At 41.8% G+C, this 134,942-nt stretch overlaps 1 protein-coding gene and 1 long non-coding RNA gene across 17 annotated transcripts; both read left to right on the plus strand.

The window, feature by feature from the left end:
- The first annotated feature begins 11,740 nt into the window (after positions 1-11,740).
- Positions 11,741-74,013, plus strand: CCSER2 (coiled-coil serine rich protein 2). 15 transcript variants are annotated; one of them, XM_040070634.2, is made up of 13 exons: positions 11,767-11,805; positions 12,452-12,636; positions 23,275-24,748; positions 25,641-25,843; positions 40,496-40,586; positions 43,545-43,707; positions 44,325-44,511; positions 49,787-49,870; positions 50,645-50,731; positions 52,188-52,286; positions 60,422-60,506; positions 65,006-65,045; positions 68,757-68,967. In XM_040070634.2, the coding sequence occupies exons 3-13, from the start codon at positions 23,314-23,316 to the stop codon at positions 68,818-68,820; spliced, it is 2,538 nt and encodes an 845-aa protein (XP_039926568.1). In that variant the 5' UTR covers positions 11,767-11,805; positions 12,452-12,636; positions 23,275-23,313; the 3' UTR covers positions 68,821-68,967. The 15 variants fall into 15 exon arrangements, with proteins under 15 accessions (XP_039926566.1, XP_039926568.1, XP_039926574.1 ...); XM_040070640.2 differs by lacking the exon at positions 65,006-65,045 and having other exon boundaries at positions 25,644-25,843; positions 68,757-74,013; XM_040070635.2 differs by lacking the exon at positions 65,006-65,045 and having other exon boundaries at positions 68,757-68,989.
- A 22,219-nt stretch (positions 74,014-96,232) lies between these two features.
- On the plus strand, positions 96,233-108,878 carry LOC120756227 (uncharacterized). 2 transcript variants are annotated; one of them, XR_005702067.2, is made up of 5 exons: positions 96,239-96,581; positions 99,601-99,673; positions 100,045-100,131; positions 105,703-105,984; positions 106,848-108,878. It is a non-coding gene; the product is annotated as an uncharacterized LOC120756227 (long non-coding RNA). The 2 variants fall into 2 exon arrangements; XR_005702068.2 differs by lacking the exons at positions 105,703-105,984; positions 106,848-108,878 and adding an exon at positions 103,175-105,316 and having other exon boundaries at positions 96,233-96,581.
- Positions 108,879-134,942: the final 26,064 nt, after the last annotated feature.

Genomic DNA, 134,942 nt, shown 5'->3' on the forward strand with positions numbered 1-134,942 from the left:
GATGGAATAAACACAATTTTGGGCAACATCTTGGGGAAGAAAGGAGACAGCTCAGTGATTTTCATGATCCCTAATAGTAGTGAGAGATTAGGTATATATATATATATATAAAATAAAGATCTGTTGAGTTGCAGGAAAAATGGTTGTGCTTTCCAATATACCCTTAATTAAAATCCTGATGTTTAAATTTTATTTATGAGGGCATGTTATTTTAAACAATAATTCTGTATGTTCATCGTCAAATGCCTAAGTCAAAAGCTTGTGAGGAAATGCTTGCATATCCATCATGCACCTAGAGGAAATGCGTGTTTGGAATAAATTAATTAAAAAATATTTGAAAACAAAATATTTGAAAAAAAAATACTATCCAAGGTGATATTGGATGTACAGTTTGTTCCTGGAGGAGCAGGACAGAACTAGAAGTGTCAGAGAACTGCAGAGTCTTGCTTAAGCTTTTTAAAAAAGCCAGTAACCTTGGTTACTGACATAATCAACATTACCAGGTAAGCATTTCAGCATTTAGAACTACAGTGGCCTTCCAGGACTCATGGAATGGCATCTACTCATTCAGTGACAAAGGGAGATTCACAAAAACATTGATTTAGAAAGCAGATCTAAGGATGATCATGTTTCTATCCCACACTCGCATTTTAATTCACCCGCTGAATATGCAAAATGTATATTTAGCTAAGTGCTTGAGATTGGCCTCAGGTGTAAAATTTTGCAGATTGTACTTGTGTCTCCCCAGTGATACCCTTGTGTACCTCTCGTTAGGGGATGCCTCCCTAGGAGCATCAGGAATTAAAAGCAAATGGAGCAAGAGCAGAGTAGGGGCTTCCACCACTCCAGGGCAAGATGACAGGAGTATTTTTTTCACTTCTCTATTCAATATTTCATGAGCCCTGATCTTCTCCTGTTAACAAGGTCATCCTCTCCTGATTTGAAAAACTGTTTTGTGACTCATTTTGTAATCTTCTGATTCCCCTTCTTCCAAATGTCTTACTTCCCTCTGTCTTCTCCCATCTTTGGACCACCCTGGGCCATCTGCATCTAGAGAACTGACACTTCATATTCCTATCCACAGCTGCCTCGATGCTTTCCAAAGCAAAATTCTGTCACTGGGACTGTAGGAGAAACACAGCTCCGGGGAAAACTAAGGCTCATTTTTCTTAGCTAGAGCCTGCAACGCTGCTCGTGATTTAGGTGCATCAGCAGCACAGGTTACTATTTCCTTAATATTGAAATAAGTCACTTTAAATGCACACTGTCACACTGCCTCTGCCAGGAATGAAGGGTGCAGTTACTTATTTAAGAGATTAGACCTGTAAAGAATTCTTTCTTAAGGAAAATTACCATAAACCCATCTTCCCCCCCCCCCCCCCCCCCCCCCCCCATCTAATTTCTCTCTTGTGATATATTTTGGCATCAATAGGAGAAATTTAGTTGCTGAATTTTCACATCAGTGAGGGTTGTCATCTTGGCAGATTTTCACAGGACTAATAAGGTATCTCTTTTATGATGAAAATGGCTCCAAACCCCTTTTCCCTCTGGACACCACAGTGCATCTTGAGCTAATTATGGTTAGACATTCCGGCTCCGAAAAGAGGTTTTTTTCCCTAAACTGCCTTCTGATGAGCACAAGAAGATGATGTTCCATGCAAAGGTGTGTAACACTGAGTGTCACACACAGAGCAGCAAAATATTAGCAGAAATTAAATACTCCAAACATCCAACGATGCGTGTCACTGAGTGCACTGGGAAAGCCTTAATTCAGGTAGTTCCATTCTCACTGTGGTAAGTGAATCATGCAGAAGAACATTTCACCAAGATCCCTCTTTCCCCACAGATGCTGTATTCAAACCCAGCAGCTGTCATTATATTGCTGATTTCATTCTCTAAAATATTTGTCCTCACTTTTTCCTGAAATTTAGAGTCGGGTTGCCAGCGTACCATCCTGGTCTTGAAAAAGGATGGCGATGGATTATAAAAATGTAGCATAAAAAAACCCCAGCGGACATATAAAACATGTTTGCAATCAAATAAACAGCTTAGAATGATATTAAATGGAAGAAAGCCAGGCATTGCCTAGAAGTTTATCCACTTATCTGGGCATTCTATGTAGGTTTTTAATTTTCTACGTGCTTATCTACTAATACTCTCAATATGTCCGTCATTGCAGCGTGAGTTAGTTCTGTACTTCAACTGCCCTCTCAGTCAGGAAATAACCCCCAGCTTCTTTGAATTGGTCTCTCCTTCTGGGACCACCCCTGGGACTTCTGGAACCTTGGATTTAACCATCAACATTTAGGCAAATATCCACAAACACTACTTCTGTTTACTCACAGGTGTTCCTGTTAAGGTTTTTTTTACACCCAGTGTATCAGGTTTGATTTTATGCACCAGTTTGTTACAGGATACTTCTATACAGGGTCTGCATGGGTCCGTCCTAAATGTATGGATGTGACAGGGAGGAATTCTGGCTCTGTCTCTGCCACGAGTTTGCCAGCTTGATCCTGGCAACTTTCTACACCTCACTTTATTTACAGTTAACTAGAAGTAGCCCTAACTCTGTCAAAGCAAATTCTGATGGCACATTCAAGTTTGTAGTACGCCAGGAATTCCTTGATTTCAGCTCTTGGGTGCAAAAGACTCACAACTGTCTTGATAGTGAGCCTGAAAGAGCAGCAGCTCTTCTCATCATTTTGCATGTAACTTTTTGTCTGCCAGCATTTTCTGTTTCCCAGCGTATACTGAAAACATATTTTTTGCCATTAAAATGCCAGAGTCATGCTGTTAAGAATTTGTCCTTGAGCCTCGTGACAACCATGGAAAGCATTATTATTAATTGCATGCATTTACAAAAGAGTTCAGTCTCTTTCCAACTTGCCACTATCTACAGTTAGAAATTATCAACTCAGAGAAAAACACCTTCCACACCTCCTGATTTAAAAGCACAGCAGAACCTTGCTATGTGCTTTCCTAGACAGAGTAGTGATTGATTCTCTGGTGCCAGTATTTCAGGAGGCTGTCAGAATCTCTTGGGATAAATGCCTTCAGAAGTCCATGTATCAGAGGGAGGTATAATAATAAAATTTTTGTTTTGTCTTTGTGAGAATCCAGCTTTCTTGACAGCAAAGCAAGCACTTATCACCCACTGCAACTGAACTATGTCTGACTTTGAAAACAGTGTCCAGAAAGATTCAGTGTTTAGGAAGGACCCTGGAGACAGACTGAAGGCTAATCCTCCGGCCCATTGATGCCTTAAGTTTTAACTTTCATGATTTTCAGATTCTGTGCTGCCTAGGTGTGCAGTTCTGAGCCCACATTCGGTGTTAGTGAACTCTCTTCACAGAGTAGGTGGACAAAACAAATCCTTTTCCTGCTGAACACCAAGGACAGTGAGTACAACTTTCAGGCCCAAAAGCACAAAGAACAGTGGACTGAAGGGAGGAACAAAAAGAATGGGACCTCACAACCTGAAGCTGTAATTGGACAATTAAACCCCAGTATGCAAATGGATCAAAACTTATAAAAGTGTGAGACCTCGTGACCATTTGTCCATTTTGTGATATTTTCAGTCCACCTTGGGTGTAGCCCTGGCCAGGCTCTTGTCCTGCCCAAGGTGTACCCTAAAGGCCTTTCAATAAATCTCTACTTTGTTCTCCAGTTCTGTCCAGTCTCTGTTCCAGGTCAGCCTTCCCAAGGCATCACATGCTGAGCTGGGCTACCCAACCCCACGTAGAAGAACAGCTCCAATGATCCAGTAAATTGTATCTCCAGCTGCCCAGGGTCCATATTTTTCAGTTATCTAAACATCCACTACCATTCTCCAGATGATTCCCAATATCTAAAATAATTTTAATATCTTTATATCTCTCTATATGTACACACACAGATGTATGTATATACATATATATGCACATACATGTAAATGAAGGTGTATGTAAAAGTTATATTTTATAGAAATATATTGTTATTTGTATACATGTCCATATATAAGCACTGTTTTCCTGAATAACCAGGGTTAATAAAATAGGAGGAATGGAGTAAACATCAAAAAAGAAGCAAATTTTTATAAAACATTTTGTGAGATAACATCTCATGATTTTCTAAGCTACTATGATTTTGGGCATATAGTGTTAGTTGATGTTCCCGTGGAGCTCTGAAACACCGTTATTCAGTTAATTACTGCTTGGTCACACATGACTTGGGATAAGGTCAGCTCACTTCTCAGTGCACATGTTACTGCCACGTGCCTAGAGGAAAAGCAATTCCATCTTTTAATCTGATCTTTGGTTTTCGTTGCCATTTAATACTGCAAACGTAATGGAATTTCAGCTTTCATTTTTTATCTTCTGATGCTTTGTCATGTCCAGACAAGAAAGATAAGCATCAAATATATACACGGAATAAAACTATTTTTAAAGTCCTGACCCGTATTTTGAAACCTCTGTGTACTACTGGAGCAGTCTGCTTTTATTTTTCCTTCAGTTAATAGAAACTAATTAGGTGCATACAAAAAAAATACTAGGACTGTAGTGGTATTCATGGAAACAACATCACTTAGAGTCAATTCCTTTCTGCAGTCTGATTCAGCTATGAATCGAGACTTGAAATATGTACGAACCCTCTTGAAACATCTTTATGTTTCATCTGAGGGGGCAGGAAGTATTCCCTGTAAGCTTCCAGTAAGCTGGAATCCTGCACAGGGCACGACTGCTCATAAACCAACTGCTGAGCCAAGGACTGGCCGGCGGTGCACAGGCAGCAGCGGCTCCTCGGTGGGCTGAGAGAGGAGCCAGGCTCAGGGAGGTGGAACAGGATCTGCAACCATCAGGCCGCAGACTGAGCTGTGACTTTGCTCTCCAGGAGGATTTGCAGCCTCATCATTTCAGCTTGCTGTGGCCAGAATCCCTGCGAGGTACAGCAAGAGTGCAGGATCTGTTTTCTTCCCTGTGATCTCACTTCTCTATCTGCAATGAGAAGTAGATAATTAAATTGATCAGAGGATATATTTTAATCATTAGTGCCTCCTTATAATAGGCAAAAGTATCTCATGTAATGCTTTCTTCATATTATTCCCTCATCAGTGAGTGGGAATTTTCCCTAAGAAAGGAAGGTGAGATTAATCTATAAATCTGCCTGGTTTAGGATTTTTAAACTCAAAGAGGGCAGTTTAGATTATACTTAAGGAAGAAGTTCATTACTGTGAGAACAGGCTGCCCAGAGAATGCTCCAGTCCTGGGAGTGCTCTTGGCCACTCTGGATGGGGCTTGGAGCAACCTGGTCTACTGGAGAGTGTTCCTGCCTGTGGCAGGGGGGGTGGAATGAGATGATCTATAAGGTCTCTTCCTATTCAAACCTTTCTGTGACAATGGCTCTAACATTCTTATGTAGTCTCTCACTGATTATAGAATATCTGTCACTGGTAGATACAGCATCTAAAGAAAGAAAATTGTAGCTCATAAAGGTAATTCTGGGCACTCCTTAAACCTCTGTAGCAAAATAGTAAATGTTACAGCAAAACAGATGAGGGGATAATGCAGGTATCCTATTTTAAAAAAAGATTTGAGAGAACATCATATAATCAAGCTGCTGTTAGGGCAGTCCTAGAAGAGAGGGTGACACTGAGTTTGCCAAGAATCAAGCTGCTCACATTTAACTGTGTGCTAACAGCACGTAGGAACCTTTGGCCACCACACCAGCCAGGTGTCTTGTCCTTTCTAAATATTTTTTGAACAAGACCCAGAAGGATCATGTTTAGTTCACTTGCAGCTGTGACTCTTCCCTGTGGATGCTTGTTAACAGGAATGCTGTTCCTGGAGCAGTCAAATGAAAACACATAAATATGATGCTCTTGCTCTGTTCTTCTCCTGGAGGCTTTATTTCCTCTTACATTTCTTAATATGTACAGCTCTGCTGGTCCATTATCCACCGTTGTGTGCTGATTACCAGTAGATTATTGCTTCTGCAAATCTCAGGATTAAAAACTGTAATGATATGGCAAAATGGAGGACACTGTCTATACAAACACAAAAGTTATCATTTCATCTTCATTAAACATTTTAAGGATTGCAGAATTTAAAATGTTAATAAATACCAAAATTAGCAAACCCACAAATTATCCACATCAATCAGTTCAGGATTAGCATTAATTTTAAGCAGGCTTCTTTGTAACAGTGTTTACATAAAGATAAGCCATAAAATAATTTTTCAAGCAAATAAATTTTCATCTTTATTACTGATTTCTGCTGAAATTTCATTGAATTCCAGTTAGCTTTTCTCATTCTGTTAAATTTGAAGGCCATTATCAGAAACATGACTGTTGTCCTTTCTGTTGTGTAACTGAATGGCTTCACAGATAAAGAAAAAATCCAAACACAGGAGATAAAGTCCCTTAACAATGGCACTAATAAAAGGCTATTTTTTGAGTTCTGAGATTATCAGTCAACCTTTCAGTTACAAAAAGAAACAAAACCATTAATATGTCCTGATTTAGAAAAAAAATTATTACACAAAAGGGAATAATTTCCATAGCTGTACATCAAGCCAAAATAAGGAGTTTTATTTATGCTCCAGAATCCTCCAAAATCCCACTGAATAATGAAAACATGAGGCGTTTGGATTCCTTGGCCTTTCAGCCTATATGAATACAAATTAAATCACAGTGGAAAATAAGCAAGAAACTGTATCAGGCTTAAATGAAATACATTATACACTAATGTGTTTTAACAGCCAGACACTGAGAAGCAGTATCTTCTGTAGGAAGAAATGGAAGACAGCACACTTGGATTTTGGAAATGTGCCACAGCATTTTAATGACTGCCTAGAAATGCCTCCCTGTGTTTGTAAAAGTGCATGTTGGAATGTGGCTGCTGAAGACAGCGCAGAAAACAAAGGCTGTATTTTAGAAGCAGCTTTAACTAGGCTTCTTAAATTGTTTAACTAGCCTGTTTAAATAATTTAGATATAAGTAGGTCTAAAATATTTAGACTCATGTAGTGTTTTGAAACATCATGCATGGTCAGCCCTCAGAAGAAAGAGAACAGCAGCAGCAAGGTGTAAAGATTCCTGAGGTGGGTTTCAGTGGCAGATTTTATTGAACTGGTCCAGGCTACTTTTACTCCAGCAGCACTGAAAAATAAGAGCAGTTTAAGCCCATGTAAATTCACTGTTTTTCCCACCATGAAGAGACAGTGCTGTGCATCCTGAGCATCTCTGAACATCAGGAGGACTGGCCACAGAATAACACATCAGAGAGTTTTAAAAGCACAGCCTGGGCTGATATTTGAGTATTCTTTCAGCAATGTTCAGGGGAAGAGTTTGACAAAAAAACCTTTTCTGAAAGAAGGGTATGAAAGCTCACCAAAGACTTAAATACAGCAATAGTGTACAGCAAGGTAGACATCTGAGACAATTGTTTAAATAACAAAGCAGCTGAAACTGCAATGAACAGGTCTTCATTTAAATATTGTCCTATTAACTAAATATTATTTAGAAAGTGGTTGATAGCACTAAGGCCCAAAGAGATATCAAATTTTCAATAACTTAATTTAGATTCTTTTCCAAAGCTAAGAAAAACAAAGGACTTAGTCTTAAACGTGACAAGGTAAATGTGTATTTCAGCAGAATGAATTTGAGCTCATCTCTGTTTTCCCTTAAATAAAAAGGGAAGATGATGCATTGATGGGGAACCACTATAAAGACCTCAACTTCCACCAAACAGATTTTTTTTATTCTTATACAATTATTTATTGCAGAATGGTACAAATGTCATTACTAGTGGACACTATACATGGAAATAATATATATACACACATATGACCACACTCATATTAAGTATTTCTTTATGTGACATTAGCCCATTGCTTTCCTCATTATCTCAGCAAACAAGTTCACAAACTTCAAATATCCATTTTAGTACATATTTTAAAGTCCTACAAAAATGAAATTAACTGTATAGTTTAATAAGTACAAGAAACTGAAAAGCAAAGAGGTAACTTCAGAGACAGTGACTCTTTAGGGTTAAAAGAAAATGTGGAAAACATAAGAGATTTATTCCTTAATAATAATAAAAAAAATATTTGTAGAGATATAGATTATGAAGACAGCCGAAAGTTCCTTTTTGATACCTGTTGATGAATGCATTTTACAGAATCATGAGACATTTTGAAATGAAGAATTTCAACCCCTAACCATCCAACTGCATGCACTGTCATATATTTAATCAAAAGTTCACCCAAGAAGTGGTCTCCAACATGGTCTCTAATTTTAACAACTGTTTTCCTTTTCTTGAATGTTGGTGAATTAGTGAGAATTCATGCTGCAGTATTTTGTTAAAGTAAAATGCCCACAATGAATGCATTACTTATACGTGAAAGGAAAAAACGGTGGCACCTGGGTGCTTAGCCCTTTTGAACTCGAAAGAGAGCAAACCAAGAAAATATAGCTCATCTATCAGACAGCATAAAATCCGAGTAGCAGCAGAATGTGTTTGAATGCAGTAACAGAAAGTGGAGGCACAAAGTAAAAGTGAAGTTATTTTGAACAGATTAGTTTGCAGCAGTCACAGCGTATGAGCTATGGTGCAAGGATTTTTTTTTATGGACATCATGGCAAAGATGATTTTTATGAAGTGATGCAGGAAGCAGACTGTCCTTGCTTTGAGGATAATTTTAACTCAAGCAGACTCACTCAGCTTCATTGTAATGCAGAGAATTAGAAACATCTAGTTCAGATTTTTAGAGTGTAGGGCTCTGCTACATGGTCAAATTTGAGAAATCCTTCTTTCCTTTCCCACTAGAGTGGAGTCCCTGGCCTGTGAACTCTTGGAACTGGGAGAACATTTGTGTGACTATCACTAACCACACATCCAGCTCTTCTCGGGGTGGTTGGTGTCACCCACTGCTGTGTCTCTGGTTTTGGAGGCAGCACATTGCCAGGTCAGTGAGCAAAGGGGATAATAACAAGCTTTTAGTCCATCTCCCAGTGTAATATAACGTCCATTTAAATGAGTGTAATAGAAAATCAATTCAAGGTGAAGACCTCAAGCTGAAAACATCTGATAATAAACTGGCAGGATAAGATACTGCAGTTGATCATAGCTGGACTTCAGTCCGCAGTCTGTCTGTAGGAGGGTTAACACCATTTTTGGAGGCAAGCAGTGAGAAGCTGGAGTTTTGTATGTAATGCTTCTTTTCTCAAAAACTCAGAATTCTGCTTCAAGTCTGGCTCTTAATCTTTAGCCTACATAAGCACATGAAAATCTGTTTAAATGCCTAAACAGACAGTGGAAGTTCCCAAATCTGTCCTAAAATACCTCTAGGTTGCTTTCCTCTTTTACATACATGGTTTTCTTTCAGAGGTCTGTTTCATAATTATTTCCAGATTACAAAAGCATGAGCTGGAGTTAAAAAATGTGGTTATACCACCACTTCCAGGTCAGCACACACAGCCTGTGTGCCTCCTTTGTGCTGGTTACGCGTGTTCCTGGTTCTCTGATCTCTGTTCCTTGATCTCGCCCACTGTGTCTCAAAGATGCACCACGGGAGCTCCATCGCTTTGTGAGGGAGGACTTCAAGTATTGGCGTTGAAGAAACACTCTCCAGTGCCTGCAGAAAGGCAGCGGGAAATACAACTCTCCCAGTGAGTGTCTAATATAATTTCTTTAATTTTTGGGAAGGAAAGGGAGAAGAAAGTTATTAGGAAGAAATTTCAGAATGGGAACGGGGAAGTTGTTTTGATGAACAAAGTAGGGAAAAGTCAAATCTATGCTAATGCAGTTGATGCTCTGAAGCTGAGAATGACTGGCAGGAAAGGATGATTGTGCGGTTAAAGCACCAATGCCTGACTGAGGAAATCTGAGCTCATTTCCTGGCTTTGCTCTCTCTTCAGCTTGAGCAAGAGATTTAATCTCTCTGCTTGCTTTTTTTTTTTTTTTTTTCCCCTTCCTGTACCACAGGAGAGTTATTATACTCCAGATTGTTCTAAGAATAAATGCATTAATGCGGCCAGTACATTTAAGTTTATGCAAAAAACCCCCAAACAACAACAACAACAACAACAAACCAACAACAACAAAAAACCCCAACATATAAAAGCTTCAGTTCTTGTTCCTTCTTTTTGAAAAAAGGCCTTTCTGCTGCCTATGGGGCAAACGTAGCAGTCTTCAAGCCCTGTGTCTAGAAAGGTGAGGATGCACTTGCAGTGCCTGGGCTGGTATCTGGGCAGGTCCAGCTTCTACTCAAGAGGTGAACATGGCTTATCACTTACAGGGTGTTGGTTTTATTCCTACACAAACATAGCCTGAGGCAACTGTGCTGCTTCCTCCCTCTGGGAGGACTGGCAAAGTAGGCAGGCAAAAGCTCAGCAAAATTGGCTACTGAAACTTTTGAGAGACAAGAAATTTTGAACACCTGATGTTGAAGCACAGGAACACGAGACGGTGAAATGCTGTGACAACACAAACACGAGGGCCCCACACCAGGAGAGATGCAGAAACACAAGCCCCAAGGCAGAGCATTGAGGTGTAAATAATGACTCAGAGGAACTTCCTGAACCTTCTGTCAGTGCCTTCTAATTCCTAGCACAGGCAGAAAATTTGAGGAAATTAAAACTGTCAATTAATCCTGTGAGCACCTACATGGAGAATGCCTGGTCTCCTGTGGTTGACTGCAAAAGCCTTTCAGGATTTTTGTGCAGCAGGTTCACCACCTTTCCCCTGCGAGTGTGCTCTGTTGTAGCGTGGGCATCAGGACCAAGGCAGGGATCATCCCAATCCCAATCCCTGTGCTGAGCACTGCTGGGGCCGCACCTCGAGTGCTGTCTTCAGTTCTGGGCCCCACTTTACAAAGGATATTGAGGGGCTGGAGTGTGTCCAGAGGGGGGCAACAAGGCTTGTGAAAGGTTTGGAAAATATGTCCTGTGAGTAATAGCTGAGGAAGCTGGGGTTGTTTACGCTTGAGGAGGCTTAGGGTGGGGGACACGTCTCTGCAACTCGCTGAAAGCAGGTTGTACTGCGGTGGGGCCGGTCTCTTCTGCTGTGTGTGGGAAGAGAGGACAGGAGGAAATGCCTTAAACAGGCGAGATGCAGATTAGATACTAGAAGACAGTTTTTTCACTGTTTGGGTGGTTGGGCACTGGAGTAGGCTGTGCAGAGAGGTGGTATGGCCACTGTCCCCGGAGGTGTTTGTAACAGGGATCTGGGGCTGGGTGATGGTTCAGGGGTTACAGTGACAATGTCGCGCGGATGGATGGCTGCACTGGGTGATCTGAAAGGTCTCTCTTCCACCCCTGACGATGGGATCCTACCCTTCCATCCCGCAGGGCCATTCCTGCAATGCTTTAAAAACCCCCATTCGCCCTCGGTTCTGCCAGCGAGCCCGGCCGCTGCTGGGGCAGGCTGGCAGAGGCGGCCCGCGGGCCTCGCCCGCTCTGTGGCAGCGTCACACGGCCGAGCCGCGGCGGCCGCGCTGGGCCAGGCGCCCGGTGGCTCCCGGGGCACGGCGGGGCAGCGATGGGGTCGATGAGGGAGATGGGGTCGGTGAAGAGATGGGGCCGGTGAGGGACATGTGGGACACGTGTGACATCTGGCGACGTCCCCCCGCCGCGCCGCCGCCATGGGCAGGGCGGTGCGGGCGCGCTGACGTCAGGGCGGGCGGCGGCCAGAGGCGGCTGCGTGTTCCCGCCCTCCGCCCCTCCCTGCGCGGGCCGGGCGGCGGGACCCGAGGGCGCGGAGCGGCCCTGCCCTGCCCTGCCCTGCCCCGCCCCGCCCCGGGAGGCGACAGCGGCCCGCGCCGGCCGGCGGTGAGTGCGGGGCGGCCGCGCCGCCGCCCCCCGGCCCCTCGCCGGGGGCTCTTTGCCGGCGGGGAGCGGCCGCTGCCCTCCTCCCGGCGCCGCCGCCCCGCGCCGGGGCGGGGGTCGGCGCTCGGCCGGGGATGCTGCGGCAGCGGGGGCCGCGGGAGGCCGGGGACGGGAGGCCGGGGACGGGCGGGGCGGCCTCCCGCGCGTCCCCGGCGGGCGCGGCGCTCACCGCCGGGCCGGCCGAATGTCACGGGAGAGCCGCCCGCCGTGCCGCGGGCTCGGGGCAGCCGGGCACGGCCCGGTGCCGGCTCTGCGGTGGTTCGTGCGTCCTGTCATTCGGCGTTCGGGGAGACGCGCCTGCAGGTGCCTCGGGAGCGGCTGCTGCGAGCCCCGGTCGCAGAGGTCTAGTAGCGTGAGGTTTCGTATGTCGAGGGTTTTAATCCTCGAAAAGGGGAAGAAGCGAAACCACCCAGTGTGTGTTCAAAGACAACAGTTTTAAAATATATATATATATATCTATATACTAACGGTGGGTAACGGTGGTATTTCTACTTTAGTAGTGGTCTGTTAAGATTGATACCGAGGGGATGTGCTGTACGTTGTGGTGATTTCACTTTAATGACACTGAGACTTTGCTTTCGTCACCCAGAGCCTGCTGTTCGCTTCGCGTTCTATCAAATGTACTTTGGCACACAATGAAACGTAGGCAACCTCAGCCTTTAACTTTGAGCTGGAGGAGGTCGAGCTGTTTACCTTCTGTTTAAGAAAGCAAAACTGCATGGGAACTTTATGCTGTAGCACAGCGTTAGTGTCCAGGCCAGACATCAAATTAAGGTAAGGATTGTCGATCTGGTACTCCATCTGGTATGTTGTGTAAAGATGTTAAGCACTTTTCAGGGGAATTGGTGCATCTTGCAGGGTTAGAATTTCGTGTCTGTAGCAGGTTTGTTCTTGGTGTCTGTGGGCTTTGAGCCTTGATTTGGTGCAGAAAAGAATTTTTTGTTACGAGGGTGTTAAAAGTGAAATGAAATTGAATCTAAGTTCTCATTTTGTTGCATTTTTATAATTGAGAGCCACTTCGCATATTTACTGAGACTTTACTAAATTTCTCTCTTCCAGAGAAATATACAAGACTCTTGGGTTAGCCTGAGGTAGTAAATATTTAGATTGTAATGAATGAAATCTGTGAGGTTTTTTATCATGTGTGTAATGATCACATAATTCTAAATTCTGTGGGCCTGTTTTGAATTACATGCCTCCAAGCTGAAAGATGATGGCGTAACAACCAGCTACCTAAATGTCAACCAAGGATCTATGTCGATGTAGAGCTTAGAGTAGAAAAGTTGGTTTTGCAGTTGAGGTTTAATTTCTGCTCATGGATAGTATTTTTCATTTTAAAAATATCAATGCTTGGGTTCCAAAAACTGCCCAGCATCATCTTTTAACTGTAAAGCTGTTGAAACTGTAGAAATAGCCTCAATTAACATAATGATCTCATTTAATGTATTGTTATACTAATGAGTAATCCTATTTAATGGAACTGTTCGTGCAAAAGCTCATTGGAGTAAAATCCATTACTTTTGGACCTGATCATCCTTTAAGAGGGATTGGTAATTTGGAATAAACCAGTTAGTAGGAAAAGTTGGCACGGGTTCTTTAGGTAAAAAGCCATTCTGCCATCAATCTTGAGATGAACTTTGCTTTTGTGGAATCTTTAGAAAGTGTGGATCTCTCAAAATGGAGAAGAGATGAAGGGATATAAGATTACAGGAAGTCACATGATAAAGTATATCAACAGTGGTTGTGGTATTCTCTTTTAGCCACTATTCACTGTAAACAGCAGCACCATCTTCTTAATTAGAAGCTTTCAGGCAGGGTTAAGTCCCATGCCAACAGGGATGCTAAGGAGATCAAAATACTAATGGTGCTTTTGATAATTAGGTTCAAAATCCTGTATTGTGTTTCAATTGGAGCAATAAGAGCAGATTATGTAAATCTCTGGATACCTGCACACATGTATGTTACAGTAAAATCCCAACAGCATTAAATAGTTATCCCAGAGTTGAAGTTTGGTTAGTCAGGAATGGTCTTTGCATTTCTTCATACTCTTGGAAACACACCCCAGCTCACTCTTAAACTGCTACCAAGTAGGTGCATTTTGGATGATATTCTGAGAATGTTGTTTCCTCCTTAATCAAAAGTAGCTGGATTTGCAGAGATCTGGACTTTGCTCGGTAGTCATTCTCTGTCCCCAAAGGAGGATTCAGCTGCAGCAGTTCTGCTGACAATATCCTATAGGAATAGAAGAAAGTCTCCTCAGGGTGGAGGTTTTTGCTTATCCCCGGTCACATGGGGAGCTGGTGTTGCAAGTTCTTGCTAAAATGCCTGTTTCAGTGCAGATTGTTGGGTTTTTCATGAGCACTTAGTCTGTGCTGAGGTCCTGTTCTGCAGAGTGCATTTTAATGGCCTTTATTGAAGAAGTGCTGGCAGTGTCCTCGCTGCAAGGACGCCTGGCTTCTTAGCCAGAGGAAATGGGTGATAAGGATTTACTTTGATGAGGTGGCTGAACAACTTATACATCAGGAATAACTCTTAAATTGCAAATAATTTCTGCTATTATTCCCTGAAGCCTAAGAAGTTCTGTGCTTTTAGGCTAATCAGCCCAGATGGCTTGTGACACACACAGCACAAGGGAAGCATCCAGGGAGAACTAAATGTCCCAGCTTCTCTTGACTCAATAATATGTCTACTTTAAGCTGGAGATTCACAAATCTCCTCATCTAGTTGGATGCAGAGTTTATCACTGCAGTGTGGATTTGGATGATAATTCGATTCACGCTCTTTTTGCAAGTTCTTTTAAAGATTGGCTTTACTTAAATGCTATTTTTTCCTGATCTTATATGTTAAAATTATGACATAGCCAGTTTGATGTGTATTTTTTATGAGTTGTTGAGAGATGCTGTGGCTTTTGGGTAACCTTCATCTCGGTAAGGCAAACTTGCTTAGGTAGAAACTTGGCAAGGCCCAGGCTGCTGCTGTCAGTAGCAGGAGACTTGAGGGGAGGAGCACAATCTGTCAACCTCCATGGCCTTTTCCATCAGTAAACACAGTTAAAAACAGAAAAAATCCCCCATTTTCTGTGTAAATCTTTTAATTATGAAAGCTTTCTGAAGGGGTAATTTGGATAAGTATAGCTTTACTATGACTACATTGAGATCCTGACTAAGCAAAACAAACAATATGTATCACCTTCCTGTAAATTTGAATAAAATACAACATAGATGACTAACACTGAAACTGATCCTGTGACAAACTGTCACTTGTAACTTAGATTTCATCTCAGTTTCTTGGAGAATCTTTTTTTTTTTTTTTTTTTTTTTTTTTTTTTTTTTTTTTTTTTTTTTTTTTTTTTTTTTCCCTTCAGTTGCAAACCTCTGGGGACATAACAAATAATATCTGTGTCTTCCACATTGTAGGAAACTGACCTTGAGAAGTACATTCCAATAGAGCTGCTGGTGTATCGGAAAATTGAAGGGAAAACACAAAACACACATTAAAATACTGTTGTACAAAAACATCTTGGTATTTGTTATGCTGTGGCAAACTTGCAGAGTTGTTTGCTGTTCAAACACTTTCAGGTAGTCTGGTTTTGAAACTGAAACACATACCAGTGTGTGGCTGCAGTATTTTTGATCAAGGGTGGATGTTAAAGAGGATGTTAAACTTCAAATACTACAGTATCTTCATGAAAGCACGTAGATGTGAAACAAAACTGGTGTGTTTGGTAGCTAGGAGAGCAGGTATCAGTAGCCTCTTCTGGCAATGCAAGGAGTTTAGAAGTAGTTTTTTAGTCGTTTTCCTTGGGAATCTGTGCAAGACAATGAAATAACCTTGAAAGAATTGTTATCGGGGCTCTAGAACTCCTTGCTTGAGGCAGTCAAAGATGCAAAAAGCTTGGGGGCTCAAGGACAGGTTACACAAAATAGTGCACAAGAGATCTGTGGAGGTTTCCTAAACAAACTGCATCAAATTTAAGAAATTCTATGAATTGAGAACAGTTGATGGTTGAGGAGGTCACATTCTGTGTTTGCCCTGATCATCCCTTCCCTGGTGCATTTTTATTTTAAGGCAACCACAGGAGTTAATGGGATTTTTGTATTCTTCACCTCTAAAATAAAATTGACTGGCTGAACTATATGGAGAATTGAACTGAGCATTGAAGTGCCAAGATCCACACGCAGTGAAATACCATGATTTATATGATATTTCCAGCTTATCCAGGATTCACTCTCTGTCTTTCATGATAGCAGTGTTAAGGATTTTCTTTGTCAGTCCTTTTTCTAGTATTTTTTGTTTAATCCAGCAGTGGCTGACTTAAACAATATGATTTTTTTTTTAGCAATGTGCTGACATGTTCTTGTTTCAAGATCACGATCTTCTGTGAAAAGCTGAACTGTGCTGAAATAGCATTGGCAATATGTAGAAAAGAAAATCCCAGAACTATTTTTTTTCTATCCTCTTTCTGCTTCATCATGTGTAATCTTGCTCAGTTATCTTGTGTGAACCTCTTCAGGCTTATTGAAGATATCCCAGTACCAGTGAGTCTGAATTACATGCAGTCTCTTGCAATTATCTTTGCTTGCCATTCAGCTTAACCTATAACTAGAATTCTTACTTGAGCAGCAGGAGAAAGAAAGAATGAGTGTATGTGGCTGGAGAGGGGGGGAAAAAAGCAACTTACAAATTGGTTGAAAGCACAGCCTCACTGAAGATTTAAAGCCATGGAAATTCTTAATCTTAAGATACCCACATAGATAAACTGTTCAGCAGCAGTTCAGACAGGAAGTATTGTTTCTGTTATTAGTCATTTTTTAATCATTACAAAATAGATACTGAAAAATATGTTAGTAGCAGTGTGAGAGGCTTCTAGCTCAGGATAGCTCAGTGTTTTTACATGGAGAACATGCATCAGTTGAATAAACAAACGAGATGAGTAGGATGGACGACATGGCAGTCTAAAAAGGGATATTTCCAGTTATAATTGTATAGTTGTATACAAAGTTTCACTTGGCTTTCAGCCTGCCTGTTCTTATCAGCAAGAAAATCCTGCTCCAGCTAACATGTATTACTTTGTAAGAAGTAGAAAATATTAACTGGTAACCAACTCTTTGGGTTTGTTACTGAGTCAGTGGTGAAGTAAATCTTTCCTAGAAGAGTTAGAGATGGGAATAGTGTGTTTGAATCACTTGGTAACAGTGGATAGTGCTGAGGAAAAAAGGGTTACTCCTCTGTTTGTAAGTGAAATATTTGCTGGAGAGCAGCAGGTAATTCCTACTGGTTTGCAGTAGGACATTGCTTTTGAGAGAGACACAATCCTTTCTGGATTTGTTCTTACAAGGCAGATTAAATTACCCATGCGAAAAGCTGTGGCTGAAGGACTAATACCATCAGCAGAAGCAGGGGCCTGTTTCTGCTGTCAGTTGCTTTGATGCTGACATAATCACAAAATGTTTTAAGGAGAGATCAAGATCTGACATTTCACTGGTAGAAAGCTTTAACTGTAGACCGCAACTGATGTTTGGGATTTTTCAGTCAATATTAGCCACAGCGTAAAATTAAAATTGCCTTTATGAGGTAAACAGTGATGCCACCTTTTAAAAAAATCTTCTGAAAGGCAGGTTACCTGGTGATTACCTGCTGCCTTATTCATCATGTAATAATGCCAAAAAATTGCCTGTTTGAGAAACCTCGGAAAAAATACTCTGATGGGAAAGAGGAGAGTCTTTCCAAAATCTATGTACTTGCACACAAGCATATACACAATTTTGGCTTATCTTCCAGGACAGAAATCTTGTTAAGTGCAAGGAAGTATTGAGACAGCATAGGAACCTAGATACAACCTTTATAGTCACAGTGTGTGTGTGTGTTTGGGGTTGTTTTTGGAAGAGCTTGGGAGGTGGTGCTGGTGAATGATTAACAAGTTTTGGCTTCTTTGTCGCTGTGTGACTTTGCCTTCAGGTTGCAGAGCCTTGGATCTGTAAGGCAGGCAGAGTGTCTATCTTTTCTTACTTCAGCTTTTCACCTTTCTGTTTGTTATCTCTGCAAATTGGTAACAATTTAAAGTATCATCAAAGAGAGAAACAAATAAAGGCTCTTTGTTTCTCCAATAAAGAAGTTGAAAACATCTGCATCTTTTGCTATTTAAGAGCTATTAAGCAACCCTAGTGAAGCACACTGAGGTTGAATCTCTTGTTTTGGTTCAGTTCACAGGAGGCCATTCCTTGCATAACATAATGAATGAAGTAATCCACATAATTTAATAAATCCTTCTAGCAGGGGTGTTTCTGCACTGGAGCCAGATGTATCGGTCATGATTATGTTAATTGTTTCTGATATATGGCAATATATCCCTCCCACCTATTGCAGTGTTCTTGGGGTCAGCACACCTAATGTAGTGCTTTTCTCATCTGGGCTTTGAGTTCTTTGGATGCCAGTGGAAGCCACTGTGCTCCGGGTTCTTGCGTTTTGGAGTTGGTTATGCAAGGGCTGCCTAGTGTTTATATCTGCAGGTACAGGCTTGGCATTGCTCGTCCAGATTTAACAAGATCTGCTGAAGAAAGGAATTGATGACTTCCTCCAAGAAGATGCATCAGATGATTAGCAGCTTCAGAGAGGAGTCATGCATCTCCAGTGCTTTATTCCAGTTTTTGGCTGACCTCTGTCCCTGACAGCAGTTAGGCAGTCAGCACTAATGCAGGAAAGAGTAACTATCATTGTACTTCACATCTCATTTGTGAACAAACCATAATAACACTTAAGAGGAGCTTGAAATTGCACTGTCAAGTCTTTCTCCTTGTTCACAGTTCCTGACATTCTCCTTTACTGGGAATAATTTATCTGTACCCTCAGTTATCCTCTTCCATCTTCTTTTCTTTGTGCTGAAGCTGCTCCTTGCAGCTGGCTAAACATCTGGACCTTGACTGCCTTCCACCTTGTTATCTGTGTAAGAATGCCAAAGATCAGTGCAGCTTTACTTGTTTGAGAAACAGGTTTTTAGCAAAAATTTTTCTTGTAGTTAAAATTTGCTTGACTTTTTTTCAATAAAATCTAAAGGGACTTACGATAGCTCATACCCTATTTTGTTTCAGTGTTTTGGCTAGGTTTGATATAAAAATTTGGAGTTTAAAATGCATAGTTTCTGTTTTACTAATACGAAAAGCATAAGTGGGCCACAATTACAAAGTATTCTTGTCTGGGCAGATAACACTTAGCCCTTTTTTGCTTCCTTGAGGTGCATGATGCTCTGTGTAAACAGCATTAATGGCAGAGTGAATTGACAGTGTGGCCCTGAGGGATGCAAAGGGAAGCATTGAGGTAGCTTTCTCCTACAAAATAGAGCTGCATTTCCCTGTTTCTTTTTCTCCAGTAAGTTCTTATGTCCCCTTGCCTTATCAAACATTAAGAATTCTGGTGAATAGCAAGAATGCTTTTAGAGATGGCAAGGGATGTCACATTTTCTGCTGTATTGACTAAAGATATTGTTCAACGTTGGAAATACTGAAACTCCAATCTCTTTATGACGTATTTTTTGCTTCCTTCTCCATTTACTATCATCTTCTGCTCATGCTCTTTGACCTAGTGTATTTTGACAGTAAATTGAGCACAAGAGCAGTGTGGATGACTGGTTTTTTTGGTGTTTAGTAGATCAGCCCTTCAAAGTGGGTAGAACCTAGTTAGTGTGAGGGAGGAAAAACAGAAGAGGATGTATCTCTAAGCTGTCTTGAGATCTGAAAACAGAGTCTCACAACGTGGGACACAGAAAAGCAAGGTGATTTCAGAGAGAGAGAACAATAAGCCCTCACTGTCTTGGAATTTCTTGCTGTATTTCCTGACTATGGTACCCTCAGAAGGCAGAGTGTCAGGGAAGCTGGTGTTAATCAGTGCAGTTTGGACAGAGGAAAGGGAGAGGGGTTAAAATTGGTGGATGCCTTCATAAAGCATTGGGAATTGATTCAACAACAGGTGTTTTGGAGAAATGGAAGACAGGAGAAGGAAAGGCAGGCTTGGAGAATCTTACTGGATCTTGGAGTGAAGATGGCACTTTTGACTGAACTAAAACCACTCTGAGCAGAGTAAACAGCACAAAAATTGTAGATACTCAAAGTTCAATCTTGAAGCCAACAGAATTTCTAGCTGCACTCTGATTTATTGTAATTCATACAGCATGCACAATTTTCTCAGGATTCGTGATCTTGAATTCCCCAGGGCTTGTCATGCTCAAAGCAGGTGTTTGCCAGCTGGATCTCTTGCCAGTTTCTTCCATTCTGTTAAGCTTCCATGAGCTTTCCTCTTAAAGCTGAAAATGGACTAGCAGTCATGCTGCCCATCTTGCAGTGTTCTTAAGCAAGTGCTAAGGAAGCTTTTTGCTGCTTCTGTTACAGGGATCTCCCAGATTTTTCCCTGGTGATGTTCAATACTTCCCTACATTGATGGAAATAAGAAATTTTCACGTAGCTGATCTAATGCGTTTTTAATAACCCAGAGGTGTAAGAGGTGTTTTTTATAACCTGTGCACAGGACAGAGTTGAAGTACATGTGCACTTAAATTTCTGTGACTGAAACACAGATCCAAAACTGCTGGCACGGCAGTAGATCTGCAGAGGGGAGTTGCTCTGGCTGTCACCAGTCTGTCAGATGTGTTTCATCTGTCAGCTGGGTATTCCACACTGCTGTGACAATGGGAGGGAATTCTGTCCATCCAGGAATCTTGGAACTGGAAAATGCTGTTATCTTCCTGGTGCCAGGGATTCTAGGGCTTGCTTGCAGTATTTTAGTAAGGTGCTTAAGCTTTCAAATGTGTGCATCTTTAGCTGTCTTCTTCTGTAGGGCAGTCTCTGATACAAAGTTGGACTTCGCTGAGAAGTCGATGTATAGGTAACTGCCTTCCTGGTGAAATGAACTGTGAATGAAATTAGAGTGAGTGTTGTGCTTGCCACTTGAAACTAACAGTGCAGGATCTTACTGAGGTGGAAATAATCCTGTAGAGGAAGTACCAGGGAGGGTGAGAATGAATATGCTTTTGCTTATCACCAGGATCTTGAATATCCGTGAAGGTAAGGATGCAGCAGCTTTTCAGTTAATTCAGATTATACTTCAGAGGGGGTCTGTGGATTTTAACTCCTTTTCCCTGGATCATTATGTAAGGCTAGGCTCTTTATAATTAGCTTAATTCCCGATTAGGCTTGTGTGCACTAGATAATGTATTTCCCAAGGCAAAGAATATAAAACATGTTTGCCCAAATGTCAGTTTTTAAAAAATCAATAGATTGCTTTAGTCTAAAAATACTTTGAATTTCTTTATGGTACAGCAGGCTGCAATTTAAATTTTATTGAACTTGAATCTGCTGGGATGCATAAATTATATTCTAACTGGTAGGTACAGTGCTGGTTGATAAGGGAGTTTCATTGTTAGGCTAGTGTAATCTTTCCTAGTAAACATATGTAAAGATTAAGGAAGTTGTAGAGAACTTAATAAGAAAATTCCCCGTTTTCTGGGAAACATCTGCCAGACATGATGCTGTTAAGTTTTAGTGGGTTTTTTTGATGACATTGTGTTTTGATGAAACAAATGAAACCTGTACTTGAGAAGGTGGCGCAGTAATTACAGTTACATAGCTAATAAAATACAGAGTATTGTTTGTCTTTTAATTTAATTATCTGAAGTGTTCTAGACTATCAGTATGGTTTTCTTGAAGATAATGTGTTGTCTTTGCCTAATCAAAGAAAAATAAGCAAGAGCCCTTCCTAGAGAGCTGAAAGGTCTCCTTTTCAAGCTTAATTTGCAGCACTTGGTGAAGGATTAAAGTAATCTAATTAAATGGCCTCATTTAAATTTTGCAGTCACCTAAGAGATGGTAGACAGATGTGAAAAGGGAATCATCCATAAAGCATGCAAGTTAAATTAGCAGCTTTCTAATTTAACTTTTTCAATTTGGAAGACTTCACAAGATTTGCCTTTTCTTTAGAGTTAGGTTGTCTTCTGAGGGATCTGCAGTATGGTGCTTGCTGGGAATGAATTCATCAGCATGTTAAGGGCCATTTTTTATTCATGGAGTTATTAAAAAAAATAGGTGTACTTTATTGTATATATTTGACGTAAAGTGAAGATCTTCGATGTTGCTGTTAAAGCCTGATGATATTTTGCTGTGCAAGGTATGCAGGTGCACTGTAGGCAGGAAGTCTGACAGCAGACACTTCAATCCACATGCAGGCAGGTATCATACACAGTGAATGAAATGTTCTGCTGGTCCCAGGGGGAAATACTTGTGCCCTTCTTCACACACCTGGGTGAGGACAGCGTCTCTGGCGTGCAAGAATTCATTGAGTCTTTGAAAAGATTTGTGTATTTCAAAATGGAGATGCACACACCAGCTGCATAGTGTGGGTTCTGATGTTTTCACGCGTTAGGAGCCCCTAAATGCCCTGTCTGCAGCACCTTTCTCTTTCTATCTTTGTAGTGTAGATTGGCCTCCAGAAGTACTGCTCTGGGGCATCCTATTCACTGACAAATCCTAAGGGTATTTCAGTTGGCATGAATTTAATGCCGCTTTGATTTTATCTCTGATTTTATCTTTGTTTGTATCACTGAGAACCTGAGTGTTTCTTAGTGAGGTCTTGCAGCTTGGAGAGTGACTCACTTTAGGGTAATGCTTGCTGTGGTTACACAAGGTATTTTCTGAACTTTGAATAAGTAGAACTTCTGAGTTTGCTTACTAACACTGACATTATGCAACTGTTGCACTGTACTTCAGGTCTTGTAGGTGAATAAGATGATTTTCAAAATGGACTACAGTGTCCATACAGAGAGGAAACAATGATTAGGAATGTGAGTTTGATTTGGGAATCTCCGTAAGGTCTGGGAACACAAAATACTGTGGTGAGATGCATGATGAGTGGTTATTTCCTATATTTAGGCATTGGGGAAACTGAAGCAAATCTCAAAAAATTAGCTTTTAGTCAGATTTTACTTTATAGTTTTTGCAAGTTTATGTTGCTGACCACAGATTTTTGCTGTGTCATATTTGTGGCTTTTTAAAAAAATACTACATCTTAAGTTTATAACTTAATAATTGTAACACAGTTGAAAAGTTAAGTTTGTTGCTGAAAATGAAAAAAAAAAACCAACAAAAATTATCCTACCTCTTCTCAAATTTATTTTATAGATTACAAAAGGAAAACAGAAAAAAGATGGTTTATGTAGAGAATGAAAGTTGGGGAAGGGAGCTGTATTCTCAAGAACATGTTACAGCCAAATAACTGCTGGAACTCTGGAGTTCACAAAATGTGTCACCATGTATCAGCATGGTGGAGTTAGGCACAGAAATCTAGGAAGCATATAGCTGCAAATGTATAGAAAACTGTGTTTAATGTGTGGTTCATTCAGATTTAATGTTGTTTCATTTTCTTTCTTAGATTCAAGCACCCTTTAAGGACCAATGAACCCAACAGCTCATGGAAGAAAAAAATCAAAACAGGACATCCTTGGTTTCCAGGCTACCGAAATATGGAACGAAAACTTTAGGGAGTGTTTTGCAACCTGTGCCAAACGGGACGGCAGTGAACTTAGCAGGGAGTAATGGTGGCAAAAATTTCGGCAAGCACAATGGCACTGTTGGAATGGCTTCCTTTGCTTTCAGCTGGAAAAAATCAAATAAATATCAGCTTAACGATCAGAATGGGAGAGAGGCCAACGCCAAACGCAACTCTAATGAAAAATTAATTGATTTGGAGAAGTATACTCAATCTCAAGGAGCATTGGGCAATGATGAGCTCAGGGTGGGTTTGAACAGTACTGCTTTGGTTGCATCAAAAGCAGCAAAGCAAACCAATATGTTTGTATCTTCTTCTGAGGAATTAAACCCAAAGTCTATACCTGGACTCTCTAGTTCAGCTAAATTCACCAAAGGTACCCTGTCAGGAAGAACATACTCTGGACTCAATGCTCCAAGATCAAATTTAAATGGATTTTATGGAAATCGGTCAGTGGTAGGTTTGCAGAGACCTAGAGCTAATTCCAGTGCCGCAAGGACAAGTTCAGGAGAAAGCCTGGCACAATCTACAGACAATAGCAAGGCTTTTTCCTGTGACAAAATGGTAAGATCACAAAGTTTTTCACATTCCATTCAGAATTCTTTCCTTCCCACTACATCTCTAACCAGGTCACATTCCTTTAATAAAGCTGTGGATCTTACAAGGCCTTATCACAGTCAAAATCCCTCTGCCAGGACGTCTCAGAGGTCTACTCTGCTGTCAAGAAACGCGTGTCAGTTGGATGTACCCAATGGAAACGAGCCGATGAAGTATGGATTTACCAGACCGTACTCAGTTATGTCAGCTCCTTGTTCCAAGAAACCCCCGCTGTCAAATGGATCTGGGTCAGCACCTTCCTATGGATACAGATTAACTCGGCCTTCTCTGCTGAAGCCTACCAGGCAGCGGTTTGCTGGGAATACCGTCGCCGACGGCAGCAAGAGCGCGGCTCCGGACACGCGCGTCGTGGAGAACGCGGAGATTTCAGCAAACATCAACAGAGCTGTTGATAAAAACAGTATTCTAGAGAGCAGGGCTCAAAGAACAGAGCCTGGCGAGGGCCTGCATGAAAGTCTGGGAAAACATGGGTCAAAAGTGGTCTGTATGAGCGATGATGGAGATGAAATATCTATATCTTCTTTGTCATCCTCTGAGAAGAACGATTTGAGTGAAGACTTCAGTGATGACTTCATAGATATAGAAGAGGCAAACAGAACTGTGCAAATCCAGCAGAAGGACAGCTGCCTTCAGGAATTAGAGCCCAGGAGCAGAACGTCCATCGAGTCGTTCACGTCTCTCAAGGAAGGTGGAGGATCTTGCTGTAATGCTGATGACTGGCTTGATATAAATGTGTCTGGTAAATACCTTTTTATATGTTCTGTTTGAAATTTTAGGTGCTAAATCAAAATCCTGTAATGGTTATTTAGTTATTTAATGGAATTGCCCATTACTTATGAATTATTTCAGAGTGGAACTGTTCTATGCTGGCATATTTGTTTGCTTGTGCCTTTTCTCTATCATAGTTGTTTCCCAAGCATTACTTTGAAGAGTTCTTTGTGATAAAAATGTAGGTGACCTCCTTTAAACACATTTGTGGTGTGATTGTGGGATTCCTCGTATCCTTGCTTTGCCATTCATTTTCTGGGTTGATATTTTAAGAAAATTTCACCTCGTGCTCCCTCCACCTCTGTAGGCAGAGAACAGCTGTAACTACTTTTAAGTAGTGGAAATAAGTGTAGGATGTGTAATTGAATTACTTCAGTTATAAACAGGATTGTTATAGGTCTTCTTTGTTTTTTCTGATGCATATTAATTCTTTAAAAATTAGTTGAAGACACAAGAAGATGCTTTTGAAAACCACATTTTCAAATCTTTGATGGGCTTCTCATGATAAAAGCTTGTTTGAGAGATGTTGCAATTGAAAGACTAGATCCAAAGGATATATTTTTGGTCCCACCTTCTAATATGTTAAAGAGATGCAGATTTCTAGAAAGTAGCTTCCATGCTGGGTGAATTGGGGCAGTGTAAAAGGTTAGCAAAGATGTGGGTTGGAAGATTCCTTGGTTGTAGCTGCCAAACCAGCTTGAGCTTTTCCCCCTTCTGGGATGAGGGAACAATACTGGAGAAAGCTTTCAGGTATTTCTGTCACAGTACAGCTCCAGCAAAGGGAGCACACCAGTACCAGGCGTTTTAATGTTTTTGAATATTAGATTGTTTTTGGAATCTTAACTGAAGCTGTTTCCTTTAAGCAGTGGATGACAACAGTGAAAGCACAAAACACACTACTGAGAATGTCATCTCTTCAGAGATGAACTACAGAGCTGGCTCCTCCTTTGAGCTTTCTCCATCTGACAGCTCTGACGGCACATACATGTGGGATGAAGAGGGGCTGGAACCTATAGGAAGCGTCCATCCCTGTGGAAGCTACGACTCTTCAGAAATGAACAGCATAGTATGTATCTGTATTCATAACTTCATTATTATAGTGGGGTGAATTTATTGCTTTTGGAATATTAGTGCATTTAAAAAAATATATAATTGTTTTCTCTTTCCTCTGTAGCTGATAGCTTTGTGAAACTTCTTGTTTAGGAACTCCTGTTTCTGGACAGGTGACCTTGGTCAGGCTGTTTGCACACTTTTTTTTTTTTTTTTCTTTCCTTATTCTAAAGTCAGGACAAAGCAGGTCCTTCCTTATGCAATCTCTTAGCAGTGCTCACAAAGAATAAAGGAATTTGCTTTCTGCAAAGGATAGGTTCAATACTTCCTACTAATCTCTAATCATTGGAGTGAAAAAGCCAGAAAATAGCTATTGCCTCTGTGGCTTCTTGTATTTGTTGTTTCTGTACTGTGTGCTCATAGGGCCCTTGTGAGATGAAGCAGATATTTGAGTTCTCTCTTCATTCAATCAGAGCATCTTTGGGGTAGAGACCTGGCTGTAGCTCAGTGTAGGTGGGCTCTTTGTACATGATCCAGTGGGATACACAAATGCAGCACAATCTTTTTCTTGCTGCTAAACTCAAACTGATCTGCAAGAAGCATCACTAAATATGAGGAGAGTGGATGGAGAGTTGTTGCTGTGCTGTGATCCTCCATGTGAGATCTGGGAGCCAACCTTGGAATTTTAGTGAGCCTGAAGAAAATTCTGTCTGTCCTGTTCATATTCCTTTATCTGCACAGACTTCTGAATTATCAACTTGGCATTTATTAACATGATGTTAACAATCAGAACATTTGACAAAACCAATTTGGTTTAATCGATGTGTAATGCTTTGTGCGTTTGAGATGTGTTAGATACTGTGTCACCACTGCCAGTTTAGTAATGTAGATACCACTTTCAAACTTGGGCACAGTTATGTGGTTATATTCTTTGTGTGTAACTAAATATGAATTCCTGATATATTTTCAGCTGCTTGTGGTATTGTTTGCTCTCTGTCTTAAGTTATGATGTTGGGATGTAGTGTTTGAAGGAGTTTAGCAGTGGTCATTAACTTTTTGTGGCAGTTGTGGCCAGCTTGGAAAAACTGTTAGAGATTTTTGTATTATGAGTTTTGTAGCTTTTTTGGTGTTTGGAGGGAAAACCCAAGTTTCATGGAAGCCACTGCAAAAACAAGCACCCTTGTCCCCAGACACATGCCAGGGAAAGAAGGAAGTTTTTAATCTTTGTCCTTGGTAAGTTTTAAATACGGGTGTTTTGATACATGCTGTGAATTGTAACAAGCAAATGGAAGACACTTCTTTTTCTGTGCTTTTGGAGTATATATCTAGGTTTTGATACATGTAGCCCCTGTGGATTAATTTGTGCATGGGTATGAGGTGCTAATGAATCACCCTGCTGATTGACAGAAGCTGTTCTAAGCCACGTGGAGCAGAGGTGCATTAGAAGCCTTTGATATTCCTATTCACTATTTTGGATTCTTTCTTTGTTTATTGAAAGTAAAAAATTTTTAGAGAGGGTTTTAAAATGGAAGAATATATTTACTTGTTTTTGAGGAAATGGAAAAAGGAGAAGATTTTAAGACTTGATGTCTAGAAGATCATGTGGTGTTCCTACCCATTTTGATTTTTTATCCTGTTAGTGCTTTTCCAGAATTTCAGTGCTTACTGTACTGTGACTTTTATCTGGATGAGAAAAGCATCAATAGCACGTTTTATTTTTGCAAGGCAGAAGTGGCTTGGGTTTTAAGGGGGAAAATGTAGCCCTGAAGTGTTGAATTGCCTCTTAGTAGTGGGATTTTTTTTCCTTTACTTTTTGGTTTTGATGGAAATTATGGTATATTTGATTTCTTTAGCCTAAAGGTTAAACAGTGGTATTTTCTAATCTAAAGATGCAGAAGAATTTCTGATGCAATTTTTCATTCTTTCTGAAAAACTGTGCTCTTGAGTAGGTTACTGTAAGCTTTTGTTCCATGTTTTTCCTTTTCTCCACAAGCAGGGAGTATAAAGACAAAAAAAGTGAAGGCATTGAGAATAATTATTGTGATTAGTCAACACGTCAGATGTTTTGATTGCTGGGAGATACGTGATCAAATTATGCAGTTTCTATCCTCTAGTGTGGTGAGTTAAAAGCAGTTCTCTATCTGTGTGTCAAAATCCAGTTGATGAGAGTCAGATTTAAGAATTTGGAGTGCTTGGGCTGATGCCAGCCTGCCTGCCCCTTGGATTTAGTATATCCAGGGCAGTGACCAAAGCAGTAGTTCTGGAGTTCCTGTGGCACCAGGCTGGGGTGAGTAGGAGCAGTGTGGCTGAGTAACAATTCAGAGATCTGTGTGCTGAGTAATTGGTCATGTTTAGTGTACAATTCGCTTTCTTCTTCCTCATTTCCATCCTGCTGTTGTTTTGTTAGTCTTTTAAGCTGCTTCCTTCTTAGTGTCAACAACTAAATGCTAAATGCTTTTCCTGAGCTTTTCCATAGATGGCAGTGCAGCTCCCCTTGGGTGATCTTAGGTTAGGAGTGTTTGGACCATCTTTGGAAGCGCATTTTTTTTTTTTTTTTTTTTTTTTTTTTTGCAAAGGGGATTTTAAGTGGGCTTCTGACATGAGAACCAGCATAGGAAGGCAACAGCAGGAACTTGCTGACCTCTGAAGCTCATTGTTCCTTTTTGGGGAGCAGAAAAGCCAGTATCTTTGCTATTCTCAGTGCATCTTGGTTTTAAAGACATGGGGACAAAGAATAAAATAAATTTGGCCTCCTTTAGTACAGTCTTTCTGTTCTTTACTAATTGAGTGAACAGCTGTGGAAAAAATGTGTAATCCAGTGTTGGAGGTTTAAGAGTCATACAGTTCTAAAGAATGTCATGGGGGGGGACTTAAAGCTTGGTAGGAAATGTGTGGGGTTTTTGTAAGGATGAAAATATTTTCATTGTTTGATTGCAGAACAGAAAATAACTAATTCCACTATCCCTGTTGTCATTCCGTTTCCACTTTCAAAGTCAACAAATCACGTGGATAACTTTCTGAGTGCTGAACTCCATTCCAGTTCCTAAGCACTGATTTTGTTGGTGCTCTTTAGAGTCTCTTCAACACTTGGTCTTTGCTGCTGAGCACCAAGTTCAGTTCTGTGAGAGCAGACTGATGCTTAACAGAGCAGCTGATGGCTCTGTAAATTAACAGCAAGGGCAGTGTTTATCTATAGGTGCTCTCACTTGATTTTACCTGTGCTGTTTGCTCCTGTCCTGGCCTTTAGTTGCTGACTGCAGTGCCCAGTTCCTTTACTGCTTCATGGCAGAAAGCTGCTCAGCAGTGCGAGGTGCAGCTCCTGGTTGTAGTTTAGTCTTGCTAGATTTTTGTTTTCATTATTTTTTGTCTGCAAATACTGTTCACCATAGGTGTAAGCAATGTAGCCTCAAACAGGCGTCCTGACCAGAGTCTCGTGGCTCCTTTGCTTGCCCTCTCTTGTTGTAGCAAGGTTTGAGGTGTTTTCTCATCTCCAGCACATTCAGTAGAGATGTGAGAAACAGAAGATTTAATATGTGTTTGTTCAGAGTGAAGCTGTGAGTGTTTTTGACAAGTGCAGGTCATTATTTACATTGAGGAGGATAGGTAGTACAGCTGCTTTTCTTCTGAGGTATCTGCTTGTTTTTAAAGATGCTACAATATTCTAGTGCTCAAAGTCTGCAAGAAGTAAAACTGGAAACATTCCAATGATTTTGGCTTCTTTCTGTAATATGCTCGAGAGAAGAAGTTCTTGCCATGTGATTCGAGGGGGTTTTTTTGTTTCTTTTCAAGCAATTTCATTTGGGCCAATAGGTTTGGACAGGAAGCTTTCAGAGTGTTCCCTGTGCTGTCAGATTGAGTCCTCTGCCCTCTTTTTCCTGTAGGCTTCAGTAGCAATCTTTGCGCTGTGTTCATTTTTCCTGAAGTAAATAACGCTGGTATTTTTGGGTATATGCAGAATGAACATCAGTGTAATTATAAGGGCATAGGATTACAGAATAATTGAAATCTGGCTTGAAGAGACAGATGGGTTTTAACTGCTTTGCTGAGAATTTAATTGCTCTTGGGATGAAATCTGGATCTCACTGGAATGAATCAGTTTGACACATGGCCAGAATTTTAGCTGGAGTATAAGATAGTTACATTTTTCTCTTCTTCCAGGCAATTTTTGAACTCTTGTAAGATTTTTGTTGTTGTTCTTTGTTATATTTTTTCCCCTTTGTGACTTTAACTTGGGCAAGAGCAGTTCTGAATTAGTTTTTGAGACTGGGCAGAACGCTTTCTGGTTCCTGAAGCATTGGTACTCAGTGAAGTATGCTTTACTTCTTAGAGAAAATGAACTCACTGAAACAGAATTGTTTAGTTCAGTTTTGAATTTCTTTCGATAGTTATTTACAAGTAATTTAGTGTTAATTACCTTCATTTTTAAAATTATTTACTTCTCAAAATGACTCTATAGTAATGTTTAAATTGCCAGTCTGATTTCTCAAATGAGTAATTTATTAACGGGAATTCAGACTCGGAATGTGTGTAGTTCTAATACATTTATTTCCTTAGAGCGAAATGTTCTCTGTATTGCCTTCCACTCATCTTCCTTTCTTTGGCTGAACTTTCTTTTCAGGAGGTTAATGCCAAATTAAAACTAATTCTTGTTCTATGAGAAGCTGGGCTTTTAAAATTTTGTCATATTTGGTTACAGCTGTAATGAAAATAAAAGTGCAAATAAGCTCAAGATAATGTAAAAAGTATGTAATCTTTTCTCAACACAAACTTTTCTTTTTTTGCTATAACTTTCTAAAAGAGCAGTCATGAAAGGAGTCCTTCAGGTGCAATCTAGTTACAAGAAACACACATTAAAAGCCTTTCATCTAATGAGCCAGTTGAAATTCGGTTCTTTTTTCTCTTTTCATCTTGCAAAGAACAATGAAGATCTTACTCCAAGCAGAGACGAGCATTAAAAAGACACATATTTCTTGACAGACTGTACTCCGGTGAACAGTGTTGACTTACTGCATTTCCTTCTTTCTTAGAATACAAAAGGTGAGGCTAATAAAGAGAATTAATTGCATTTTGTGCTCCCATGGTGCTTCCTGAAAGTAATCTGTGTACTTCAGTCGAGCACTTGTTTAAGAGGTGTCTGAGTTTGTTCTGTGCCTGAAAGAGAAGGATGATTTCACCTCAGCCAGTGCCTTTTTGACTAAAATTCATTATGGCATTAATAAATACACACTTTCAATTTTGTATGTGGTTAGAGATTTTAAAATTTTTTTATTTTTTTTCTTGCTAGGGAATGTGATACAGTGAGAACTGATGACACTATTAGATGCCCAATACTCTAGTGAGGGTGCAGGGTTGGAAAGAGAGAGAAGACATTATTCTTTTGGTATAATTATTTAATGAAGTATAATTGATCTAGTCTTAGGGAGTCTTGTTATATACCTGTATTGGGGTGATTTGGATTTTGAAGTAGCTGTTGTCTTTTTGCTGCCTACCAAGCCTGTAAAACCTCAGAGGTTTTAGTGTTTCTTGCAGCTGCCAAGTTTTGTCTGGCCACTGTTGTGACAGAACAGGACCGTGGAGGAGGAAACTGGGCAACCTCTCCCTTTAGGCGTGTGAGGAATATCAGGATTCCTCCGTGTGTCAGAGGAATGAAACTGGGAGAACGTACATGTGACTGTAGTGCCGGTGTGCAAAGTGTCTGTGAACCCCCTGGGAATGACTGAGAGCGAACCCAGAGAGACTCAGGTACTCTGCAGCTTGTGTTGTCCCTCCTCCGACACTTCCCTCCCTGCCCAGCGTAGTGAATAGAGAGCACATAGCATCACTAATGTAGAATGGTAGCATGGAGTTCTGTTTGCTGCTTCTGCTCAGAGAATTTTCATTATTTACCTTCATCACCAAAGAAGTTCTGTTCTGTAGGACAAGCTGAGTAACTCATTGGTCCTTCACACTCCTTTAGCTGAAAGCCTGACTTTTGGGTTAGGCCAATGCATCTTTTGGCAAGAGAGATCACAGTAGCACAGGAAGTCTTCTGTGTGGTTTTAGCTTTTACTGATGCATTCTAAAAAATGGCAAAAAAATGTGTGAGTTTTTACTTGGGATACAGAAAGATTTCTTGGAAACACATTATCTGTGGAGCTGCCATTTCATTATCTTTCATTTCATTATCTGGGAAGCTGCCAGGTCAAACTCCGCTCAGGTGTATATACAGTGATTCTGAGCTTGGAATCTAATACATGTGTCAGCCTTGAAATCTGTTTTTCATTGGAAGCTGCTTATTGGAAGTTGCTGTAGTTGATAACCTCTGTTTAAGCTCCTAAATTCATGTCCAGGTTGCAGGCTCTTTTGTCCCAATATCTTCACGGCATGTTCCGGAATCTGAAGAAAGTTACTCTGAATTACTTAAATTGTACTTTTCTAACTTCGTAGTTTTCATTTTTCCAATAATATGAGTATAGAAATCTGGTGTTTGTTTCTCATCTTCTTAATTTCCAAAAAGCCAATGCCTAAAAATTTATGTCTGGAAAACCACTAGAGTGCTTGGTTCTGGTTTCAAAGCCTCAAAAGTCAGTGTCATCTTCATTATGAACAGAAAATACTTATGAACATACTGCAGTAATGGGAGAACATCCTTGAATAATACGTCCACTGTTAAGTTTTTAGTAGAAAACTGTGACTGTTATGAAAAATTCAGTCTGTATTGTTGCTCATCAATACAGAATTAAGGGCTCAAATGCATTTCAGTGTGTTCTGTCAGCTCCTCAGCCATTCCTTTGGTGGAGTTTGCTGGCAGGCAGTTTTCTGCTCATGGCAGACAAAGAAAATGTCATTAGAGACTGATTTTAGAGTGAAAATAGCCCCCATCTTCTGTCCCACCTCTGCTCCAGTCTTCAACTTCAGAGTTTAACTATAACAGCAAGGGGAGGTGGTGAGAAACTGAATTAATGAGATGGCACTTCTGTCTGTCCTGTATTATGTAGGTGTCCCTGCTGTCAAATGTTATTAGGAGGTTATATGGCTGTATTGCAGTTCACAAACCTCTTGTGCTGCTGGTCTGAGGGGCATGACATTTTGTGAACAGCCTTTTATGGCAAATTACCTTTCTTCCTTTGGGATGGGAAAGCTTATATGCCTTTGAGAGCTGCTTCCTTCAGAACTGACACAGTTAATCTTCTCATGCAGTTTTGGCTGGAAAAACCAAGGAAGGCAACTTCACTTGTACTTAAGTGTTCTGTTCATGACATCCATTAATTACACCTTTGGATCCGTGTTGTGGAGAGAGGGAGAGAGCGTGGCAGCTTCTGTGATGGTGTGTGAAATATGAGAGCAAGCACTGGTAGAAGCTAGCACTTGGTTGATTTCCTAGACTTGTAAGAGACATTTTCTGTATGAGCTGGTAACTGCATATCCATGTGTGAGCTGGTTCTGAGCTTTTGTGCTGTGGAAGTGTGTCAGGATAATGTGGCATAAATACACTTTTGCGTTAGTGCGGTAAGTGAGGGGATGCTTCCTGTGTTGTTAGCAGCTTGTGGAGAGAGATTGGTCAAAATAGAATCACCCCAAAGTAGTTTGGAGGTATTTGAGGGTTGCTTTGGTTTTAATTAGAAGCAAGTATATTAAGCTGGCTGTCTAAGAATAGAGCACATTAAAGCTGTGTATCATGCCATATTCAGGTTACTCCAAAAGTCTCGCTAGGGTAGAATTAAAATTCTTGCACAGAGGAGACAACTGAGCTCCTGGTACAGCCATTCCCATGCTGTTCCTCTGAGGTTATTGTTTGGTTTCTTTCTCAGCTGGGAATTATTTGAAGCATCTATATTTTCCTTAAACCAAACATTGTACCTTTAATTCAAGTGCAAGTCAGTGAAGTGAGAATCATTCACAATCATTTCTGCCTGTTAAGAGGAGCTGTAGGAATTGCGCATTGCTTAATAGGTTAAAATGTTCCATTGTTGGTTAGATAAACTGGCAGAGCAGTGCTGAACCTCTGGTATTGGTAGCATTTTTGTGCAGGCTGGAAGCAGTGAGTAGGAAGAACTGCTTTTCCTCCTCCCCTGCTCTTCCTCTGTCACTATTTATGCTCACTGCTGACTGCTTTCTGTGATTGTGCCTAAAAATAAACAGGAAACCCTCCATTTAAAAGCACCAGCCTATTAAAAAAAAAAAAAAAAAAAGAAAATCTTCAATTTTGCTGGAATTCTACAGAAAGATGGTTAGAATGCTTCCCCCTTTCAGCTTTCCTCCTTGCTGGAGGCTAGATGGCAGTCAAGGAATGCTGCTTGTGGCAGTGGGTGTAGCCTGGGGCCTGTGTTTGAAAGTGCTGTTGCTTAGGAATTGGTGAAGTCTCAACAGAATGCCTAATATTTCTGGTTTTCCTCTTTCTCTTCTTTTGTTGTGTTATTGAATTTCAGATTTTTTACGCAGTCTGACATCTCATTTTATATTTTAAAATAATTAAAAACCCAGCAAGTATAGATGCTTTGGATACAACATTGTAGTGGTTTCACGTTTACTAAATTCTGGTCTTAGTACTTACTCTTTTTCTGTGGGAGAGAGACTAGGAGAAAAACAAAGCAGGCTCAACTTTAAAAATAAACAAATAGTTTTATTAATACACATTTAAAAGAATGAAAAAAGAAAGTTGGGGGAAAAAAAACTAGAACAAAACAGAATGAAACTTCAAAAACGCTCTTCCTTCCCCTTACAAACTATTAACTTTCTTACAAAACAACATAAAGAGACAAAACTTGTAATTTTCAGTCAGTTTCACCATCTGATAATAGTATTTCATCAATTCTTTAGGGGAGGAGTATCTCCTGGAGTCATGGATCCCACTGACAAATTAGAACAGTTCTCTTGTGGGTTTTAAACTGTCACAAAAACAACGGCCCGGAGAAACCTGCCTTTGTGACTCCTCCCATTAGCAGGTCCCCAAGCTGCTTATGGGTCATGGGTCTTAGACTTTTGCATACTGGGGTGTCACCTTTTAAAGATGAATAACTCCAAAGCAAAGGATTCTTCACCTCAAGGTACAGAGATATCTTCTCACTTCTTCACTGGCGCAGAGAGCTTCTCATCTCTATCTCTGTTCAAGCATCTTATAGGATTAATATTACTTAGTCCATCACAAACACCTTTGCTCAAATCCACACACAAATCTAAACAATCATCTCCCCAAATGCTTATCTTTCTCATGATTTAAAGGAATGATCTAAATATAGAGTTCATTTCCATGGCTCCAGTAAGAATGGAACAACCAACTCTTCAACCCTCTGTCCCAATAGTCTTTTCACTCTCGCTCTGACTTCATGCTGTTTCTTATTTATGTTCACTCTGTTTCTTTCTTTTCTCTCTCAGAGAAGGGCCAAGCTCTGGAAGCTTCATGTTGCCAAGAAAGGGTTAAATCTGCCCAGAGTATTTTTTCTCTCCCAAGGTAGCTCATGGTGTTAGAAGTTCAGGGCTGCACTGGTGAGGGAGGAAGAACTCACAGAAGCATCAGAGATCAGAGCATCTGGGCAGTTCAGATTCACAAAAAACCAGGCAGGATCATAAATGCCTTCTCAGCCCACCCCTCAGTGTAAATCGGGGTGGCCTCAGCCTAAATGGTGCCCATGGCTCTTATCAGGGGCCCGGCAGAGATCCCTCCCTGCTCCAGGGAAGTTTAGAGAAGGTAGTTGTTGTAAAGCAGCAACCTCTCCTTTTCCCTGCCCCCCCGGGAGCCGATGGAATCCGGCCAGGCCACAGCCCAGCTCCCCCCCAAAAAGGGGAGAGCAGCAGGCCCAGCTCGATGTTACCTGTCTCTCTCTCTCTGGCCAAAGGAAAAAGGAAAAGCCCCACCTAGGAAATCAAGGGGTTTTATATGGTACTTCGCAAAGTCATAGCCAACAATTTTCAGTGGTCAAAACAGATACCAATATTCCAACCAACCCTCTAATAGGTCCCTGTCCTTTCTAAAGCAGTTCCCAGGTCCTGGTCATTCTGCATTCCTCCATGACTAAAAAACTAAACTGTACTAACCCATCACAAACATGTAATAACTTAAGCTGATAATGTATTCCTCTATGCCTTCAGTAAACTTAGGTAGAACATACAATGCTTCTATAAAAATGTTTTCAAGAATAGTAAATGTTTAAGACCATTCTACATAACAGTCAAACAAAAAATGTTTTGGATTTTCCAAACCAAATTCTTGTTACATGTGTTGTCACAGCAACCTTCAGTTATGGAGCATGGGCAAAATTACAAAATACTTGTTTGGCTGTTTGGCCTAATTGTCTTTAATGTGAGTTGTGCAGTGTACTCCTTCCCTATCCCATCTTTGGTAACCTGCACAGTTCTATCCCATCTCTTCCCTGGGTGGTTTTCTCTGTTTTAAAGACTACAGTGAGGTTTTGTCTTCAGCCCTATAGTACAGTGTGTGCTTTTTTTCTGTCTGTGTTTTCTGCCTTCACTTAAGTGTTCTGTACAATTCCTATATAATGTTGCCTTTTTGGAGGCTTCCTATTTCTTTATTTATCTCTGTCTTGGATGTTGTTGAATGCTGAAAATAGCATTGAAAAAGACCCTGGAGGTTTCCCTCTTTTCTTCTGTCAGCCTTGACTTGTGTTTGACTTTGGTGGTTATCCTTTAGCTGCCCTTCAGATGACTGATTTACCCAGTCTCCTTTGTGTTTGTTTTTAAAAGCTACTTCCTTTTTTTCATTCCTCGAGCACCTGAAATGATGGTTTGTTAGTTTCTGTGCTACTCTCGAATGCGTCACTTGAGTTTTTTGGCCAGATTCTCCTGTAGTTCTCTCCCTTTACTCACACCTACCTTCTACTGTGGTCTTTTTTCATCCTCATCAAAAGTGAGACTTAAGTCAATAAATCAGTAATAAAAACAGTTATTTTCCTTTAGCTGTCTGCTTCCTAAAGGTGGAACAAACAAATGAGGTCTGAGATCGTGAGTTACAGAAACAGGTAAAATGTTGTTCCTAATACTCACCACCAGTTCATGACTCCCTCAGGCAAATTGCTTTTCCTGCAAAATATCCTAATCTGCCGTTGGTACTTGGAGCTCAGACTCTTCTCAATTCTGGTAACGTTGTTTGCGGGCTTTGTATTTCTGCACTAACCTCAATGCCTGACAAAATTTCTTATTTATTCCATTGTAATATATATTGTGTTATGAACTTTAATTGGTCAACATTTTTATGCCTAATAGGGAGAAAATGCAAATATGTATCTGTCTTCTATTTTGGGCACTTTATGCTTAACTTTACACTATAACCTTACAAAGTGCAAGAAGTGGGAAAGCTGAGGATCAGGCCTCTTGCCTAGGTCCAGCTGTTAAGCTAAATTGAACTCTGGTTGGTGGACTGAAAAATAGTGCTCTTCAGTTTAAGAAAAAGCTTATGATGCATGTTGCATGAGGAATTTTTGGAAATGGAACTTTTTGAAACCAATATTTTGCACTCCAGTTCATTACGGTGAATGTTATTTTACAATGAAATTTGAAGTTTTGCTTCAGCAAAAGCAGCTCTTCTGCATGGAGTTCCCCAGTCTTCAAAGCAGTGGTTTTGATGTTGTTATGCCTCTCCAGAAAGGGGTGGTGGGCTCCATGCCTCCACCAAATGAGGTTAAATCCCAAGCTGTTGTGGGTGAGCTGTTGGTGTGTGCTTGCTGTAGCTGTGGTAAAACACAGCATCTGAGGACAATCACTCCAGAAAGGATTTGCAGAACATTGAAGTGAACTTGTTGAAAGTGGTATGACACACGTGTGGTGTGCCTTGCCCTTTTAACCTTTCCCCTTCTCCTTATGTGATATGGGGGTTCCCTGCTGTTGGGGTGCTCGGGTTACTCAGTTCTGACACCAGAGTCCCAGATCATGTCTCACCTCATGCTTTCCCTGTTCAATTGCAGGAAGCAGCAAAGCACCACTGCCTGTCTCCAGTGGAAAAGCTCTGTGGAGAGAGAGCTTGGGGACAGCGCTGTAGCTGGACCTGGGATTTCACAGTCCCAAACTCCATCTCTTCCTAGGTTGTACCAGCTTGAAAATCTAGTGCTGAATCAGCCTTGTGAAAATCATACCACTTTTAATATACATTACTCTTTTCACCTATACAAATAGAATGGGGTTCTTCCTTTTCTGTACCTTGTGATAATTGCTGAAGCATGTAATATTCTGTAGGGCTGGAGCTTATGCACTTGGAAAGAATTTTTTTATTTCCTGTTCTGTTTGAGCTATTGCCCTGATTCACTTCATGTTGCTAATTGCTGTTAAGCACATGTTATTAACTATGTTATTCCCATGTAATTACTTGCAGTTCCTTATGCAGTAGAAAGAATAACAATGGAAATACCTAAATTTTATTTTTTATGCACTGATGTACTGATTAAACTTGTACTTTATCTTATGGCTCTTTCAGGATGACGTTGCTGACATCTATTTGTATATTGTGTTTCCCAAGCAGCTCACAGGGAGAAATGCTCAAAGTGCATTCACACATGGCCCAGTGATTACAAAGTCTTGGTATTTGCAGTTGTGGAGGGGTTTTTGTAGCATGGAGTTTCCTTTCCTCGGTGTGGTGAAGAATGTGTAATTAGGGAAGCATAATGAAATTGCTGTTGACAGGAAAGTATGTCTGGAATCTCAAATACTGACCTCCTATGACACCTCGAGACTTCCAAAGTTCTGATACAAAGATAGTAAGGTGGCTTATCTAGGTTTATTAGTAAACATTCTGGCATATTGTGTCTTTATATTGTGCATTTTTAAATGCATTTGCACAGAAATGGCAAAGCTTTTCCACTTTCTTTTGTGTTTGTGGCCACTGTTTCCATTTTATTCGTCATGCTCATTAAAGTTCTTGCAGCAGAAGAAAATAATGCTTGTTCACACTAATTTGGAAGATGAAAGCGTGGCATAGAAATAATTTATCAACTGGCAAACCGAAACTGCCTCTCAAGCATGCCTGTATTTTGCAGAATTGTTTGAAAAAATACACATTAGTTCTCCTGGTTCCTGGAAAAATGTAAATGAGTAGAAGAAAAAGTAGCAAAAATATGCAGGCATTTTGTTGTCCCAAGTATTAAATCCATGTTTCCTTTAAATGGCTTCCATTTGTTTGTGAAACTTTTTCATAGCTGGATTTATTATTGTTACCAATGCCTTGCTGTGTAGGTTTTCCTGCTTTTTCCTGTCAATGCATAGAATGCTATTTGTGGACAAGGCAATTCGGACAGGACTTTGAAAAATGACAAAACCAGCTGGTTTTGTCTCAAGTATTCCATCTTTCCTTTATATTGCTCATGTTTTACAAAGTGCATATTAACTATTTTCATCTCACACTCTCCCTCCTAAGTCAACAAATAACTTGCCCTGCAGAAATGCAAAATGTTTATAATGTTCTGTGTCACAACCCATAACCCCCCCCAGTCTTAAAATATACTTAGTTCTTGTCACCATTTATAATAAAATACAGTAGTGCTTTGTGAGTGCTGTAGGAAGGCTGCTGAAGAACAGCTGGAGCAACATTTCAGACAAATGCCTGTTAATGTTCTTCCTTTTCACCTGTGCGTCTGTGACGAAGCAAATCTAAGAAATGATAGCCAGCAAAGGGGTGGCTTTGCAAGGGAATATTGTTGTGCAGTGTGTTCATATCCTGTGTGCCAGTATTCACTTAAGTATTTAATGATCATGGTACCATGAGAAATAAATATAAAACAATTATTTAACTTAATATGTGGTAAATTATTCAATATTAGTGCCAGGCATCACCTTTAGGGGTAGCTGATAAACCTAAGAAAAATCTGTGTTTCTGCTATTAGGAAAGAGGTCAGTGTGAGGTGCCTGAGTCTGGTCTCAGGCCTTCAAGGCATGACTTTTACTGGGAACTCAGGAGCTGCAGCTGGATATCCATAGGAGTTTCCTCAGGCCTGCTTTGTGTGATAGTCACTTGGTGTTAGTAAGTTTTGAGTTCTTGGAGCAATGGAGTGCAAAGGTGTCTGGGGTCTCTGCCCAGGCTGCTGTGGTTGTCCAGCAGCATCTGGCTGTGCTGTGAGCTGGGTGTTCCACAGCCTTCACCTCCTCAGTTTCTCCTCCTCTTGGTGCTCTTAAAGCCAGAGGGGTCAGTCTGTCTTTCAAACACTGACTGAGCTTGCCCTCATTGCAGTCCTTTAATATACCTGGCTATATTTGATAAGTATAATTCATTTAGCACAAGATAAGTCAATAACCTCAAGTGAGGAAGTGAGGTTTCCCCTCACTTCCTTTCAGTGATTTCAAAATAGTATGAGAACTGAAATAAGGGGATTTAACATCATTTCTTCATAAAGCTGTTTTTGAATTCCAAGTAAACAAAGTAGTTGAGTTTCAAAATACTTCCAACTGCAGAGAAGGCAGGATATTAATGAATAAAAAAGTCTTTGGCATATTCTGTAGGCATCAGGCAGAAAAATGTTTTAATCCATCTTTGTTTCATCTAGCACTGTTACTGTGTCATTTAGCACAGGTGTGATGATCCTTGTTTGTCTAGATGCTCTCAAATAAGGCTGACCTTCACCACTGAGGAGAGGAGGCTGCTGGTAAACATTGGATGTGTGCAAGATAAAAATACAACAAAGCTTTTTGTGACCATAGGGTAAATGAAGTGTCATGGAACCAGCTGTATCTCACTTTTCCTTTCTTGCAGGATATCTTGAATAATCTCGATTCATGTGATCTTGAAGATGATGATCTCATGCTTGATGTGGACCTGCCTGAGGACCCACCTCGTGACAAAGGTAAATAAGGCAGCCAAGGAATCTCACTGTGAAACTTTGAGCCTTCTGAATTTGCTTTCTTCTGACTCTTGACTTAATAAGTCAATGCACTCTTCAAATTGGGGTGAGTTTTTTAGAGTAACAACGCTTTCTTCTGTGAAATACAGGAAAGGAGATATTTCTGTTTTCTCAGGTACAACTCTTATATTTGAAAAATTCTGAATATAGAATTGTACTGCCTTGAATAAAAGTGCAACTTTGTTTCACACTGCTTTTTCCTTAAAATTATTTCTGTAGGATCAGTTTCAAAGTTTTAACGTAGTCTTTCAATCTCATGTGTCAGATATATTTGAAAATGCTGGGACAGGTTTTTTCTTTTTTTAGCTTTGGTGAATGACAGCGTAATTCTTTGAGATAATTAATAGTTTTCTTCTACAAAATGACAATATCTCCTGATATATATACATACACTTCAGGGTAGCAGAAGATGTAAAATTTAAGATATGCGTTTTCAAATTGTGTTTTATGTGCTCCAGCTTTCAGTGAGGGTACTGGCAGACTTTTTACAGAGAAAGCAGAGGTACCTAGATGTCCCTGAAATAAAACAAATGCAGAATAGAATGAACTTGGTAAAGGAAATTGCAGCTGCACTTTCTCAAATCTCAGACTGGAAAAGTTTGAGGCATTTGCTCTGTTTATTCCCGAGCTGCTCGTAGGACCGATGAGTATTATTATTATTATGAATGACCTGTTGTTATGTGGATATGGGTATTAGTTTTACTTCCAAGTTCAGTGGAGGCCAATCTATCTTCAGATGAACAGAAATGCTGAATGTGGAGCACTGTCAGTGCAAACAGATCCTGAAAGGAAGAGGCTTTTACTGATGCTGAGTAATCTTCAGCTGCTTGCTGAAGTTGGGGGAAATTCAGGGGTTTTTGAGAGCACCTCTGAGTTGTCTGGGTGAAGACTCCTGTGTGTATGTTAGAGATGAAGCCAAATTTACAGTAAATAAAGCACAGTTTTCCATCTGCCACGAAGGTGGCACATCGTGTTTTAATGTTGTGTCGTGTGAAGTGCAGTACCTAATCTTTTAAATATCAGAATGAGTTTTTCAAAGTGCTTGTGTGGGATGATTGAGAATATTGCAAGTATGCAGCTTTTCAGCCCTGACAGGTATGAATTTTTTACTTTTTTACACAGTTAGTTTTCCAGAATGGGTACAATGCAAACCTTAGGCATATTTCAATACGGGTAATTTAATTCTGTTGGGGGAAAAAGTAAGAAACAGTTTTAAAGGGTAGGTCAGTTTCTCCTGAGTTTCCTTGTTTATATGAAACATGCACGGCATTTGCATCAGTAATCCCGTTACAAATTATTAATTTAAGAACTTCTGGAAGGGCATGTTTTTAAAGGTGTTTGCCGCAAAACATTAAAAGCTAATTACTGTTGCTTTTGACCTTTTAGTGGTTGAGTTTTCTTGTTGAATTAATCTGGCCTAAACTGAGTATCTCTGCTTATCTTGAAAATTCTGTATTTTCAGCAAAGATAATCTGAAAAGCAGAATACAAAAGCCACCTGTGGGTTTTCTCTTATGTAAACATGATCACTTGAAAAAGCAAAACTTCTCCTGGGTTAATCTCCACTTGTCTTTACTAAGTGTCTCAATATTTACTTTTCCAAAGCTGAAAATCATAATTGCTTGTAAACTTACTGAGGGTTTATTTTGTTGTTAATTTTTGTGTGTTATGAGCTGTAGAAAGATGCTGCTAAAGGAAATCTGTTAGTTAAGGTGAGTAAGTTTGTTTTATTATGCAATTTTTTGGTTATTTGCTGGGTGATAAAAACTGAATTACAGGTATGACTACTTGTTCTGGTAATGTTTAACAGCCCTTTTTGCCAACGCTTTTTTCCATAATTTTGTGCGACTTCGCTGACGTCAGCCTCGTAAGACTTTCCAGGTCCTCAGAAACTCTCCTGGTTTCACTTTGGAGCCTGGGATGCCGCTTGGCCGCTATTTATAGCAGCAGCTGTAGCTGCACAAGCATGCAGGGAGTGAGGAGGCAGTGTAAATCACAGGGTGACGCTGGGCTGGGAGCCCAGCAGGAAGGAGGGCCTGTCCGGGAGCCTTGCGCGCAGCGGGGCCGCGCGGACAGCGGGCAAACGCCGCTCCCCTGCGTGCAGCCCTCCTGCAAAAGGACTGACCATGCGAGGGACAGCTCCTGGGGTAAGCGAAGGACCAGGTGTGATGGCAGAATTCAGCTCAGAACTGGTTTTGCCGGGTCTGACTGCCCGGGTAGAAGTTGTTTTGGTTTTCTCTGTCGTTTCCGGGCTGTTGCCAAATTTAGCGTTTGTTCCCTTAAGACGTTTGTGGAATTCCTGTGGCTTTGCAGGAGTTGGTGTTTTAAAGAGATTAGTTGGTTTCCTCGTTTTAAATCATGCTGGTTGTCCAGTTAAATGCAGATTAAATGTCTCTGAATCTGAAAACCAAACAAGGTGACTAGGATGAGGTATATCTGTATTTTAAGTAACAAAACTTTTCATTTGCAGTGCAATACTGGCCTTTTTTTATGGGCTTGTCCTTCTGTGTTTGTGTGTTGTTAGGACTTGTTAAAGGCCTGGGGGTACCATCAGAAAGAAAGACAGGAATTTGTTACTTTTAAATTTCTTTTCTTCCATAATCTCTATTTCCTCCAGATGATTTCCATTTAAACTGGAAATACTGTTAAAGCTGGATTCTTTAGTTTCTGCTACAGGTTGCTGTTATTCTTATAACAACTTCATATTTTAATAAAAATGTGACATTGTTACAGCAGTCTGCTTGACACTTCTGAAATGCCTACCGTTTGTTTTGTTTTAAAGAAAACAAAACGAACCCCACAGACTTTACACTGCATCTGTTACCAGCACAAAGTTAATACTTTATTTGCAAGGTCCTGGGAACAAGTCTTACGATTTTTTTTAACATTATGCTCTCTGTAGAGGAATGTGAAAATATGAGCCGCTATGACAGACAAGACAGAAATGCGAGACAGCATCCAGAGGGATTCTGGAAAAGAGCACCGCAACAGCGATGGAATACACAGGAGCACTATCATCTTGGCCATACTGACCATTATATCCATGGTAAAAATGATTTGAACAGGTAAAGCACTTTTCTATACCCTCAAAAGCATTGAAAGCACCAGGGAGCAATTCCTTTTTGGCACTAAGGGGTCTCAAGTGATACTAAGTACAACATTTTCAGGATTGTTGTATGTCTGAGTGGAAGCACCACTGAGGGTTATAACAATTCCTTTTCAGAAGTTATGCTTCTGTTTCCATTCCAAGTACTTGTTGCTTGTGTTGATACGATATTATATATGTTGATTAAAATACCTTATGTGTTCCATGGAAAACCATTGCAGTGTCTTAGTACTTGCATTTTGTAAGTTTGGGCAGCTTTTTGCTGTTTGTTATTGAAGTAAATATAACCTTATAGTCCTCAAAGGGTTGAATGACAGTTTGTAGAAATTCTGCTGAACTAACTGATTTTAGGGTACTGTAGTTTATAGTCTGAGAGAGGTCTCGAGGGCTGAAAAGGAAAACTCTGCATTTAAATGAAATAGTATTGACTTTCTCTGATTTATTAATTTATTTTCTGCTGTGTGCCACAATATGGAAGTATAGCCCACTTTGCTTAACACTTCCCTTTTTCCAAAAGGCTGCCCAGCTCCGCTTTGTCATCTCTTGATGATTTTCTGCTTTGGGTTTTGTTTTTAGGGGTTCAGGCTACCTGGAGGCTGCAGCGGGCGCCCTGGAGAGCTACGGGGCGGGCAGCAGTTTGCAGGCGCCGCGCGCGCTGGCTGACAACACGGTGATGCTGGACGAGATGACGCTGCGGCACATGGTGCAGGACTGCACCGCCGTCAAAACACAGCTCCTCAGGCTCAAGAGGCTGCTGCACCAGGTGGGCTGTCCACAGGGGCCAAAGCAGGAAAATAAACTGAGGGCTGGACCTTATTTCCACTCTGTTTGGCCTTACTAGGATATTGGCATTTCGTTTATACACTGAATTAGACTTCCAGAAAGTGACTATACCTTTGGTTGCTCTTTCCAGTAGTACCTTTTCTGCCTTGTCAGCACTTCGCCGACTACAAAACATGCTAAATGCTAAAGTTTTTAATGTTTATTCAATATTAAATTTTGCTTCTCTGAGGAAATGTCAAATTAAAAAATAAAATCGGTGGATGTGAAAAACAGCTGTTATCCAATAAGGTTCAAAAAAGCTGAGAGTTAAAAAATTAAAAGATATTAAAATTGATCTCATTGATCAAACTTGTATTCAGCAAGTCAATGCTAACAGCTTTTTCTTAAGGCTTTGTTTTCCTCATTCTTTTCATCTTTTTTCTGTATTTTGACAAGAAGCTTAGCAAATGCTATTGGGTCATCACTGTTTGAAGTGTTCACATTTAACCATCCTACGTTCTGAAATTGTCGTAAGCTTTTAACGAGCTTTTTCAATGCACCTCCAAACTTGGCAAGTTGTGGGAGTTGGTAAACTGCTAAATGACTCAACAGAAGTATGGCATTTCAGCTACAAAAATTCTTTTGTTGCCATAATAAAGAACAGTCCATGAGGCTTTCTTTGGAGTCATATACAGATTAGCATTGAAAAGTGTGTGATGTTGTCTTTTCATACCAGATTCATTACTGTTCTTTTCTAATAGGATAATGTAATGAAAATAACTTTGTGCCTTAAAAGTAAAGCACTAAAAACACAACAAAACAAAAAGCAAGTCAGCCTTGAGGCTAATTCAAGGGTGTGATTGTGCCTTTTAGAAATGTGAGCATTTGCTTCCTGTGTTGAGATGTATTTCTGATTTTGTCAGGGGAAAGACAATTGTAACAAAAACGATGCAGTGTCAGAAGGGGAAGGTGTGTTCCTAGCACCTAATGTCTGAGTGGTGGGCTGCATAAACTGTGCCCCCCAACAGCCCCAGGCATAAATACAGAGGTAGCAGGGAACCTTTTTCTAGGGCTTTTAATGCCTTTAACACAAGGACAGTTTGGCAGCTTGAGGGATGATCTGTGTGTGTGGTTCATGGTGTAAAGGCTTGCACATTATAGCCAAGCAGTGTGTGGTCCTGCAGAATATTGTGTAAAATCTTGATCTAGTTTATAATAGCCAGGTTGCAGAATAAAAACCTTGCCTCAAGGAGCTCAGATTAACTTTTCTAAAAGAACAGCTTACATGCACAGAATGAAGCAGTTACTCTTAATGTGTCCATTTTTCAAAATTTGCTCCTTGTCTTGACAAATGCCTAATCCTTCTTCCCCATACCAGCGAGTTTAGTAATAACAGGTATTATTCTTCCCTTCAAACTTTGTCAGGCATACTTGGCTGTATTTTCATGACCTAAACCAACCCTGTTTTGACTCACCAGTTCCAAAACTCATCACTGGACTTCTGAATATTTATTCTACTCTCTGTGTATTATCCAGTCTTTTAATTGAAGAACATGAATAGGAATGTAAATTAGCCTGCTACAGAGGGGGAAAGTTCAGACCTTTGCTACTTTAATTTGCTAAACAATTAGGGCAAAACTTGTAAGAAATATTTTTAAAGTGTTAAGCCTTTACTGTAAACATTGAGCTTCATACTAACAGGAAGGAGTAAGAATACCACAATTCTTTTTTACTCCTTGAACAGAAATACAGTTTTGAAAACAATTAGTTGAACTTTAGCATTCTGAACTCTGAACTAGGACTGGATCACAGGCAGCTTCTTGCAAATTATTTAAAAAATCAAGGTACAAATCCAATTGCTTTCAAACTCCAGTTTTATTGTGGAAGCAGAAGTTCTTCACCGATATTACACATTTAAGTGTATGTATTGCGTTTCTCCAGTTGTGACATTCAGCAATAATATTTAATTTGGATAGGTAGAAATACAGTTGTAGTCCGGACTTGGGCGTGAGGTCTCAGAGGAACAGTTACAGCAAAATAGGAAGAGTTAGTAATTATATTCATTTTTATACAATTATCTAATCAGTTGTAGCGTGACTTAGTGTAGAGCACAGCACGTAATGAATGTATACCTAGCAAATTCCTGAGGAGACTTAATGTGCTGTGCTGGATTCATTGCTGTGACTGGGGCTCACATAACTGGATATAAATTAGCTGGAGTATTGCGAGCAGCATAGCTGCAGCGGCGGGGGGTTGGTGCTGCATTCCCAGTTCAGCTTGGGAAAATAAAGAGTTATTTGTGTAACAGAGCCTTGGCTGAGCTCCGTGTGACCGGGATAACAGAGGCAGCAGTACATGTGCTGGCTGCTTACTCCTCACACACTGCCATCTTCCTGTGCCTTCACACAGTGAAATCAGCAATAGGAATCTCATACAGAGGTTAGAAAATGTTCACAGTAGTGGGCATAACCTTCTCTGGCTTCTCAGTAACGTTGTACTGACCTATATGGAGTGAAAAATGTACCTTGTTCTTGTACTAAATGCAGCCATATTTACAGACAGCTGTACTGCTGGAGAGCCTTCTCTCTTTAATGCTTAACTGGAGTGCTAACTTTGTACTATAAGAAGAAAATGTTTTGGAAGTCTAATTCTAGTAATAATTGACATGTAAATGTTAATGCCTCTTAAACCTTGACCAAAGTACCTCATTTGCAAGCTTATTAAGAAGTAAGTTTTCTTCAGATCTTAACAATTTCGTCCTCCTCCTCAATTAATTTCATAAACTTGCTGCTCTGGGTGGAGGCTAATGTGTTAATACAATTTTAAATAAGGTGGTTCTATTTCTGTTGCCCTGGAGCCTTTGATCTTGGCAAGGATTGACCATCCTCTGTAGTAACCCATCAATGGTTTACACCCACCCTATCTTACCTCAGATCAGCACTTGCTGCTCTTGTAGTGAGGACTGAAACATGAAATAGTTAATGGAACTGTGAGATCTATGAAGCGCTCTTTTTCTGTGGGAGGCAGGTTTTTTAAAAAATGTTTCATTTCAGCTTGTCTTTTGTGAATGGAAATGAAATTCAATTTTTCAAGTACAGAGCTTCACTGCAACTTATCAGATATGGCCCATTTATATGAAGAGACATGAATGAAAATGTAAACCGTGTAGTGCAGAGTTGTTAAAGGCATTTTGCTGAGGCTTTAGATCAGTAAGTCACTTGTGTACCTTTGAAATACATATTCATTGTGTTCTTTTCTATTTGCATCTGATGAGATCCACAAGAGAGATTCATCTTTGCTTATGAGAAGCCTGAAGTTGAGAAAGAAACAGGCTTGCAAAATGAAAGACATTTCTGTGCCATGCATTAAGTTGTATAGATTGCCCCTACAATTATTATTTTTTCCTAGCTACAAAATAGTTCACCTCAGTGACTTAATTGTGCTTGAAAGAAACAGAACCAGAAGAGATGAACAAACAACAGCCAATCAAATTGGCAAATTTTTGGTTTAAGCAGTTGTTTAACTGTCAGACTGTCGCTGTGACAGTGTTTGACAGTGGGCAGTGAGATTGCCAAGCAGAGTGCCAAGCAGGCAGCAGGTGAATAGCACCCTCTGCTTGATGGCCACTTCACACGGCTTCTGCTTGCACCAGCATGGAAATGCCATTAGCAGAGGAGTCTGTTCACAGGAGTGATTTGTACTGAATGAAGCCTGGAGTTGGGAATCAAAACCTAGACCTTGGTAAAAAATCAGTCGCCACCACTCTGGATAAGTGATTATGTCAAAATAAATAAAGTATTCTGCTGCTGTAAAAGTGCTAGAGGTAGCAGGTTTTTTTATATTACCTGTTGTTGCCTGTGATGTGCAATGTGGTGATACCTTTATAAAGTTCATTGTATCTCTCCCAAAAGATTCAAAGCATATGTTCTCTCCAAGTTTCCAGATTTGATGAAATCTTGGTATGCTTCTTAGTATTATTTCTAGCCTACCAAAAATAGCGTATGCAACAATAGCATATAACCAGGTGCATTTTCTTTGCTTATTCTATCATCTTTTTGGTAATTCTCATATGTTCTTTTTTGTACAAGGATGGATCGATTTTGCTGACTTCTGTTTCATTTTAGCAATATAATGAGCAAGAAGCAAAAAGCACAAGAAGAGAGATTTCCTAAATTAATCCTAGCAAGTGTTCAAATGTGGGCTTGAGTTCCTACTGGTAGTGTTAGAACAGTTTCTTTTCCAGTTGTGCTGTGTTCTCTACATGTGTACCGAGATAATTGACAGTGGTGAGGGAATTGCTGCAGATGACCTTTGTCCTTGCTTTGCTGCTGAATGAGTCAGGTGTAGCACAGTACAGATTTAAATCACCAGGGAGTGTGTGACATACTAACCTTCTTTGCAATTAGGTCTTAATCTGCTGTTGTGGAGTGTCTTATTGTTCCACTTCCCTGCATTTTAATAGCAGTAAAAGGTATATTGGAGGTACAGACCTTTGAAAAGATGTGCAAGATACTTTTCCTTGAAGTAGTTTGTCTTGTTTTGTATTTTTTCCCATTCCCATGGTGACTCTTTCACAGTTGTAGCTGTGACCATCTGTAGCTTTGCTTCTGAGTGTGTGTTTTTGTTTGAATTGTTGCTTAAAATAAAATGTTGGTGAAATTGGTTGATTGGGGAATATAAGATAAATATAAAATACAATAGAAATATGCAGAAAATAATTTGTTAAACTAAGTAATTCTAGGATTCTAATTGCTGCACTTTTCCTCTAGCATTTTAGAAATGTTTTGAATTAAATAACGTTTGTGTTTTTATGGTATTACTGTGCAAATTATTTCAAAGCACTCTGTTAGAACTTGTCCATAACATGGAGTTATGTTATAACTTCATAACATATAACAACATAAGCTGCTGCTTCATCAGTCTTTTACTTGCTGGCCATGGGCCTGGAAGGGATGGGCTTGAGGACTGAATACAGCTGAGTGCTGGACTGTGTGAACTTGACTGTTCTCAAAATGAACAGTCTATTTATATAAAAGCCCAAGAAACAACAAACAAACAAACCAACCAAAAAAACCCACCCCAAACAGCACCAAAAAACTGTGAGACGTGAAGTTCTGTCAAGTTATGGAAATGAAATATAAGTGTCTGTGGGATGGCCCTTGCTTGGGCATTGTACACAGGCTGCAGCAAGGGAGGCTTTCCTATGGGGGGAAAAAGGAAACTTGCTGTTTCAACAAGTAATTCACACTTGTGTTCTTGTTTTTCTTCTCTGGTAGAATGATGAAAATGTGTCACTCCAGGACATCACATTCTCAGTTCCATCAAGTCCAGAACCACAAGAACCTGAGTCAACTTTTAAGGTAAATGACATTGATTGTCTCTAAGGAATAAGAGATGCAAACCCATTTATGTTTAGAAAGCACACCCAAAGCTTGTGTGTTACTGAAGTACTGCTTCTTGCTCCTTTCTTTGTTTGAATGCCAACCTAGGTGAACCCCACAAAGTCAATGGCAGGTTTATTGTTGTAGAATGAGTATGAAAGGCAGAAGAAATCACAACAGGTGTTGAAAATGGGATCATCTTTTATAGTTGCGGACTTGTAACATTATGTTTGCTGTGGTGATAAGGTTTTGTAGCATTGCTTGGCTCTAGTTGTAAAATCTCTTTACAAAGATCACTAATTCTGTATTTATGCAAGGGAAACAGCGCTTACTGGAAATATAACAAGGCAATAAATAATGAAGTTGAAGAACACTCAAAATCTAATGCTTGTTCTGAGTTCAGTAATTTCTGTTGTCGATAAAGAGGACTTGAGGTAGTGTTTGCTGACTAGGCAGTTCATCTACCTAATGTCACTTGTTTGCACAACAGCTGAATTACTGCTTCAGAAATGCAGCTGATTTACTTTCCCTGGAAATTAAGTGGGTCAGCTGAATTTTGCCTCTTCAATGGACTTTCAGTGAAGTTTCTTCTCTCTTTAGTTTGCCTGCAGCCCCTCTCTGTGTGTGAATGGGAGGAGGAAAGCAATGTGCTGTGTCACTGCCATCCCTCCAGGCATGTCTGATCTCACACGTCCTGTAGAGGTGTTGCTTTAGGTCCTGCAGTGCTTACAGGAAACCACTGTTCTGTTGCAGATGGATGATCTGCTGAACGAGATCAGGCAGCTGAAAGATGAACTGAGGAAAAAGGACGAAACAATCAACCAATTAGAGCAGCAGCTTGTAAGTATAATCCAAAATGTTGACCAAAATCCCAGGTGTGCACTGCAGAGTGCAACTTCAGTAGGCAGTGCTGATGAAGGCTTTAAGAGAGCTTAGAGAGCTGTTTTCTTCCTTCTAACTTTCACTGTAACAAAGGTAGGTTTGGGTTCCCAGTTGTGCTCCTGGGATCTTTGATTCCATAATCTGGTCATGATTTGTGGGTGTTTATAATGTTGTTGTAAGTATTTCCAAAACAGTTTTGAACATAAAATTCTAGAAGCTGCTCAAAAATAACAGTGAGGGAAATAAAAGACTACACTTAAAGTATTGTAAAAATGGTCAAGGATTGGGCCTGTCATTCTGCTTAAAGTTTTTGTTACTGTTTTTTTTTTTTCCTCCTCTCCTTTCCTCTACTGTCCATTATCTTAATAAAGAATTACACCATAGAATTTAAAGCTGAGCAAGGTAGTAGTCCAAGTTGTTTGGCTTTTTAGGAGAAAATACAGAACAAGTTGAATAGTCAGCTTAAATCTGGCAACTGAGAGCAAGGTATGGGGGCACATCATCATAAATTAGGTTCAGGGAGACACAAGGCCTCAAGCAAAAATCACATGTGCCCTTTACCTTTTTGCTCTTCCTCTGAGTTTGGATTTGGCCTTGTATATCTTTGCATTTGGTTCTGGTAAATTCACCTGCTGTGACAATTCTTGTAGAATAGCCCCGCATTTTCAAGACATTTCAAGCCACAGGAAAATCCTACAGGCAGGGTAGATGAGATGCCAGGAGGTGCACACCATACATATTTACCATAGCTGGAGACAGTACTTGTGCACCCATAATCTCTAATGAAATGTTAAATGTGTGCTTTTGTAGGGGTGTGCAGTAAAACTGAGCTCTGGCCTTCATCCTCTCTGGTTTGGGAACATTCCCTCTCAAACAAAACCGAAAGATGAAGATGTTTAAACAGCAGAATCCCACATCACAGCATACCAAACCAAATTACCTTGTTTGTTAGCATTTTGCAGTAAGTGTTGGGGTTTCAGTACACTTAGTCTCACTCTTAACCATCAGCCAAAATTCCTTAAAGGAAATTTCTCCTTCCCTGCCCAGTCATGCACCTGATTGCTGGAGTAACCTGGAACTGGTGCAGCAGAAGAACTGTAGAGATGGGTAAAACTTATATTTGTAATGACTGAAAGATGACTTGAAGAACTCAGTGTTTCAGAAATTTAAGTGAAAAAAAAACTCTTTCCAAAAGTCAATATTTATTCTGGATTACTTCTCAATATCCTTTGGGAAAAGCAGCAGTTGTGCAGCACTGTAAATACTGGTTTCTACAGTTTAATCCTGTTGTGCTCTGCAGTCAAGTCATGCTTGATGTTTGACCTCTGAGCCTTGGCTGTGCTTTTCAAGAGGCTCAGCTGGTTAATTTCTAACCAATTCTTTGTTTCTTTTTCTCTTCTTGGGGGTGATTCAGGCCACTAGATGTAACTGCCAGAAGGACAGTCAGAAGCCTCCAGGGGCAGCGCGCGCGTGTGCCGATAAATTCACGCAAACCTCCTGGAGGAGGAGTTCTGTGAGTAAAGTGGGCCCATGCTGGGCTACCTCTCTCTGCCTTGCATCCTCCACTTCTGTGACCTTGGCTCTCACACGAGTCAGCCTTGTTTAAGAGATTCTGTGCTGTGTGTGAGTGGTGTCCTTCCTGCTGTGCAGCCCTTGCATTCTTTGGCAGCCCTGTTATGTAAATAAATATTACAAACATTTATTTTAAAATAAATAATTAAGCTTTAGAAGTCTTCAAATAATCACCATTTGCAGCATTTAAGTTATAGTCAATCCTAGCTGTATATCTAGTTATACTTAAGAGATTTTCTTATGTTCTGACTTCAAAGTCATAGGTATCTCTTAGGGCATTTTCCTGGTCAGATTTTCATTGTTGATGTTTTCATATTTGTTGAGAAAAAGAAACACTGTATTCTAAGTTTCAGTGCATAAATGTAGAAGCAAAAGTTAATATTGTTTAATATTTCTTCTTATTATTTTTTTAAAATTAATTTTAATAGCTTGAACATTAAAAAATAATTGTGTGAAAATCACTTTGACAAAAGACATCTTCATTCCCATATGCTGTTGCGTGGATCACATTTGTTTCCACTATGTAAAATTTACATTCTTCATGAAACACCAGTGGAATATTTAAGATGGGGGAGGGACAACATATTTGCTATTATATAATAAGAAAACATTTCCTTTGCTAAACAAAGCTTTTGTTAGTCAGCAGCAAATAGCATTTGGATCTTTAAGCTACTGCTCTAGCTAGAAAACCGAGGACATTTTATTAAAAAGTTAAAAATTGGTTTGAGTTTTTTGTTTCTTTGTTTTTATCCTGCATTGAGTTACTTGATGTAAGCTTGTAATAAAGATGAATCACCCCTGTTATCCGTCTAAAATTGCTCTTTTAAGTATATAGCACTAGAACAGAGGCACCACCACGCCATGTGTTCACCAGTTACTGGCAAACAGCCTTACCCATGTTCTCCTTCCTTCTGTCTTGATAAGAACCTGCTGTCAAAGGATTATACCCTTAAGTAGCTTTTGGTTTGCTTTGACACCTCTGCTCCCCCATGTACATGTATCATCTTGGTTCCTCCCATTTGTTTCATTTCCTTTTACTTTGGAGCTTCTGAGCATTGTTTGTTTTTCCCAATTCAGTTTCATGTGTGTGCTGTCCATTGGATGTCTTTGTGCGTTGGTACTGTTCCAACGTTAGTGGCTATTGTTTCCAACCTTTTTTTCTGGCTCGTTTATCACATGGCTTCAGACACAAGAGTAATAGTCATGGGAAGTTAGTTGCTTAACTACACAAGTTTTAATCTGTGCAACTTGTTATGTTAATTGATAAGACAAAGATATTGGGCAAGATGGGGAATTTGAGTTGCTGTCTCAAGCACAAGGAGTCACTCAGCGCAATTGTCTGGTTTAGGCCAGGTTGGCCAGTGTATATATTTTTTTTGAGTTATATCGTAGTTTTGTTCAAAAAGGCTTTTTTTTTTGTCAGGAGGAAGTTTGGATTAAGGGACAGTACCTTTAAGAAGAGCTAGAAGAACCTCTGCTGTGTTTGTGGTTGGGTGTGTGGATATATGTGTATGATACACATATTTCTAGCCATATGATCATTACATGCACAATCCAAACATCTTGGTATTTTTATCCATGTGCAGAGTTTCTCATGAAATTGATAAGGGACTTAGGAAAATTCATGAAGTGTTAACAAATTTTAGAACCATGCTGCTTTTCAGGACCTTTTGATATCTGGGCAGTCTTGGGCAGAATGCTTTGGGCATGTTTTTTGGGTTTTTTCAAAGTCTTTCTGTGCATGTCTGTAAGTTATAGGCTTTCTGTGAGCCAACAGAAACAGGAACTCTGTAATGTGGCATTTCTTCAAGGAGGACCATTGCCTGGTACAGCCAAATTCCAGTTCTAATGGTCAGACCTCAACTTTCTGGCTTAGTGCTTCCTTGCATGGCTTAATAGACATATAAATGTATAATTTCGATCTGGAACCTAATAAAAAACATCTCTTGCAATAGAAAGGAGACACAGTCAGCTCTTATTTTCTTGTAAGAAAGTACAATAAATAGAAGGAGATACTTGAGGAAAATGTATTCTCACTACTCAAATCCCAAAAAACCTCTTAAAGAAATTGTTTTGCTCTATTAACATTCCTGTTCAGTTTAATTTGATGGTCTTGACCTAAGAATGAAGACTAAGAAAAATAATGGGTTTTGATTCTTATATGTGGTATAAATCATGCAATATTGTTAATGTTTATGAAATTATCAGGTTTTTATGTAGACTAGATTATTTTTTTTTAATATAGACTAGCTTTTTGGTTTTTTAAACCAATTTGTAATTGAAGTCTTGGCAATGACAGAATGACTCCTTTGAGGCATCTTAGTGTTTTGCTTCTTTAAGTTTGTTAATAGTTTTCAATTTTGATGAATATTTAACTATTTCATTTTTTTCTGTTAGTGTTGATCTGCCAGTCCTTTTAAATTATGGTGGATATTAGGTACTTCAGGTACCAAAATTTTCAAAATTAATGTGATTATTTATAAATATATCCTATACAAATCAGAACTGATACAATATGTTTATTCTTCAGGAGTTAGTACCGGTCTGGGAACACAGTGATTTAGTGCTCCAAGGAATACTTTAAATGCTTAGTGACATGTGCCTTAACAAACATTGTTAATGTAGTGTGTCATAAAGAATAGATGCTAGAATAAACTAGGAAGCAGGGACAGTGGAAAGCAGCTCCTTCAGTTAGGAATTTAGGACCATATAAATTGCAGCAATTCAGCTGGCCATTTGAGATGGCTGGTATTTCTGATCACTTCATGGTAGTGCCACTAGATAAGTAAGTGGAGATCATTAAACGTACGGATTTTAAAAGTCATGTTCACACAGTTTCTTTGTTATTAAATATTTCTAGAAAATGGCCCATTTTGATGTGATTATAAACTTGTCTGGTGTTGTTCTCTTCAGGGACCACAGTTTTTCAAAGTGCTTTTATGTTTTTTCATGTTTAAAGGTAAATATGTACATAAGTGGATATTCTGTAACTTTAATGTAATCCTGGGAACTTAGTGCTTGCATAATAAAAACTAGGGGCTGGAAAGAAATGTTTGGGAAATTTGGCTTCTTAAAAATTGATAGGTAGCTACCTATTGCCGGTCTGCTCTGCCTCTGACATGGAATTTCTTGTAAGTGTCCTGGCAGGGTACTCAAAATTTAGGTAACTACTTATTGTTTGTGCTTTATTCTTGGTTGGCCATTGTTGGGGTAAAGGCTTGTTGTTTGCTGGCAGGGTAGACCACAACATTTCTAAAGGGATTTCTTACAGGTCTCTTACACAGAATTCATTCCAGTTAGTGTGTCTTATGATTTTACTTTCATAGAAGAAAATAACCAAACCTTGGAAGAAGATAAAAATTACCAGAAGAAATTAATGTTAATGGACACCTTACAAGAAAGAAGAATGTTAGCATTCATTGCCGTAGTTGACTTGCAGGCTCTGCAGGATTGTTTCTCTAATAGTAAATACTGACATTTTTCAGGACTTTGATGGTAAAGGGGTTAGAAGTCAAGTTTTTGTTGACAAATCATTTGGTTTCTTGGGCTGGAAAGGATTTTTGGCAGCTTTTGAGAAGTAAATGGCAAGCAAGCAAACTTCAAAGCCCTGAATTTGGTCCAAGATACTTGCAGAAGATTCTGGCCTGTGAGGACCAGTTCCTCCTAGTTGCTGCAGGAGTAGATAGTGTGTACAGTAAAAGCTGGGTATGTCCCCTTGGTAACAGCTCACAGTGATGAGAACGAGCTTTGCTGCCTAAATTTGTGTACAAGTTCATTCTTGTCTCTGCTAGAATGACAACAGAACCTGTCAGTTTGCATGGGAGCTGCATGGTCTTGTTCTTTGCTCCATCTTTTCTCTACTTTCGCACTGAGATATTCTTTGCCTCCCTTTTGAATTTTGTTCCAGTTTGTCATTCCAAAGCCTTTCATGTCAATTGTTTGGATGAACCTTTGTAATCCTTTGTCTGTCTTTGTGTGCTGTTGTCTTTCTGGTTTTAGTATCTCCTTCCACCTTAGCCTTAAAACATCCTGTATGTGTCAGCGTCATCAACCATTAATTTAAACTTGCAGCTTTTGAGGTCCAGTCACTGTATGTGGTCATCTTCACATCCAGCCTTGGTTTCTCTCACTGTCCAATGCTCTGCTGTTTGCTTCATGTTCTTATACATGTACTTGGTGAAACAAAACCATAGCAGCACTAGGTGGTCATAGTGTGCATCTGTGACTGTGCATGACATGAAGGGAGTACACAGAAGAGAGGTCCTTGAACCCTTCACAAGCAGTTCTTGTTGGTTTAGTGTAAACCAGCACATAAAACTGGGTTGGGAATGTTTTTCATCTGAATATTTTCAAAAAGCATGTCAGAACTGCTCCTTCGTGATTTCTTTCTGGGTGCTAGGCCAGTAAGAGAAGACTGCTGCAGAAAGATTTCGTTTGCCTCAGTATTGAAGTCTGTCGTTCTAGGTTTGTTCATGCTGTGGACCTCTGAGTGTGTATGAGACAACTGGCAGTGCTTGTGAGAGGCAGCAAAAAACACCTCATTGAGGTGCTCAGAGGCTGAGTTGTATGAATTAAAATCTTGGCTGTATTTGCATTTGTTTCTGCAACAGAAAAGACTTTTTAAAGCAGTAGCAGTTTTGCATGTTGGTGAATCCTTGGGAAAAGAACTGGAATATCTGGCTGTTGGGCTAAAATTACCGTGTGGCAATAGCTTAGAAATATTTCACCTCTGCTTTTCTGGCAGAAGCAATTGCTTTTGTTCATATGATTTCTTCTTCTAAGGTTGAAGTCTGCTTATAACTAACAATGGAAAACTCTGGCCTTACTCTTCATAGTAGCATTTAAAAGAAGAAACAGCCACCAGGTTTTCCCAGTGCAGTTAGACTCAGAACTTCATAAAGCATTTAGTACAACATAAAGCCATAGTACAATTCATCAGGCTCTCAGAAGAGCATTTGTCCTTCTGGTTTGTAGGCTGCTTTATCTCAGTTGCTCTTATTTTTCCACTCCTGAATCTCATGTAATTTTAAAATTCTTATTCACTTCTCTTTGGGGATGCCTTTGCTATTTCACAAATCCAGTGTCTGGAAAATAAGAGGAATGGGATCCAAGAGTACGTGCTGGATGCACGTACTGTGGGGAGGAACTGTTCAAACTGCTGTCTATCATTAAAGTCTTAGTGGAGAAAGTTGATTCAGAACCCAGAAGAATCCCATCAGATATTTTTTGTTTGGGTTTGATTTTTCTTAATAGAAGCTGAGGTAAGTCATGTTCTCATCTTTTAATTCTAGAATTCCTTGCTTATGGGTTTTATAGGCATTGTAATAAATAAGTGGTGATTCAGGTTTTTCTTCTTTCTCACTTTTAGTAGCAAACTGCCACATTATCTGTGCATTTTGAATATGTACCATCACCTTAGGAGATGTGTTTATTAGTGTGCTCCTTTTTTCCTGCTCTTTGGATTTCTTGGGAACATCAGTGCACATATGAGTCGCAGGAGGTGAATATGAGTCGGTGTTTAAAGGAGAAAGCTTGGTAACTTTGCTGGAGTTTTGTACAAGAATTACTATGAAAAGAAAATTAATCTTTTTGAAATCTATATGTGCAGATACTTAAATCTTAATGTGCTATATCAATGGGATTGATACATACTTTGTAATTTTTATAATCAGTTTAAGTCATAACACTCATCTTAATAAAATCCCAGTGCTGTATCTGCTGATCCTTACTTTTTCAACTGATGTTGATTTTAATTACCTTATTTGATGTAAAATCAAACAACCCTTTTTTGGGGTATTTTTTTAGAAAAAACTTTATTTATTTATTCATTTGTTACAAAATAGAAGTCTGGCATTATTTGAAACTTAACTATATGGAGCAATGTCAACAGCAGCATTAGGGAGAAGAGGATTAAAATATGCCTGGAGACCAGTTCAGTTCATGAGGCAAAAGATTCAAGGAAGTTACTTACACTTTCCTCATTCACCTCTCCAGTCAGAGCAATGATAAAGTAGCGTGAAGAATGATTGAGAAGACTGTACTTTAATGCTGTGCTTTGAAGTGCTAATAGGGATGCTTAAAAATTTCTGGAACCTATCAAGACACGTAAATACTTCATTGCCTTTACAAGAGTGTCTTAACTGTTAGGTAGCTCAGATGGCTTGTGCTTCTCTTAATCTCTCTTTTCAGAGGGTAAAATGGAGAGGATAGAAAATTTTCACCTCCCTTCTTAAATGTGTTAAAAAATTCAAAGAAGTCTGGAAAAAGCCCATTGCCAACTCAGATGAGTCTGTGCAGAATCAGGCTTGTGCCTGGTGATAATGTGCTTTCTACTCTGTGGAGATTCAGTTGCGTTTAGAGAACAGAAAGAGTTTTTCTTGGTGTTCCAGTACGCTGATACAATTTTGGAGGAAATGTGAACAAACCTGTAAAATGTAATGTTCTTTTGTACCGCGCTATGAAAATCCAAAGCGTTTATTTTCTCATCAGTCATAAATCATGTTCCCAGGACTATTTATGTATTTAATGTATGTACCTATTCAGCTGAGGCAGCACATTATATTGTTTTATCACATTGCTTGACTGAAGCTAGTACTCTTCCAGTACTTTCATGCAGCAGTCTAAAAATCGTGTTTTAATGACACCCCTGATGGAGGCCTGTAAGAACACATTAGGTAATCAACACCTCCATCTAGAGATAATCAAACTGAAGAACTTTTTTCATTTTTCCCCTTAGATTTTGCTGCAATAATTGTTTCATCTCAGCTTCTGAAGACCAGTAAAGGAGTCTTGTCAGGCTTTTTTCTTTATTTCCTGTTCTAGATGAAAAGTGTTCTGACTAGCAGATTCTAAAATTGCTTAAGTGCATGTGTTAAGTTTCATTTTAGCAGTACTGAAACCTGGAATAGTGCTGGCTATAATCTGATTAGGTAAGGATAACTGGAAGATCAGGATAGTGTTTAAAACTCTCCTAAGACAAATAAAAGCAGAATATTTATTTATAGAAACAATATGATGTTTAACATGGCTTTAAAAGAAGCATGGAAGTCAAATACTTTATTATTTACAGCCATGGCAGTATGGTCTGCAGCAGAGAATCTGGAGAGGAGGGGCAAACTGGGTTCTTGTTTTCTGTCATGCAGGTGCTGTTCAGATACCTTCAGCCTGCTGGCTCACAGAGGAGCCACAGTTAGTTGCTGTGGGTCAGGAGGCAGTGGGGCAGTCATTATTGTAGTACCTGTGTTCCAGGGCTTGGAAAAGCAGTTTTCAGCCACTGTAAATAGCAGAGGAATTGTAAATACTTAAACCTGTCCTGCTGAAATAGGAAATCAGCATTGTGTTGTTTAAATGGGAAGTTGCAGCTTGGATTTGCAAAGGTAAGGATGTGGGGAAAAAGAAAAAGTAATAAGAAAATTACTTCTCCTTGTTTTGAGAATGTAGCAACCACAGTGTGTCACACTTGTGGTTATTTGAGAGCTCTGACAGGCAAACCCTGTACTTCATGGATCTGCACAGTTCCCTAATCCTTTTCAAGCTCCAAAACAACATGCAAGGAAAACAGTTCTTTGTCACCTCTTCCACAGTAAATAATGCTGATGAAATTGGAGTATTGAGTCATCTAAAGCACCAGGTCTTGCTGGAAAATCTGTTTCTATGCGTTAGAAATTTTTGTTGTTGACTAAAGTTGATTGGTTTTCCAGCAGGTTAGAACTAAGCAAGCTACTACTTGGTGAGGTATTTCTAAAATACTTCTGAAAGGTGTATAAATATAATTTTATCATGTATTTTTAGTCACAATAAGCTCAGTTTCTGTACTCTTCCCCTAAAACTATCTTGGACAGAAATGTGTACATATATATTGAACAAAAATGGAGGTATTTTGTAAGATTTCTGACTAGTTTAGGGCATCTGGGCTTTGGTAGCGTGTAACATTCGCTTTTACAAAGTAGAACAACTGGAGATACAATGATACCTTTCTGGGGGAAAAAGAAAAAGAATGGTGTGGCTTTTTGGTGTCTTTGTTTTTCCCTGTTCTCTTTTTTTATTATACTTCTCCCCCTCTCTCTTTCTGCACAGGGTGGGTATTCTGCTCCCTCCTTCTCTCCCTGGCAGGGCTCATTCCAGGGCATCCCTCGGAGTGTTCCACCGCACCGCAGACAGAGTGAGTCTGTACCTCTCACTCATCTCCCTCACCGTGTTCCAGTAGAAGCTTCCCCTTTGCACGCACTGTTCATCTCGTAGTCTCCTCCTCTCTCAGGCAGATCTCCAGGCATACACGATAGTCTGTGGCTAACAAACCGCTTCCTCCGGCCAGCCTACGAGCCGCTACGACTTCTAGTTCTATAACAGTTATTAAATGCCAGTAGACCTCAGCAGTTCTTCAGGCAAACCCGAGTAGGCCCTCGTTTCCAGTCTTGTCTTAACATCAGTCTTGCTTGCTGCATTTCCCTGTTTTCCATGGCTGTGATGCACTCTCCTGTCCGTGTGTGTGTTCCGTTTGCTCACGCGTCCGCACGCGCGTCTGTATTCACGTGAATGCGTCGTGGTTGTACGCAAAAGTGTCGGTGGGAAAGTGTCACTTGCCTTGTCTCTCACATGAAGTTTTAACTTTTCGGAGTGGCTTCCCTCAAACTAATTTTTCCCCCCCTGCCGTCTCTCGGTATTTGTTGTAAAAAGGCTTCTCTTACATTGAAGTGGCTGTTGCACAACTTGCATGATTTATTAACGTTCCCTTATGTGCTAGCTACAATGTGGGCTGATGTAAGATGCATTTGTTCACTTGGCTTGGATCTGCAAAACAAAAGACAATTGCTGATTTTAAAACTGTGTGCTTACGTAGACATAGAGAAATGGTAAGTCTTCTTTTGTGCTTTGGTATTGCATTTTGAACAGATAAGTGTTTGAAGAAATATAACTACGTCATAATGCTAAAGTTATATTTTTTAAATGTACTGTAATTTGCAAATTACAGTGTTTGCCTAGCAAAGCTCAAGAGTGTATTTGGACAAGAAATAAAGGAAAAGTCAAATTACGGAAACAAAGTAATTCCAGGGCCAGTGGAGATCTGAAGAGTAAGCTGCACCTTGGAAAACTAAGCTTGCATATATTTCACACTGCAATGATCTTTGCTTATATCAATCACCAGAAAACAATCTAGTATTTTGTAAACTGTGCTTCAAATACTCTCTTGATGTTTCTGTGACAACGTTCATGTAAACAACTCATCAGGAATGCACAGCCTGTTTCATGGGCTTTTCTCTGTGCAATATGGGGTGTGCTTCATTTTTCTGTGGTGTTTGATGTGGGACTCTTTGTGTGTAAGGAACGTAGAACCCCAGAATCTGATGATTGTGCCTTCTGTTGCTGAGTGGAGGGACCAGCAGTAGCACAGCCTGGGTGATTCCCTGTCCTATCAACAGAGACTGACTCAAGGAGATCAGTTTTACACCTGAGGATCGTATTAATGTTAGGATTTTGGGGCTTGGTGACTGGAGAGTCAGAATGGGAGGACAGTGTCCCAGCTGCCATGTGAGCCTCTGGTGTCACATCATTCACAGTGGCTGCCCAGCTGAGGAAGAAAACTTCATTTGCTAATCCTGCTGGTTTTCTGAGCCTCCACCCCATCCTTCCACTAACAAGGGTGCCCTCTTCTTTGGGATTTCATAGTACACTTTTATTACTAAAGCAGGTTGGATTTTTTAGTGTGCATCTTATATATTGCATGCAGTGAATTGCTAGTAAAGGAAGTAAATGAAAACGGAAATGGGTCCTTGACTAGTTAACCTGAACTATAACTAATGTATTGTTTATGAAAGTAAGTTTCCACTAGTGGAGTATTCCTAGCTTTTTTTCTTTAAGGCTTAGGTTTACTCTATAGAGCAATACCAGGAATAAAAATATATTATAAATTAGGAGGTTCCTTCGACATTTTAATGAAATTCATGAAAAATCAATGATTTATCACTATGTGAACAGTTCTGTAAAGCAGAACATTACTGGAACGGTCGCTAGTATCCTTCTTTCCCGCTTGGTTCAGTGGTCTCAATGTTCAGGTTTTTGAGCCAGATATGGGGTTTAAAGGTAAATGGTGAGCTGGGCATCACTGGGTGTAGGACAGCCTGAAACACTAATGTCAGTGTTCTTTGCAAGAATACAGAGAAGATGATGGAAACATGAAGTAGTCTCAGGTTTTGTCTGGTTGTGTTTTCTGTATAGACTTGGAAGGCAGGCACTTCTTTCCTAACTTCTGGATCCTGAACCTAAAATATCGTCTCTGCATGTGAATTCTGCAGCTTTCTTCACTGTGCTGTTGATAGCTGATGGATACATAGATCACTTACAGGCATTGTAGATTATAAAGATGTAAATCTGTAAACTGTTCATATTACAGTGTTAAACAACTAAAAATCATTTCCCTCCTGCTGTACAGGACAGGAAATATATCCCTGCTAGGTAATATTACACTAGTGTAGGTTTATGGTTCTTTCTGAGCACCAGTCACAATGTCAGCACACCTGCTGCTGAACTTGCCTTAGCGTATCACTGCACTGAAACACACTTCAGCATCGGATGTATGTTTTTCACTTTTAATGACAACTAATTTTTAATACTTCCACTTTTATTAATTTCCATGTTTTTTCACCAGCCTTGGAAACAATTCAGCACTTTGCATTTCATAAACACTTTGATAACCATACATTAATTTTTGTCATTTTATATGGAATGAAAACCATAAAATTTTGTTCCTGTAATTCCCATGTGTCTCGAACTAAACTCCTGTGTAATGGTCATTTATTTTTCTTTTGGTTATAGGATATATTCTGATGACATTTCAAACTTTGGTCAATACAGTTAAACCTTTTCCATTTGTGTTCTAAAGCTTTAATGATGCGGCTCTAGAAACAAACATTTAGAATACACATTAGTAAGGAGGCAATCATGAATTTGTGTTGTAATACAAGAATACTACACCACCTTCTCTAGGCCCCTTACCCCAAGTGCTTCTCCACACCAGAATGCTGATCCAAACTGCCTTGTTATTCGAGCATTGCAGTTGTTATATCTCCGCTTAATCTGCACATCCTGGAAGAAGTGTTTAGACTTTTTGCAGGTATTAGAGACAGAGATAATCCAAGCAATTCTAGCAGCTGACACACAGCTTGTTATCGCCAGGAAGAAAGCTGCTCTATGGCCAATAAACTGTAAATCAGATCCAGGCTGTGCTTTTTCATGCATTTTCTTTTCAACAAAGACACGTTGCTCAGCGCTGAAATGTTTCCGAAGCTTTGTTGACCGATACAGCCTTGTAGGGTGTGCGAAGTGTTTGTGTTAGCAGAACCAAGTGGTGCCAGAGCATTAGCTGGGAAGTTCTGTGTCAAATCATTAAAAACATCCTGGATTCATTACATTACTGCCTTTTTAATGTAATTTTTGCTCCAAGACTGTTCAGCTATATGAAGAAGAGTCTTTTAGGAAAAACTCCCTTCCTCCCAACTTCAGTACTTGCTAAGTCAACTACAAGAGAAGTGTCTCTTGTACCTAACTAAATCTGTGTTTGCAAAACCCCCCTTAATTTTGTATATGGTCACATTTATCTGCTTGATGCACATATATCTATATTTGCAGATAAAGTACCTGCCTTAATGTAGTTAACATATTACTTGAAGTAGTTTTTTATTGCAATAATAAAATTTCCCAAGCTGGGGTTTCTGTACAGACTCTGCAGGAAAAAAAATAATGCTTTGCCACATTACCAATTATTTTATCAGCCTTAATGGCTGTGGTGAATGGTGCTTTAAAAGAAAAAAAAGTTGTTTTGTGTCATTATTTGAAATAATTCTCCATACTGCAGAATCCTACATTTTAAGGCTGAAATATGGATATAACACTGCTGGATCAAAGGGAAAGGAAAAAAAAAGCTCAAAAAGAAGGTATTAGCAAATGCTAGAGATTTAAGATGTGAAATGTTGATGTTTTCCAGAGGTGGAAAATGAGAGCTGTCTGGTGCAGCCTTTCAGCAGGGCTGTGTCTGCACAGGCCATGGTTTGAAATGACAGCTTATCCTGGGCCAAGGCAGTGAGAGGAGGGATGGCAGAACTGATGAGGAAACAAAAGAATTACCTAGCAGGGTTTGTGATCTTTCCCTTCCACCCTTTTCCAAAAAGAACCTGTGGTACTTGTCTCCTCCAGCTTGGGAGTGAGTAGCTAGGAAGATGAGGTATTAAAAATATGGGCAATATCATCCAAGGATGGAATGCTGTGCCTTTAATGACCTTGCTGTTCAGGGTTAGATATTGAACATACATATGCATGGATGCAAAGTTTTTTCTTTTATACAGTTGTAATAATACACACAAATTTTATTTGCAGTATTTGCAATGTAAGAGATTAACTGCTAAAAACCTTGAAGTTGTAAGAGCGAAGGTGTTCCATGCAGGTCTTGCTCTGTGGAAATGTTTTTGTACTGCATTACCTAAATACTGTTGCTACCTTTGTTTCTTGAAGGAGGACTGAAAACCAGTGGGGGACATGGTAATTGCAATTGAAATGGTGAAAAGTTGCAGTTCTGTCGTGGCAATTGCTCACTGTTTTGTCTTGGTCCTCTGACATCATTGTCCTTGTCTTTTTCTTGTCTCTGCTTTCCATTATGCCATTGGCAAGGAGTTGAGAAGTTAGTCCATTACTTCTGTGATAAAGCGTGGTACAGTACAACTTCAGATTTATTCCCATCTCCCCCTCACGCGTTTTCACTGTTGGGTTTTTTCTTTGCCCTATGCATGATGCATGTCTGTGGGAGATGTGCATGCAGTTCTTGGATTTTCCATTGCATCGCTTCCCTCCTTCCTCAAGATACTGCAGGGAGAAAATGCCTTTATTTCATTCCACAGAGGTATTGTAAAGGGAATCGAGATGGGGATCAAGATAACCAAAGCAAAACTGAAGGGAATTTTCAGCTAATTAATGAATAGCACTGTAATGACCACATTTTTAACTTCTTTAGCAGTCCATTTAACTTCTTTAACAGTAGAACATGATGTTTCAGTTTTTCAGCACAAAGCTAATACAACCTCAGTAGTTCGGTAACTGTGCAATAGTGGTAATCCTTGTCGTGGATACAGTCTTTCTCTGGATGATGTAACAGCCAGTTTTACTTGAGCAAAATAATAGAAAAATCTCTTAGGCTGATGAAGTAGGGAGTGAATTGAGTAATTTTGATGATAGTGCATCAATGTTTGTAAGGCTTTGAAGGTCTTGCCAGTACGGAAAAATCTGTTTCTTTGTACAGAAAGGAGCATAAAGCACTTTGTCTAATGTACTTCTAATCTGAGGAGAACTAAGGGTCTTCAGTTACATTGTACTTGAAATGCTTGAGTCCACCTCTGCATTTTAGGAGCATCCCAAAGGAGTGCAGGTGTTTGTCTACCTGCACATTTTCTTTATGGGACATAAATAGCCTGGATAGCGTGGCAGTCTATTCCAAATCATGGTCTGTCCCACCCCAGAAATATTACCAGAAGTTCACTCAAAACAAAGCAGATGAAACCCTTTTTTTTAGGACTGGTGTGAGATAAAATACTATGTCTGGAAGGCAGAATGTTTCTTTATTTCTCCTCCATGTGATGGAATTCACCAAGTACTTCAGTCCTTCAGCTGGCTCATTGTTTTTACCAGTAACATGGTCAGAATTTCAAAGACTTCCTTTGTATTTAGTACAAAGATATGAGCTGCGAGTGACAATAATGCAGTTGTCAGGGTTGGATACCTTGGGAACTGTTACTTGTATATTTTGCAAGTGGCATTTTGCTGCTTTTAGTGTCATTTTGAATGTTAATGTATGTAGAAATTTGACGGTATTAAAATCTGTCATTGTGATAATGGACAGATCTTGGGTAGAAATACACAATTAGAAAGCAGTACAGTATTTAAAACAACTGGGCAAAGATGATACCAGAGCTTTAGTGTCCTTATAATTCTGAGCACGTAGCCATTTTCTACCTTAGTATCTCTAACTTTCTGGGTAATAAGCTGCTGAAACCTTTTAAGGTTATTAAGGATAATGAGAAAAACATGTATTTGGCTATTTTTATATGTAAAATGCAAAGCTGCCCAAAGGGAAGAGCTCAAATACTACCTAGCCTTTGTCCAAAGAATTCTAAATAGCATTATTGAAACCTTGAGGGCTTTGTTGTACTTCAGACGTATTTGCGTTTAATTCAACTTTCCATACAAATTTAATTTCTTCTGTAACTTACAATTTTTGAATTTTGTTGATTAGTATTGCTAGAATTAGTTGATATTAGGTTAGAATTTTTATTGATTAGATTGGATATTTATCTGTGTTTTTGAAGACTAACATTTAAAAACTCTTCCTAACTGAGGGAGAAAAATTTTCTGACAGTTATTTTTCCACATTTGACACAAGGTGTCAAATTGACACAATACTGTGGGCTATAAATGTTTTAATGTTTTTAACTTCCAAGTGGGATTAGAAAATAAGATTTATTTGTTGTAGTATTTGCATGGGAATTGAGTAAATACGGCTTTGGTTTCTGCATTCATTATTGGCAGTTTTGGTTTTGCAGGTGAGGTCTCAAATCAGTAAATCATTTTGGCTAACATCTGCCTGTCAACTCCTAGACTGGAAGGATGATAACCTCTGTAACCCAAACATAAACACTGGAAAATGGAAAAAATAACTGGAGGACTACTTTTATTTAAATTGTAACTCTCTCAGTGTATGGAATTATTCCTTGTGTGGAGCATTTCCTTCCTGTAGGATTGTATGGTTAAGAAGGATTCACAAAGTTAAGATAGTTTCGGGTAACATAAGGAATAATATTTTGGTACTTGTTTGACACCCTTTTGGAGGCTTCTTTGCCTTTTTTAAAAATCTTTTCCCTCCTTCTGAAACAATCATGTTCTGACCGCTCAGGATATTTGCCTTACATGTCTGTCACTGATAGCTGATGTCACTAGTCTAGATTTTGCCTTTCCTTACGAGACACCTGTTACATTCTAAAGGGAGAAACTGCTCATAAATAACAAATAGAATGAGAAACCTTGATTCTCCTCTTATTAACCATTCTTTTCTTTTTTTTTCTTGATGAGGAATTTTGAGGATTCAGTTTTCAGTAGTAATCCTGCTAGGGAAAAGATGAAATGCCTAAAGAGTCCTGAGATGGGCTATGGCCCTAAAAGTGTAACAGGAATCTGGCTTGCACAGCTATCATTGCATTCTTCCTGCTGGTCAAAGAAGAGGTAAAAAGACCAATAATGGGTTTTTTCTTTAGAACTTGTGAATAATTCAGGAGAGTGACAAAAATGACACTTTTAGTCAAATCTTTCAAAAACAACCATTGCTTCTTTTTTATTTATTTCACTACTAAACAGAATAAGACTGTTTACTGTGTACATGCACCCTGTCAACTGGTAAGAATCCCAGTAGTTGAGTGATGACTAGTTGGTAGGAGTTCAGTTCCCCTCCTATGTAAAGAAAATGGGAAAAATAATCCAAACCTGCTAAAACTGTGGTTTAGGTTTTAATAGATTTTGGGTTTTGCCACGAATTGCAGAATTTTTTAGTCATGCTTCCAAGATCTGTATCCAAGTTGCCGGTCTAGGATGTATTGTGAAGCTAGTGCGCCATTAATCTTTTAAGTCTCTTTACAGGGGAGAGCAAAGAGAATAGAAATTACCCAGAAGAGGTACTGGCAATTCTCTTGTCTGATGCGTGTCTGATTAGATTGTATCTTCTGATAAAATGTAAAATCTTCTACAGTTCTCTTTATCCCATGGTTATCAGTGTGGTAGAGTGTGGTCTCTACTTTCACATGTACTCTGTTTCTTTATCAGCCCTTTTAAGATCACTCCAAGGTAAAACAGTTACCTAAGCTTAGTCAGTAGCCAGTTTTTCTGGCCTCAGTAAGGCAAGGGAACGGCCTGTAAGTTCATGTGGTCCGTCCAACTCCTTTCCTGCCTGTGCAGTAGAAGGGTTGGGATCGCTGAGGTCGGTATGCAGTGAGCAGAAATGAAAGCTGGACGCAGCTGTTGCGTTGGGTTAAGCACTTCATTAGAATTGATCTGCACCGATGTTAACTCCTGCCCTGTCCTGCAGATTTGGGTGAAACCATCAGCCATGCCTTCTTCATGTTTCCTTTTTAAGCCGATCTGTTTCTTTTTTGTCTTTATGTTGTTGTTTATTTCAGTGCTGGTATATTTTTTTTCCACTTCAGTTACGAGTTCCATTTGTGCGCATCCCATGACCCATCCCGTTTTGCCAAAGTCAAAGTTTTGATTTAAAAACCCAGATATACAGCCCTTATCAAGCATCCAGTCAGCTCACCTTGGATTCTGAGTGTATCTGGGTGTCTTCTCTGCCTAATATATTCTTGTATTATGTTCTCTTCAACAGCCTCAAGTACTACAGCCTTCCAGCAGCCTTCCCAATTCCACAGACCTCGCCCAGGGAAAACTAATAAAAACTCCACATATCGAGGCCCACAGTGAATATCCTAAACCAGATCTGCATGACAATGGAAATCATCAGAATCCAAATGCTGCAAATGTCTCTCTCCCAAATAACCTGAGTGACGTAAACTCTTTAGCGAGCATACAATTAAACACAAAAGATGAAAATACATCATATCTGGACAATTTGAAAAACAAAAACACTGAAGACCCTGGCAAGGTGGCTGGTAATAAGAAAGGTACACTGCCACCTCGTTCCCACTTTCAGAGCTCTGCACGAGCCGATGCTCCAGAGGTGCAGACTGGATTACCTGTGAAAGGTCAACCCCCATTCACAAACCAGGCTTCTCAGCCAAAGACTTCGAGAATCGCGAAACCCCCAACTGCTTTAGTGCCTCCTACCATGGCCGTTCCCATACGATCTGCAGATAATTCCGCTGCTTCCAAGGAATGTGAGCTTCTACCACTGAGTAGTTCGACTCAGCCACAGCCAACATCTGGGCAGGATAACTTAAAGGGTAAACAGAGTCAGAAAGTGTCTAAACTTCGCCCACCAACTACGTCCTTTGTTAAACCCAAGCAAGTGAGCAGTCAGAAATCCACACCAGTACCTCCAGAGCCTCAGAACACTTCCCTAAAGTCTAACATCCCAAGGCCACCAGTCCAGAGAAAGGAAAACGTGCAGATGCACTCTTCTGGTTTGCATTCTGGGGACAGCATGCCCTCCGGTCGGCATTCCCGCCTCCCGAAACCAAAGACGCACTGAGGCTGTTCGCACATCTCACCGCACGATGCCACGCCGTTACGCACTCCCCGTGTTGTGACTGCCTTGGAGCCTGCTGTACCTGCCCCTGCAAATCCTGAGTCACTGTTCCAAATTGCATCTTCTTTAGGGTTTGCGTTGTCCAGCCTGCCGTGTTCTGAGGCTGTTACGAGCTGTGCAGTTTCTCGAGAGTGCTTTATTTTATCGTCGGTCTCTAATAAAGATGGTATTGCAATCTTAGTAATTAAGCAAATACTGAAGTCTATGGTGACCACAAATGCCAGAATGCTGCACTATTTATTTCAGGATGGCAGAAATAATTCCTTACCTCTGTTTGAGTCATTAGACAATGAAATTGCTGTTCTGTCTAACTTCTTGGTTCTGAGTACTCGATAGGTCAGAGTGGTAGAAAATTAGACTGACTAGCAGATGTTTTATTGGCCATAATTCTGACTCTGTATTCCAGAGGCCTATGCAAAAATCCTTGTATTTATCATTCTCTCAAGACTGACATATTTAATGTTATTTAATCTGATGGGTTGGGTGGGTTGTGTTGTTTTGTTTTGCTGTAATCTGAAGTTGCTCCGTTCTTTATTTATCCTGTTTTCACTGTTCACAGACGTTAGGCAGTTTTCACAGGGTGAAACGCATCTTCTTGCTTAAACATCCTCATTTGTTAAATGATTGTGGTATGTTTTTGTTGTGTTGAATAGACACATTACCGGGTAGGTTCTTGAAATGCAGTGCTAAGGATGTTTGTCCAAACCTTCCAGTGCAGGCTCTTAGGAATTGGTAAGTAGGGAGCCTCTGGGAATAAGGGGTCCAGAACACCCATGTTGAGGTTGCACAACATGCATTTTAATTAATATTTTAAACTTTTATTGTTCTGCTTGTATTTATTGATTTCTGTTTAATATTGAAAGGCTCTGAAGTACCTGACTTGAAATTTTGCACAAACTTTGCCATATGTGTAAGAATTTGAAACTATGTTACAGAATAAAACTTATATTAAAAATACAACTATTTTTTAAAAAGGAAAAAAAATTAACCCCACTTATTTGCTTTGAGCAATCCTATTATGTCTTAATCCAGAGCTGGTACTCTTAAGAGTTTTTCAAAGATGTGGTTTTTGGGGTGGTTTTTGTTTGTTTGTTTGATTGTGGGGTTTGTTTTTGTTTTTTGTTTTTGTAATTTCTGAAGAAGTGCATGATAACTGGTAAGGAGCTTTTTGGGGAAATTAAGCATTAAAAAAAAAAAAATCTACATATTTGTGCTGTCTAGGGGAAGTATTTTTTCCGAAAGTAGTCTTGGTGCACTCTGGGACCATGACACAAATGATGCGGGTTTCATGTGCGCATATCCAGTGAGAAAGCTTTCCAGAAATTTGGTGTTACGTCCCGTCTCCAATTCTTCCCGTCTTTCCTGTGACTCTTTGGATCTTATTAATTGGGTTCTTCTTTTCCTGTTCTCGAGTTGGTTTTAAAATCAGCAGCAGAAGGCTGTTGCAACAACTTGGCTGAGAATCTTTTCCTGAAGACCACATAATCCCAGGCAAATGCAACATAGTGTTAGTTTGTTCTAGGCTCTGGCTGTAGGACATTGACATATTACAGTATTTTCTTTGAGAGAATTAAAGTGAGTACATGTAGACATTTCATAAATGAATTCAATATTCAGCTTCTATAATCTAAGCCCTTTAACTGGGGGTATCCTGATGGATACCTCAACTGGGTGAAGGAAAAAAAGAGTCATTTCACCTGAGTTTTCAGTACATAGTTGATATTCAAGAATTTTTTTGGATTTCTCACACTTTAATTTTATTTAACTGACGATGAAGTGGAAAAATTAAAAGCTTGGGTGGGGAGAAAATGGGTAGGGGGAGATTCTTTTTCAGAACTACTTACATCAGTCTGAAATAAGGGACCTGCAGGACTTTCTGTGAACTGAGGCGATGACAATGTAAGCAAGACATAACATGACAAATAATGTTAATTGTTGGTATAGGATCAGAAACTTAAGATTGCATTAACAATTACGCTCCGGTAATAATTTATTTCCATAAAAAACATTGAATTAGTGGTACATAGTATACATATTAACTTAAATAAAAATAAAAAATAAATAAAACTCACTTTTTATTTTCCCCAGAACTAGCTCCTGGCAGCTAACTGTGTTTCTCAGGAGTTTAAAGACTGCTGAGGGAATGATCAGGTTCCTCATTAATTTTCCGGTCCATATAGATTTCTATGGAAGGTGTGTTTTTTAAGTTTACTTTCCTTGAAGAGGAGCTCATTTTATCATTAGTTGTATATGATTTTGTGTAAAAATAGAATTTTCACCTAATGCTGTTGGCAGAAATTCATCAGCTTCTGCTTCTTATTCTGGAGGTGTCGCCAACCTGATTTAGTGATGTTTCAATTTTTATGTTTACATTTAAAAGTATAGATATCTACACCTTTATTCGTATCTGCACCTTTACTGAAAATTAAGGAGATGATCAAAGCAAACGAAGCCAAGGATATTGAGATGACCAAGGTTCTTATTCAAAAGACAGTTTGTAATTTTTCTTTCCAGAAGAGAGTGTTATATTTATATGGGTGTGTATATATGTATTAAAGGAACGTAAATAGATTATAGTCCTTTTTTATAGCGTTTCCCCATTTTGTTCTGGCAGATTAGTGAGACACTGAGCTGGAGCCAGCAGGATTTGCTCATGGATGAGACAGATGCAAGCCTGGCTTGTGTTTGTGTTCAGCTGCTAACCTCGCATCCCTCTAAGGCACCTGCATGTTTGGGCTCTTCAGACTTTACCAGGGAAGGCTCTGTTGCACGTATAGTAAGTCCAGAGTATGGCAAAGCCTGCCAGGAGACGGGCAGCTGGGAGAGAAGTGGTGAAGTGAGGTTTGAAACTCACCTCGGTGGAAGATGGGGTTTGGGGAGTGATGGATGAGAGGGCACTGACAGTGCTTGTCCAGTGGGATTAAGTGAGTATTTTCAGGTATCATATCTACCTTATGGAAGGTGCAGATACATCATCAGTACTGGTGCAGATTGTCCAAAATGTGTAAGTATTTGATATCTTCAGGGGTCTTTTTTTAGGTTTATAAAACTGATTTATTGCCATTTTTTGGTTGTTGTTTTGATTTCTCATTCTTTTGTGCAATATTCACAAAAGTATTAATCTACTGTTCAGTATGTGCGTACAGAGGCAATTGCGCATTTTAACAAGTGAATAAACACAAAAGAAGAGACCAGAATTGCACTTTAAATGAGCTTTATTGCTTGGAGTTGTGCCTAAAATAATCTAGATGCCTCCTGCTGTGTGTGGCTTTTGTTTGAAACAAATTTCCCCGGTAGTGTTGCTGTTTCCAAGGTATTCTCACATCACTTTCACAGGATCGATATGCACTCTAGCATGGTTAAAAGTATTCATAAAGTGTACTGAGTTTTTGTTGTGCAATGACTTTAATTTAACCGTGGAATTCTAACACTGATGATACAGCCAGATCATTATTACCTTTCCCTTCCCTGGAGCTAGCACTTCCTACTGCCAATCAAAGCCAGTGGTAAAATTTCCCTAGGACTAGCATAGCTCTTAAAGAATAATGATCCCAGAATACGGTTTTGAGAAAAGAAGTGCAATATTATCTCTCCAACTTTCTCGAAATAATTACGAAGGCCCTGAAAATCCAAAATGACGCAGTTTTGATACAGTTCTGAAAAAAAAGCGGTTCCTCAACTTTCTATCTTGTAGCAGTGAGAGTAGGCAGAGCAAGTAGACTGCATCACAGGTCAGTACAGTTCATTTCATCCTTGATCCAAACACAGATTTGTTGTAACGATGCCTGAAAACTGAAAACCATTTGCGTGATTTCCTTTGTTTGCATGTCACAGCCATATGCACAGTCTAAAGCGTCATACTGGGGTAGGTTGCATGTTGTGGGGGGGAAATATTTCTGGTTTTGCACAGCACATAATCATCTTAATATCGACATTTTCTTGCCATAAAGAAATTCAAGAAATCAGTTCTTGAATTGGGCTTCCGTAGCTGTTCCTTATCTCGTTACAGAGGCTTTTTCTGAGCAGAGTGGATTTAATGTGACCCTGGTGGTAGGGCTCAGTATGGTCATCTTACAACTGTGCTGTCGAGGAAATTCAGTCACTGTTATGGTAAAGCTGCTCACTGCCTACTTAATTGTAAAAGCACCACCATAAAACCAACATAACTCCTGTGTAGCAAAATCTTCAATACAACACTAGCTAGAACAAGAGGTACCCTTACTATCCGCTTTGTTGTTTTTGGTTTTTTAACCCAGGCCAGAGTAAATACTGTATATTGGAATTTGCTTGTAAAGTTGATTAAAAAACCTGTATGTAAAAATTCTTTCCTCAATGTTGCTCTAGTGAATAAAAATAAAAGTCATAATTCTAATAAGTATATCTTTCTCTTGACTACTCACTTCTATCTTTCATTGAGTCATTGTACAAAATGTAGACAGAACTGTAGACATAAAATCTAGGGGGACAGGGACATTAGGCTTACACTTACAGTGGATTTTTTCCTTGGAATTGTCTTTCTCCAACAGAAATGGCAGGCTTTTAGCATGAGACTGTTATTAAAGGAAAAAAGAAAAGGAGAGAAAAAAAGACAGAAAAGCTAAACATTTTAATGTACTGATTGCAGATGAGCATGGACTGGCATAATTCGTTCTTAAAGGTATATTATGGCACCTGTAGTGCAGTTAGGAAGAGTATTTATTGCTTGTCTTCTGTATTTAAGAAGTTAAAATCATTATTGTAAGACACTTTGAGACAGTTATATCCCCACAAAGTCCAGATGAATACAACGTGTACAAATATGCAAGTCCTAGTTGTATGTCAGTATTTTGCATATGGTTTGAATGGTTTACTGTTCTTGAGATGAAAGGAAATCTGCTCCATTAATTAATCTGGCCTATTTCAGTAGATGGAAGTTCAAGTTTGAAATCATGATCAAAAAGGGAGGAAAATCCTGTAGTTTGAAGTAAGAACATTTTAAATATACTGCAGGCAGGTACTTGTAATCTTTAACCTAATGTTAGCTTCAGAATGGCCTTTGAAAATTTGCATGGGTTTTGAGAGTGGAAAGAACTGCTCAGAGTTTCCAAGTTCAAACCAGGAAGGTTTGAATTTCTTTCCCAAGAAGGAAGGAGGATAGTGTGAATGTTCCTTCCCAAGAAGGAAAGGAGTGTGAATGAATCCTCCTGCGTTGTAGTTCTCCTGGGTAAATATGCTCTTTGTTACTTGTAATCATGTTGTCTGATCCTTATCGCTGTGATCATCAGGTGTTAAACAGCTGATGCAGTGACTATGGAAGTAGTGTCCCTAAAAGCTGTGATTGACAGCCTCCCTGTCTTCCTCCTGCAGCAGAGAAGGCTTCCTGCAGTGGTGAGCAATCTGCTGCTGTCCAGCTGAGAGCAGTGGTCTCCTGACTCTGGAGCAGAGCTGCTTTATTGCTGCTGGGCTCAGTGTTACACGTGGGGAGAAGGTGAGAGAGGGTGAGGCATTTCAGACATTTCCCTTCCTTTGCAACCCAGAATGAACCCCTGGCACCTTCCCTTTGACAGAAGCGTCTGGGGGTTTTATGAGCACAATTGAATACAGCCGAACCAAAGACAAGTTAATACCAAACTATTTGTAACATCAGCCAGATTTGTGCAGTTGCTGCTTGCCCTGGGTTATGGATATTACCTGCTGTTTCAAACAAGATTTGGCTTGTAGTAGAAGGCACTAAACAGAAGTGCTCCAGCTCTATAAATTAGTTACTCAGATATTTAATGCTAATCAGTCAATCTGAAAGCTGAAAGGGTGGGTTTCTGTTAAGATTTCTAATAATTTTCTCTGAAGCCACAGGCAGTAAGAGCCCTCGGGTCTCACACAATACGTGGGGTGCCCTGCAGGCTTGCTCCAAGTCTTCACTGAAAATACAGTATGAGTTCTTAGTAAGACGCTGAAGGCAGAAGTAATTGACCAGAAACCCTGTTTGAAGAAGGATTTTGAATTTGGTTATTCCGAAGCAGAGCACAATCTGAAAACTTCTGAGCTGTTTAAAATGCTTCCCTCCATCACAGGCTCTGAGAATCACTTCGGTTGTTGAAAGCATTTTGACAGAGGTTGGTTTTCAAAGCCTGTTACAGTGCAAACCCCTGAAATAGTCCAGGATGAGAGGCATTTAAAACCAGTTGTAGACATGAGACATTGTGACAGTTACTTCACTTTGTTTTCTTTTTTTTTTTTTTTTTTTTCCCTGTTTTGTTTTTCAGGCTTTTGGGGTTTTTTGTTTGCTTGGTTTTTGGTTTTTTTTTTTCAGAAAACTCCATAGAAATGCAGCAATGTGGGAGAAGCATTTAGACTTCAGTGGAGCTTCACATTCTGACAGCATGTGGTTCTCAGCACCTCTCCAATCAAAACAATTATTTAGATTTTATTCTGAAGAGACCTGATAACATCAGGTTAGAGGCACCCTTGAAAAGCAGTCTGTGCATTCCCTCATTTCCTCATGATCATCAGAGCACCCTTTGTGTACACAGTGGTCGTTCTAAGGGTGATAGAGATACTAATTTAGCTATATCAGAAGCATATGCATATAAAACCTATGAGCCTTTAAAGACTTGGATCATTTGGTGGGATAAATTTCAATGCTTAGTAGTACAAAAGTCCAGCTATTCCCACAATTCCATTTTAATTGCTACTCAGTTTGACAAACGGTACTAATTATCCCATGCTACCTTTAATCTCTCTGCCTTAGTTTCCTCATAAATAAAATAAGAACAGTACCAATGTTAGCAAAGTCAAGGCTTGCAAGATTCTAATGCTGGCAGCATGAAAAAAATCCCTGAGGAAATGAATCCACCCTTATTTTCCTGAGCACTGTATTAATCTTCCTGCATTTGCCTGCTCAGGGGTCTTTAAAGGAATTTTTTTTTAATTCCTTGCATGAAAGTTTTGTGGACCTTGTTGAGACTCTTTTATTGGATCCAGTGAATTTCCATCTTATAAGAGTTCCATGGCAGTTTATTAGCAGGAATTCATGAAGGGTAAGTGAGGGGGAATGGTTTCTCTGTGTGAGTTACATGCGGCACAGCCAACAAGTTCTCTGAAGCTCTCTCATGGAAATCTGTTTCCCAAACCCACTGGTAATCTCGTGGGGTGATAGGGAGCAGTGGCCCCAGGGGGATCCCTGAGGTGTTCATCACATTGATACAAACCCTTGTGAGTTTGTGGGATCCTTCCTTCTCGATTGCGCTCACCTTTGGCCGAGTGACTCTGTGTCACTGCCAGTGCTGCAGGCAGCTGTGAGCACAGCCCTGGTTTGTAACTCTGCTGTGTGGTTTCCGTGGGTTGTCGCTGTGTTCTCCTGTGCCCCAGAGGTGAGGCAGCAGCCCCCAGGCAGGAGCCAGCCCCCCGTGTGTGCTGCCGCATCAGGCAGGAGTAGGGAAGCGCTTGTTGCCGCAAGACACGGCAGAAGGTTTGTCAGGCTGAGCTGGTCTGCCAGCATCTGAGCTTACGTTTCTAGAAAGTCTGATGTTCAAACCATACGCTTATAAGCTGTTGCAGATTTGCTATTCCCATGCAGGATGCCTAATGATGCACGAGCTCTCTGCCAATCGTGTGCTTTTCATCTCAGCTTTCAATTCCCCACTTCAAAGGAATTAGTTAGGATCTGTGTGTGAGCATTCTATTAATGGCTGTTAAAAGCCCTGTGTGTGGCATTTCTGGGGTATACAGGGCACTGAAAAAAGGGCAGTAAGTTTGGAGTTTGTATTTAGGCTCGAAAAATACGTATTGCCTTTAAAATGTGCTTCTAATGACACTTTTTTGAGCTGCTTTGAGGGTGTTCATTTTCTCAAGGGATTATCTTTGTGATTATTCTGCCAAGTGATGTTGCCTGATTTCGTAGAAATTTATTTATTTTACAGAAAAAAAAAAAGATCATGGAGGTTATTTTACAGAGCTGTGCTACACTTCTTATGTTGCTGACACAGAAGAACACTGCATAATTTTTTTTTTTTTTTTTTTTAATACGTTTCCTTGTGTCCCATCCTTCAAGGTGCTAGTGCAGGAACAAACTAGCAAATTTGAGGAGGGGTGTTAGAAATACAGTAATTGCTATATGATAAATGTTCTAGAAGGGCTTTTCAGCTAAGTAGGAGCATGGGTCTCTCTGTTGTTTTAAGCGCTCTAAGCTCAGTAACCAATTGCCCAGGCCTTAGCAAACGTGTTTTAGGCCACGTCTGAACGGTAAACCCCAAAATCTGGTAGTATACATTTTCTCAGTAAAGCATTTGGAGCTCTACTAACAGAAAAAAAAACCCAAGACTTAGGACTATTACTTTAATTGTAAATTCATAGCAGGCGGGCGGATAACAGTGAGCAAGATGAGATGCTTTCCGCGGGGAAGAATCCCGTGGAGGAGCAGCCCCGTGCATTGATTCCCTTTCTCCTCGGGTGAGCTGGAAACGAGCCGGCGCTGCCAGCTCCTGCGCGGCTGCAGTGACAGCAGAGGGCAGTGCAAGGCAAGCAGCCGGCCCTGCCAGCTCCTGTCCCCGTGTGTCACACACACACACACACACAGCCTGGCCCTGCCAGCTCCTGTCCCCGTGTGTCACACACACACACACACACAGCCTGGCCCTGCCAGCCCCTGTCCCCGTGTGTCACACACACACACCCCCTGGCTGCCAGCCCCTGTCCCCGTGTGTCACACACACACACACCCCCTGGCTGCCAGCCCCTGTCCCCGTGTGTCACACACACACACCCCCAGCCTGGCCCTGCCAGCCCCTGTCCCCGTGTGTCACACACACACACCCCCTGGCTGCCAGCCCCTGTCCCCGTGTGTCACACACACACCCAGCCTGGCCCTGCCAGCCCCTGTCCCCGTGTGTCACACACACACACACACACACCCTGGCCCTGCCAGCTCCTGTCCCCGTGTGTCACACACACACACACAGCCTGGCCCTGCCAGCCCCTGTCCCCGTGTGTCACACACACACACACACACAGCCTGGCCCTGCCAGCGCCTGTCCCCGTGTGTCACACACACACACGCAGCCTGGCCCTGCCAGCCCCTGTCCCCGTGTGTCACACACACACACCCAGCCTGGCCCTGCCAGCCCCTGTCCCCGTGTGTCACACACACACACACACAGCCTGGCCCTGCCAGCCCCTGTCCCCGTGTGTCACACACACACACACACACACACCCCCTGGCTCTGCCAGCCCCTGTCCCCGTGTGTCACACACACACACACACACAGCCTGGCCCTGCCAGCCCCTGTCCCCGTGTGTCACACACACACACACAGCCTGGCTGCCAGCCCCTGTCCCCGTGTGTCACACACACACACACACAGCCTGGCCCTGCCAGCCCCTGTCCCCGTGTGTCACACACACACACACACACACCCCCAGCCTGGCCCTGCCAGCCCCTGTCCCCGTGTGTCACACACACACACCCCCTGGCTGCCAGCCCCTGTCCCCGTGTGTCACACACACACACACACAGCCTGGCCCTGCCAGCGCCTGTCCCCGTGTGTCACACACACACACACACAGCCTGGCCCTGCCAGCCCCTGTCCCCGTGTGTCACACACACACACACCCCCTGGCTGCCAGCTCCTGTCCCCGTGTGTCACACACACACACACACACACCCTGGCTCTGCCAGCCCCTGTCCCCGTGTGTCACACACACACACACAGCCTGGCCCTGCCAGCCCCTGTCCCCGTGTGTCACACACACACACACACACACCCAGCCTGGCCCTGCCAGCCCCTGTCCCCGTGTGTCACACACACACACTCAGCCTGGCCCAGCCAGCTCCTGTCCCCGTGTGTCACACACACACACCCACTGGCTGCCAGCCCCTGTCCCCATGTGTCACACACACACACACACCCAGCCTGGCCCTGCCAGCTCCTGTCCCCATGTGTCACACACACACACACACACAGCCTGGCCCTGCCAGCCCCTGTCCCCATGTGTCACACACACACACACACCCAGCCTGGCCCTGCCAGCTCCTGTCCCCATGTGTCACACACACACACACACACAGCCTGGCCCTGCCAGCCCCTGTCCCCGTGTGTCACACACACACACACCCAGCCTGGCTGCCAGCCCCTGTCCCCGTGTGTCACACACACACACACACACAGCCTGGCCCTGCCAGCCCCTGTCCCCGTGTGTCACACACACACACACACACACTCAGCCTGGCCCTGCCAGCTCCTGTCCCCGTGTGTCACACACACACACACACACAGCCTGGCTGCCAGCGCCTGTCCCCGTGTGTCACACACACACACACACCCCCAGCCTGGCCCTGCCAGCCCCTGTCCCCGTGTGTCACACACACCCCCAGCCTGGCCCTGCCAGCGCCTGTCCCCGTGTGTCACACACACACACACACACAGCCTGGCCCTGCCAGCGCCTGTCCCCGTGTGTCACACACACACACCCAGCCTGGCCCTGCCAGCCCCTGTCCCCATGTGTCACACACACACACACACACAGCCTGGCCCTGCCAGCCCCTGTCCCCGTGTGTCACACACACACACACACACCCAGCCTGGCCCTGCCAGCTCCTGTCCCCGTGTGTCACACACACACCCTGGCTGCGCCTCTGCTGCTCCTCAGCTGCTCCTTCTCGCTCTGTTGGGCCATCCCATATCTAAACACCGCTGATTCCTTGTTTCCAGCGGGCAGGAGCAGCGCTGCTCGGTGCGGAGGAGCAATCAGCTGTTAGGCGCTGAGGGAGGTAAAACAGGCATAGGAAACCTCCACTGAAGAATCTGTGTAATTTGAACTGGAATAAATTCGTTGTTTTAACCCCTGCTTGGTCTCTGTGACAGGCTTGTCTTGTTCCAGCCGGCTCTATTTACCATTCAGCTCAGGTGGGAAGTCCACGAGAGAGATGGGAGGTAAAGACTGAACGCTCAAATGTGTTGGCAACTCCAAGCCCCGAAAGAAATCTTTGACTCCTCTTTCGGTGCACAAAAACCACAGAGCAAATCCTGATGGGAAGAGATGATCATTTCACTACAGCAACACGATTTGTTGTGCTGGTGGTCACTGTTAGAAAATTACTCAAGGAGAACCTCTGTGTATTTACTTTCCCGTTTAATCGTGTGTAAAATTGCCTGTACATAGCACAGATGAAACAAGCAGAAATCGGCCCCACTACTGGGTCCTGTTTCATTGTGTTTTAAATGATTCTGATTTCTTGAGCATACTTCTGTTATGCCTTTAAAAAGAAATTATTACTTGCTCATATGAATTTCATATCCAGTAGGTAACACTTCCTCCTCAGACCTTCAGTAATGGAAGTCATCACTTGTACTTGGGGTCAAAACTTTATTCAGATTTTATTCATCTGAAAGACGAAGCCTGTTATGATCAGATTTAATTTAAAGAAAAGATTTCTTTAAGTAGAGCAGATATTAACTAAGGTTAGAAGAACTTACCAATTGCACATGACTGACCTGATTTGAGATGGATATGAGCAAGCAAATTTTCAGGGAGTTAAATTAGTGATGTGTCAGCCCTGGGTCTTTTCATTGGGAATATCTTGTTTGTTTGACCTGTAAATCTGTGGAACCTTGGACTTGACTGTTTTTATTTTTCTAGCAGTTCTGTCCCAGTACACAAGGAAAAAATTCTTAATAACCCTGAAGGGCAACTGTTTAAATATATCCCTCTGACCCTTCAGGTAAACTGAGTCCATATTAGCCTGTCCCCATGTTCACGTACAATTTTTCCTTTGTAGCGTTTATTCAGAAATTTTTTCCTCATCACTCTTTTCAGACAGAATCATTATTTTTACTGATAGCAAGCAAATCACACTTAAATTATGATTTTTGTTAATCTTAGCGGTAAGCAACCAGGGCTTTATATATGTTAGCTCTGTAGATGTACAGTAAACATGCTGCTGCTGGATCTGTGTCACCTTTCAGGACTGTTGTCTTTGTACCATTCTGTAACATAATTCATTTGTTCAGACTGAATCCAGCAGAGGGAATTTTTTGGGTTTTGGTTGGATTTTTTGAAGTAGTGATGGCTTTTCCTCCCATGTTCCACAGATAGTATGAGTTATTGTTGGTATCTACCACCAGTCTGAAGAGCAGGAAGGTGGTGCTGCCTTGTTCAGTGTAGAAGGTTTGGCAGGGGCTGTTGAGGGGCAGGAGGATACTGCGTTAGTGGAGGTGTGGGGAAAGCTGTGACATCAAATCTTGTAAAATCTCGTGGAGGGAAGACAGCTCAGCAGGATCCAGTGCACACTTACCGGAGACTGCAGTAACTTTCTGAGCAGTAACTATAATAACTATCCCTGTCCCAGCTCGATGACAATGCACAGTAGCTGAACCCAGACACACCTTTTTATTTCCCTGGGATGTTTTCATACCTGTCCACACTCTCACCTGTCATGCATCTGCACAGTGTTCTAGCTCTTTACGTGTATGGATTCCTTTTAATTGTAATTATAAGTGTATCAGCCCAGTAACTTAAATAATTCTGAACCATTTCCCTTCCTCTCTCCTGTTTTAAAGCCTTCTGCAGCTAATTTACTCAGGCCAGCTTTTGATCTCCATGTCACCTTGCCTGCTTTTCCTGTCAGTCGTAGATTACATTTGGTCTTTGTGATTTGATTATTGGTAGCTACTACTTCTTTGTTCCTCTCTTCCACAGTGAGCCATGGGCATTACTGAGTTTGTCTTTTCATTGCCTAACTACAGAGGACACAAACCTTTCAACAGCAGAGTGCAGACTGACAGGGAATTAACCTCTTACTGTGGAACCAAGGAAATGTCCCGAGTCTGCTCCTCAGAGATGTTTCCTTGCTGTCCAAAGCCCTATTGTCAGCCTCTGTGCTATCAAAGGTGTGGGAATAATTAATTCTCAGCCTTGGGGTTTGGGTGGTTTTGTGGAAAAACAAAGCACCCACTGTCTGAATTCATTTTAAGTAAGCTATTTATAAGTCTCTTTGAAGCTGCAAATTTGATAAGGATTCCACCTCTATTTTGTTCCTTTAATTTGCTCCATTAAAACACGCCTGACCTCCCAGCACACCTTGGCACTTGCCTGTGTTGTGACTGGCTGCAGCTGAGCCTGCTGCCTTGGCAGGGCACCTGAGTGAGATCTGATGGAAATGCACAGCCCTTACTCCCAGAGCAGCTGGCCCAGCTGCTGACAGCTCTGTACAGAGCTGTGCCTTGTCTTTTGTTTTGGAAGTTAATGGCCCTGGCTCAAACAAGACCATTTCCCAGAACGGACTATTTATTCTGACATGGTCTTGTGGTTGAGTTTTTGGGATTCTTTTGTTGTTTTCTTTGGGTTTTTAGCTGTTCGATGCTGTAAGATGCTTCTTGCCATGCTGGAAGGTACATGGAAATCTCTGGCCACTTGCCCAGTGTTGGATGCCCTGCAGACTTTGTTACTTGCCTGTTGAGCAGTTGTACAGTTTGGGTTGGATGCACACTGTTGCCTTGGCTCTCTGTGACCACAGTGACCCCTTGTCATGACTGACCCAATGAATCCCAATGCTCAACATGGCCAGCAGTGCCAGGGCCAGGGATTAAGGAAACTCACTCCCTCAGCCCAGGATCTCTCTTAATGTTGTGCTTCTCTGGCATGTTTAGTGGTCTGGGTGCTGATGCTTTGCAGAGGCTGTGGCTTCGCTGAAGGCAGCCCGGAGATTTCTGTGAGCCCTGGGAGCGTGTTAGACAGGAGGGAACTGCACATTGCAGCCAGGTCAAGGCAGCATTGTTCTGGTGCAAGGATGCACATCTCTGCAGGGTTCTGGAAGGGAATTGCCAGTGGTAGGCATCACACTGGTGAGTGACAGGCCCCAACTCCCTCCTCTTTGGCCATTTCACATATGTGACACAGGGCACTCCCAGGAGCAGGAGCCAGGATTCTTGAGGTGCATGGGGACTCCCTGCACTGCACTGCAGACAGGGCTGTGAATAACCAGCTGCTGGGCAAGTTTCTGGAAGAGATGCTGTAGCCCTGTGGTCTTGAGGTGCTTGGTGTTCTGTGCAGAGGTTTTTAGTTAAAAGGTTGCAGCTAGAGCACCTGGTGTCAGACCAGATTCACAGAAAGGATTAACAATGTGTGGGGTTTGAAAGGTACATGGGTTTTCTTGGCACTTTGAAATGGATGTTACTTTTTCCCTCTAAATAAAGGCATTGAAGAAAATAGTTGCTCAGTTTTACAAAAGGAAATGGTTTACCTATTTTTTTGTCTTGGTGCCTCGGATGCTCCGTGGAAGCCAGTTCAGTCTCTGTTTACTTTGCACAGCATCTGTCACTCAGGTGACATTTCCATTTGTTTCACTGCCAGCTGCACAGCACCTTACGGGCTCTCGAGGAGCTCACTGACAGGAGTGCCCTGACTGCAAGATGCTCCTCGTCCCTCTGGCTGCCAGCACTTGGACCCAAGCAGGCTGCTGAGTGTCAGGCTCAGTGGTAGACTTGGAGTTTAGCTGCCGTGTTCCTGAGGATGAAGCTGGGGACAAAATTCTGACCTGGCATCACCCCTTGTGCTTTCTTTAGTGGATTTAATTCTGCAAGCAAGTGATCTGCTCTATGCAAAGAGCAGATGCTGGTTGTCCTAAACCAAAGTGGAATGATTCCTGCCTAATGTGAGCATTCAGTGGACTTGCTGTTTGTATTTGTAAATGCTTTTGCATCATGTTAATGAGTCATGAATGGCCACAGCTTTTTCCTCCTTTCCAGAAGGTTCTGCTGCAGGAAAAAGAAGCATTTTATTTCTCAGGTAGAATGATCTTGCACACTGCTCTCTGATAGCTTATTAATGAGTTGTAGCTGTGAAAATTGGGGATGCAGCCCCTTTCGGGCAGGTTGGTGAGCCGTGGTGCTTTGTTAAAGCCCAAAAAGATGTTATTTCTGGCAGTGCTAGAGATGTTATGAGAGAACCCCAGAGATCATTAATGCATCTTTTGTAAACACCGTCTCTCACTAAGCTCTGTGCTTCTGCTTCTGGCTGGATAAAAGCTGCCCACTGAGATTCCTGCCTCAGCTGGTGCCCCTTTGGGCTCTGATAAGTGTGAGGCTTCTGAGCTGGTGCTCATTACTATTAATTAAGGAGCAGTTCTGTTCTTGGCAACCTGAGGCACAGTTTCATGAATCAAATGCAAACTGTTCTGAGATGATCAATAAGAGTCTGCTGCTTTCTAAAACTGGAACCGTTGGTTTATAACAATGGGATTTGGGGTTACTTTATTTGTAAGTTAATTGCTATATGATCAGCCATAAGAATTGGTCCAGGAAGATCCCCCTCCTCTTGACAATCATTGTCCTATAATTGTCCTTCACTTTTTGATTGACAGATTTGGAGGCAGATGTGTAATTTTAAATTGGTTTTTAATTCTCCTCAGCTCTGGGAGGTGGTGACTGAACAGATCTCCAATTTATTTATCGATTTGAGTTCACAGCTCTAAATTATTCTTTTATCAGCCTTTATTGCTGGTTCTTCTCCTTGCTCATGCAGGAAGCTAACACTTTTTTTTTTTTTCCTCTCTTTTTTAAAGAAAGAATTAATAGGAAACAGTTAAGTAAAGCAGCATCTGAAAGTTTTGAGCTGGTGCTCAGCTGAGTTCCTGTCTGTCTTTTCCAGAAGCCATACTCAGGAGTGAGCACAGCTTGTATGAAGGAGCCAAGGGCGAGTCACTTCTGGAGCCAAGAACTGAAGGGTCAGATCATAAATTCAGGCTGACTAAGTGTTTGCTGAAGTTCTTTACCAGAAGGTCTTAATATCCTTCCTGATAGGCTGTGGTGGCTTCTGCACATGCTGTTTATCACGCTGCAGGTTGGGACCCATGAAGCTGCTACCTGAAGCTCACCTGAAACTCTTGTAAGGCAAAGTTTTCTCGACACAACTGCAGCTGGACTGGAGGCACGGTTCAGAGGGGCTTGAGCAGTGTTGGGTCCCTGTTTCAATCCATACTATTCCCTGCATTATCTGGGGGTTGTTACTGCTGACTGGTCTTGCAGGGTGTGGGTGTGCATGCTGTAAAAGTAAAAATAAAATTATTCTGGTTTTTGCATGCCTTGCTGTGTTTGACATGGACGTGGTCCCTCTCCTCCACTATTTAACACTTACAGGTTGTTTTGAGGCAGCTGGACCCACCAGGGCTATTCATTCTTCTTCAGGGCTCTGGGCATGGGGTCCTATAGTGAAAATGGCTGAGGCCTGGGGATGTGTGGGCTCCTGTCTGCCTCCCTCCATGGTTAAACTGCTTCCAGGGTGCTGAGCTCCCAGCAGGGTCTCTGCTCTTGCCCAAGTGCACTTTAGACACCAGCCACGGGTGTGTTTCAGGAGGGGAAAATACACTCCTGGAACATTTGATCTTCCTACCCTACCTTCTGGGGAGTTAGGAGAGGAGAGTCTGAGAAGTGGGAGAGAGAATCAATGTGGGCACTGTCCATCTGGAAATCTGCAAGGGTTTTCCTCGCCATCAGCAGAGCTCCAGCTGTGCCAACCTGTCTTGGCCAACCCCATGCTTGAACAGGAACAGGCAGAAAGGAGATCTCTGCTTCCACCAGCAGCTGCATTCCTGGGTTGAGTGCCAGAGGATGATGCTGCCCTGCTGGAGACCTGCTGTGTTACTGAACAGCATTTTGTGAGAGCTCCTGCTGCCGTGGCCAAGGCGGGTCACTCTTCACCAAGAGCTCGGTAATTAAATCTTGTCGTTTCCACCCCTCGCACGCATGTAGTAATTAAAAGAGCTTATAATTAATGGGGATTGGGGAGGGAAATCAACTGGAACCTGTCAATTTGAGCTCTGTTCTGATGGTGAAGATTTACTCAGCCAAGTAGCTGGTTTTCTCTTAAGCTTTCATGGGTCACAGCTGTACCTGGCCGTGTGGCTATTGCCAGTGAGGCTTGGCATACTCCCGTTGTCAGACCAGAGGGAAAAACCTGATCTCATCAAGGATTATAATCCCAGACATTTCATGTTACCTGTAAGTATCTGAGACTGCCACTCTAGTGATAGAATCCTTGATTTAAACACATGTATATTTCTTTTAGCAATGAGCAAAACTACTAAAATAGTAATTAAAATAATATCCATTTTTGTTCTCAAAGGGGTACATATATGTGGCCTTGAATGGAGCCAAGGATCTTTAGAAATCACTGTTAAAAAAAAAAAAAAAAAAAAAAAAAAAAAAAAAAAAAAAAAAAAAAAAAAGAGGAAGAAGAAAAAACAAAAGCCAAAAGATTTTTTTCTACTGTGAAATAATCATGGAAATTATGCCTAATTTTTCATATTTTAGTGATTTTCTTCCATTTTTGCAACAGACACAAACAAACTCTCCATATTTGTAGGAGCCAAAGCTTGCAGGTTGAAATGGGTCCTGTTTTGGGAAACATTCCTGGCCTTCTCAGTAGTCCTTGAACAACTGAGAGAGTGACCAATCCTCTTAGTGGTACTGGTCATGGTGGCTGTGATCTTCCCAGGAACCTGCTGCTGCAGCAATAACCTGAATTTGTACTTCAACACAAATTTGACAACCTTGTTCCTAGCATCCAGAACTCTGCATCAATTGGTAGAATTGATTTACAAATAGGTTAAGAAAATCTTTGAGCTGTATTGGCCAGAGACAAATCAGGCTCCAGGGCGGTGGGAGGAGGAATGTAGACGCTGCATGGGAGTGGATAGGCTTGTCTGCAACTGAGATAATTACTATCATAGGCAGGTAGAAGAATTATAAAAGAAAGACCTCATAAAATCAGGCCTGCTCTGCTAAATTGCCAAAGTTAGCCTGTCACTTCTTCTAAGTAATTTACAAGTTCCCATGCAGAAACAGTCTTAGTATGAGAACTCATTAGCATAACAACAATAGGTGAAAAACAAATGCACCTACAATAACAAGGGATCTGTCCCATGAGAATCAGTAAAGAAAATGTGTAAACAATCCCAGAACAGAGAGGTTTGATGGACAAGTAGAACACCTTTTACTGACCAATAGAGTAATCGGCAAGAAAGCTATTAACCAATTAAAGTTGCACGTGAGGTCTGTAAAAACTGTATAAAATGAGTTGTGAGAATAAAGTATTGGCTTTTCCTGCATGAAGAAAACGCAGTTTGGGCTGACTTATCACAACAATTACCCCACTGAAACGGCACGTTGCCTCTCGGGGATTTAAGAAGTGTTGCACCGGAAGGCATCCTCCTAGACCCAGCTCACGGGATGGCCCTAGCCATGACATGCCCTGCGGTCCTTCCAGCTGCTGATTACTGCCAGAGATGCCTGCAGCATCCTCCCTGCAATACTTCCAGCTGCTGATTACTGCCAGAGATGCCTGCAGCATCCACCCTGCAATACTTCCAGCTGCTGATTTCCTGCCAGAGATGCCTGCAGCATCCTCCCTGCAATACTTCCAGCTGCTGATTTCCTGCCAGAGATGCCTGCAGCATCCACCCTGCAATACTTCCAGCTGCTGATTTCCTGCCAGAGATACCTGCAGCATCCTCCCTGCCCTGGAAGCTGCTCAGGCAGTTTTACAGGCTCAGTGTCAAGTGGCAGGATGCAGTGGGCAAAAAGCCCAAGCAGAACTGCACAAATCCCAAACCAAAGTGCCCTGGAAGAGCAGAGTGAACTGCTGCTTCGGGAGCCTCGGTAAGTTTTCCCACATCTGGGAAGCCCTGCAGAAGAGCAGCTCCCTGTGTAATGAGGCGTGAGGGGGGAGCTGCCAGACTCTCCCTCAATGTCTTTTTAGAGCTGTTGTCTTTACAGCAGCCAAACTTAGCTCATGTATTCCTCCTGCCTCCTTTCCTACAGTGGCTGCTCGCTCCCTCCTCAGCCTGCCATCCCTCCCGCAGCTGCTGAAGCGCAGAGACACCTGAGCATTTAGCGGGTGGCTTTCAAAGCCTTTTTAGGGGTTTTAACTGCTCACTTCCTGCTGTTCCTGTTGCAACCCAGCTGTTAAATCCTGAACTCGAGAGCCTGAAGAGGTCACAGGCAGTTAAGTTCCAGGTGTGTGGTGCTCCGAGGTTGTCCCTGTGCGCGGTAGGGGCAGTGGGGACAGTGTTTAGGTCACAAGCTGCCTGTCTGCTGAGCCCTTCCTAAAGCCCCTGGGACACTGATAGATTAGCAGGGCCATCAGTGTTATCTCATCACCGTGCTGCTCAAAGTGCCAACCTTGCCCTGATTGCTGCGGGAAGAGAATGCACAGCACGAGCTTATCCAGGTACCGTGGTCCTAGCAAGAGCAGCCTTTCGGAAACAGCAGAATATGGACTGGCTTTCAGTTAGTTTTCTGACTGGAAAGCGTCTCAATCAAATATGAAGTGAACTGGAGGGACCCGAGTTTCTGGATGAATGGCAGAGAGGCTGTTTAGTGGTATAAGCTGGAAAACAACTTTTCTAGGGGAAGAATTTACAGGCTAAATCTGTACCTTATTAGCGTTGATTACAGAAGCACTTGAATAAATCCTCCAGGAATTTATGTGAAAGGGTCAAGTACGACAGATGACTTTAGTGAAGAATTTATGTCTTTAAGTTTTTTTTTTTTTTTTTTTTTTTTTTTTATCTGCTAAGTGTTTCTTTAAAAGAATTGCCTTTAAATTCTACTCTTCCAATGGAATTTCTCTCCAAGATTTTTATAAGGAGCAAAGTTATCTCAATTTTTAGCCAGCTACAGCTTTTAACAGGCTGAAATGTGTATTGCCTTGTAATGTATTCCTTGTTTTGCAGTCCTAATTAGACTATTGAAAGAGTTAATAGATGCCCATTTCAGAGGCTGCTTTCGACATTTTAATTGCAGTGTAACTAATTCAAGCCGGTGTGAGGTGTACTTATCAACGCAAGGTAGTAAAAGCAGCCTGAAAAGTGCTGGTAAATGTTTAAAGGATCCTCCCTCTGACTGGTGTTATGAATGTTTTCAGTTTGTGTAGGAGTCATCAGTGGTCAGCTCCGTATGGGCAGGTCAAATCTCGTGATTGACACGCTGTGACCTTCCGATTTCCTTTTGGATTTTGAATACTTGGGTACTTCCAGTGAAGTCTTTGTTTGATTTTGTTATTATTATCGGTTCTGGAATGAAAAGAAGTGCTAGACTCTTATCTGGTGTTTTTTTTATGTGTATACAGTTTGTTCTGTTCATGGGCTTTGCAGAATTCAGTGGTAGTAAGATGATACATCCCCTCATAGATGGGGATATTTACAGGAGGAAGATGCTGAAGCACTTCAGTTACTACCCATATTTCAGACATTTTCAGATATTTTGTCACGGGATTTCATTGCATATTTCTTGCCGTTTTGAAATCATAAAGAGAACTTTTATAAAGAATTATAAGACAAGAGATAGCAGCTTTCTTTAGCCTTTCAATCATGCATATTTCTTGAAAGAAAAAAAATGTATTGCTGCTGGGTTTAGCTTTTACAAGCTTGATGGTGAGTACAAATAAGATAGATATTTAATACTGTGTCAAAGTAATATGACTGAACAAGGTTAAAGGGTCAGAAGGAGAAATGTTAATTTTCAGTATTCAATTAATCACCCCTTAACAGCAAGCTGATGATATGCTCTTTCTTTCACAAGAAGAAATTGCTATTCACCTTGAGGGACTCAGAGCTGAGCATCCAACCAGAGGACAGGGCTTTACAACTCTGCCACTCTCACTGTACACCCTGTGCAACAACTGGGTGTACCTTACTCTGGGTGAGCTGCTGCATGTGCTTCCCCTCTGCCTCTGCTTTTAGTCCTGGGTTTGGTTCAAGGTACTGACTACGGCATAAAGCTGGGGAGTTCCTGTTTCTGTTGGCATGGCTGAACTGCATCTCGGGGCTGACAGCATTGTCAGACCCATCTCAAATGGCTTTGGATGCACGGGTCTACTTTCCCTTTTCCAGATGTGTTTTGCCAGCCCTCAGCCAGCGCTCCCTGTTTTCCCTGAGTTTTGTTTCTGCAAACTAAATTGACCAAATTATGCTCAGGGACCCAGGCTTGTTGATTAGTTTTAGATTGTGAAAACTGCCAGCTGAATAAAAGCCTTAACAGCATTTGGGCCATTCCCCTGAATTTAAATCTTGCTGTGGATTAGGTGCCTTAGAGGATTAGGACTCTGGTACACCAAACTTGCCACCTTTAGATTCCTTCCTTGAGTGTTATGAACTGAGCCTGGGTCACTGATGGATGTGGGGTTTTGGGTCCGTGTGCTGATCTACCGCCTGTGCCAATCCTTTCACGAACAGCTGTTTACAGTTTAAACCTGTCTTTCTGAACAGTGGAATTGCTGCCTAATGCACAACATCTCTCAGTCCCTAGCATTTGTGCTGCTGTGATGAACAACCTCCTTAATTCCGAGTTAATGAATCGATGTTAATGAGCTCTCATTGTCCACAGCCACCCACACTCCTTCAGAGGATGGAGAGAACAGCCACTAAACATCCCAGCAGCCACAGGAGGCACGAGGGACTTCTGCTTGTCTACAGCTCTTTGTTGGAAGCTTCTCAAAGTATTCTTTGTCCTTGCCTTGCGCTGACTCTCCGGCATTTCGTTGTTGTGCCTTGCTTGAAGCACTTCCAGCTGGCACGTGGGTGTCTAACACACCTCCAGCAGTGGCCCCTGTGCTTTGTGGGGTGCTCTGTGATGCTGCTCCGTGCCCCACGTTGGCTTTCTGGCTCCTGCTGTAGTCTCAGCTCCCGCTGAGGAGCTCTGCAGGGCAGCTCCGGGTTTGCTGGAGAGATTCGTGCAGGAGCTTGAAGCTGCTTTCCCAGCTGTGGTAATGGGACTCTGTGGGAGGTACTGCCCAAAGGGATGGGAAATCCGCACCCAGAGCCACGTCTGGAGGGTTGGAGGGAGTGCCCCAGGAGACCTGGGCTTGTGGGGCTGAAGGTTCAGGAGCAATGTGGCAGAGAGTGGAAGGGAGCGCGTTTGAAACGCTCTCCTACAGCCTAATACCTTACACAGGAAAGCACTTGGGAGGAGCTGGAGGTGCAGTTAATAAATCCAGAGAGCACTCTGTTCCTGGGTAGCGTGGAACAGCTTTCACAAGCCCTGTCTCATGCTTTGCACGAAGGTTTAGTGCACATCTTAACCTGTGCTAGGGCTGATAGTGCTGACAGTGTTTTAGACGCTTGCATCTCCTTGTTTCGGCAGCGAGCACTTCCCGGACTAAGGGGACATTTTTTTCTCCACAGAAACAACACTTTCTCGAACAAAAGAGTTCTGGGTGTGTGTTCATAAAAGGTGAATCTCCCTGGGTTTTATTCTGGCATATTTTTGGGTTTGTGCTTTTCTGTCCTGGTATCCTGAGCTGGGTTTGAAGAATGAAAGTTTATGCTCTAGTTGCATTGACTTGCAAAGAAAAAACTCTTCCCTACACCAATTTAGCAGGGGTAAAAAACAAACAAACAAACAAAACCAACAACGACAACCCAATAAAAAACCTGTGAAGCTCTTTTTTTTTTTTTTTTTTTTAAACTGAGCCCTATTAGCAAGTCTCTGGGTAATTCTACAGGTTTTGCCCCCTTTTCTGTAGCCCCGGATCATCACAAATCAGCTTAGAGGAGACTTCAGAGAGGCAAGGTTAAGGATTGCCTGCTAAGTGAAAGTGTGTTGTCAAAGGCTGCCTCAGTCTGTTCACTTTTTCTTCTCTTTTGGGGAAAGAGAACGGAGCTGAGCTCCAGCAGCGATGGAAATGAACGCTTTTAAATGAGGGACCATTATGAACACCAGTGCTGAAAGGAAGATGGACAGTGAGACTTGACTACCTCTTATAGACCACAATTTTGTAAGTTATTCAGAACGTATTGATTGCCAAGAAGTAGTCTCTGAGCCAAGTGGATTTCTTTTTCTTTCTTATTTTCAGTTCCGTATTTATTGTTGCAGTAATGAAGGTTGTGAGAGCAGCTAATAATCTTGTCGCTGCACCAGAGTGAAGCCAGAAGGGGTCTTTATTACTCTTTTTATTACTCTTTATTACTCTGCTTTTCTGCTTGTTAAAGTGGCAAGGAGGCTGTTCCCAGCGGGGCATATCCATGTCCGCCTGTTTTCTCACTTAATGCTTAGTGCAGTTATTAATTGCGAGGTTGCAATGTTTTTGCAATGTGAGGTTGGTCACGGGTCGCTGTAGCTCTGCTGGTTACGCCTGAGGCTGTCTGAGCTGTCCAAAGGACCAGGCCTTGCCTACATGTGCAGTGGGAAAGAGATTCATTAGACACAAGAGGATGGTGGCAGGGTGGCACTCACACCTTAAAGCTGGAAGTGGCACTGAGGGCGCTTTCAGCCTGCCTTGCTCTGGGCTCAGCTATCAAAAGACCTTTTTGCACTGTAATGGCAGGGAGAGTGCACAAAGGACAGAGCCAACGTCTTCCTGGAGGTGTTTAGGAAAGGGTGGAAGGCACAGAGACAAATTACAGCAAGGGAAATTCCCATTAGGTGTTAGGAAAGAGAAATTGACCATGAGGTGGTGAAATATTGCAATAAGTCATCCTGAGAGCAAGCCCAGGTGACGAACCTGGCCTCAGAGCACCTTGCATTGAGGGGGAGATTGCACTTAGAGGAGCTCAAGATTCCTCCTGTACTTTTCCTATATTTTTTGCTTCCAAATTTGAGAGTTTCTAAGAACCTTTGAGAGCCTTTTGGAGAAGTAATGTGCAAGCCCAGCTGAAAAAAAATCACATATCTTTAAAGAAGCCTGCTTGTGAGCAATCCTGAGGGAGCAGCCAGTGAGGAGAGTGAGGCCTGACGCTGAGTCTGGTGTGGGCAGTCTCCAGCTGTTCATTCCTTAAGTATTCAGGTGGTATTACAAATTTGGCTGATTTAAATCACAGTGCTCCTTTGAAATTCAGCAAATAACAAATCCCACTGTATTTTTAGCCCCTACCAGCAAGAGACAGTCACCCCCCCCATAGTTAAACACATCCCTGAGGCCACATCAATGGATGGGCAGAGTCTAACAAGATGAAGTTTAATAAGTCCAAGTGCTGAGTCCTGCACTTTGGCCACAACAACCCCCTGCAGTGTTACAGGTTGAGGATGGTGTGGTTGGACAGGAGGAGAGGGACCTGGGGGTGCTGGTGACAGCCATGAACAGGAGCCAGCAGAGTGTCCTGGTGGCCAAGAGGGCCACTGGCACTGGCCTGGATCAGGAACGGTGTGGCCAGCAGGAGCAGGGAGGTCATTCTTCACCTGTGCCCAGCACTGGTGAGGGCACAGCTTGAGTGCTGTGTCCAGCTCTGTCCCCTCAGTTTAGGGTGGACATTGAGTGCTGTGTCCCCTCAGTTCAGGATAGACACTGAGTGCTGTGTCCAGCTCTGTCCCCTCAGTTTAGGATGGACATTGAGTGCTGTGTCCAGCTGTGTCCCCTCAGTTTAGGATGGACATTGAGTGCTGTGTCCAGCTCTGTCCCCTCAGTTTAGGATGGACATTGAGTGCTGTGTCCAGCTCTGTCCCCTCAGTTTAGGATGGACACTGAGTGCTGTGTCCAGCTCTGTCCCCTCAGTTTAAGATGGACATTGAGTGCTGTGTCCAGCTCTGTCCCCTCAGTTCAGGATGGACATTGAGTGCTGTGTCCAGCTCTGTCCCCTCAGTTTAGGGTGGACATTGAGTGCTGTGTCCAGCTCTGTCCCCTCAGTTTAGGATGGACATTGAGTGCTGTGTCCAGCTCTGGCCCCTCAGTTTAGGATGGACATTGAGTGCTGTGTCCAGCTCTGTTCTCTCAGTTTAGGGTGGACACTGAGTGCTGTGTCCAGCTCTGTTCTCTCAGTTCAGGATGGACATTGAGTGCTGTGTCCAGCTCTGTCCCCTCAGTTTAGGATGTACATTGAGACCCTTGAGCACATCCAGAGGAGGCAGTGAGGCTGGTGAGGGGCTTGGAACACAAACCCTGTGAGGAAGGGCTGAGGGAGCTGGGGTTGTTCAGCCTGGAGAAAAGGAGACTCAGAGGTGACCTGATCACCCTCTACAACTCCCTGAAAGGTGGTTTTAGACAGCTCGGGGTTGGTCTCTTTCTCCAGGCAGCAACAGACAGAACGAGAGGACACTGTCTCAAGCTGCACCAAGGGAAATACAGGAGGGATATTAGGAAAAAGTTTTTCCTGGAAAGAGTGATAAAGTACTGGAATGGCCTGCCTGGGGAGGTGGCAGGGTCATCATCCCTGGATGTGTTCAAAAAATGCCTGGATGTGGCACTCAGTACCATGATCTAGTTGAGGTGTTAGGGCTGGGTGGGACTCCATGATCTTGGAGGTCTCTTCCAACCTACACGTTCTGTGATTCCCAACCATTCACCACAGCCCTGTGCTGCCTGTGCCTCACCCCCTGCACGCTGTAAATCCAGGAGAGGGGAGGTTTCTGGTGTTTGCAGATGTGCAGTGAAACATGCCAGGACCTTCGTGGAAACCATGCAAGAAGAAAACTGTGGCACAGAAACAATCACATGCTTTCTGGATCTGCTAAATTCACCCTGGGCTGGGTATGTCAGCCAGAGCGGGGTGGGATGGGTGAGCTGACATTGCTGTCCCACAGTCCTGCCTTGGGTATTCCTATTGGGAAATTAGTTTTGTATGACTGTTTTCTCTGTTCCCACAGTGAAGGTACCATGGGAGTTTGTCCCTCTGAACAAAGTTCCTCAGTAGCAGGTGAGAGTCTCACTTGTGGGGACAGAAGGAGGTGTGCTGCCTCTGTGTCAGCAGTGGGACTTGAGGTAATGCTACCAAAATCTAACAGAAAGATGTGGAAAAAAAAACAAGCAGGGGGTGGGAAAAAAGTGAAAATCAGTAATTCCAAACCAGAGCCTCAATCAAAGGGGGAAAAAACCCCAAAAATTTCATTAGTTGTGGACAAGTTCTGGTCTGGAATTTCTTTTTTTGGGACATGTTGGTACGGGTGGGGCAATGGATCATAGGGCAGAAACCATAACTTGAATATGATTTCTATGTTGCTGATTCTGAATTCAAATCCCAGAGCACTTAATCATTGCCAGCTAGAGAGGACTGTCGACTTCGAGGCCATTAACAAAGTGATATAATGTCCCAGACAGGAAATAAACCATCCTTTGGAGCTTGTCAGGTGGGGTTAAGCAGCTGAGGCTGGCTCTGCTGAAGGCTTCCTGCAGCTGTGATGTAGCTGGCACTGCATCCAGTGTCCTCAGCTCCTAAATCAGCCGTGGGGCCAGGGAGCTGGAGCCCTGGCCCTGTCACCGTGTGCCTGGCAGGGGCTGCATGGCCCTGCACACCTCTGGTGGCTCAGGGGCTGGCAGCAGCAGCAAAGCAGCCAAAACCTGCATTGCCTGCGCTGTGTCAGGCTTGTCTGCAAACCAGCACAGCCTGGCTGTAACAGCCTTTTCCTCAACACTGCGCTTCCAATGGTTCCAACGTGCTCATTCACTTGTTTTGGCCTACAAAATGCTTCTGTCCTGTTTTCAGCTGGAACAGAGTTAATTTCTTCTCGGTAGCCGACACAGCGCTGGGTTTTGGACAATTTGTGTTTTAGACTTTATCAACCTGTGATGTTTTACTTGCTGTGGGAGTTGGAATGAGAACCAAACATAAAACTCGACTGGTTTTAACCACAGCTGCAGTTTATTATCCGGCAATGGTAAATAAATAGTCAGGGGCAGCAGGGGTGGTGTGTGGTGGGGTGTTTTTCACCCATTTTTCAGTTTCTCGGCATTCAGATACACTCGTCATTTTGGAAAGATGCTCAGTATTGTTATTGTTTTTTTTTTCCCCACTGCTTTAATAATAACACCTTATCTTCAAGCAGCCTGTCTTCGTCCCATCATTGTGCTGATAATTTCAAATCATTAGAAGACCTGTCTGCTAATATTAATGGCAAGTTTCAGTTCTGTGGAGCTCTTCATGCTGGAAGAAATGAGGGTGAAAAAGGGGCAAAATTGACTTTCCCAGCTACGTTTTGCTGTGATGTGCTCAAATTTCTTCTGTGGCACTTGGAATAAGGACTCAGTAGCCAAGAAAGGAACAGAAAGGTATGTGCACACATGTGGGTAATGAGGGCGGGCCAAACTCTGAGAACACCTGGAGTTAAACACTCTATTTACAGAGTGTGGTCAGGTTTTGCTTTTAGATGTTCCTGTTTTGCTGCCTGTTTTTTTGCCTTTGCCTCAGGGAGCAATGGAAGAACAGAATCCTTGCTACTTGACAAAATGGATTTTGTTGTCTTAATTTTTTAATTTAACATATTAACATGCATCTAGGGACAGTAGATGTGATACAGCTTTCTGGGAATGAATAAATAATCAGCAGGAGTATGTGGGCTGTGCTTCTACAAAGCTGATCTGTATTTCACACCAGGATAGGAGCAAGTTCACAACTGTTCTTGCACCACAGCTCTCTTGTCTCCTTGTCAACAAAATTCCCATGTGTTTTCTTGACCCTTCCTCTATCGTGTCTCTCTCTGCTGGGGAAAAGAGAAACCTTGGATTTGTGTTTGCATTAAAGATTTTGTTTTACATTTGGACCAGCTTTTCTGTACAGAATCCTTTACTTCCTCTGCTCTAAAATGCCAGCCTTTCCTTTTCCTTGGACCTGTTTTTGTTTGAAGAGAGTGTTACGTAGAAGAATGCCACCCCAAATTAACCAGTGTGGAATTGTCTCAGTGTGCTGCTCATCTTGCAGCTCAGACCAGGTTATATTCTGTCCAGGAACAAGTCAATAATGTGAGAACCTAGAGTTCACTCTACAGTGGTATTTTTGATTAAAGAACAAATAATAGGTTCATCCTTCTGCCAAATGCCCTTTCTTTGCCACACCCTTCTTACCTTCTTCTGTTTGTATAAGCTTAGTGAAGTATAGAGAATGTTTAATTAAGTTTAATTGCATGACAGCTTAAAAGTGGGAAGGTAATTACTCATTTAATTATTGTGCTGCTTCGTGCTTAAAGTGTGTGTGTAATTGCTCTTTCTGTAAGGACAGTCAACTTTGCAAGCTTGTATGAAGTTATAACAGCCCCATGCCTTTTTCAAACGAAACTGAGCAAGGAGAGAGGTGCATTCTGTTACCCCAGGCATTCCCCCTCCTCCTGTCAGTTTTGAACGGTGTTGCCCTCCCTCCGTGACATCTTTGCGCTGGGAAGAGCTGTAACATTAATCACGTAACTCATTCTCTTTCGCCTATTTTTCATTAACTGTTGTAGAACACGTGGAAAACTTGGGATTGCAGACATGCCATTGTAAATTATTATTTCCTGCAATGCCCTCCTTAATTATTTCTACAGTGGCAACCCAATATATCACGGAATTTGAGTGTGTTATGCAGCCAAAGGTTAAGTGACTCCTAGTTATGAGTGCTAATAGGAAGAGACTCTTCCAGCGTGCATCAGGATTCTCAAATGTGTCTAAACTGCTCTTCTTTGCAACAGTTCAATTCTCTTCTGCCCTGACTAGTGCTAGCAGTGAGGCTGAGATTCTGAGGGCAATCCAATAATGCCTGGAGCATCCACCCTTGATGTCCAAAGGATGATTTCCCTGTAGAAGTCGCCAGAGTGGGGAGAAGCGGAGCAGTGAAGGAGAAAGCCAGCTATTCAAACACAATCACTTTTGTAATTGCAAGGGGACTCAGTCCGAGGTAGCTGCAGGCTCTAAAAGATTATTTTTTGTTTAAATAGCAAACAGTTAGATTATATGAAATCCCAGTGCAAAAAGTCCCCCTGTAGCCATTAGGCAAGCCGCAGAATTCCCCAAACACTCCCAAGGTCACTGTCAAATTAATTGCAGTGTTGATGAGTTCCTTTCCCAAGTGAGAGGGGATGGGGGGGGCTGTGTATGGCAGGGGGTCTTTATTGTCAGTTAGTGCTTTTCTGTGGTGGCTGGTGTGACACAGCACTGTGGGAAAGCTCCTGCCAGACACCCAAAGGCCTGGGAATGTCTGGACTGGGGCCCTCTCCAGTCCTGCAGCTACCCTGGTCAGTGCCCCTGTGCCTCCAGGCCCTTTTCCTGCTTTGGAGAGTGGGGTGTTGTGCCCTTGGTGCAGTCCTGAGCCCCTGTGGGACCTCTCCTGCCAAAAGGAGATGATTCCCTGTCACTGGCAGCAGCTTTCAGCCTTTCCAGTCTCTCGGTCTGTATCCCTTACACACTTCCCAACCTTTGAGACCCCAGAGCTTCTCTGCTGTGTCAGCATTCCTCCTGCAGCTCAGGCTGTGTTCCTGAGTCACTGCATGGAGGAGGTGGTTTGGCCCTTCAGCAGCTCTTTGGGAGATGCAGCCATTCAGACCATACACTTCCCACTGTGGATCCCACGGCTGCCATGGAAATTTTGTCAGCACGATAAAGTTTAGTGATAAGGCAGGAAGCACATTTATGGCATAAGCACAAGGGTAAGAAAAATTTTAGTGAAAATAACATGACATCCTTTCTTGCCTCATCTTTTTACTGATATCAGAGGGGAAAAATACATGACATTTCGTCAGAAGAAAACAAGAGAGCACCAAAGCTGATACTTGGCTATTTCAGCTTTTGTCAGATACTTGAAAGAGCTGTAGGTACCTATTGCCCAGTGATAAGTAATTCCTACAAGTCTGTCTGCTGGGGGAGTGGAGAGGCAGTATTTAGAGGGTGGTGACCTGAGAAAGCAAAGCTTCTTTGCATGGTCTGGAAAAGAGAGTGGGTAATTGGCATTAAAAGTGGTAATAGGGGAAGGGGAGCGATCCAGAATCAGCAGGACTCCTGGTGTGGTCCAAGAGACAAGGAAATTACTGCTTTGCAAAGGGCTGGTGAGCCCAGAGCTGCTGGGAGAAACATTCTTGATAAGACAGCTCCATTTAAGCACTGGCTCCTGGCACCACAGGGTAGAGCCAGTTCTCTGCTGCCTGCCAGCCAGCCTCTCCCAGCTCCTGATGGGCTTGGAGAGGGATCTTTTGGGAAATGTCCTCTCTAAGGCAGTAGGCTGGGCCAGCAGAGCCAGAGCAGAAACGTTTTGCCTGGCAGTGTAATGTTTACAGCCTAATAATGCTGTTAAATACATGTTCAATTTTTTTTTTTTTTTTTCTAGGAGAAACTGTGAGGAGGAACAGAGAGACTCTGCAGTGGAAAAATGGATTTTTAAATGTTCTTTTTAATTACCGGTAATAAGAGCATAGCCACAGGGTGTGCAGAGGTGTGGGGGCAACAAGATAACTTGGGGCAGAATTGACCAAAGTGACATGTGAATGCCATTAATGCCATTAATGTTGAATTAACCTCATAAGAGGACTGTTTGGGTAATCAGCTGCTTCATCGGATGAGCATCAGGTGATCTTGATTTTTTCCCCACACCTGCCACCTGAACCTCATCTGCTGGTTTGGAACATGGGTAATCAAGTGCTAATTTCATCAGCTGCGTGGCATTTACAGTCTGGAAAGTCCTGTTGACCATTCAAGGGCTGTGGCTCTCCAGATTTGGATGTTTTATTTATACTTAAGTGCTCTCTTGTTTAAAAGGGCCATCTCTCTCTAGGTGCAGCCATTTACCTAAAAAGTGTCCATGGGAAACAGCCATTGCCTGGTGTGGGTGGACAGAACATCACTGCATAAACAATTACAGGTAAAGAACTGGAATTAGAAATGTGCTCAAATGCTTTGCCTGATTCCTCAATTGTACTTGTTTGAACAAATGGGGATTATTTTTTTCAGAGGGAAAATAATTAAAATCTTTCTCAATGGGTGTTTTGCAGATAGTAATAGTGTCACAGAATCAAGAAAATTAATGTTATTTTTAGATAAACTGTGCTAATCCTATGGGCATTTTGCTTTATTCAAAGAAGAAATCCTTACCTCAATCAAAGTAGAAAAATGGAAACTAAGATTTTTTTTCCTTTAGGAAAGGATTTTTTTCTCTTATGCTTCATGTTGAAAGTACAAAAAAAGTTGATAAATTCAATGCCTCAATGCCAGTAACTTACTTTCTTGGAAATGTCACAGAGACTTACTAAAAAGTCTAAAGTTGAAAGACCTATAGAAAGAAGTCTTAATAGAGGTTTTTACTGTTATTATACATGATTTCTTTAAAAATGTAGAAATAACATGTTGGAAAAGGAAAGGTCAAGTGGAGGCAGTGATTTTGTTCTTGGAAAGCACAAATCATAACTGGAATTTCTAGCACTCCTCTGGAGGTGGGTCCAGTTACCTAGGAGTCTGGAAGAGTCTAGGAGATGGGATGTGTGATGACAGGCTTACTTTCCTGGAGAACAGGGATTAACCTTGCACAATGATTTCTGAGAAGCGAATTCACTTTATAACTTCTGTTCTTATTTTACTCCTTTTATTCTGAAAGATTTCAGGAACGCCTGAAATCTTCTGCTGAAAAACTCTTGTACAGGGGAGAATCACACAAACATCAGAAGCTGAAAGCAAATCAATTTACACTACAACTTATTGGACACCAGAAGTATCAAAGCTTAGCAAAATTAGGTGTTGGGTTTCTGAGATGCTGCTGGCCTGAAGGGTAAGCATTGCTCCACCGTGGCTTGCCATCCCATCTAGTGTAGGGTTTTTGGCAGGGGTGGTGCAGATGCTGCCTTTATCTAGGAACAAAGCAGCTCCAGATGTCCTGAAGTGTCTTTTGTGCTTCTGGGCTGGCCCGGGTGTTGTTTTGATCTCAGCAGCTCTTTGGGTGCTTTGCCTTGTCTTTAATGACAGCCGGCAGTTCTGCCGGGCCAGCTCCGGCTGCTCTTCCAGACACGCAGTGCCCACTCCCAGGAATGTGCCCAGGGGTGCCCTGGGTTTTAATTTGTCAGGGGTGTTAGGAAAATTAATCCACGAACACCAGAGGTTTATGTCCAAAAAGGAGACAGAGGAGTCCTTTTACGTTATTTGAATAAAGGGAGAGGCCATGGGGCATTTCCCCTGGGGTCTCTGTTTTTCAGAGCACACAGCCTCCTTTATATCCTAATTTCCCAGACGCATTTCCCTCTCTCTTTCCCCATGGGCTGAGGTACTTGAGAGGTACAGACTTCCTGAAATGCCTAAGATTCCCCTTTTAAATATAACCCCCCTAATTTTTAATTCTTATGGGATTTATGGGTTTTTCCCCATTGTTGCTTTCATCTTTCAATATTCAATTTCATTTACAAACAAACCTATGATTTGTGTGTAAAGGCAAGTATCTTCTTTTTCCATTCATCAATCAGTAGAATCCTTCCCATTGTTTCTCTTATGTCTCAGTGCTAGTTTTATCTACAAGGATGAGGTAGACCCAGGGCTTGTTTGTAAAGACAAATCTTGTCATTCTTCTCAGGGGAAAGCTGATATTCCCCTGTCAGGCAGGGAAAACTTCAGAGCAGAGAGGGGCTTTGGAGGAAATCTCCACAGGCAGGGGATGGCCAGGAGGAGCTGCAGAAGCTGCTGTGCAGCAGGAACACGGGAGGTGATTTGTTTAGGGAGAGAGGAGGGAAGGAGAGGTTTTCAAAGGGCAAGCACTTGCAATGATTAAATGTTGCAGAGCTTGATCTGCAGCTGGTAAACTGGAAAATGCCAGGGTGATATTTCTGATGTGAATGTCTCTGTAGATTAACAGTAATTAAAGCTGGTCTTACTCTGCCTGGGCCTTTCTTTTCCCTCAGTGTCCACATGCTTAGCCATTAATGGTAAGAATCAAGTTTATTAATACCAGTTTAAGATGTCTGTATATTTTTTCCCATATGAAAACTCTGGTAGATGATGGATCAAGTCTGTACTGAGTAAACCCAATTGCTCCAGAGACACTTCCTCTGTTATCACACTCTTTTTTTTTTAACTGCAGCTCTCATTTGCAATCCCATATATTGATGACATATCCTGCTTAAACTTCCCCATCCAAACCACTCAAAAATCAATAATAGTTGACTGGTAGCACAAGTTGCAGACAATTTGGTCTTGACCAAATTCTCCTTTGCTGTAAATATGCTTAGGAACAGGGGTTTTTTTCCTTTCTTTCTGTTTCATTGGTTGCCTTTTTTCCCTCCTTTTTCCTTCTTTTTCGTTGTTTTGTTTTTCCTCCCCCCCCCCCCCTTTTTTTTTTTTCCCCTTTTTCTGAGAATATTTGCATTGAGAAAGAGCACAGTGTTCTCTGGAAGATGCTCTTTTTTTATGCAGGATGGCTTGTTTTGGGGAATATAGAATCCAGAGAGCTGCATGCTTGTTAAATGTGTGCAGAATTGTGCTTTGAACTTTCTCACTGAGCAGCGTGGGGATGAGTCAATCTCCTTGACCTGGGCCCTGATGTGAGTCCAGCTGAGTGTTTCTCTACATTCCCCCCTGCAAAGCATGAGAAAATAAAGATTCTGCCATCCTGGACACAGCCCTCTGTTAATATACAGCAGCAGTCGCAAGGCAATTGCATCCAAAGCTGATTCCAGGGGTCAGGATTGCAGCTTAAACCCCTGTTTTAGCACGGTGTTGTGTATGTATATATTCTAGCACCATCTAGCAGTTTTCCAAGGTAGTGCCTGAAATAATAAGACATAAAATAATAAAGCAATGCTTAATCAAAGTTCATAGGTAGTCTGGAAAGAAAACCCCACTGAGTTGTCTTTGACACCCAGCCTTATGTACAGATGTGATTTTACTGCTAGGCTGGGACTGCTGGATGCCCTTTGTTCCCCATTCAGGTGGCATCTGGAATCCGGCAGTTCCAATCTGCCTGAGCAGTTCTACTGCAAACAAGTAAAATACAAGGTCATGCCACCAAAGAATTTGTACTTCCCAGAGTGTCTGGTCGCTTCACCGTCCTCCACTGAGCGCTGTGAACACATCAGATGGAAGATGGGATGCTGTTCTGAGCCACAGCAGGGGGAAGCTGGAGTTCCAGACATGGAGTCCTTCCAGGAGGTGCAGTGGAGTCTTCCTGCAGCCCCGTGCCTCTAATAAAGCTGTTCTGGGAGATGCAGATTGATGACACCCCTGGTGTGATGCACAGCTTTTCCCCCTTCCCTCAGGTGCTAATCCTGTCCTACATGTGCAGTGGGGCTCGCTTCCAAGAGCTAAAGTGGCAGGGTTTAACCTCAGAGAAAGAGTTTTAGCCTGTGGAGAAGGTCAGTGTGCTCAGCCCCTCAGACCCATTAGACCATAATTACCTGGGGATGGGTAAGGGGGGGAGGAAAGTCAGTGGATTACTCACTTTAGGCAGTTTTAAACCAAAAAGAAATGCACAAATCATTGCATGCACATTTCATTGCATGAAATGAGACTCGTGGCAGATTACAACCTGTGATTTTTATTTATTTTTTTACTGAGTCTGTAACACCTCTGGGATCCACCCTGTTCTCACTGAGTGTAATAAAGTCAAGTAAAGGGCAGAGAGATAACTCAACAGTTGCTGGTGTAAAAGGTTAGGATATAAATGCTATAAATACTGGGTTGCAAGATAAGGCTGTGTAAAGCATAAAGTATGGCTGTCTTTTTTTTGGAGGTGAGAGATAAACCCAATCAAAGAAACAGACAAAAAACCCCTCAGCCACAAGGATCAGATTTAAAAAACAAAACAAACATTATTTTAAAATGACTAATAAAACTAAATCCCTACTGGCATGAAACAAACAGCCCAAAGCCAAACAAACAAAAATAGCAAATCACCAAAACAATAAAATAAAGCCCAACCAGGCAAGTTTAGGGATCTTTGTAAATCACAGCTTCCTCCAGTTGTTTCCAACAGGCAATTCTAAACCTCAGCAGTTGTCCTGATCTGAGCCTTTAAATCACTTGGCCTTTATCAGTGCAGAGTAGAACAACTTTTCTTCCAATGTTTTTTGTTGTTGTTGTTTTTTTCCTGCCATTTCATTGGAATTCAGTCAGGCACAGCCCAGTGTCACTCCCCTCAGAGTAGTTGTTTTATATTTCTGTCTCTGGGTGCTTTTCTATGTTTTCCCAGCCAGTGTCTTGTGTGAGGATGCGAGCTCAGGTAAATTATGGCAGTGTGTGTTTTGACCAAAGGTGGGGGTTATGTAGAGAGCATTAAGTTTTGCTTATCTAGAAGTGGTAGCAGCAGACAGAGGGACTTTGTTCAGTTTTGTCCTTTGGGCCAGGGTAGCAGCGTCTGAATGAGGTCTCTGAACTTTTTCTCAGACTTGATTTGTGGTTATGTGTTGAGGTATGGACCTTAAGGCTTTAGAACCTTGAGCCTATCCCAAAACAGGGGTTGTGATCCCATTCATGCTCCAGAAGGGAGTAAACTTCTCACACTTGACCTTATTATGCTGCTCTGTGTCCCTGTAGTCCCATCAGGTATCCAAGAGCTGCTTTTCCTAATGCACTGTCTCCCCTGAAGCAGCATCTTCTCAGCAGTGGGAAAAAGCTTCCACATCAAAACCATGATCTCTGATTGTGCTTCCAGACTTTTGTCTGACCAAAGATCTCCTTACCTACTACTGCATCTTCCGAAATTGCTCAAACTCACTAGATTTTACCTTGCTGTTACTTCTCTTAGTGCAAATGAAAATGTGGCAAGCTTCCAATTCCTAAATTCAAATAGTGTGGGACACAGATGTCCTTTTTATTTCCTGTGGCACCTTACACAGAAACAACAAAAAATATGTGTGTTAAATCTGGACAGGAACTGGAAACACATTGTCACCTAAAGGCGTTCTGCCTTTGAGAACAAGCTGGTTTTGTCACACCTGTGGTTAAATTCTGATATCAGGTTTACTTAGTTGTTGGGACTTTACAGGATTTCAAGAGGAGAAAAATACATTTTTTTCCATGAATTGTGAAACGACATAATGGTGCCTTTCCAGATATTCTTCACTGGAAAGGGAACAGACTCAAAGGCTCTCTGGTAACCTGGAGAACCGAAATGTTGCCCAATAAACCTGCACACAGGTGTCAGTTTTACCTGGGGTCTGCAAACAGCTCTGAGTATTTCTCTTCTGCCTTAGTCTGAGGAAAATAAATGAAATTTCTCTGACACATTCTGAGTGTGAGCACACTCTTGTTATGCTGTTCAGTTTTAAACCTCCTGTCCTCTTGAGCTTTTGTGTGCAGGAGAGTCCTTTATCTTCTCTACCAGTTAAGGAATTGCTCAATTGTTTTGTCGGAGGGCATTTGGATTCATCTACAGAGGGAATTCCTTGGATTCCTTCGAAAGAAACTCTCCTGAGGCTACCTGTGCTCTGTCTGAGCTCTTACCTCCTCTGCCTTTCAGACTGTGCACTGGCCTGCTCGTTCCTCCCTGCCCTCAAAATTGCCTCTGTTGTTGGAGCTGTCACAGCGCCTGTTCCTGAGCGCCATGAGCTGTTGGTGAACATCATGTAAACGAGGGAAATGCTCCCTGGAGGTTTTTCACATGAGCTCTACAAACTCGCTACTCCTCCAGCCCAGCTTTCTTGGTTTTGCTGCCAGCTCCTCTGAGCCTCTACTGCCTTCCTAGACAAAGAGGAAAGTCTGAAACCAGACGTAGCATCCTTCAGCTGTTGCTTCAGCACAGGTAGGTAACCTGTTTATCTCTAGGTGCACAGGCAATGTACTACTTCCTCACCTTCTACTCTGCAATTAAAAAGAAAACCAAAGAGGCAGAGGAAGCTTAGGTTTTAAGTAGGAGCCATGAGTAGAGTGAACAGGAAAGAACAAAATATTTCATGACAGAGTCTCACTGTGTAACCAATCACCTCTTTGTGTTGATGTAAAATCACTCTGTCAGCCTTCCCAGCTGTTCCTGTTCTCTAGAGGTCCTGTTTTGGGTGCTTCTAGTTGTTCCTGCGCTCTATAGACCCCATTTTGGGTGCTCCCAGCTGTTCCTGCTCTCTCTATGCCCTGTTTTGGGTGCTCCCAGCTGTTCCTGCTCTCTTAGGTGCTGTTTTGGGTGCTCCCAGCTGTTCCTGCTCTCTTAGGTCCTGTTCTGGGTGCTGCCTGGTTTACCTTTGCTCTCCTCCAGCTTGACAGGGTGAGTTTCTAACAATCAGCTCAGTGCAGAGGAGGTGTGTCCCTGGCCCGTGTCACTGGAATAACTTTGAAAGGCTGGCAGTGGGCATTATTACACTTGCATTAACCACTAAGGTACGTGCAATGGGAAGATGAGTATGCAAGTGAGAATAAAATTGTTCAGGCAATATCAGGAGGGAACAGAGATGGCTGTTAGTGAAGCAGTGACTTCCTGTGAGAGCTTTCTGTTTAGGATAGCACACTAAAGTCAGCTTTGGAAGCTTGGAGGGACAGAGAGAAAGAGGGGAGAGGAGATGGCAGGGATCAGCACAAGCATTTTGTTATGCAGACAAAAAAAAAAAAACAAAAACAAACCCAAAACCTTCTTAAAATGAGCAAAGTAACCCCTGGCCTGATGATTTTTTGAAGGTTTATGAATGACCCAGTGGTAGCTTAGTGTTGAGAAGCGACTGGGAGGAGCCACAGCGAAAATCCCTTGGCAGACGAGTGAGCTGATCCTTCGCAAATAGCAGTGTTTGCTAATTTTCACCCTAAAATGAAAACAAAACAGAAGCAGTGCATCCAGTGTCCAATGCATGTGGGCAGCAGCTTGGGGTAAAATGCCCTCTTGTCACCTACTGAGCAGCAGTGGAAAGGCTCGTCAGCGCTGCATTCCCAAGACATCCAGAGGAACAGTTGCTGCCAGACTGCCCAGAGGGTTGCACAGCATCCCGGGGGTCCAGCTGCACCTCATCCCTGCCTTCAGACACCTGTGCTCCAGGGAAACCAGGGGCTGTCAGGGCACCACGGGCACCAGCCTGGCCAGAGAGGATGGGCTCCTAAAAGCTTAGGAATTCTGGCTGATCGGACAGCCAGAAGATCCATCGGAGCTGTACCATGTGCCAACGGACTGCGGCTTCTGGTAGGGTTGGTAGGGGCAGATTGATTTCTCTTCCATTAAAAAATTGACCTTGGAATTTAGATTTTTTTTTTTTTTTCCTGGATTCATGCTCCTCATTGGGTAAATACATTTTGAAGGCACGGATATTTGACAAAATTTGCTTTCCAACACTACAAAAATTAAAGGAGCTGAAGGTGTTTTGGTACTTCTAATTTAATCTTGCACAAGATGCAGATGTTCTTCTTCTTGTTTCTAACAGATTTTATTAAAGGAAGAATTTAAAGAAAGGCTTTATAGTTACTCTAGTACAGCAGCTGCCGTAAGTTTGGCTGGTTATTGAAACTTGTGATTAAAACAATAACTGCTTTCCTGTGATTTCCTGGAGATGTGAGGCTGGAAGGGAAGGCTGCAAAGGTGTGATCAGACCTGCCTCACAGCATGGACCAAAGGATATCTCCTAATAATCTCTGCAGGAAAGCAAAATTTCTGTTTTAGCTGGGGAATTTATCTTAGAAGGGTTTTTAGTGTGCTAGTAATAATACAAGATATGAATTTTGTTCCCTAGAGTGGAACACTCAAATACAGAACTCTGGTTTCTCGGAATACTAATGCAAAGCAGGGAGAGAAAAGTACGCAAAGTAAGTATAAGACCTAATTTAATTCAGTTAGAGGAGACTACATTTAAGCACAGAGGCGGGGTTGTTGGAATTGATAGAATTATTGTGATTCTGAATCATGTATTCTTCCGGGTCCAGCTGAGTGGGGTTTGGGTGGTTGATTTAGAAATAGCTTCTTCATGCGAGTAGGACACAAGCAAAAGGGAATAATCTGAATTATGTTTTGGAGTGGAATAGTTGCTTTGCACTAATCTTTCCTCTGATGCTCTCAAACTCAGTTAACTGAAATTTAATTCCGTTGGTGTCGATTCACTCTGTCGGTCCAGCAGCCCAAAGATGGGGTGATTTCCCCAGCCTGGTGAGATCTGCTGCTCAGCCTCAACTAAAAGCCATTGGGATAAGACCATTGTCAGTGGCCCACTTGCTCTCCAGCATCTACTTCACAAAGGCTCCTCTGCAATAGTTTATGTGGATCTTTCAGCTGGTGGTATTAAAATGATGACTTTAAAACACCATTTTAAACATTGCATTCAGAATTGGAAATAAAAGGGAGGCAGCATTTAAAGGAAATCGGGAAACTTTTCTGGTACTTCAGATGTTTTGCTTTTATTTTGGGAAAAGAGCAATAATTAGTTTTTCAAAGCCTTCTTTCTCTGACTGCTACTGCACCCCAGAAAAACCAAACCAAATATCTCTTGTCTGGGACTGTCTGATTCTCTGAATTTTGATATGTTGACATCAATATTCTGAGTTAGATATTAATGTTAACATCTTAGCAATAATTAAATGGGGACACAGATAACCTGTGTTTTTTCTGTTGCATCTTGAAGTGGACACTTCTCATTTGATTTAATTTTTGACTGGAGTTGTACTGCTTGGGAGAGGTAATGTGCATCGTTCTTAAACTAATGGCAGAATAAATAAAACTAACTAATTACACAATTCCACTTCCATTCTACTATAGTAGTTAGGAGAAAAATAGCATCTTTCAACATTCCTTAAAAGGTGTTTCACCAAGGACTGATAAGCAAACTGAGGCCACTTAATCACATCATAAAAATACAGGGAGAGTTTCTAGATGTATACGATAAACACGCATTTCCAGATAAATGCACAGTTTTAACATTAAAGTACCTATCTAGAAGGAGTAAATTTCTTTGGTCTCCTGTTCCTGTGAAATTGTCCAGATGATGCTCGTGGCCAGATATTTTGCAAACAGAGCCTGCAGTGTACTTGGGTGTGATGCTATTTGCAAGTTCTCTTGTTAAGTTTCTGTGGAAACAGAGGGACAAATGTCATCACCACTGCTACAGGGAAGGCAACCGGATCCTTTAAAATTCTGCCTTGGTCTGTTACTAAAGATTTGTCACGGCTGATGAATGTCTAGTGCACAGAACTGCAGCTGGGTTAAAGTTATAAAGTAAAAGAAAATATGGTGGGTGTTTTTTTTTTATTGTTGTTGTTTTGTTTTGGGTTTTTTTGTGGTGTATGGAGGACTCTAATTCCTGTTTGCTTTTTCCCTTTAAGTGCTTGCCGTGTTTCCTGTTTCCCACTTTTGTGGCTCTTGAGCTGGGCTCTCAGGTGCAAGCTGAACCCCTATCAGTGCACATCAACCATTGACCCTGTGTCCAGAACCACTGACCAGGCTCTAAAGGAGATCACTGTGCAGAGACGGGCTCAATAGGAGGCAGAAACAGAATATTTTCTGATAAGGGCAGTTAAGTTCACAGATTTGTCAATTCTAATTTTTATTTTTTTAGTAGCTGGAAAACAAATGGATATGGGCATTCCCAATAATGCAGGTTACCTTGATATTGAAGAATTATCTTCACTAAAGCAGTCTCAAGAATGAAGATGCCTGTTGTTTAGCTATAAGTTGCATGTCCTTGCCATGGCATGGATAAAAAATTGGAAAGAACATGGGAACAGATGATCAGCTTCCAAGTGTTGTTGTTTGAGAGAAGCTTGTATTTGAGTCAGAGCTGATTAACATATGATCTTCAAGATAATTGTAATCGAAATAATCCTGAAAGTGAAATGAATAGCCAGGAGATGGTTTGTTGACAGAATGTCAGTATGTGAATGACAAAGAGCAGCCTGAAAGAAATGCAGAGAAGCTATATGAGCTGTAGTCTTTGAGTGAAAGAAACGGCAGATGTAACTTTGTGTAGATAAATGTGATGAACATAAGAGAAAAGCAATCCCATCTGTACATAAAAAATGATGGATCCTGAGATGTTTCTTTCAATTAGGAATCAGATTTTAGCACCCTGATGCATGGTGTGGTGAAAATATTAGCGCAATTCTCATTACTCTCCTAAAAATCTATATAATGTGCTAGATATATTGTCAAAAAAGTAGAACAAATCAAACCCATCCAGAATCCTATGCATACTCCTGGTTCCCTTTGCTCAATAAGCTTCTAGTTAGAGCTGGGAAAGTTACACAGGTGTAAAGGAGGTCCTGAAACCTCAGCACAATCCGTGGTACGGAGGAGGAGCCTTTAGGGTGGGAAAGAGGCTGCTGAGAGGGAACATAATGGAGAGGCAGAAGGAGGGAAGAGTTTATTCATTTTTTTTCCTCCTCCAGTAGAAAAATTTAGGGATATCAGATGAAATCAGCAGGTGGTCAGTTCAGCACTGATAAAAAGCAATAGTAGCTAACACAGCTTGCAGAGCGTTCCGCATGCCAAAAGTTTGCACGAGTTCAGAGAAGCAATGGGGCAATTCCTCTGAAGACTTTTAAAATACCAAGGCAATGTTTCTGGCCCCAGAACTCTGCAGTTTTCTGGAGAGTGAAGGGGTGCTTGGGGGAAATAACACTCCATTTGTCCTGAACATAGAGTGTGCCGTATTTCACTGTCAGACAGGCTGGGCTGGCTGCTGGACATGAGGACATTGATCTGTTCAATGGTTATAGCTGGATGTACATGAAAAAAAAGAAAAGGAAACGGAACAAAGATCCCTCTCTTCTGCTTTGTCCCTCCCCTTTGCAAAAAGCCCCCATATATCAAAGATGAAGGAAAGAAAGCAAAATCTTTGGCTTGTTTAAGGAGAACAGATTGTACAGCTTCTTATGCCAATTCCTTTTTGAAGTGTGGCCAAACAGAAAACTGTGGGAACAATGGAAAAGGCTGAGTCCGATGATTTTTCTCCTTTAAAATATACACTTCTGAAAGCTTGTAAGCATTCCTGCTTTGCTGACTGTACTGGCAAATGCTGCCGTTAAAGGATCGTGGATTAGTGTTTCATAAACTTAAGCTTAAAATTAAAACCTGAAAAGGTAAATTCTCTTGTCTAACCCACCAGGAAATGGTGTTTTGTTCATCCTGCTGGAGCAGTCTGTTTGTGAAAGCATAGCTAATCTAAAATACAATGAACTGCATTATTTCCCATTCCCTCTGCTAGCCGTTTTGTTGGGCTGTCCATCCTTTTACATTTCCTAGCAGGCCAAGAAAAAAAGGCTTCAATTGTACGAAGGAGATCATTTGCACGCAATTGCTTCTCCCAAGAAAATAAATTATTTCTACTCTTCCTGGTCATTTCTTCAAGCCTTTCTCCTTTGAGCAACAAGCTTTTGAACTCCAGAGGTACCAACCCTCCTGGCCAGAGACCTTGGGTACGAGCAAGGGTGCTCCTCACTGCCTCCTGATCCTCTGGGGACGGAGCAGCAGTTTCTTGTGGTGTGTCAGTATTAAGCAGGGAGGTTTTACTAACGTGAGGATGGTTCCTCCTCATCCTCAGCCATGAAGGTGTCCTGGGTCATCTGGGGAGAATCCTCCTCAGGCAGAGGCACTGGCTGAACAGAAGTTGTGCAGTGGTAGGAGAAGCCTGGTTTTCCATCAGATTTCAGTGGTACTTCCCAAGTTCCCTGTGCTTGTTGGCATTTTTGTGAGACGACTCTTCGCTGGCTCCTCAGTTTATATTTTGTGATTTGGCTGGGGGAACCACTGCAAATGAAATGATGAAGGGCTAAACATTTGTCTTCGGTATTTCCAAGTTCGCAGAGCAAAGGAACAAGCCCGGGAAAGGCTGGGAATGGCTATAATTTATTGCTGTTGTTATTATCTTTGCTTTCCAGACTCTGCAAACATTTGTCCTACCACAGGGAGAGCCTGTCCCTGCCTTCTCCGAGCTGCTCCGTGGGAATTACGAATTTCATTAGAATTGATCCCACTTCCAGGGGGATTTCTTGTTTCTGTGAACAAGCAGGAATACTTTCCAAGCTATCCAGCAATGAACAGTTCTGTGTGTGAATGGGGTTTTTTTCTGAAGATTTTACTCTTTCGGTTTTCCTCCGTTTTCTCCATTTTTCTAGCTTCCTTTTGTTTTCCTTTACCTGTCTCTGACTCCCAGAACACACAAGAGAGGCAGCTTTTAAAATACCTGTTTGTACTTAAAAGGCCTTACTTTTACAGAGAATCTTTAGCTGGTTTTCAGCAATAAATTAATAGAATGGAAAAAAAAAAAAGTGAGAGAAAATGTTGTGAAGTTTTGTTGCTGAAGATGATTATACCTCAAGTTTGGGTAATTTGTTGCAGTCTAAGAAGGCTGAAATGGACACTTTTTTCCTTTTTTTTTTTTTTTTTTTTTTTTCCCATCATGTACACATAGTTGATTTCAATGACTACAAGGGTAATTATATCTTTGTTTGCCAGGAACATTCAAATTGCCATGGTTTCCACAGAAAATGTGCTCAGACTCCCTGAAAGTAAGCACACAATAGGCTGTTAGAGCTGCCCTTTCTACTGGAATTATTTTAAGCAGAAGTGATGCACAGCAATTAACCCTTTGTGCTTGATGCACATCATAGTCTCAATCGATGGGCACTTAACAGAATAAAGGGACAGGATGAGAAATTTCAGGATTCACCTCTGAAAAGGATCTAGTTTAACTGCTGGGAACTTCAATAGCAGTAATCTTTCAATAGCGTATTGGATTTCTCAGAAGGTTATCTCATGGATTACATCAATAAAGCTTTTTGGGTTTTTTTGTTTTTTTTTTTTACTCACTTTGAAAAATGTGGAGGTGAGGTTATAATTTGGAAGATTGAGATGCCGCATGTGCTGCTGGAGACAATTCTCCTGTAAGTGTAGATTTTCCTGCCTTGCCTGAAACCTGGCCAAATCACAGGCCTAACTGCTAAAATCAACCTACCCTCTTCATTTGCCACACAGATCATTTCTGTCCCCTGAGAAAAGAAAGCCGCTTGAACAAATACCTTTCATTTGTTATTTTTCATCTGGAAAAAATAAAGATTGAGATGTTTCAATGCAAAGTTGAATGTGGCTTTGAAAATTTCCAAGTGAGTATATTATTTAACTTCAGCAGTCCTGAACTGGGGAGCATGAAAATCTGATGCCGAAATGCTCCTCTTCAGGGTTTTGGGGCAGGCAGAGAGTCCTGTGCCCTACACAGCAATATTGGTTATGTTTTAAGCCCAGGTTAACTTTAGATAATGGATTTCCATGGATGGATGCTATATTTCCCTGCTTCTGGTACTGGTAAATAAGCAAGTACCTGAAAGGCAGCAGAGCATCCTGGAAAATTCATCTGTCTTCAGTGTAGAAATATCCTGATTTAAGGGATCCTAATTGAAAAATAATAAAGTATTTTAAAAAGATGCCTTTCATCACGTTTTAATCAAACTCCTAAACCTGCAAAATTTTCTGGTTTGTTTGCTTTTTGACCATTTTATGATTCAAGAACCTGTAAAGGAACCTCCCTGCGATTGCACCTGCTCTATAAGGATCACAACAGATTTCTCCTTTTTTTGGTTAATTCACTGAATGCAAAGAGAAAACCTCTCATTTTCCCTATTTATTGTAAGTCACTCATGGTGTTGTTTTTTCTTATTTACACTTCCATTTTCTAGAGCACATTTTTTTACAGGGAAAGGCTGAGTAAAGAAACACAAAGCCTGGTGGCTTGGCTGGAGTTTCTGCATTGTGTGCACACGTCTTTAATATATTGACATTTTCACATCTGGTAACCGTAGACTTTAAGAGTATGTTTGCCGTGACAGAATTTCTATTTTGATAAAAGAAGAGCAATAATTTTAATGAATAGGGGAGGAAACGATGGGCAGGAAATGCAGTTGCCTGTGACAAGCATTTGTCTTTTTAAGCTGAGCATCTTTTCCTCCATGCATCTCAGTGCCTCAGAAAGCTCTGCAGTGAAATTTGGCTGTGCTTTTACTGGTGAGGGAGAGAATGGGAGCTGTACATTCATGGGCCCTGTCAAAAATGAACTACTAAATGACTTGATTGAATGTAGTGCGGTGAAAAAAAAGTCTTTGAAAACCCTCTGTGCTATTAAAGGGCAGGAAAATGGTTAGGGTTCTCTGCATTCAGAATTCCTGCCTCCTCTAATTAAACTAATTGTTGACAAAATGTTTACTTGACATCTGAGATTGTTCTGTGTTGAGATTTAAATTGTGAGGCCGTTCCTGCTGATGGAGTTTTCTTAAAGACTTGAAATTCTGCTTGATAAACAAATCCCATTTGCAGATCAGATGCCTCTTGCACTTGACTGCATCAGTGATTCAGATAATGACTTTGATAGGGATTTATTGGGTTTTAATGCAACTTACAGCTGGGGATTCTTTTCCCTTCACTAGGTAATTAATACAGTGTAGTTATGGTAACTAATGCTGATTAGCTGTCAGACAGGATCTTTGGTGGTGCTGGGTTAGGAGAGAGCTTCTGTAAGACTGTCTTGGGTTTTGTGCTCCTTTGAGGGGGTTTGTGGTGTTTGATCCAGTTTGTGGCAGTGTGTGCTCGTGCTGGGGCAAGGGATCTGGCAGAACAATCAGAACTCCTGTGATCAGGGTTTTCACCTGGACAGTAAGAGATCCAAAACGTCAAAAGCCTGTGGTAAGGACTGGAGAGACTTGCAACTGGACCCTAAATAATACTCCCTGTCCTTATCAGCTCTAGAGTGTATGCAGTCTCTAATTAAGGAACTCAAGAAAAGGGCTTGGGCTTATGTGGAAAATTCAGTTTGTGCAGAAAAACATTGAAAATATTAAACCTTTCTCATCAGACCTAGCACTCAGCGCTCAGAAAACTGACTTGAATTGTAAGCAATAACAACTCCAGGCACATCCTGGGAAGAGATGGCTCAGGGGAACCTCATAAAGGTGTGCAGGCAGGATATCAGGAAGATGGAGCCAGGCCATTTGTGCCTGGAAGGATGGAGCTGGAGCCATGTGTAAAAGAAAGGCATGCCAGAAAGTGCAGGTGCTGTCTGTGAGTGAGTGTGAGTGTTCCTGGGTCAGAGCTGGGCAGTCGCTGTGGGGAGCAGCAGTGGGGGCACACCCGTCACAGAGACAGGAGGAGAGCAGGCAGGCGCAGCTCCTGGAACTGTGTACCACACACACCTTGGTGAGGAAGGTAAAACCCACCAGGATCTCACCAAGGTAACCTACCACAGCAAGAAATTTGAGAAGTGTTCCTGTTGAAGCCTTTGTTCGTATCCGAACCTGGGACAGAATCTGAATGTGATGTGTCGGTGCAGCACAGGGTAGCTCATGTGCTTGATAAGCAAGAGTTAGATTGCTCTTGGCATGTGTTTGTTGTCTGGCACGTTTTGCCAGACAGTTGTTGTATTTACCTTAATTTCTACATTTTCGCTCACCTCCATTTTATTATCACAAACTGGTAATAAAAATAAAGCTTTTGTGAATATTTTACTAACCCTGAATTGCCCATCTCTTGGCCAATTGTCTTTTGCTATATTCCTCTTTTCTATCCTCTTTAGATTATTTTCTAATAGTTTAGGCATTTTATTGCTACTTCATCTTCTAATTTCTATTTTTAGATCTCATTAGATTCTGTCTGGTTTTCTATTATTACTTTCCCTCTTCTCACAGAACCTTTTCCCTTTTAGACCCCTTCCATTCTTTGGAAACCAGCCTTAAATCCAATTTTATGTAATGGGGAGCATCTCAGAATGCATCACTATTCAGTCAGTGCTCTCAAAGTTGTGGCTGCTCTTCTCAAATAAAAAGGCTGCTCTAAGCAGCACTGGTGCTTAGAGATGTTGGTAAGGATTCTTTGGGGTTTTTTTCCTTCTCACAATTCTCATCAGAGCCCTGGATCTCACTGGCAGTCACTGTTAGATGGGATAAAGACAACTCCAGCAGTGCAGCTGAGCATGGCCCTCTGCAGGGAAGGGAATATCCTGAGAATCTGCCATCCAGCAGTAATGTAACAGCTAAAATATGCTCAGGAGGCCTGAACATTCCCAAACAGCTCTGCAAAGCACCATGCTGTGAGTCATGTATGCTATAAAGCCCGAGGACAAGATACAAGATAGAGCTGCTGATTCCTTCTGGCTGGGGCTGACACTCGCCACTGTGAGAATCTGAATAATCGCCGTCATTAGGCTCTGCAAAATGCTGCTGGTGGTTGTTGTAGCCTCGATAGGCTAAAGATGCAGAGGAGAAGCAGCACAGGGTGGGTGTCCTTTATCAACCAAATGGGCAGAGAGGCAGTGGCTGTGCTAGCTGTGACCAAGGCCCTTGCTTGGCTCGCTTCAGGAGGAGTTTAGAGTACGTTACACAGGGTTTGGAGAGGGATTTGGGCTTTGTGATGGTGTTTTATATCAAAAACAGGAATCCTGAGCTCTTCCAAGGTTCTGCTGAAACACTGTGCAGAGCCCTTCCTGAGACACTTTGCCTTAATTACTTCTGCTGTGCTTGTCTCCCTGCACTAACTAATCTCTCCCTGTATTTGCTGGTGGATGAAGAACAGGCACCAAGCCTCCCAGCCCAGTGGATTTGGTTATACAGGAGCAGTGGTATCCTATAAACCTTCCTAATATTTGTGTGTCTGTCTTGCAGGGATTTACTGCAGGATGAAAAGCTCTGTGGAGCAACAGCACTAGACAAACCTTGAATTTAATTAAATTTTATATATATATATCTATATTAAGATGCAGCACTTTGATCCCCTGAATCAGCACTATCATGCAAGAGCAGCCTTGCAGAGAATGAACAGTAAATGAGCAAAACCAGCAAAACCAGGCAAGTAGTTAGTGGTTGCATTTAATCTTTGATTCTGCAAATATGGCTCCAGTTGATGCCAATGGAAATAGTTTACAAGTGCAAACCCCGGACTGCACCCCTGATTAGAGACAGCGACTACAGTAAGTCACCAAGGAAAGAGAGAGCAGTCATTAGAAAGCCACCTAGAAAAGACAGATTAGGGCTTGTGATTTGTTTAGGGCTGTATAGACCAACTCAAACAAGATTTTAAACCAAACAAACAAACAAACAAACAAAAAAAAAAAAAAAAAAAACCAAAAAAAAAAAAAAAAAAACCAAAAAAAACCCCCCACAACCCAAAAAATTCCCAATGAAAATCAAGCATCACGACAAAATCTCAGCAAAATAAGGAAGCAAATAACCTCCCCAGGCCTAAAATGGCTAGAATTGACCACGACTTGTGATTGTAGGAGTTCAGTTTTTTGTTCATCATTCCTGTAGCTGCCTGCCCATACTGGAATGGAAGCGATGAAACAAGCTGACCCTCTGGAGAGAAGCAAAGAGCTGCGCTTGAGAGATGGAACCCGAGGGACTTCTCTGACAAATAAATTCGGCAAAGCACCTGAAGGTATTGAAAGGCCAGAGAGGTGCCCCGATAATGCCACCCTAAGTCTGCTGCTCCTCAGACTGGTGTTTTGTCTCTGTGCTCGATGTCTTCTGCCGGGAGGTCAATTGCATTTACACACCTTTCTTCCCGCGCGTGGCTTTTTGCACAGCAGCCACTCAGCCGTGCCAGGTAGATAAGAAACGTCACTTCAAATGAACTGCTCTGTGCCTGAGGTGTGAAAATAACTCACAACATCTCACAGGTAGACACATTCAGTTTGTAGGTAGCATGAAACTCATTATGGGCTGGCAGGAAGGCTCCCCTCCACTTCCCCTCTCTATGGATTAATCTCTGTGTGAAGACTCACCACGTCTACTCTTTTTTTTTTTTTTTTTTTTTTAAGGGATGTGGAACTTCCTATGCAAAATGCTCTAACTGTATTTTATGAAATAATAAGTTTTCACCTTGAAACCAACAAATGCAGGAAAAAGCAGCCCAAGTGTACATTTTGAGTTGACAAGATAGCTGATTTTTTAATCTCCCAAGAGTCCACGTCTATTAAAGGACTTGTGTTTTGCTGTTCTTCTTTCAATTACAGAAATAATTCTCTCTCCCAGAGTTTGAATCTTTTCCAGAGGTTTTTAATGACTTGAAGGCTGACAGAAATTATTTAACAGTTTAAAGTCTCTTTCCAAAAGCCAAGAGGGTCTTTTAAGAGCCTGTAATAATTTTTATGGTCATGCTATATCGCCTCTTGATTGAAAAATACTCCGGAAATGGAAGGAGTAGAGAAAGAAGATGTAGGTAGCAAAGGAGATGTATTTTTTTTGTATTTTCCCTGATTATAGAAGGGTTTTTATACTTTGGTACCTGGATAATTGAAAGATAGTGGAACTGTTGGGAGGAGGAGGATCAGGACAAAACCTGCTGCAGCAGCCTGTGAATGGCAGTGAATATAAACTGTTCTTTGCTTGCTTCCTATGTTTATATTGACAGTAGGCTGTAACATCGCCCTTACAAAATGTGCTGTGATATATGTAGCTATCCATTCTTTTTTTTTGCAAGGATTTTGGGGTTTTTTGGCACCTGTGTGCAGAGGTTTTAGAATGAGAGCAAGTTCATATGCTTAAGTCCTGATCACTGTGAGAGAGTAAGGAAATAGGACATGAGGAGCTGGTGCAATGTGATGTACCTGCCCTGCTCCAGAGGAAGTCCAGGTTGTGATAACTAAAGGAGGCCTTTTCTCTGGAGATTTGGTGGTGTTGGTGTGCTTTCCTGGGTATCTCAAGTTAATGGGCTTGTCTGCACTCAACATCAGTCTTAGCTGGTTGATCTGTTTGATATCACCACGCTCTCATGGCTTTTCCTTCTTCCAGAGGTCACAGTTTGTTCCTATTGCCCAATGGGAGTTAAGCTTGAACCGGTGTAGAGGAAGTGTCCCCCACCAACCTGGGCTGCATTTTTGCCCTTCCAAAGCTCTCTGCAGAAGAGAGTGGATTTTTGCATGTCTTGAACATTTCTGTGTCTTGTAGGAATATTTTATAATCTCACTGAAATGAGGTGAGAAATAACTTTGGGTGGTAATCTTCGCTGAATGGTATTTAAATATATAGAAACATTGTTGATATGGAGATTTATTCCATAAAGCATTGTTCTGTGTGGATTTTTTTCTGATGATGTGAGTGTAAGGATACCGAGGGCTTAATCTGCTTTTATTACTAGAATTTAAGCTGTATTCTGAGATATTGAAGAGCTTTATCCCAGAAGGGTAAAATTCTGGATATGGCTCTTGCGATATGGAGATGTTTTTCAGGACCGATTCTTTGCGTTCTCAAGAAAATGCTGGCAACAAAAAAACCCTTGCTTTGAGACAAAACCATCAGAGGCTCTTTGAATGATTATGGAGTTGGGTTTCTTTCTGTTTGCTTTGCCTACTTACTTTAAGAGATGAGAAACTTTTTTTCCAGTTTTGATATTGGGGAATTATACCAACCCTTTAGACAGCTACCAAATGAAAAAAAAAGAAAGAAAGAAAGTCTGAGCTGTAACATTTAAAAAGTGTTTCCAGAGGAATGGCTTTATTTTGTTACCTCAGTGAGAATCACAGTGTTTTGCTTTTCCCTTATGGTCTCAGTGATGCTTAGAGTAATAAACAATAATGATACTGTGCTCTTACACGGTGCTTTTGTCCATACATCTCAGAGAAGGTTATAAAAGAGAGGTCGGTGTTATTGCCCCGTTTCAAGATGGAGAAACACAGAGGTGAATCGAGTTTCTGAAGGTTATCCAATGTGAGAGAGCTGGCAGAGAAATTTCTGTCAGAGTCATTTTTCATTAGGAAAAGCTGATTCACTGAAACTGAAACCTTTCATGGAAATTCATTAGTGTCCAGGAAATTCTGCATCTGCAGAAGCTAAGGGAAATATCACACGCTGCAGCAAGGAGCAGCTAGAAGCCTTGTGACAAGGGCATCGGGTGTGGGCAGGGGAGACCTGCGAGGTTTCACTTGGAGAACCGTAGTGAAAAGGGATTTGAGTCTGTTTCTCCCAAGGGAATATCCCTGTCTGTAGGTGTGGAATGTTGCCTAGTCATCCCCCCATCTGACACAGCACTGCCTTTCTCAGCCAGCTGTGGGTCTGCTGAAGGGTCTCAGTCTTCCCAAATCTGCTTCTGTGCTTGTTCCTTGGTGGGAACTGGATTTTCTGGGTGTTAAGGAGTGGATTTTATAGCTTTCATATCTTTAGCGTGAAAAAAAAAAAAATCAGCTAAAAAATTTATAGCCAAGAAAACTGTCTTCTATGTGGCTGCCTTGTTTTTGAATGGGTTTATACTTCTGATTTGGTAATGGAAAGTTTTGGAGGAAAGAAAGGCTTGAGAACAGAAGGATAGATGGGCACAAACATACTGTGAGGTCAGGTATGGAATTCTCCTCAAGAACCCCAGGCTGAGTCATCAGAGGGTATTGGTTTTACCATGACTCTTCCAGAAAGCTTTGGAAACAAGGACCAACCAAATGTTCCACTTTCACTCCACTAACTCCTCTGATGATCTTGGACAGAGGATCATGTTTACAACAGAGAGGGTGGTGGCTTTTTCGGCAAGGAGAAGCTGAAAATAAAATTCCAGACTGAACCTCTCAGGCTGAGTATTTCACATGACAAATTCAGTCAGACTAGAAAATACGAAGTTCAGACTGAATGTAAAATCACTGTTGCATTTCATGTATGTAAGCCTGAAGACAAAGGAATCTGTTTTGCTCAAAAATGCTGGAGCAGCCATTGAGCTTTGGGATAGACAGCTGGAGGCACCTTGACTCGGCAAAGAACAAAAAAGATAAACTAAAAGTAGCTACTTATTTTCAATAATTTATATTGAAACACCGAAGAAGGGTTTTCTTTTTTGTGCAAGCCTTTTGAAAAAGTGCTGGCAGTCTCACATAAGAACATTCTCCTCCAGGAATTTTTAGCAACAGGTGCCCATCACAGGGAAGTGCTTGCTGACCCCTCTCTGCCTTTTAAGAGATCCTTGCCATTGCCTAAGTCAGTAACAAACTGCCCAAGGTTCAGTACAGCAGCCCCCTGACTGTGACTGTGAACATCATTAGAGCTTTTTCCCCATATTGAAAGTCCACCTCTTCTCTATCTTTCTCTTTTATTTAAATCAATTCCTATCATGGGAGAGTATTACACATATTTTCAAAAAAAAAAAAAAAAGCAATTGCGCAGCTGCATTAATCAAAGGAGTAGTGTGCTGAAGGGAATGTCAGGCCTATTAGCTTGTCAGTGATCGGTGGCAGAAAAGCTGCTTTCAGCTAGTTTGCATTGTTTCCTTGGTGCTAATTAACAGATTTGCTGCATTTTAAAATATGATAGAAGGGAGAGAGGGGAAGGCCCCAAGATGTGTGTTGCTGTTGTGGGAGTGGAACAACAGGTCTGGCACATGTGAGGATCTTTAAGATGGTTGTCCTGTGTCTTTTTTCTTTGTTTGCGGTATGGGTGATTTTAGGAACTCAAAATCTCAAACAAGTTATCAGACTGGGGCCCCTTTTCGCTCAAAGAGGAGTTTGGGGTTGTCTGGAGACAGCAGCAAGGGTTCAGAACCTGCCATGATGAAGCTGTGTGGTAGCATCCGACTGTGCTGTCCAAGAGGACACTGTGCCACAGAGCTGGCCTCAGCCGTGCCCAAGCAGCAGCAGGAAAGTGCTCCTGATGTGTGTCCTCACCCAGCCTCCACCCTGTGTGAATGGCCTGTTCAGTGCATGCAAAATGCTGCCTGCCATCACCTCCTGCAAGGAGACCAGAAACCTTGCTGTGATCCTGGCGTTCCCTACATTTCTTGTTATCAGAAAACGCTGAGAGAAAGGTAAACTTCCCACCCTTTATCCACCCTTGCAGGGGTTCATTCTCTAAGCAACTGAAGGAGAGAATCCTGCGTGGATTTCTGAGCCCTGTGAGGAAAAAAGAAACGCGTGAGCTGCGTGGGTTTAGTGAGTTATTCGGGAAGCTAGTCCACTGAGCCCCTCATCCATCACGGGGCTCTTCCCTCAGCCACTATTCAAATAAGATATCCACACGCTGTGTCCCCAGCGCTTCTTCCAGTAATTCTCTCCCAGCAATGTGAAAGAGATGCTTGGTGCTTTACTTGGCTGTGGGAAAAGGCAGTGGCTGTTGCACAGCTCAGCTGAACAGGATCCTGTGCTGACAAACCAAACACCAGCTTGCCAGAGGAGCTGGGAGACGAGAAAAGGCCAAGGGTGTCAGTGAGTGGACTTCAAGGTGACTTAGAATCACAATCAGGAATGTACTTGAGAAAGATAATTGTAAACCACTTTCACCGCTCATTTTGTGGCCGTTCAGAGGTCTCTTGTAATTCGTGCTTTCCTTTCCAGAAACTCTGGTGCTTTCAACACGTGAGCAAATGGGTTCCAGAATGAAGACAAGGTATTTTTTGTTCTCTTTCACGGACATACATACACACACATTGAAACTAAAAGTTCAGAGTTGAGGCAAATAATTTCAACAGTGAGAAAGCCACAATGAAATTCTTTTGCCTCAGTTAGGACATCATGGTAAAAATATTCCTTCAGGGTGAGGAGTAACAATTTTGTTCATCATTCCTGCTTACTTTTTAGATGTTGTGGATTCCTGTGGGATTACTTAAAGCTAAGCATATATTTAATTGGTTTTTTCTGGATAAGGATATTCTCAGCTCTGAAACTGCACCTGAGCTATGACAGGTACACAATGGCTGTTATATTTCCCTGTTAAATTACTGCATTTATTCTTCACTCTGACAACTCATAAACCTACCATGAGTCACAAGAAGTTCCTGACGTTAAGTTCCCCATTCTTCTGATACATTTCAGGGTGGAAATAGAAGTTGCATTACAGTACACACTATCTTGTAGCCTCTGCAAAAGTTGAAAATCGACGGGAAAATAACCAAAATATTTTTATGAGTTCTTAATAAAGGACAGTACAAGTTCATACACATTTGAAGCTCTTTAGCATTTTTAGTAAAGATTGTACCATATCAAAGAGTTGAAAAATAATCCTTTCCACCTTTTGGTGATTTTATGTGCCAGGCATTGTGAGGGGTTGTCACTGTTGGACATGAAAAGATTGATACTCACACAGTCAAGTTCAGAGCAAAAGAAGGGAAGGTTTTTTTCAGCCTTGTTTATATAGATTCTGGACAATGACCAGGGGTTGGAGAATGAGGTCACCACCTCTCCAACCCCACTGGTCAAACTAGAAGTCCATCAATTGTCCCTCCTCCATGGAGGAAAGTGAAAACAATCACTTTGTTTATGTTATACTGCGTGAGAAACTCCACTACGAAAACGCAAAACATCAGAAGGCTGAAAACTCAGGGCAACAAGGGGTACTGAAATGTACCCTTCTGCTCGTTGTCTCTGCGCGTGAGAACTCCATTCTGCTCATAAAAAATGCGTCATCTCCCAGGCTGGCAATCTGGCACTTCTAGCTAGTTATTTTCAAATGGGCTTTTTATGCAAATAGACTGGGTTTGATTGAATGCAAGTGTAAAAAAATCAGGAGAAGCTTCAAACCCTGAAATGTTCCATAAGAAGATACTGAAACAGCTTGATTTAAGGGACATAACTTTAGCCAGCCTTTCTCCTCTCCCTGGTTCCTCAGTGGGGACAAAGACCTTTATAAGAAGTGATACTCTGAGGGGCTGATCACAGGTCCTGCTCTGAACTATCCTCCAGGAGAACTCCTTTCTGTCCTTTGTCCGCAGGGATGTCAGTCTCCTCACAGCATTTACCTTTTGGCATTGTAAATCCAAGGCGGCAGGATGGTGAATAAAGTTGTCTGAAAATAAAGAGGAAATTAGTGTCCACATCTTCTTCTGACTTGCACCTGGGCTTAAAGGGATGTCTTGTGAAAGTAATCAGTAGTGTTACATTTAGTTCATTTTGGCGACCTTCTCTACAGTCGTTCAGATTGTGAGATACATTAAAACAAACACACAAGAAGGTTTGTGTGAACTTTGTTCTAGGTACCAAAATGGGAAAATAGAGCTGGCACATCTTTTGCTCCATATGGTATCTCATTTTGCTCAGTGTGACCTTTCATTTTGGACATTCACAAAAAACCAAGAGTAGATATGTTGGAAGTTTTTCCACCTATGCGGCACAGGGAAATGTAGAGTGTGTTCCCTCTTGAGGAGGCTGGGCTAAAGATGGCCAGTCTCCAAATTCACCTTGGGCCCGTGATGCAAGCAGCAGTTTGGGATCAGCAGGGGTTGTATTTGAAGGTGGAAGAGTTTGTGTGTGAGCAAACAGGAATTCTTGTCAGGAATACCTAAACGAGTCTCGTGTAGAAGGTGGCAGAATAAGCGCTGCCATATTTATCTCCTAGAATTTACATCTTTTTCCCAGCTTGATGGCTACTACAGTTTTAATTTCCACTCAGCAGCAGATTTTCCAGTGTCTCTCTAAACCACGCAGGGAAGGGAAGCTGTGTCCTGCTGCGAGGAGCAGCACAGCCCTAAAGTAGTGCCATGGAAAAGACAGTCCTGTGACTCCTGATGTGCAGATAGAAAATGGCTGTAATTAGGGTGTCTTTTATTCTGGACAGTGGCTGCTACCATTGTCCACTAAGTGCTGAGTCAAGTGCTGTAAGTTGTCCAGCGAGTGCTGCTCGTGATTGCTGACAGGGTTTGGGAGTGCAATCCAATCACTCCTCCACTTCCAGCTCGACACTTTCAGCCAAGCTCTCTTAGGGTCAGTTTTGTGACAGCCAGAGCATCGAGCCTCAGTGGCAGAAAAGCAGGTTTGACAACTTCCTCAGCTCCTGTCTCAGTAGGGGATTAACTGGTGACCCAGTGCCCTGCTCCTGTAGCTCTGCTTCTCAGGTGGATGAATGCTGATTCCTGGTAATCCATGCTGAGCCTGCCGGGCACGCAGGTTAGTCCTTTGCTCTCAAGGGGAATTTCAGGTTTGCCTCAAGTACAGGGAGTTAAATCCATTGGCCAGGACTGAAGCCAACTGTTTGGTATAACACATTAAAATAAAACGCATTAAAATAAAACCAATCAGCCCCCCATCCCAGGGAGTTCCTGAGTTCCTGCCCGTGCCAAAATATATCTCTGATAATGGGTGTTGTTTCAGCAAAAAGGCAGAGAAAACCTTTGGCTAACTGCTGTATGAAATTAAGGGGCAGATAAAGGCACTCTCTTGAAGAGCAGCTATGAAGAATCTCTGTGTTGTATACTATGACTTAATGTTTTGGTTAAAAAACCCCCACATTTATTGCCTTTTTATTTGTCAGCCTTGCAGGTTCAGCCCAGCTGTGGATGAGTGAGCTGGAGTCTGCTTGCAGGCAGCTCCCAGGATCGTTAACTATTTGTGCTCTTCATTGAGAATTGTTAACTGTTTCCTTGTTTTTACTGTTACTGAGACTTCAGAGACTCGGAGTCTCAGAAAACCCAAAGAGTTTTCAGGGTTGGCAATTAGGAAAAACATCTTTTCTTTCCTTCTAAATTGAGCAAGGTTGATTTGGAAGGCAGAGAAAATAAACACATCCTTGCTTTTTCCCAAGGTCACCCTGGAGAGTCTAATCATGTTTTAATTTGGAGCAGTGCCTTTGTAGGATGACAGGCGACACTTTATGGTATGGTAAAGGGTAATCCCCTGTCATCAGTGGCTTTGACTTTAAAAAAATAATCAATGAATGAGTGCTTTTGTGAAGTCAAGAAATGAAAGAATAGTTAAGTAGTAAAAGTTCTCCATACCATAGGAATAATTTGTGTTCCTTTCCCTTTCAGGGTGAGGAAGAGCACCGGTAGATGCAGCATTTGCTCTCACTCACAGGTGCTGTGCTGCTGAATGGAATGAGAGCAGCTTTCAGAAAGTCTGTGTTTTGTTTCAGAATGCTGAACTCTCTGGCAAAGGATAAATCAATGACAAGTTCTCCTATACAACTTGCATAAATGTATCCAGCACTTAAGCAGTTTATCTGTAATTCTAATGGATTGCATTACTGGTGAATTAAAGCTTGGCCTTTGCCAAGATTTCAGTGGTGACTTTGGCTCTCTGAGTACCAAGGAGACCACTGGAAGCAGGAAATCAAATTCAGATTCGTTACTGAAAATACTGCAGAGCACAAGAAGAACAGGGAGCAGATGTGCACTGGCATTCCTATTATAAAAGGTATAATCTAGGGATCTCCTGCTAGTTAGACATATCAGCATATTAATAAGTCTCATGAAATGTCACGTCTCCTTTGGATAAAGCTGGGGATAAGCAGCTAATTTTTAAAATCTTAGAATGCTGAAGAGGAGTTGTAAGGAAGATAAGAGATACCTGCAGACAGTGTGGTGTTTTAATTTTTTTAGGGTAAAGCACAGCAGTTTTTGTCTTCAGAGCTCTCTAATAATTTGCTCTCTTTGCCTACAGTGGGAAACTGCTTTAATGAAGCTTTCTTGAGCTCTCTGTCCAAGATAGGCAGCAGAAGCTCAATTGCTCCTGTTCTTTTCAATGACAGGAGATGTTTTACCCGAGATAGTTGCTCAGAGGATGTCCAGGTGCAGCTGGCCACCTGATGTGTTTATCCTGATGAGCCTGAACCCCGCATCAGGGCAAGCATCTCTCCATTCTGGGCCAGCACTGGCTGGTGGAGCAGGGAAGGCTCTTCTCAGTTACTCAGTGTGCACACTCAGTGTGAGCACTCGGTGCTCAGCTGCACAGCAATAACCTGCAAGTGGCCATTAATAAAATCCCCGCTGGGATGCTGTTGTACATGGAAATGACCCTCAAACAAGGCTTTTTTCCATTCTTTGTGTTGCCAGCCTCATGCTCTCATCAGTCAGTCTCTTCTAAGAGTGAAAACATTTCAAAAGAGTTTTCATCTCCACCTTCTCTCGGAAAACAGAGAGAGCTGTGTGTGTGTGAAAACCTATATGAACAACTGGGGCCACTGGAGGAAACGTACACTTGTGAAATTAGGAGTCTTTGAGAAAGAGAACAATTGGCTTACAGCATATTATTGCAAAGAAATGTGGTTTTCAATAAATATAAGGACTTCTACTACATTGCAGGGCATTTCTGTCTGTCCTAATGGTGTCATGTTGGAGTCCAGGGCATTCCTTTGGTTGCCCTGGAGGGTCAGGGACCTGGGCAGGGGGGTCTGGGACCCCAGCCCAGAGCTCAGAGAGACACTGGCTTTGATTTCAGTCCATGGGAAAAACTTGCTACACTGAGAGAAGGTTTACAGGCCACAAGAATGTGAGAAATAGTAGTTTAGCTTATCACAGAATGAGAAAATAATAGTTTTAGGTTCCTAGCATTGAAGTGAATGGGGACAAGATGGAGAATCTGGGGCGTTGTCTCCTTCTCCTTCTCCTTCCCTCACTCCATTGCTGCAGTGACGTTGGCACAAAGTAGTTAGTGAGGATTGGGTCAAAGTAAAGATGTATTACTTTTTAGTAATAGTGATAGACATTGGTAAGAAATAGTAAATCAGAAATACGTAGTAATTAGTATAAAAGATAAGGACAGCCCAGCTCGGGGGGAGATGTGAGGAATCCATGCAGCTGCGAACATCTTGTCGGACTCCGAGAAAATTGTAAGATAAGAAACAATAAACGAAGTATGCAACCTTGAAAAATCTAAACCTGAGAACTCCGTCTCTTCGCTTGGCTTGGAGCTGTGCAGAGGAGCAAGGACCCTGAAACCACCTCAATGTTGGGGTAAGCCCCCAACAGTGTCAGTGGTGTTCTGTTCCCCGGTGGTAGTCATTTGAACACAGCACTGAACACATTCTGATTATTTTGCTGAATATCAGGGTGTGCTTAGGGTTTTGTTACGGAGGTGGATGGGAGTTGCAGGTCTTTACAGCAAAGCATTTTGACAAGAGGAAATAATGCCTCTCTAGAGAGAGAGATTTAAGACTTCCTATTTTTTTTTTTTTTTTAATTTCAGTTATAATTTTCATGGGGTTTGTCTCAATTTTATTACCCCACACCTTTGATTAGGGAATAGAGACAATTAGCAAATAGCATTAAAAACTGTTAAAGCATTAATGTATTTGCCGCCTTTGCCAAATTTTGTTTCTCAGTCAAACAGAAGGGCCATGTATGTAAAGGAAATAAATGGCCAGGGTTAAACCTTGGGACCACAATTTTGGACAAGTTTGGACTGATTTTCAAAGTTAAGTCCTTTTATGTCTTTGCAGGCATTTTCTGTGGTGGTCATCTTCAGTGAGTGTATTCTCTTTGAAGTTATCGACCATTCTGGTTGTCAGAAGTCTCTCCTGAAATGCCTAGTAGGTATTTCTGTAGATCTGTGGGGTTTTTAACAGCGTCCTAGACCTTGGATGCCTTTCCTTATGTAAAGTAACCTGAAGCACTCATCCTGAAGGAACAATCTATATAGATTAATGGATTTCCTGAGTACCTACACGGTGTTCAATTATAGATTAGCATTAGCTGATGGACACATTGAAGTGTTACGTTGTGATTTGGGCAGTTCTCTGTGGCTCTGTATTTCTCCCTGTCAATAGGGATGCCAATAGCAGTAATTTAAGAAGAAGAAGAAAGAGTTTTTTTTTTCTAGAGACCACATAAACATTTCTGTAGGTAATGAGCTCCCCCAACATAAAAATAAATATTAAATTAGCACCCTGTCACTTACATGATTGCAGACTTTGATGTCATAATTTATTTATCTCTTGGCTTGCAGTTCAAGCCACTTAAAGTATCATTGATGGACTTTCTGCTAGAGCCTCTGCCTTCTGCCCTTCCTCCTGTTTGCTTTGAGCTCCCGTCTGGGATGATACCAGCAGAGATGTTCCCTCGGCACAGGTGCAAAGGTTTTTCAAGAATGCTCTTGATTGGCAATTTTTGTCTCGTTCCTTTACTGCAGTACCTTTATTTTCACCATAGGACAGCAGCTCAGGCTGCCCAGCCCACTGGTGGGTGCAGCTGGTGCTGTGTGATGCTTTCTCTGCCCACATTCAGAACAGGGCCTGTGAAACTGCAGAGTGTTCAGGTCCCTCAGACACGCTGGAACATCCCATGATCTCTGTTTGGAGTAATATCTGGAAGTCTTTGAATCTTCTTTGATTGATCTTCTCATTAGCCCTAATTTTCTTTCCATTACATTGGTCAGGAGGATTGATCTTCATTCAAGAAATGTCTCTGTGATATTGTTCCTCTGTAGGAATGTGCAGCAGTGCATGTTCATTGAGTGCTACACAATTTCTGCATTCTATATATGGATTATAAATAATTGTGCTATTGTCCTGTGAACTCACAGAGGTTTAAATGGGCACTATTATGAGCTGCATATTTTAAAAATTTATATAGAAAAACACTTAGTGAAGGAACTTGGATGTGTAGCTGTATTAAAATCTACCTTTTGCCCATAATTTGTGGAAAGACAGTAGTGGTCATATTGTAATGCACGTTATCACACCCAATGACTTTGTCTGGAGCTCAGCACTTTGCGGTAATCAGCCCCATGTTTCACGATGATTACGCCCTTGCAGCTTTCTCATCTCAATTTTTCTGTAACTAATATAATCCAAACTATATTTTCCTACTAGGAGGCTCGTTTTTTTTCCCTCCAACAAGCAGCATGCACCTGTCTGCTTACCAGGAAGGAAGCAGTGGAAGTGCTCTCCCTCTATTGTTTCAGTGTTAAAGGAGATAATTTAGGCTGTAAACAGGGAAGATTGCGCTTGTTGAGTTAAAATGAGCACATTAATTCTTGAACAGAGCCCTGCTTTATGTTTTTCCCCTTCATTACTCATTTCACATACCTTGGCAATGTCTGTAGTGGATGGGGAGAGAGGCAGCCTCAGAGTGTGAACTGGAGCATGTCTCTCAGGGCCCTGCTTGGAATAAGCAGGCTGTTCCCTTGCACCAGCTGGGGAGCACAGCCCCAGAGAGCAGTGGTGGCATCTCCAGTGAGGCACGTCAGCTCCTTGGTGTGCCCGGGCTGGAGGGGAGAGAGAACAGCAAAGAGGAGCTGCTCTGATTTATAAAGTGCTCCTGCATTACAGAAAGTAATGAATTGCCAGTCAGGCATAATGCCAGGTTTGAGCTGATGGAAACTCTCGTCACAAGTAGATGTAAATGCAGCTGTGTTGTCACAACTCGGAGGTGTCACGCAGCCTTTTGAACAAGGAGTAGTGTGTTACAACAGAGCAGCTCTTTTTCTCTCCTTTCCCACCTCCAAGATTACATCTTTTGTGTTCCTTCAGAGCCAGGCAGCTGGAAACATTCTGCACTGTTTCCATCTATATCATAGCAAGTCAAACTGGCAAAGAGAAATGATGCTTGGGAAGTCAGAATTTAAACAATTGAAAAAGTTGATAGACAAAAACGTTAATTTTAGCTAACGTGATGTACATCCTAGAGCAAATGTTGCTCAGGTTTTCACAGAAGGACCCTGCAAACAGGTCTTTTTAGGTGTCTGAATAGCCAGAGGAGCATTGGAAGCCCGGTGTCAGGTTGACAGATGACTTGCCAATTAACAGCGTCACTTAATGAACTCCTGCAGTGTCTGCATTTACTCCTCATATTTTTATGTGAATGGCTAAGCAATCACATCTTTGGGCGTCAAGATGTTTCTGTTAACGGGGCACAGGCTGCTCAGACAAACCTCTGACTGAGAGACCGAACACCCCTGTTGAAAACTGCCTGCTTGCAGTGGCCATCTGCTCTCCAGCTCTGTGTATGAAAACTGAATGTAGAGACAGAGCTGGTGCCTGAGGCAAAGAACTTTTGAAACAGGTTTGGATGTTTTCACTTTGCAAATTGTTCACAGAAATCGTTATATACCTTCTCAAACACCCTTCGGAGCATGGATGGAGTTTGAATTTGTGCTGCGTATTATTTAAACACACACTTCAGCTGCAGCTGATAGCCAACATTACATGGTGTATCTGTTTGGTCAACAGTGACCGGGTTTTTTAAAGATTTCATCTTTCACAAGCAGGACTGAGATTTAAAAGGGCTGATACTGTTTTCCCTGCCTGCTGGGGTGGGAAAGTTACAACCAGGCTGTTACCTTGTGAATTGGGAACCTGGTGCTGAGGACCAACACCTCAGAGTCTGTTTCTCTGCACAATCTTAAGAAGTTGTCTTGAATTTTTTTCCTCTCCTTCCTCACAGGTCAGTGTCCCAGTGCTGTAGAGAAAGCTACCCTGGATTTTGCCTGTTGACCAAATTTATTGCCTTGGCTTGATTTCCAAATCAGAGTCATATGTCTGCAGCATCCTTCACGTGACATCCCAGGTGAGTGCTCCTTGGGGCTTGAAAATAGTTGTGAGTCATCTAAAGAGAGTTCAGATAAAAAACTCCTCAGTGCAATTGTTGGCTTCGAAGTTTGCTGCTTTCCATTAGACTTCATGTTCCTCAAATTCACCTCTGCACAGTGTCTAACAAAAGTATGTGTGCCACTGAAAGTTTCAAGCTAAGGTTAATGAGAGCCTCATAAAAACTTACACGTCAGCTCCTGAACAGAAAATTTCACCTTCAGAATGGAGGATCAAAAGCACTGTAGAAATCACTGTAGAAATCACTGCTCCGATGTCTCCATTGAAAAGACAGTATCATTAGTGCATTTTTCTAAGTGCTAGTTCTCTCTAGTGTGCATTCCATTAAAACTTCCAGTACTAAAATCTATATCACTTTCCTTTGGAGATGAGGTTTCCCTCAGCGCCATCCCTGGTTGCTTGAACTGTGAATGATTGGCTCTGCGTGTAGCATTTTGTAACCCTCCTCACGGAGGGAGCCACATAAAAAGGAGCATTACATCAAGTCTGGTTTGCATACTGTAGCTGTGTGTAATTCCTGAGCCTGGGATTCACTGTTCTGCTGACCCTGAGTGCCCCGGTGTGCTCTGGGCAGGTTTTGTGACAGCTTAAACACATGTAGTGTCAAAGGATTGCAAAGGCTGCAGTTGTTACTTCTGTTATGCAAGACAGAAGAACAAGAATCTTCTATATAATACATATATAGTTATTAAAGTGTGTCCTTCTTTGAAGGACAATCACTTAAGGGCCTGTGCTTATGAAGCTATTAACTCATCATTTTCAGATTATTCTCTATGAATCCCTGTTGGTCTATCAGCTGCTGTTAAGAGATCTGAGAAAGGTAATTAAGGAAGGCAAGAATATTATTATTATTATGCTGACATTGGGGGATCCAAAGGGAAATGCTTAAGGGTCTGCAAATCAGCAGAGCAGGAAAAAAACCACTGAAACCCACTGAATGAGGATTTTGAGGGAATACATGAACACACCCTGTATTTTTTCAGGTCTTTCTCATAGGAAATGTTGCATCTGCCTGAGCTGATTTCAAATTTTGTAATCCCATCATAGCTTGGAGGCATCTTAAGGGCAGATGTTGTAAAAGGTCACATTAACTTCTATATTCTTGACAGAAAATAACACTGAATGACTGAAATACTGGCCTGGTGACTTTTATAGGGTTTTGTGAATAATGAAAACCGCTTTTTTAAATAATGATCTGTGTAGCTGTTCTGCAAAGCACAATCTTCTCAAACAGGTGCTTGGTATGTCTGTGGTAAGGGTGCATAAAGACAAGAAACAAACAATGTTTTATGCTCATTTGACATAAATCTACTCTGCTTTAGTGGGGATTTTAGGGAAGTGTGCAGATATACTCTGGCAGGATTTAACCAGGAGGACTTAAAGGGCAACGGGACATTTTTGATTTCTGTTTGTGAGAACATCTGGAAAGAACAGGTCTTGCAGAAACTCGGTTTACTTTGTGTACTGAAGTAGGAAACAGGAAAGTATCAAAGCATTTCTGAGCTTGGCTTTGATCTGTGGTGCTGTCTGGCCCCAGAGCAGGTTAGGTGTGAGGGTGTGTAGCTCTAGCAGTGATTCCTGAGGACAGCCTGGTTGTTATCCATTAGGATCTGCAGCTGGTATGTCCTGTGGGCATTCCTCGTGCAGGTGGGAACAGCGTGGCTGTGCAGGCTCCCTGTCCAGCCCTGCTCCTGTTAACAAGTGGCAGAAATGGTCTGGCATCCTTAAAACCAGCAGCAGTCTCGGCTCCTCTGTGGCCTTGGGAAAAACGCAGATGAAAATACAGTCCACAGAGGAACCATCTGTGTCCAGATTTGTAAAAGTCTCCCCCCTCCCTGAATTTAAACTGCTTTTGTTCTAGGAAGGCTGGTGAGTTTGTGTAGCCCCAGAGTGTGCAGCTGAACCCTCCTCTGCCTTGTGCTCTCTGTGTTTGCTGTTCTGCACAGGGCAAATTTACCAAGAAGCTCAGCTGGGGCTGGCAGTAGCTCCTCTGACTCGGAAAATGCCTCTGAATAAATTACCTACTGTGAAAGAACAATACATATTCTGCCCAAGAGCCAGAAAATGAAACAATAAAGGGTGTTCTCAGAATAGGTCTTAAGAATCAGGGTGCCCTGAAGGAAAATGAGGCTTCTGGAGGGTGATACAGAGAATCCATTTTAGGAACCTTGCTCTCCTTCCAGTGGCTGTACGTGGAGGTATCAGACTGAGAATGTCCAAGGTTCAGTGGTGTGAACACCTATCAGTGAGCAGCTTTCAGGGTGTTCAGCAGCACAGGGACAATTTTTTAGGATAATATTTAGATTATTATCAACTCTTCTTGTTCTCTTCTGAGAGCAAGAGCATTCCAATGAGCTCTCCACTTCTTCCACAGCATGGGCATTGTGAAATGGCTGTAACATTTCATTTGTTTCCCTCTCTTGTTCTTAAAACATTTGTGCAGCTTGATTCAAGCTTGTTTCTCTGCTGAACGTGTAAGTTCGCTTCTATTAAAAAAACCCAGAAAGGTTCTGAGGAATGCAAGCGCTTGTGGTGAAATTCATATCATTTTTATACAACAAACAAGATTAGATGTTCACAGGAGCATCTTTAGGCCCCGCAGCCAACAGATATATAGGATTATCCACATGCCCCTGCAAATAAATAGCTTATTTTTTGAGACAAAGCAATACTCACTGATACTGAAAACTCTAAATTAAGATACCATAAACAAGATTTTTATTTTGGGCTGTTCAGAAGCTTGCCTCACAGAAAGCTGACTACTGCCAAATGTCATGAGAATGAGGGACTTAAACATGCCACTGAAGTGTGTACTGCAAGTTCCTTCAGGATGAAGTCTCAGATAAATTGGAAACATCTCAAACTTACATCTTGGGAAAGCCAAACGAATTTCGGATGGAAATGAATGGAAATTAATTCAGGGTGTAGGCTTAAACCCAGCCTCTAGGGGCACAGTAATCGTGCCTTTTAGGAAATGGCCTCCTGCTCTTTGCATTTTAACTGTCTGTAATTACTTTTGCGGTTTGTTGGTGGTGGAGGAGCTAGACAAGCTGGGAATTGGCAGATTGAGTGTTGCCTTTATTTACGGTGCTTTTGCCAAGTTATTAAGTCAGCTATAGGAGGTTTTGTCCTGACGAAGCTAATCCCTTGGTATGGCCAGACACTGCATTTTCCCTTTAACTTTGTACTCCTATTTAAAACTCTTTTGGCTAAGACTTGGATTGGCATGAATTGTCAAAACCCACCAAAATCAGTATGGATCAGCCAGGTTCTCTCTCCTCCATCTGTGTCACATTTTGTCCTCTCTCACAATGAGCTGTGCAAAGCTGATTATGTCTAGGGCGTTCTGCAGCCCTAGCTGACTGGAGCTGCTCCAGTGGGGGTATTTGGGTACTGCCAAAGGGACAGGGGCCAGGAAGTCAATCCTAAAGGAGGCTTGGAGAAAGCCAGGTCGCCCCAGGAGCTTTCAGAGCCTGTTGGATTTTCTTGAATGTACAGTACTGCATCCTGAGCAGTGTGAGCTGGCTCTGCCAGCACTCCCTGTGCAGCAGGAGGAAGGGAGGTGCAGGATGCAGCGGTGCTGCTGACCTCCAGGACTGCTGA

The sequence above is a fragment of the Hirundo rustica genome, chromosome 8 (genome assembly GCF_015227805.2).
Source record: "Hirundo rustica isolate bHirRus1 chromosome 8, bHirRus1.pri.v3, whole genome shotgun sequence".
Lineage (NCBI taxonomy): Eukaryota > Metazoa > Chordata > Aves > Passeriformes > Hirundinidae > Hirundo > Hirundo rustica.

Bases quoted from the DNA above. Each gene is read 5' to 3' on its own strand.
- CCSER2 (XM_040070632.2), top strand. From the start codon at position 23,314: ATGGAAGAAAAAAATCAAAACAGGACATCCTTGGTTTCCAGGCTACCG. The intron at 24,749-25,640 runs GTAAATACCTTT...GTTTCCTTTAAG, and splicing joins GCTTGATATAAATGTGTCTG to CAGTGGATGACAACAGTGAA. The intron at 25,844-40,495 runs GTATGTATCTGT...CCTTTCTTGCAG, and splicing joins CTTCAGAAATGAACAGCATA to GATATCTTGAATAATCTCGA.